Genomic DNA, 144,179 nt, shown 5'->3' with positions numbered 1-144,179 from the left:
TAATATCTGAGGTCCGCTTTTGCACAATGACGACGAGTAATGTAGAACAGCTGGCCGCTGTGACCGAGCGGTTCTAGGCTCTTCAGTACGGAACCGCGCGACTGCTATGGTCGCAGGTTCGAATCTTGCCTCGGGCATGGCTGTGTGTGATGTCCTTAGGTTAGTTAGGTTTACGTAGTTCTAAGTTCTAGGGGACTGATGACCACAGCGGTTCTAGGGGACTGATGACCTCAGATGCTCCCATAGTGCTCAGAGCCATTTGAAACATTTTGAATGGCATGCCTGTTTTTAGAGTAACTGTCACAGTGACAAGAGCAGTTAGTCCATCACTGTGTAATTACAACAATCAATGCATTTACCCTTCTTTGCAGAACCGTATGTAATTCTTATTCGTCCATATGACAGTGAAGATGCTACTGTTGTTTGAAAATTGTTTGTCTCTTAACTTCATGTAGAATGGGGCATAAGTACACATTACCTTTCACAAACCATTGCTGTGAAACTACATTTGACACCTTCTGTGTCTTTAGTGCCTTTCAGGTATCATTGTTTGGTAATGAAGTTAAGTCATTTGTGATACAGAAGTAGTATATAATTCAACTTATCTATGTTTTTGTTCTCCTGACCTACCCTTGATATCCTATATTTTTGTCATGCTGGATCTATGGTCTCGACATGTAGCAGTGTCTTCTGACAATGCACATAACTGTGATGTTCAGGATTTCATGTCTGAAGTCTATTGTAAATTAGGTGGAGAATGGAGGAAAGTATGGTTTTTAAAGGCGTAATACATTTCCTATAATGGCATATGGCAAAATTCGTAACCATAAATCGCTTGTTTCACCAGATCAATCCACATGAGGTACTATACATTCTACCACAAATTACGAAGGCCAGGGCTTATTTTTGTTGTGTTATCCTTCACATAGAAAGAATATAGATCATCTGACGTGCAAAAGTCCTGCCAAACAGTAACTTATGCTGCTCTATATGCATGAGTTGGCCTGACTGCTAGTAATATCTTGCAGTGTGAGTTATTCTTTGTTTACAAAACGCTAACACAACTTCGAGATAATACTGTCTTATACGAGAGCAGTTCAATAAGTAATGCAACACATTTTTTTTCTCGGCCAATTTTGGTTAAAAAACCGGAAATTTCTTGTGGAATATTTTCAAACATTCCCGCTTCGTCTCGTATAGTTTCATTGACTTCCGACAGGTGGCAGTGCTGTACGGAGCTGTTAAAATGGCGTCTGTAACGGATGTGCGTTGCAAACAACGGGCAGTGATCCAGTTTCTTTTGGCGGAAAACCAGGGCATCTCAGATATTCATAGGCGCTTGCAGAATGTCTACGGTGATCTGGCAGTGAACAAAAGCACGGTGAGTCGTTGGGCAAAGCGTGTGTCATCATCGCCGCAAGGTCAAGCAAGACTGTCTGATGTCCCGCGTGCGGGCCGGCTGTGCACAGCTGTGACTCCTGCAATGGCGGAGCGTGTGAACACACTCGTTCGAGATGATCGACGGATCACCATCAAACAACTCAGTGCTCAACTTGACATCTCTGTTGGTAGTGCTGTCACAACAAAGGTTTGTTCCTGCTGGATCCCTCGTTGTCTAACCGAACACCATAAAGAGCAAAGGAGAACCATCTGTGCAGAATTGCTTGCTCGTCATGTGGCTGTGGGTGACAATTTCTTGTCAAAGATTGTTACAGGCGATGAAACATGGGTTCATCACTTCGAACCTGAAACAAAACGGCAATCAATGGAGTGGCGCCACACCCACTCCCCTACCAAGAAAAAGTTTAAAGCCATACCCTCAGCTGGTAAAGTCATGGTTACAGTCTTCTGGGACGCTGAAGGGGTTATTCTGTTCGATGTCCTTCCCCATGGTCAAACGATCAACTCTGAAGTGTATTGTGCTACTCTTCAGAAATTGAAGAAACGACTTCAGCGTGTTCATAGGCACAAAAATCTGAATGAACTTCTCCTTCTTCATGACAACGCAAGACCTCACACAAGTCTTCGCACCCGAGAGGAGCTCACAAAACTTCAGTGGACTGTTCTTCCTCATGCACCCTACAGCCCCGATCTCGCACCGTCGGATTTTCATATGTTTGGCCCAATGAAGGACGCAATCCGTGGGAGGCACTATGCGGATGATGAAGAAGTTATTGATGCAGTACGACGTTGGCTCCGACATCGACCAGTGGAATGGTACCGTGCAGGCATACAGGCCCTCATTTCAAGATGGCGTAAGGCGTAGCATTGAATGGAGATTACGTTGAAAAATAGTGTTGTGTAGCTAAAAGATTGGGGAATAACCTGGTGTATTTCAATGCTGAATAAAACAACCCCTGTTTCAGAAAAAAAATGTGTTGCATTACTTATTGAACTGCCCTCGTACATTATAACTTCCCACTAGTGTATACTTTGAGAGTCTTGAGTAATTTCATAGCTGTGGTTTGCAGATTTTAGGCGAGTGTAAGTACATGATCTCTGTAGGGTACTCATTGCATGCATTAGTCTTTAGTATTAACTCAAAGCACTTGATATAGAGGTCGCCTGGTTGTTGCAGATTTGGTTCTTAACTGTTATATAAATGAATGCACTTATCTCTTGTCTCTTCATGTATTAAATTAAGGAGTTTACTTGCCTATTGTGGACAATATAACTGTGAATTCTAAAGTAAATTTTGATAGTAAAGTGGAAATAGCATGACATCTGATAATAAGTGAAAATTTGTTGTATGTGTTTTTCGTACGAAACTCGGCAAAAGAAAAATATGTATTGTTGTAAAGAAACCATTCGATCAATATCAGCTACTGGAAAGAGACTTCGTTACTTAACGTCTCCAATTATCTATTTCACTTCAATGCGGCTTATGAGTTGGTTAAGTAAAACATCGTTCTACCTCAAAACTGTAATTCTCATCTTATAACAATGTAGTACTGAGTAAACCTCGTTTTGAATAGTGTAAATGCGTTCGTAAAAAGTCCATTTCACATGATGTAAAGTCTCTCGTGCACATAATGTAAAACTAACAGTTATTTCATGTATCACCACAGTATGGTTCTCACATATAGGAAGGTTTACAGCTTTACTGAGTAACATAGTAATCTCCTGATGATGTTGAATTGTAGCCCCTCACATCCTCTTTTACTGGTACTTGATTATTATAAAACAACTGATCTCTCTAAACTCGTGTCCACTGTATAAGCAATTACTTCCGGTCACACTTTAATCATTTACATTATCACTTCTCTCGTTACTTTGCTGTTAATATACAGTAACTTATAATACAGCAAGGCACACTCTTACTTTAGAAAGCAATTTTGGCAGCATCTTGCATTAAAAACTGCAAAAGAAAGATGGCCAACTAGCCTCAACTGGAGACTGGTTCTATAGTCTAGCACAATTCGTTTGCACTAGCCAGTCAAAATGACTGACTGAATGACAGAATTATTACTCAAAACAGCATCAATAAAATGAATTTCTTCCTATAGTGAAATCACTCCTACACAGAATAAAATACCACATAAAACTCGTTCGAACAAACGATACCTCATTACCATGACCTCAAGGCATAAGGGTGCTTATTTCTCAAGGCTTACAGAGGATGAGCTGACAGCAACTTGTCCTTTTTTCGTGCATTTCAGCATGATAGTACCTGTGCCTTGTCATAAATAATTTTGAACTGAAGTAAGTGACAGTGCAGAGGGTGGCAGAGCTTTACCATGGTACAGCTGTAACCAGTCAGAATATACTACCACTGTATGGTCAGAAAATGAATATCTGCATAAACAGAAGTTACTTGTGTGATGGCATAAGGCATTTCGTATTGAGACATGAATTTCTTAGTCTTCCCTTTCTTAATCATGGGGTTACAAATCAAAAGTAGGTCCCCAAGTTTACACTGAGGAAGCACAATCCCTTTGTTACTTCGTTCATCTTGTTTCTGGGTAGCTTATATTTATTTTGCTTTATCTGCCTACAGATAGCTTTTAGGTGACAACTTCTGCCAGATCCACGGCAGATGGGTGTTTATCATCTTCAAATGGGGAGCTCATAGGCCATCCATTTACTTCCTCATAGGATGTATACCTAGTTGATTCATGTATATGACTATTTTATGCAGAAGTTACATAGGCAACCTACCTGTCCCAGTCGTTGAGTGGTTTATGTAGTAAGACAAAATCCGAACTGCTGTTTTATGAACACATTGAAGGTGGCTATTAGCTTTTGGATGATAAGGAGTGTTTCTCTATTTTTGGGTTCATACTAATTTGTACACTTGTAGAAACAGGGTGTACATTAAATTAGTCCTCTGTTCAGTCAAAATATCATCATGGCCTCCGAATGATAAAAATTAAGTATTTACAAAGGCACTCATTACTATTCCTATAGTCATACCTGGAACTTGTACTAGACTTAGATATCTAGATCAGTGGTATATAGGATATACTAATAATTCTGTGTGGTCTGTGGGAACGGTCTGACACTGTCTAAGGCAACATTCTGAAATGGATTTGTAGCGTCTATAAGTGTTTGCAAGGCAATTTAATCCATTGTGGGACTGAACTCTGACCACAAGGCAAGTAGTTTTGTATATACTTATGAACATCAGTCTGTCTACCTTCTCATCAATACTGTGTGTCTATTCTGGCATTCATGGCTTTTTGTCCATTATGACATGCCCGCAAACTGTCATGATACTGAGCTATTATACATGCTTGCAACTCTTTCTGCAATTATGACTTTGTTGCTCAGCGGAATTTATGTGGCATACAATACAATCAACTGTGACAAAATGTTGAAGAGAATTGTACCAGCTACATTGTACATCTCTCAATTCTTCTATTTAAACATTGTCAGTATGAATCATTTTGACCTTATGGCCCAGTGCATCAACATTCAGGTATGAACAGCCTGGTTTGTGGCATGTGTCATAATCCTATTTTGATAGATTTAATGCCCAACGAGTCAAATGACTACTAGGGTCCTTTAAACTGCGCCTCTACAAAAGAGCAGTATAATCAGAGACCACAGCGAATTTTCTTCTGTAGAAATAACATCTGCAATAGTTGACTCCGAATTTAAGTGCTAGCAATTATTCCTGACAAAGAACGGCACTTATAGCATATTCGAGGTGTCTGTTCAAAGGATAAAAAGCTTTTCAGAATCAGTATATTAATAATGTGAACCTGTCAAATCATATTTAAGTTTCCTCATAGTCTATTCATATCCTTCTGTCCGCTCAAGCACTGCACCTTACTTTAACAAAGTAGTTAATCGTTTGGCTGTCATAGCAAAATCCTTTACCAAAGACGATAATAATTAATGGAGGCAAGAAAAGTTGCATTTCCTTATCGTTAGTGGGCGTGGAAGAGCCTCAACGGCTTTGGTTAGCTGTGGATCTGTCTTAACTTCATCTTAACTGATAATATGTCCCAGGTACTTAACCTTTGATTGTGCAGAAAAAAAACTTTTAAATTCAAATGTGTATGCTTTAACCTTGATAAAACGTACCTCAATCTCACCAAATGTTCCTCAGTACTCCTTGAAAATGTCATGTCATCCAAATACACAAAAGATGTTGTAGGCTTCAGTCATCTTATTAACAAGTCATCGAGTCTTTGGAAAGTGACAGGCGCATTTCTAAGGCTGAAAGGCATGTGTAAAAACTCATACAACCCTCAAGGAACCACAAATGCGGTATTTTAGGTATTCTGGTGCAATCAGAATTTGGTGGTAATTAGAATACATGTAAAATGTAGTAAAATACCTACAGTTTCCCAATCTCTCCAATGTTTCGTCGATATGGGGTAGAGGGTAGGTATACTGATAGGTATACTGATATATACTGCTGTTCCTCGAACAACCAAGCATATTCATTTACTACCGAGTACAAAAGATTTCACTTACACTGGCAATTGTGCTAACTTCTCATAGGCCTGATTTTTAAGTAAGGTCGCTACTGTGCAAATTCTCCTTCTATCAGCTGCTTCTTGCTCTTACACTTTAACTTATTTTCACACTGAAATTCTTCAACTTCCTGAGCACTATCAAGTATTGTTCCATGTGTAATCTCTATATCTTCTTACCGAAAATCATCAGTAAATACTGGAGCACAAAACTTCTGTACCAGTGTCTCTATTTTATTTGTACTTCTTCTCACACGAATCAACAACCTGTAGAGAACGTTGTTTAGACCGAGTGTATCAACGAGAAAGTCTAATCTAGGCAACATTTGGATTGTGAAGTCGGTCCTGTGTCACCGCTGATTGTTACCAGTTGTGTAAGTTTCAAATGCCCATGTATGTGATTCTGTTGGAGGTTGTGGAAGAGGCCTCATTCCACAAATTCCTAGTGATTGAGGGTCGCGAATTTCGCCGAAATAGTTGCCTCACTGAATCTAACAATATGCGCCCCATAATCTACCACCACCCAGTACTGATGTAGGATATCCTTCTGTAGAATGACACTGAAATCCCTTCTGCGTCTTCTCCCAACTTACCTATCAAAACCATAATTCTTACCATCCATCTGCAGGTTTAAAAAACATTTTCCTGTGGGCAGTATTACTTCTTCTCTTAATCCACTAATGTTATAGCGAAACGATTTAAGTGCACTCTTATCATTAAGAGAAACAAATAATGCTCTAATTTGAGCCCCTGTATCTACTGACACTTTGGCAACTCTTCCTCTCATATTGTCCGTTAAACATATGTAAGTCACCTAATTTACACTTCTGTCTTGGTCTGGATACATTACCCACGTTACGTTGAGGATGGGTGGTGGGGCCTGATCCCCCTACGTGTATATCAGCGTTTGGAATTCGTGTCGTCTACAAAAACGTGGCGCAGCTTATTGCTTTGTGACAGAGATGAACCTTGCAGCCTTCTTGCAAAAATGTGTCAGTCTTACTGCCTCATGCAGTGAATTATGTGAGGCCACCTTTGCTCCACTACATATCTGCAGATCTATTCCACGTATGAAGACGTCAATTCTTCTGGCTCTAGGTAGCTCAATTAACATGTCATTACATGTGGCATCCCACCCTAACACATATGTACCGCCTGACGCAGCTCGTATTTGATCAACAAAATCTTAATTCAGCTTGTGCCTTAACATTGATAAATGGTCTCTGTAGTAGCTGACTTCTTATTTGTCGGAATAGTGCTCTGCTAAATCGTATGCCAGGGCTTCAGAGAAAAGTAATTAAAAAGATTACCAAGGACTGTCCTCAAAGTTACGTAAGTGGTCCACTGGTTTGGGATCTTAGTATTGACCCTGTTACATCTGGGGCAGATACTATTGAAAGTGTTGTCGCATATGCAGGTGACATCCTAGTAGGTGTGTCTGCAGACTCCAGGGCGGGACTTAAGGCAAAGACGAGCGATGGGCTTGCTCAGTTGCAACGTTGGTGCAAGAGCAACAAACTGACTACATCTGTTCATAAAACCACATACATACTTTTGAAGGGAAGATTTTCTCTTAGTCGGAATCCTTCCCTGAGGCTTGACAGAATACCTGCAAAATGCAGCTCTGCTAGTATATATTTAAGCTTTATTCTAGGCGAGAAAAGAAACTGTCTAGAACACTAAAAATCTGTTACTCAGAAATCGGCCAAAATTATGCATAATATTACCTGTGCTGACTATAAATTACCATTTCATGTGGTGTGGCCATATCACGAAGCTAACTTCGACACCATTATGGACTTCACTGCCAGCATCTTGACACATCATCTTAGACTGGTCAGCAACAAAACAATACTGCGACGAACTCTGTGGAGCATACTTCTGCAGGTCCCTGTGACTTTCGCACTACACCTGTAAAGGGTTAATTGGTGATAGTCGGGCTATGTCTGATGAATGTCGTGGTATGTTAGAGGGCAGGGCTGTTTTGGTCAGGGTGAGAGCCATACGATCATGTGTATGAGATCACAAGAATGCATATTAGGGATAAAATACATTTATGAGCCTGGGAGTGTCACCATTATTAACCAATATGTACGACCTGTTTGGAGTTTCCAGAAAAGGGATCTAAGATTCGTAGTAATAAACTAAATTGAATTGAACTGAACTGCTTGAGATTTTATTGCGTTTTATAATGCATCAACATATTAAACGTACTTACGTCTGTCATCTGGCAACTTTGACCTCACTATGTTTAGTAATATTCCATTCGGCCAAGTCCAAAAATGCCCCAGATCGCGAACATTCTGTAAGAAAGTGGTAACACCTCCATTCGGCTTTCCCAAAAATGTATGTATAAAAGAGACAGCAGAGGAGCTGTTTGGAATGATTGCTACAGATGCTGCAGAACTAGCTGGAGGGGTTCCTGAAAAACTTGCAGCTATCTGACAAGCTTTGTGCTCAGTTTAATCCCTTTGCACCAATTCTTCACACTATCCCTGTAACACTAACTTCTGACAGGTATGTATATTAATTTGTTCAGCTGACGTATCTATCAACTGGACTAACACCATTAGAAGTAATAGGTAAACCCTTTATAGGTGAATCACTTATTAGATTTGTACGTGGTCTGAACAACATACTACTGATGTCCAACTGAATCAAACGACAGTTGCTAAGAACTTAATTAAGAGAGCCCATCAACTAGTAAGCAAACATAACGAGAAGGCTGTTGTTGTGGTCTTCAGTCCTGAGACTGGTTTGATGCAGCTCTCCATGATACTCTATCCCGTGCAAGCTTCTTCATCTCCCAGTACCTACTGCAACCTACATCTTTCTGAATCTGCTTAGCGTATTCATCTCTTGGTCTCCTTCTACGATTTTTACCCTCCACGCTGCCCTCCAATACTAAATTCGTGTGCCCTTGATGGCTCAGAACATGTCCTACCAACCGATCCCTTCTTCTAGTCAAGTTGTGCCACAAACTTCTCTTCTCCCCAATCCTATTCAATACTTCCTCATTAGTTATGTGATCTACCCATCTAATCTTCAGCATTCTTCTGTAGCACCACATTTCAAAAGCTTCTATTCTCTTCTTGTCCAAATTATTTATCGTCCATGTTTCACTTCCATACATGGCTACACTCCATACACTTTCACAAATGACTTCCTGACACTTAAATCTATACTCGATGTTAACAAATTTCTCTTCTTCAGAAACGCTTTCCTTGCCATTTCTAGTCTACATTTTATATCCTCTCTATTTCGACCATCATCAGTTATTTTGCTACCCAAATAACAAAACTCCTTTACTACTTCAAGAGTCTCATTTCCTAATCTAATTCCCTCAGCATCACCCGACTTAATTCGACTACATTCCATTATCCTCGTTTTTCTTTTGTTGATGTTCATCTTGCCTTTCAAGACACTATCCATTCCGTTCAACTGCTCTTCCAAGTCCTTTGCTGTCTCTGACAGAATTACAATGTCATCGGCGAACCTCAAGGTTTTTATTTCTTCTCCATGGATTTTAATACCTACTCCGAATTTTTCTTTTGTTTCCTTTACCGCTTGCTCAATATACAGATTGAATAGCATCGGGAAGAGACTACAACCCTGTCTCACTCCCATCCCAACCACTGCTTCCCTTTCATGTCCCTCAGCTCTTACAACTGCCGTCAGGTTTCTGTACAAATTGTAAATAGCCTTTCGCTCCCTGTATTTTACCCCTGCCACCTTCAGAATTTGAAAGAGAGTATTCCAGTCAACATTGTCAAAAGCTTTCTCTAAGTCTACAAATGCTAGAAACGTAGGTTTGCCTTTTCTTAATCTTTCTTCTAAGATAAGTCGTAAGGTTAGCATTGCCCCACGTGTTCCAACATTTCTACGGAATCCAAACTGATCTTCCCCGAGGTTGGCTTCTACTAGTTTTTCCATTTGTCTGTAAGGAATTCGCGTTAGTATTTTGCAGCTGTGACTTATTAAACTGATAGTTCGGTAATTTTCACATCTGTCAACACCTGCTTTCTTTGGGATTGGAATTATTATATTATTCTTGAAGTCTGAGGGTATTTCGCCTCTTTCATACATCTTGCTCATCAGATGGTAGAGTTTTGTCAGGACTGGCTCTTCCAAGGCCGTTAGTAGTTCTAATGGAATGTTGTCTACTCCAGGGGCCTTGTTTCGACTCAGGTATTTCAGTGCTCTGTCAAACTCTTCATGCAGTATCGTATCTTCCATTTCATCTTCATCTACATCCTCCTCCATTTCCATAATATTGTCCTCAAGTACATCGCCCTTGTATAGACCCTCTATATACTCCTTCCACCTTTCTGCTTTCCCTTCTTTGCTTAGAACTGGGTTTCCATCTGAGCTCTTGATACTCATGCAAGTGGTTCTCTTATCTCCAAAGGTCTCTTTAATTTTCCTGTAGGCAGTATCTATCTTACCCCTAGTGAGATAAGCCTCTACATCCTTACATTTGTCCTCTAGCCATCCCTGCTTAGCCATTTTGCACTTCCTGTCGATCTCATTTTTGAGACGTCTATATTCCTGTTTGCCTGCTTCATTTACTGCATTCTTATATTTTCTCCTTGCATCAATTACATTCAATATTTCTTCTGTTGCCCAAGGATTTCTATTAGCCCTCGTCTTTTTACCTACTTGATCCTCTGCCGCCTTCACTACTTCATCCCTCAAAGCTACCCATTCTTCTTCTATTGTATTTCTTTCCCCCATTCCTGTCAATTGTTCTCTTATGCTCTCCCTGAAACTCTGTACAACCTCTGGTTTAGTCAGTTTATCCAGGTCCCATCTCCTTAAATTCCCATCTTTTTGCAGTTTCTTCAGTTTTAATCTACAGGTCATAACCAATAGATTGTGGTCAGAGTCCACATCTGCCCCTGGAAATGTCTTACAATTTTAAACCTGGTTCCTAAATCTCTGTCTTACCATTATATAATCTATCTGAAACCTTTTAGTATCTCCAGGCTTCTTCCATGTATACAGCCTTCTTTTATGATTCTTGAACTAAGTGTTAGCTATGATTAAGTCGTGCTCTGTGCAAAATTCTTCCAGGCGGCTTCCTCTTTCATTCCTGAGCCCCAATCCATATTCACCTATTACGTTCCCTTCTCTCCCTTTTCCTACTACCGAATTCCATTCACCCATGACTATTAAATTTTCGTCACCCTTCACTATCTGAATAATTTCTTTTATTTCATCATACATTACTTCAATTTCTTCGTCATCTGCGGAGCTAGTTGACATATAAACTTATACTACTGTAGTAGACGTGGGCTTCGTATCTATCTTGGCCACAATAATGCGTTCACTGTGCTGTTTGTAGTAGCTTACCCGCTTTCCTATTTTCCTATTCATTATTAAACCTACTCCTGCATTACCCCTATTTGATTTTGTGTTTATAACCCTGTAGTCATCTGACCAGAAGTATTGTTCCTCCTGCCACCGAACTTCACTAATTCCCATTATATGTAACTTTAACCTATTCATTTCCCTTTTTAAATTTTCTAACCTACCTACCCGATTAAGGGATATGACATTCCATGCTCCGATCCGTAGAACGCCAGTTTTCTTTCTCCTGATAACGACATCCTCTTGAGTAGTCCCCACCCGGAGATCTGAATGAGGGACTATTTTACCTCCGTAATATTTTATCCAAGAGGACACCATCATCATTTAACCATACAGTAAAGCTGTATGTCCTCGGGAAAAATTACGGCTGTAGTTTCCCCTTGCTTCCAGCCATTCGCAGTACCAGCACGGCAAGGCCGTTTTGGTTAGTGTTACAAGGCCATATCAGTCAATCATACAGACTGTTGTCCTTGCAACTACTGAAAAGCCTGCTGCCCCTCTTCAGGAACCACACGTTTGTCTGGCCGCTCAAAAGATACCCCTCCATTGTGGTTTCACCTACGGTACGGCTATCTGTATCGCTGAGGCACGCAAGCCTCCCCACCAATGGCAAGGTCCATGGTTCATGGGGGAAGGAACGAGAATGCTATAGAGCCTCAATATAAGTTAGATGATCTAGTCTTAGTAAAACTACATCTTCAGAGCTCTTCCTTGAATGGAGAAACGCATAAATTTTTTCAAAAGTGTGTGGAGCCTTACCGAGTACAATGGGTAATCCACCCAAAAACCATATTCTTAGTGAATCATACAAGTGGAGAAGAAAAAGGAAAATATAATGTTAAAGATATAAAGTGGTGTATTCCCCAGGAACGTTAACATTCTGTGTTAACGGGGGAGTGACGAGCATCGATTCCTGAGTTGGGTGCAGTGTTACTTTCACAATTAGTTTTCCTACACTGAATTCCCTTCAAATCTTCGAGAATTCTGTAATCTATTTATAACCTCGTAAACTATCCTATCATACTAGTATTTAAGTGACTGATTGTGACTGCACCGTTATGACTACTTTAAGGAGTCACAGTAAACAGTAACATCTAAGCATGAGGTAAAACTAACAGAATAACATTCTAGAAGAAGATATAATATGATGATACTGTATGATACCTAGATGAATAAAGTGAACAGGGTATCTTATGTGTGTATAAGATATAATGTGAAGTGACTAACTGGTAAAATAACTATTTGACTTTAGTGTATAATTTTCTATTTTTATAGAGTATTTTATACCTTTTGGCGAGATAGCATATGAATGGGGAGGGATTGTACCAATTTTGAAAGGGGGTTGTCAGTGTAGGTACACAACGTTAACGCTACACACACACACCACACCTTTCACACAACCCTCGCAGACAAGTGTAACTGATTCTTCACCATTTGCTATTCCATAGGAGTTGCTAAGATCTTTCTTCGGGGACTTCAAAGGTGAAGGTGAGAATGTCCATTCTTTAGGTGACGTTTAACATCATACATTCTCCGGCTCCTCACTTAAGTATCGGTGAAGTGGGGATCCTGGGGAAGGGTGGTGGGAAGGGTTTCCCGTCTTTAGGGCCATCTTCTTTCCCTTCTTCGGTCTTAGCAACTGTTTCCATTTCTCTCTTTCTTACTTATCTTCTGAGTACCGGTCCATCTTTCCCTCTTTCCATATGCATACACTTCTGTTGCTGAAGTCCTTCTTACTTTCTGTGGTTTCCTATATCCTTCAACTTATTTAAAATAAGTAGGCCGAAGAACCAGGCTGCATGAAAACATATCGACATACACACAAAATTAAACTTAGACACAAACATGAAAATTACGAATTAGAAAGCTAAAAGCGATGGCAGACCCACCAAGACATGTAGAGGAATATAGATATATGTCCATCTCAATCGATGCTCATATTACATTGTTGATATGTGATGGTACTGCATCGTTAATTTTGTAGCTCTAACATATATTTACATGTGCCATTGGAGGAAAGTTAGTAAATACACATAGACATAGCATCTACTAGGTGTGTGCATGATCTCTATTTATACAGTAAAAGTGAGAAGTGAAAGAGGACTCTAGGGTGTAAGATGATGCATTAGAAAATGGAATATAGGTGTAAGAGAATATTTAAGAATAGCATACATAAAGATGTATGCTAGGGCAATGAACCAGGAGGCCTAATCAGGAAGGAGAAGGAGGGCGCACCCAGCATTTATTGGATCGTAAGGCGCAGATAGGCAGACCCAAGAGAGGCTGACCTATACTGTGCAGCAGGTGCACCAAGATGGGGATGACCTGTGTACCGCAGATTAGGAATTAAAAAGGGGTGTACCTACCCAAACGGAAGTAGAAAGGGTACTCCTAGGATCAACTCATGTGAAATATCGGTACTGTTCCAAAAGGGAAAAATGGGCAGTATCGTGACAGAAGTCACAAGTGTATAGAGATTATTGTGGTAACTTTGAATTCTCTATTCCACTAGCCTTGTCAGGTTTACAAATATCCAAGAAGGGAACACTTTTATTCTACCCAGAGTTTCTCCAGATTACAATAAGTTATAATTAAGTACATACTTAGAAAAAAGAGTAGTACGGGAAGTAAGAATAAAGCAAAAGAATGTTCATGAATCATGTGCACCTGGAATTTACGATTGGAAGAGGAACAAAAAACAGAGATAACTCCAACCTGGATTGAAAAGTTCACAGTTTGTAATTGTGGTATCATCTTGTGTAATATTTATATATAGAATGCATGTGTGTAAAATGTTGCACGTTCGATCTAAAGGGAGGGATATATAGTGCTTCGAGAATTTCGGGGTAAATTCTAAAAACACTTGGCTGTCCACCATTTCGAACACCCGGTATTTTAACGACGAAGGTGGGAGAGCCTTTTTACTGCGCCACACGTATTTGTGTGCGCAGGTAGGACAGCTGTCACGAGAAGCCTGGAGCGGCGTCAGACGAGCGGCCCTGACAAGTGGGGGCCGCGTACACCTTGGATGCCGTATGTCCGGTCCAAGGAGTAATCAAGGGACATTCTTTGACAGTGAAATAGTAATCCTTTTTGGAACAAATGAAATATATTTTTATCTAGAGACTCTAGATACTCTGTTGTTTGACTTACTAGGAGCAAGAACTGTTTTAAAAGAGGTTATTAAAACCAGAAGAGTCTGTAGTGTTATATATTAAGTAGTAATGTTTTCCAGACAGGGTTAATTTGCGAGAAATGGAAAAGAATGTGAAACTTGTGTATTTGTTATATTGCGAAGAGGAAAATACAGACAAGATAATATGAAAGTATTCTGAGAGTAAGAGATCATTTCCAAAGTAGAGAAGTAGTTCAGTATAATTCCCGCAACCAGTACGAAATCTTCGGAGAAGAAGCATTGTGGAGATCGACGCATCCGTCTGCCTTGAGAAGAAGATCGGCTGCGCACAATACGTAAGTCAACGGCGAGAGACGTGCGAGTCTTGCACACCAGTACCACACAGTCTGCGGTCGTCAGGAAAGCAGTAGAAACTCCGGTGGTAATTCCTTCAAAATGGCTGTGAGCACTATGGGACTCAATTGCTGAGATCATTAGTCCCCTAGAACTTAGAACTAGTTAAACCGAACTAACCTAAGGACATCACAAACATTCATGCCCGAGGCAGGATTCGAACCTGCGACCGTAGCGGTCTTGCGATTCCAGACCGCAGCGCCTTTAACCGCACAGCCACTTTGGCCGGCTAATTCCTTCTGTACTTTAATTAGATCCTTTAAATACTGCTCTGCCGACAGCGAATTTGCACCTAACTGATCCCTTACAGCCTGCTACATAGCTTCCTATAGTTCTCTCACTTTCCCTTGTGCTTCACAAACACTAACATACACCAACTGCAACCACTTTGTCATTACTACTTCCCTGCCTAAGACTTCCACTTCAGTTTGTAGTTCCCTGGTATTCTGATCAAGTGGTTCTTCTGCAACTCGCCGCTTTACTTCTCAGGTGAGTTGTAGTAGTCGTATGTTATTCAATACGTCCATCTCTAAACCTCACCTATCAGCAGGAGTACCTATTACTACCCTCCCCCTTTAATTCTTTGCTGCCCCACAGCTGCTTACACTAAATGTAAACATAACTAAAAAAATATTAATGTCCATTTCCTAGGCATTAATCCATATGGGTTCCTCATTACTGTTTCTTTCACAACTTCTTTTTTCCTCTTCTAATACCTTTCGCCTCACTCTCCCTTTCTGGTTCACATTCCTATCCCTGGAATTACTTCCGTACTCCCTTGAAAAGCTTTCAACCGCCCTACACGCACAATTATCGGTCTCCTCGACAATTTAATCTTGACATTTACTGGTGACGTAGTGTCTACCACTTGGTATGGCCCCTGATACTTCCCAAAAAACTTTTTTATCTTTCCATTAAGCGTACACAAAGTTGGCAGCATCGCCACTGATCAACCTTATACTGTGGCATTCTTACTGTATGGTACACTGCTTCTTCCTGTTTCTCCAGTGCTCGTGTATTTGCATTCTGTACTGTGTTACAAATTTCCCTAATCGCTCTGGCAAATTCCTTATCAGACTCTCTAGTCTTCCCATTCTTCACTTTCAATATGGTCGTAAGACGACATCACCATTTGACATATTGAAAGTGACGAAAGGGAAGACTAGAGAGTCTGATAAGGAATTTGCTATTTCATATAGCCATAATCCTGGATTTGTATGCTGCTTTAAGTCGAAGGTGGAGATGATATAGTTCAAATAGACATTCTGGTTGGTTTGATGTGAGTCATTGCAGTATCCAAGCATGTCCCTGACTGTCCTGTGCGCTCTTTCACTTCTTCCATTGGCTTGTCGATGGAGAGAGTTCATTCTTAACTTCTTCACATTCAGTAACGTACACAAGTTCTTGAATAGATCTGACATGGAATTCGTTCCCTGGTCTATCGTTATTGTTTCAGGCAATAAAAAATCAGTATCCAATTATTCAAAAGAGCTTTTGCCACTGTTTCTGCCTGTTAGTTTGACATTGTGACAATTTCTAAGTATCATGAAAAATGATTTATGATTGTATGTAGTTATTCCCTTCAGGTGTTTTTTTGAATGGACCTAAACATCACTCCCCAGTAAAACCTTATGCTTCAGGTAAACCTGCAATGGTACTCTCATTGGACACAAATCCGCTCTCTGTGTGCACTGTATGCAGTTCCACGCATACTGGTTTACGTCTGTCTGCCTGTTCCTCTATCAATACCTTTTCACTACTCTTCTGTTGGTAGATCTGCAACCTCCATGACCCACTAATATGTGATTTTGAGCTTGTTGTAGCACGCTACTCCTTAGCTTCACCTGTGGCCCCAACTTGGTTTCTTTATATACCAACCCATCCTCCATACAAAACTATGACTGCTTAAAATACTGCTTAATACTTCATTTACTTTTTGTGCAGCTTGCCATGCATATGCTTATTACCCCCAACATGTAATACTGCTACTTTTCTACTTAACCTGCCCATATTTCTGTGATTCTTCCCACATTTATGCATAACTTCAAAATCAATTTCACTTAGTCTTACTGCACAACGTGACAACCTATTGGAAGTATTCTTTAATCCCAACAACCATTTTAATGCTGCATATTATGTTACAACTCTAACCTTTTTACAGTACAGATAACATTTGAAATATGTTGTTCCTTAAATAAATCTTAACATCTCTTTCTACGTTGTGGAATAATTTCTTTCCAGAGAATTTAGTTGCCCTAATACATAGGCTACTAGCTAGTTACAGTATATGATGTAGCTTCATTCAGTAATTCAAAACTACCCTCCAAAGTTGTGCATACAATTAATGACTCAACAATTAGAAATTTCGGGGAAGATCTTCAGCAGTTAGACAGGGATGAGGTGTACAAGGAACCCAATGCTAATTTAAAATATAACTTTCATGATACACGTGTAAGATAATTTGAAAACTGTTTCCCCAAGAAATTAGTTAAATCTAATTATAAGAAACCATGCATAAAACCTTGGCTTACTAAAGGAATTAAAATATCTCGCAACCACAAAAGGGAACTGTATCTAACAACAAGAAAGAGTAATGAAACAGAAACAGCCAAAATTATAAAAACTACTGTGCTACATTAAGAAGGGCTATTACAAAGTCCAGAAGCATGTGCATCATATCTGAGATTAATACCTCTGATAGCAAAATCAAAACAATTTGGAATATTATTGCAAGAGAGACAGGGCAACCAAGAGTACAATATTACGGCATTACCATCAAAGCGAATGGAAACTTGACAAACAACAAACCGGAAGTCGAAAACCTTTTGAATAATCATTTTTTAAATGTTGTAGAGAAAATAGGATCTAAATGTTTATTAGAGGAAGCAAGACAGTTAAAGGAAGAGGCCTTACCCACACAATTTGATACAACTGAAATTCCACCCACCTCTCCTTCTGAAATTAATAAGATAATAAACTCTCTCAAGAATAAGAGCTCACATGGAATTGATGGCATTTCCAGCAGGATAATAAAAGCTTGTTCCCAAGAGATAAGTGGGATTCCTAGCCACATATGTAATAGCCCTCTCAAGCAGTGTATTTTCCCAGATAGGCTGAAGTATGCCATTGTTAAACCACTGCATAAAAAAGGGGATATGTCTGATGTCAACAACTACCGCCCATTCTCCCTTGTGACTGCCTTATCCAAAATTCTTGGAAAAATAATGTATTGTACAGTAGCTTCACACCTTTGTAAAAATAAAGTTTTAACCAAATGTCAGTTTGGTTTTCAGAAAGGTTTTTCGATGGAAAATGCTATATATACTTTCACTAATGAAATATTAAATGCTGAAGTCACCCGTTGGGATTTTTTGTGATATCTCAAAGGCTTTTGATTGTGTATATCATGGAATACTCCTAGATGAGCTCAAGTACTATGGTATGAATGGTACAGCGCTCAAATGGTTTAAATCATACCTAACTGGAAGAGTGCAGAAAGTTGAAATAAGCAGTTCACATAATATGCAAAAAACTGGCGATATCCCAAACTGGGGAACAATCAAGAATGGAGTGGCACAATGTCCGGTCTTGGGTCCTCTGCTGTTCTTAATATATATTAATGACTTGCGATTCTATATTCACGAAGATGCAAAGCTGGTACTTTTTGCTGATGATACAAGTATAGCTATCACCCCCAACAGACAAGAATTAACTGATGAAATTGTAAATGATGATTTTCAGAAAAACATTAAGTGGTTCTCTGCAAATGGGCTCTCATTAAAATTTGACAAAACATGGTATATATAGTTCCACACACTAAATGCAGAGACACCATTAATAAATATAGACTTCGATCAGAAATCGGTAGCTATGGTAGAATATTCAAAATTTCTAGGTGTATGCATTGATGAGCGGTTGAACTGGAAAAAACACACTGAAGATCTGCTGAGACGTTTGAACTCAGCCACTTATGCTATTAGGGTCACTGCAAATTTTGGCAATATGCATCTCAGTAAATTAGCTTACCACGCCTATTTTCGTTCTCTGCTTTCGTATGGCATCATATTCTGGGGTAACTCATCAGTGAGTAAAAGAGTGTTCATTGCACAAAAGCGTGTAATCAGAATAAGTTCTGGAGCTCATCCAAGATCATCCTGCAGACACTTATTTAAAGAGCTAGGGATCTTCACTGTAGCCTCACAATATATACATTACTTACGAAATTTGTTATTAACAATCTGAACGAATTCAAAAGTAATAGCAGTGTACATGGCTACAAAACTAGGAGAAAGGATCATCTTCACTACTTAAGGTTAAATCTAACTTTGGCTCAGAAGGGGGTAAATTATGCTGCCACAAAAGTCTTTGGTCACTTACCTAATAGCATCAAAGTCTGACAGATAGCCATATAGCATTTAAAAGGAAATTAAAAGAATTTCTTAATGGTAACTCCTTCTACTCATTAGATGAATTTTTGGATACACTAAGTCAGTAATTTTCCCACCCCTTACCCAAAAAAAATTAAGTGTCATGTAATATTTTGTGTAATTTAACATCTTGGATAGACACCTTTTATTAGCCTGATACGTTTCACATCATTACGAAGTGTCGTATTCATGATCTATGGAACAAGTACTAATCTAATCAAATGTCTAAACGACTTCTACCTCTTTTGCAATACACAGTTTAGTGTATGGTTTCATACATCACATGATAAAAGAAATTCTCTATTAAAATCCGGAAATACCAATATCGGGCTCGATGTTAAAGCTTCTTTTAACTCATCCAAAGCACGCTGGCACTCTTCTGACCACAAAAATTTAGTACCCGTTTTTAACAACTGAACTGTGTCAATGGTATGATAGTATCCACAAACCCTTTTCTGAACCACCGGTAATAGTATGCTAGTGCCAAGAACGATCACAGCTCCTTTACAGATTTTCGTACAGGAAATTCACATACAGCTCTAATGTTGGGTATGCCATAAAATCGTTTTTACTTATGATGTGACATAAGTATGCTATCTGTTCCATCACAAAGTTGCGCTTTGATGTACTCAGTGTTAAGTATGCTAAATATGCTAAATTTAACCTTAGGAAAACTTCCTTTAATTGATGCATATGCTGTCCCATATGACTCCCATAGACGATTGTGTCATCAAGATACACTAACAACTGCCATGGTTTCAAACCTCTGAGTACTCGGTCCAACAACCTCTGAAATGCTGCAGGTGCATTTTTTAATCCGTATGGTATTCTTCTGAATTGGTACTGTCCACACTATGCTGAATAAGCTCATTTATGTCGATCCAGGCGTGAAGCTTCTATCTGGTGAAAATCGCTCTTCAAATACATTGTTGAAAAAATTTGCATTACGCTAAGTGATCCAAGGTTCTGTAATAATTGGTAACGGGTAGACGTCTATTATAGTTTTCGCATTTAGGTGTCTGTAATCAAAGGAGAACCTGTGTTTCTGCGACCCATTGAATGATTTTTTTGACATGACGACTGTTCCTGACCCCCATGGACTATTACTTTCTTCAATTATTCCATCTTTCAGCTGTTGATGGATAAATTCCTCCAAAACTGGCTGCAAGTACCTCGGTATTCTGAATGATTTGCGCTAGAAAGGTGATTTATTTCCAGTTGGTATGCAGTGGTGTGTAATACGCATAAGTGCTAATGATTCTTTTGGAAAAAATAAATCCTTTAATTCCAAAAGAAATTTTTCCATTTATTCTGCATAGCTGCTCTTTAGGTGCTTCATTATGCAGTTTCAATGACACCCCTCATATCCCATTCTTCTTGCTCCATACTAGCGATTAGCAACCTCTTTGTTAATCCTATGTCCTCTGCGCTAAAATTATCTATAGAAACAGATACTTCTCTTCATGCCTTATTTTTTGAATTTATACAATACCTCTTTTAACTAAGCAGCACACCTGACCTAATACTTCATTTTTCTAAGGGTTCCACCACTCACAAAAGTCCTTCTGGCAAGCTAGATTCAGTAATCACCCAAAGCGGTTTCGCAATACCCTTAGGTAAACAATCGTCTGAATCAAGCTTTAGTTTAGTCGGTTTGTCTTTGATGACAGAATTCCGTCGCGACATCGCTACGCTGACTATGGCTTCTCCTATCTAAAAATGTTTCGATCAAGTTCCACTCTATGTAGCTGGTACAATACTGATTTAAGAAATCAAATGCCAGGATCCTGTCATAGCCCTTACTCAGGTGTAGCACAATCTCTACACATTGTTTAACTGTACTGCATCCAGGCAGAAGTCTGTGTCCACCGATTCTAATACTGTCACTTCTTCTCCCCCCTTTCCACTCAGTCTGTACTGTGTTGCTTACATTTCACCAGATCACTACTGGCGACCAACACATGCGTCCCTGTGTCCATCAATTTCCTGCGACCTGTCATCCAATCTTACTGGGATGGATCGTAGGTGGGCCTGGCGCTATTCCTGCCTGATCCTCTACTTCTAAAACTATTACTTTCTCTTACTTTATTCACATCATCTGGTCATCACTGGTGACACTGCTTCCTTACATGCCCCATTTGCCCACACCTGAAACATTTTATATTAGCTGCCAACACTGTCTGTTTCCTGAACATTCCAATCAACAAGTCGTTCTTTTCACATTCCATAGCTAGCTGAACTGCTGTGTGCAAATCCGTCTGACCCCAGCCCACACATGTCTTGATATTTCTGCATGCGACTTTCTTAAAAAAAGCATTGAGCACTCTGTGCTTAGTTTCTTGGAAAATAATTTCACATTCTATCCCAATTCATAGGTACATCCATGAATTTTCCTTAGCCCATATGCAAATTGTTCCACGGTTTCCATATTCTTCTTAGTTGTCAGCCCTAATAGTTCCCTATAGTATCTGGCACTATTTCGTTCCGTATGTCTCTGAATTGACCTTTCTTTAAATCCTTCGAATGTTGAGGCTCTATTAAGTGCTTCCGTATACCTACATAAGTTTATGCTTCCCCTGTTAGTCTCAGTTTTGCAACACTCAATAATTCCTTATCAGACCAAACTTCCATCTGAGCCAGATTTCGAAAGTCTCCCACAAAGGCCTGCACATCCTTTGTGCCTTGCGGGAAAAAAGCAGCAATTAAACCCTACTTGCAATAATATCTACTTTACAAAATGCATGACCATCAAACTTCTTCTCCATGACCAAAATAAAATAATTTTTTTTGAATCACTGTACCAAAGATTGCAGGTTCATACTCTGATCTGAGAAAGTGACATCAGTGTTTAAAGACCCTTACATTGTCTCCCGTGCAAGTTGAAATGAGACATCAGTACGACAGTAGATTTTTTCAATTAATTTCTTTCTTCTGGCCCTCGGCCGTAGTACATCAGGAACAGCTTGGTAGAGGCCTCCAGTTGCCTCTCGTGTAAAAAATTGACGTCCATTACTTCTGAATACGCAGAGAGCGAGGCCTAGCAGGGCGTCACTCGAATGCTGCTGTCAGTCACATCTCTGGCAGCGACCCGAGCGCCTCCCTTGTGACTCATGGCAGGCTGCCCTGGCTCGTGGTAGAACAGCGGACCCCATACTGCACTCTGGGATGTCTCTATGGGTGTCGCAGGGTCGTGGTTTAAGCTGTGATACTGAGACGAGAATCATTTAGTACGTGAATGGGAATGGCTGAGAAATTCGACGCTTAAGGCACGTGCCCTAGACTCTTCCTTAGTTGCAAGTGAGGAAAGGCTTCTACATCTACATCCATATTTACGTGGATACTCTGCGAATCACATTTAAGTGCCTAGCCGAGGGTTCATCGAACCACCTTCACAATTTTCTATTATTCCAATCTCTTATAGCGCGTGGAAAGAATGAACATCTATTTCTTTCCATACGAGCTCTGGTTTCCCTTATTTTATCTTGGTGATCGTTTCTACCTCTGTAGGTCGGTGTCAAAAAAATATTTTCGCATTCAGAGGAGGAAGTTGGTGATTGGAATTTCGTGAGAAGATTCCGTCGCAACGAAAAACGCCTTTCTTTAATGGTGTCCAGGCCAAATTCTGTATCATTTCAGTGACACTCTCTCCCATATTTCGCGATAACACAAAACGTGCTGCCCTTCTTTGAACTCTTTCGATGTAATCTGTCAGTCCTATCTGGTAAGGATCCCACACAGCGCGGTTATTTTCTAAAAGAGGACGGACAAGCGTAGTGTAAGCAGTCTCCTTAGTAGATCTGTTACATTTTCTAAGTGTCCTACCAATAAAGCGCAGCCTTTGGTTCGCCTTCCCCACAACATTTTCTATGTATTCCTTTAGATTTAACTGATTTATCGTGTAACTGAAGTTTAACGAATTCCTTTTAGCACTAATGTGGATGACTTCACAAGTTCCGTTATTTAGGGCTAACTGCCAATTTTCGCACCATTCAGATATCGTATCTTCCAGAATGCTACTGCATATCGATGTTAATGATATGGGCATGTAATTTAGTGACTTACTCTTACTACATTTCTTAAATATTGCTGTGACCTGTGCAACTTTACAGTCTTTGGGTACGAATCTTCCGTCGAGCAAATGGTTGTATATGACTGTTAAGTATGGAGCTAATGCATCAGAATACTCTGAAAGGAACCTAATTGGTATACAGTCTGGACTTGCTTTTATTAAGTGATTTAAGTTGCTTCACAACTGCGAGGATATTTACTTCTACATTACTCGTTTTAGCAGCTGTTCTTGATTCGAATTCTGTAATATGTACTTCCTCTCCTTATGTGAACGCATTTCGGAAGGCTGTTTTTGCTGCACTGTCTTCGATAGTATCTCCATTGCTATCATGCAGAGAAGGCATTGATTGTTTCTTTCCGCCAACATACTTCACGTACGACCAGAAACTCTTTGGATTTTCTGGCAGGTTTCGAGACAATGTTTCGTTGTGGAAACCGTTATGAATATCTCGCATTGAAGTCCGCGCTAACTTCCGAGCTTCTGTAAAAGATCGCCAATAATGGGGATTTTGTGTCTGTTTAAATTTGGCATGTTTGTTTCGTTGTTTCTGCAATAGTGTTACGACACGATTTGTATACCAAGGAGGATCTGCTCCGTCGTTTGTTAATTCATTTGGTATATATCTCGTAATTGCTGCCCTTGGGGGTAACCATATTCAGTCTTGCTATGACAACCCTGTGTTTGCTGATTCCTGTATCCATTTTTATCCTCGTTATTAACTCAGCATTATTTGTTGCTAAGAGGTCAAGTATATTTTCACAACCGATGGTTGCTATACCGCGCCCAGATGGCTCTGCTTCACAACGCCACTTGGCCGAGTTTTGCTGCGTCTGTCTCTGTTGCATTTCTGACGTTTTTTTTTTTTACCGAATACAGTCGATACGCTACAGGAAGTACATAGTCCACTGTGTGGGAATTATACAGTAACTGAATGTCAAGCTATTAATTAAAAAAAACACCATTAATTTCACACTTGTTCATTTCATAAACACACACACACACACACACACACACACACACACCGTTGTAGTAAAGCCAACGTTTCTGTCATGTAACCAACCTAGAAGTACTAACTAACGAAAATTTTCCAGCAGCTGACGTAACTGTTCCATAAATGAGTTCAGAGCGACTGGCAGTTCTGTCTTAATGGTCCTGTTTAATTTTAAAGCATGAGTCAATACATGGTTAGACCAACATAGTTGCTCACTGGAGTCCAGATTGCAACATAAATGACGAGGATACAGTTTCATGAGGGTAAGTCAAAAATTATTCGGACTTTTAATGAGCCATTCCATTTACTTGAAAAATGGAATTTGATTTACACATTATTTTTCAATATAGTCTTCTTTCTGCAAAATGCGCTTGGTCCAGCCGTCCACAATCTTGTGTATGTCTGCCGAAAAGGTTTGTGATGGTTGAGAAGCCACTGGTTTGCGGTTGGTTGTGAAGCCACTGATGCGACACTTCTGGCACCCGTGTGTCCCAGGAAAATCGGTGACCTCGCAAAGCGTCCATCAGCGGCCCAAACGAATAAAAGTCTGATGGAGAATGATCTTGATTGTTAGGTGGATGTTCCAGCGGCTCGAAACACAGTTTCTGGATTGTGTCAAGGGTGAGGCGAGTCATGTGAGGATGGGCGTTAGGCCTACTAGGTAACGGTAAAACGTACCATGACAAAAGACCTCATCCTTTATTGCAAATTGCTGGATTAAGTTTCTTAGTCAACAATGCACAACAATAGACTATGTTGATGGTTTTCCCCTTCTCCATGTAATATTCCTTTTGCATCGAAAAACACGGTTTGCATAACCTTTCTTGCTGATGTTGCAGACTAGAATTTTTTCTTCACTGGTGATTCTGGGTGCTTCCACTCCACACTCTGGTGTTTTGATTCTGGCTCATACTGATGAGCCCACGTTTCATCAAACATCACTATTATTTCCAAAAATGGCTCGCCTTCTCTGTTGTAATGGTCGAGTACTTATTGGCTGACCTCAAGACGCCTAAGTTTGTGTTCTTCAGTGAGTTGTCACGGCGTCCATGACAAACAAATTTTATAGAAGCCAAGTTCATAACGGATGATGGTATCAGCAGAACCTTGACTGATGTTCAGTGTAGGCGCTATGCCGTCGATAGTAATACGCCTGTTCGTCAAAACTGTCAACTGAGCTTGCTCCATTTTGTCGGCCGCTGTGGACGTTGACAGGCGCCCTGCTTCCTGTTTGTGAGTCAGTTTTGTCCAGCCACATTTGAATTCTCGACCCACTTGAAAGAACTTGACCTTGGCAGTGTAATGTCTCTGTACTGTGCTAATAGTCTACCATGGATTTTAGCCCCTTTCACTCCTTATGACCAATTAACCGTATCACTGGTCCTTGTTCTTCGTTTGCGCATGTTGCTAATGGAGGGGATATTTTTACGCTGCCACTGCCAGCTCACTTCAGTTGCGATAAAGATCAAGTGAATTGCATGCCACCATAGTAATACCAACGGTAAGTATGATTTCACAGACTACCGCGAAAGTGTTATTTTTAGGAAGATTTGGATAATTTTGACTTACCATCGTACATTGAGTCCTTTGCAGAACTGGAGTTTGCTTCGTTTGGAATTACTTGATTGAACTAAGTTTACTGGAAGTTGATACAAGTGCCACTCGAAGATAAATAAACGGTCCCTCATTAAAATGTAAAAGTAGAAAATTAATTTCTGAAGCATGTTACTCATTTACGTTTTGTGTATAACTGTTGTTCCTGTTATTAAAATTCTCCCTTTATTGATGTTAATGAGGTAGTTGTCAATTTAACAAGGTTAAATTAATTATTTCATTAATTAATTGTGTTTCATTTGTAAGGGGTGAGATAATTATGTGCACTACATAGGCTACTTACGTAGGCCACTCATCTATTATTCGTATAAATTTCTGCAAGGTGGAGCAGTAAAGTTGTACATCTGTGTAGTTTTATGTCTTTGGTTACAGTTCATGGCTCATGAGAGAGGTATCTGATGTAGTCATTTCATGTAAAAATATGTGCCTGGGGCACATGAGTATCCCACTGCAGTGGTTCTTGAAGTTAAGCTTCTTTTTGTAGCGTATGATCACCTGATTTTAACATATATTGTTATAGTTCAAATTGTTAAAAATCCATTGTCTTTTTCCGCTACTACCAGTAACCGTTTTCTCTTCAGGCAAAATTAAAGTTTCGTCTAAAATAATAACTTCTGGGGAACAAATATGTATCATTTGTGGAAGAGGCATCAAGGTAGAAGGCTTCCAGCATTGTGATATTAACAATGAAACATTATATCCTTAGGAAAAACTCATCAAACCTCAGTACGAAATCCTGTCACCTGTGTTCGTGGGACTATACGAGTTTCTGCAATGTAAAGCCTGCCATGTGCCTTGAGGGTAGAATAGAACTAATGTTTGTCACGAGGTCCACTGAGACATAATTACAGTCAAAGAATTCTGTGTCAAAGGCAGTTGGGAGTTATCACTACAGTCTGTGATTATAGCACTAACATTGGTTACATTTGGACGCTTCATAAGGTGGAGTTCCCCATCTCAAGAACATCAAGGTTGTGTCTTCTGCTCCGTAACAGAGACAAAACACGAAAGCGACTGTTGCAGATGGCCTAAACCTTGTATGGACAAACCGCAGCTCTCACAATTGATATGATGGTGGCACACCGCTCACTGTTGATTCTAGTAAACTTTATTACCTACCTTTCACTCTTGCCTGGAAAGGAGTGGCTCAGCCCTTGTACAACTTTTGAGTCACACCAATATAGCTGGTACTGCGGCAGAGGAATCCACATTCGATATAATAACTTATTTTACTGAAAATTATTTCTGAAGTGGCACACTTCCACAACAGAGCAGTTCCTGTGACAAGAGCTGCACGTGGGCCTGTGGGGAACAGCATTGTTTAGTTGTCAGTGGGTTGGGTATTCTACAGCACATGCTTTGCGTCAGTGAAATTCTTCACTTTATGTCATTAGCCCAGTAAACATGTATTATAATAACAAAAGCATAAAAAATAATTAAAATGAATCTTTGTGAAACAAATGACATCGACTTTTCTTAACTTGCTGCGATCCTTACATAGTCACAGTGAGGAGTTTGTGGCCTGTGCTACTAGCTAAGCTGAAAACCCTTGGCGTAAGACATCTTCCCTTTAACAGAATCAAATTACAAAAGATGAACTCACAAGTATGTGTAGGAAGGTATGGGAGGCGTTCTCCCTATCCATTCTGTTTAGTTATTGAATAAATACTGACCTATGCTGTAACTTTTCTAGGTGTCAGTGCTGCCCTTGAGCTTTGATACACCCACAACAGAACTCATGTAGCGGCATATTTCCATCGCTACAATAATTGGGCACAGAAGATGAAACTTTATGAGAAACGAAAAGATAAAAATTTACTTTAAGGAATCACTGTTTCGACGACTGACATCTAGAGTTGCTCATCATTCACACTTTCGAAAAGACATATGAGACATAGCTGAAGGGATCCTGTAAGTAACTTCTATTTAAAGTGTAACCGAGTTTGGTCAGACTCAGTTCACTTCACTTTGCAATAACAGAAATATAAAAACGTATGAGCGTTACAAAATGGTTTGCTCGCCTTTACAATATCTGGGTTAGGTGATATGATATTCTAAAGTGAATTCTAAAGTGAGCTGCTGAAAAGGTACAATATCTCAGACACTTGGATGACCATAATGAGGTTCGTAATAGAAAGGCAAATAAAAACACTATGTCAACACCAAAGAATAAGAATATTAAACAGTTTCTATTTTAAGAGTGGCAATTAACATTAATCAAAACTAATTAGGGACCCACGCAACAGACGTAAAAAGCTCAGAATAATTTGCACTGTCCAGAAGGTACAAAAATTGGCCGAATTTTAAGATTTTTTATCCGGTGTTTAGTCAATGATACGTTAACATGAAAGTAGAAAATCTCACTGAGCGTTCACAGAAACTGAGAAACAAGTATATACGAGTATGTCTCACCAAACGTCTTGACCTTAATAGCTGCCACTACATAACCATTATATAATTAGATCCCTGGAAATGAAAAACGAGAATTATTCCAGTCCAGTGGTAGCACAAAGAAAAGTTGTACCTCATTGTGAAAATTTTATCAAACCCTGTTACGGTAAAACCTAATACTCAAATGAAACTAGACCAAGCACAGTTGAACAGAGCATTTAAGTAAAAGGAAAACATCATTATAAATGTAAACAATTATGAAAAACCATCAAACATCTTTATCAAACATCGTAACCATTATATATCACATAGTCACATTTAGGTAGATAAGTAACAAATAATGTAATCCAATAAAGCATACAACAAATAGATGACCACAGTAGTAGTCATAGAATAAACCATTATCATTCGTTTATCATCTATTATAAAAAAAATGAAAAAAGGAAACTAACGTATTACCTTAATTGTATTCAAAGCTCACCTTACAGAATTGCTTAGGCGTTTAATGTTTTGTTTCATATTTACTTATTTCTCAAGATCGGAGGCCTACGGGATATTAATCACAAAATTCTTGGAAATAAAAATGAACTTGAAATCGCAATAACGAAAACAGAAAAAAAATCTGGTTTCCTACAGCACAGAAATAAGTTACTTGAGCGCAAAATTTCAATTACAGGAGAGATTTGTGCCAAACGATGACTAGTAACGTTACAACGATTTGCAGTGGTACGTGACAGAGACGAGGCACATTTTGGCATAATTTATGCGCATAATCAGAGCGAGCAGGAGATTCAAGAAGACTATGGCCACAAGCCTGCACTTTCTATTGTACTTGTAAGCAACACAGGCTGAAACAGGGCAAGCAACTTTAAATTAAAAATGCCTCTTCTCTGTGGGAATATACATAACGGATCTTCGAGTGCAGATTGTAGACACATGGTTGACGACATATGGAGGTTTGGGTTTGGCCGTGACTCGTGCTTGCGTAGCCTAATGGTCAGGCGACTGCTTGCGATAAGCGGGAAATCCTGCTTCGAGCCGAGGTCTGCCACAAATTTTCCCTGTTGTCATTCGGGTATGCAGCTGACGGTTGCCCACATTTGCAACTGTGAATGAATTTCACGTATTTCATAACTGCTTTAGTCGCTGCAGTTCCTGTTCCTGAGGACATGCGTACATGTCTAGTGGATCTCTGTATCGTATTTCTGAACAACATAGGCATTGCAATATCGTACAAACAGTAATACAGAGAATTGAGAGAAAAGGAGAGGTCAAGCAGTACTCATCTGTTTAGACAAAGGCTGTATCCCATAACCTATAAGAAAATGTGTGCTATAAATCATAAATATTTACATCTTACAGCATGAAGGAGAAGCTTTATGAGCTAAAATAATTTTGTGAAATAAAATCTGTCTCTATTTCTCACCTTCTCTTTCCATATATCCCCTCCATGAAACGTGTACAGTTGCAATAAATTTCACTTCATTAGGAACTAAATCTCCTCACTCATCAACCAAAATACCTGAAGAAGTGCACAGATAGGTCCATAGTCTGTTGTAGACGTAACCCAGAACGGACTTAACTACCTCCTGTGTTGGTGATGTATCAGCAGCATCAGCCTGTTGGCATTGAACTATGAAATTTAATATGGTAGCAAATGCTTTACTAAGAGCTGTAATGAATTACACACTTATACTGTTGCACAAGTTACTTAGACCATCATGTGTTGATCACTTATCACCAGAAATTTCACATATTCTTGTTTAAGAGAGATGAAACGCCATTATTATGAATGTAACAAAAAAAATTCCTATATCCTAACACTTAAAAATGCACGCAGTAAAAGATAAATATTCACATCTTACAGCTTAATGGATTAAATTTGTTACCAACACAATTCTATGAAATATAACAAATATCTAGCTCTGTGTTTCTTTTTCTCCTTCAACACCCTCCCCCCTCTGCTCCAAATATCTAAACACACTACAAATGTCATTTCATTAACATCCAAACCTGTTCAAAACTTCTCACTCCACCGATCAACCGAGATAGCTATAGAAGAGCACAATTGTGGCTGTAATCTGTTGCAGGAACCACCCAGCACAGAATAATTTCCTCATAAAATGCACTAATGATGTGTAAGCAACAACAAGTGTCTTGGTTTTGCGCAATGAAATTTAGGTACGGCAGTATACACTTTGTGAAGAGATGTAATGTATTACATATTGTTTTGTTTGCATAAGCCACTTGGAACACCATGTGTTGAACACTAACCACCACAACCTTAACCTCCATTTTCTTATCTGTGAGGTTCATCATAGATTTGCTGTATACTGTGTTGGACATTAGTCAACTACCCGAATTATCACCCCTCCCCCTGTCAAACACATACCTAAAACCACATTTGTTTTAGCAGCTTCTAGATCAAGTTAGTTCTGTATGAGCTTCTCCCATATATTTCTGTCAGAATAGGACTTGGAGTAGAGAGAAAAACAAAGGTACTCCCAACCCCATGACCTAAACATTTTTAATTTAAAACATGGGGCCTCCATTCTCATCGATTATAATGTAATTACAGCGACATTTCCAGTATTTTTTAAGTCCCTCCTCTCTTTAACATTAACACAATCATCAACAATTTTCTTCACAAAATCACTAACAAGCGTATTTTTAGAAAGAAGTACAGGTCATTTAATATTCTATCTCAGCTATCATAAAATTACCTCAAGAAAATATGCATCATTCCATAGTGGAAGGTATGAAGTGCATGTACTCAGAAAAAAACACATACACTCTAGTATGATAAAAGAAAAAAATTAATTAAATGTATCTCAATTGATTCAATTTTAACCTGATAGTTATATATATATTGTGTTTCATACTAGATTGTTGTGCTCCCAGTTTGGCACAGCTTTGTCACGGGAAACACGGATGAGGCCAAAGACGTCCATCTTCTGGTCGGTTCATGATCGTTTTGAGAAGGAGGTTAGTTTTTGATTATGCAAAGGCTTCTATCATTTGGAAAAGAACAACCCTGACTCCTTTACGTAATCAGTATGAATTTTATAATTACCTAAGGGACCTTTAACAAGGAACAATAATAAATTGCATTTGCAGATGAAATCATTAGTAAATGGGCAGCTATGAGTTGTATAGACGACAAGGAGCGGCCTTCTGTCTACGACCAGGATGCCGCAGTATTCGCTGCTGTAGTATAGGCTGTTTTGACATTTATAAAAATAATATGACATAGAGGTAAAAAAATAAAGGAAAAGAACAGAATAAGAAGTCTGGTAAACACTAAATATATTCAAATAATTCTCACAAGCAATTTGGGTTTATTTATACACAATATAATTTACATAAGTAATTTTCTGACTGTATAGTGCGATCAGATTTCAGCCTGTCCTATGCTAGCTTCTTGGTTCACGTTTTTGTCACAAATTACAGTCATTACTTTTCTCCTTCGTTAAAGACAATTCTTGCACTGTTCAACACTTTCATAACAATAACTTGCCGATTTACAGTCTCGAACATAAATTACTTGAATTTTATTAATTTATAACTATTGTCTGCATGCTGGTAAGACCGCTCACTATTGTGGCTTAAAGACGACCTTCTTTACGCTTTCACATTACAAGCAGAAGTACGATAAAATCAGAAGAACTACAAAGGTTTTTTTAAATTTATTTATATCGAAGCAGAACGCTCAGTTCTGCTTCTGTTAAAATATTTCTTTGACTGCGCAATCGATGTATTAGCGGTGAATCTTTACAGTTACGTAAATTATTTAAAACAAATGTCTTTCAAAGGATAGGTTTCACCTCATAAGTTGATCATTTAATACACAGCTAGGTGAATGCCTTTCCAAGGGTACTCACATCTTTCATACGACGGGAAGCCCAATAATATTACAATACCTGTTCACAATTTCATTTTACCAAGTAACTCATAGAAAGACGGCCATTTTAGAAATTTGACTAATAACAATAAAAGCCACGAGAAATAAGCAGTCATGTTTCTCTAAAACCTGTAAAGTTTAAACATTGAATTAGATAATAATTCCTCTGTTGTTGCCACATTTTTCAGCAGCTTTTACACAGGAACTGCTGTGTCTGGCATTCCAAACATGTTCCCTTCTCAAACAGATATCAATTATAAAACAGAGGGGATCACACTCTTCAGTGATCTAAAGCACACAGAAGAGCAAGTATGATAGAACATGCCTTAAAATAGAATAAGCAATTAAAGCCTTTTACACTCTAAAATAAAGAAACTCTTTGAACAAAACCCCCTTGGGAAAAGACGGTGAACCTTTCTCTGTAATATAATTTGAAATACAAGTAACGATGCTAGAATGGGTCTTAAATCAGATAAAAATCTGACCTTTGTCTATGGCTTAATTGAAGAAGATTTTACCAATACCTATACAAAATACTATAGATAAACGAAATAAATAAAACTTTCGCCAAATAAGATTTGAAAAGCACCAAGTTTCAAATGAATCGCAGGCTACCCAAAATCTTTCTCTCTAAAAAGATCCAGTACATTAATCTTAACCAAGAGGAAAATTTTGAACAGAAAATAAAACTTTCATCAGTCTTTTTCGTAGCGATGTCACTCTTCACTTGGTGGTTGGGAGTATTTCTTATGAAATCGGGTGATTTTCACAGTGGAGTTCTTTCATCACCTTTCATTTTCACTGCACTGTAACTGGGGATCACCTTTTCACATTCTGGTGCAAAACACTGGGAATTTCACTATGTGAAGGGGTACGACATATTTCTTGACTCGACGATCCATCGGGTCGTGTCGGGAGTCAGGAAAGTTGATGACTGGTTCAATGAAGAATGTGTCAGTTTGGGGGCTGTCTTAATCTCATTCCAATTCATGTTTCAGCACATGAAAATACAGAGAAAAAAAATCTGTATTAGGTCTTGCTCATTAACTAGTATTTTAATCTAAGGGAATATGGAGTAAGAATTTAAGAGAATAAAAATTACTATACATACTATGCACATATGTATTATATATTATCCATGGCTTATGTCTAGGTTTCATATTCTTTCATTAGCAACCCTGAGCAAAACACATTTCGTCTTGTACAGGTCTTTTTTAAGTAATGTATTTAGCAATATTGCCGTATCAATTTTCATAGTTAGGGAAAAGTCATCATTAGTGTATTTTTCATGTAAATATAGTAAAATCGCGCTAGTTTATTAACCGTTTTATTATTTTTATTTCCATTTTCATCTCAAATCTGGAGCATGCTCGCGCCTGTTATGGAGAAGAGTGCTTATTGTTGAGCGCGGGCCGGCAAGCAGTCATTGAATGTTGCCACAGTGCTTCGCAGTCACGTGGTAACGAACTGGAGGTTTAACAGCGTTGGCAGTCCGCGTCCTGCACGAGGCAGATAGTTCAGTGGCTACCAATCGTTTTATAACTTGTGCACTTAATTGAATCATGAGTACTGGAGCAGCTCATCAAGGCAACATGGTCAACCTGGACGGTAAATTGACTGCACCAGCGACGAAGAACCGTCGTCGATGAAAATGACTACGTTTACCCATTGCAGTGAGTACAATAGCTTGTCTATCCTTTGTCTGATAACCACTGTATCGTCGTTGCAACGTGAGAATACTTATAATGCTACTTCACCCGCAGAATATCCGACGTGTCCATAAGTTTATCTCAGTTTTGATTCATACAAGAGGTAACTAGTTTTTCGTGTCCATACATGTGTCAGATTACGATTTTACACGCACATATTTATATATGTGTCCATCATTTTGTCATTAAGTGAGTCATACGCAGCAGTCCATACGTATCCATATAGGCGTCTTTATACCACAGAGTAGCACAGATAATGTTAAAATTACTTATCATAAAAGGATCATTTACAAAATATACATAGCTTTTTTAACTACTGTCCAAGACCTAACGAAAGTCGTGAATGGTGCTCCTGAAGCACTTTAGATTTTATATGTATTTTAAATCTGATTCTTTTCTTCTTATTGTTCTCTATCAGCCTTTTTTTTTAGTTTCTTTGTTAATCAATAATCAGTAAAATATACCCTCTTTTGTGTGCCGAACTGTTCACGTTCAAAACTTCATCTAATAGAAATCGGGAAAATTATTCATATTTCCTAGGCTGCTTTTGCTCACAGCAAATCAGATTTACATCATATTTCGATAAGTAACTGCAGATACGCATTAACCAATGAACCACGATCGTCAGTACACACAATATACACACGTCAAGTGTTTTGAACCAATTTCCAAATTTCTTCCCCTGCCGGGTAAGGTAGAAAGGTAAGAATGCTAAAGAAGAAAACTACAATAGGATAATGCAAAGAAATAAAAGATACGAAGATACATAATAGGTGAAATAATCACTTTAGCAAATTCATTCTTTGGCTACACCGCTTTTAATGTCATCCACGCCGCATATCTTGACTTCAGTATTAAAATGTCGCACAAATCCACTTCCAAAGCATCGTCAAATGTATCTCAAAATCACGCCATGCTGACATAGCAGTAGAATATTAGCAGATTATCTCGGCCCTCAACTAGGTATCTTAGTATCGAAGGTTTCTATATGATACTCGTGGCATAGGAATAGTCTCTCTAAGTTTCTCCAATACAGGACCTAATTATCATCATAAATGCACATTTCTGGATGTCTCATAGTATTAAATAAAATGAGGAATTTAAAGAAAACCTTTACTACTTGGTAGAAGGGAGATTTGCCATACCTTAAAACTAAAGCAGGAGGTGGCACTTCGGCACATCCCTTACTCAGTTCAAAGACTGCAACCATCTATGGCTTAAGAAAATATTAAGGGAAATCTTATTTTCCAAATACGTACAGTACCTTGTTCAATCACTTCATATCCTTCAAGCTCCATCATTACTTTGCGTCCACCTCACTCAAATGATTACGTCACCTGCAGAATACATGTGCATCCTGTTGACTCACATACTTTCTAAACAGATCACACTCTTGCTTCAAGTTGCTGCTTAACATAACAAATGATTTTTTAAATGTTTTTCATGGTAATTCTTTAGGTCTACATGGTGGTAAAGTCCTTTTACTCGTCCACTAACTGGATCCGCCAACACATAACAACCAATATGTGGCTGCCTGACTATAATAAACGGTCCTTCGTATAGGTGTTGCCAATTACGATTTTTACGTAAGTTGAGAGATGGTTTGAAGTGTGCTTCAGAAGAACACGCTCGTTCAAGCGATACGACAGAACTTTTTTGACATGCTTGTCAAATGTCTTTTTTCTTAAATTAGCATGAGTCGTGATAGAGATCAGGGCTTGTCTTAACTTATTATCTAGATTTACTTCTGGACCTTGTATCTTGTGGATAGGATCAGTCCATTCATTGCTTTCCTTTTGCCTGGAGATTAGTTCTGAAGGTGTCAAAACGGTCGAAGTGTGTGGAAGGTTATTTACACTTTCTTCAAATGGAGTAACGAAATCGACCCACCGTGTTTGCTGATTCGGTACATAGGTGCGAATAAATCTATTATATTCTTGGAAGATTCATTCTGTCAGGTTACTTTGGGATCTAAATCTTGAAATTGAAATACCATTACTGGCAAGAAACAGCCTCCACTTTTTTCCAACGAAGTTTGAAGATTTATCAGACAACATGGTTTCTGGCTTACCAAAACGAGGAAAATAATCCTTTTCCATTCGTTTTATTAAAGATTTTGCACTAGAAGACTTCATCACGTATAAACGCACGCGCTTAGTGAAGAGGTCTAGCAAAACAACAAGATACTTAGCACCTCCTCTTCCTCTCGGAAGTGGATCTGCATAGTCGAGACTGACTATTTGGTTACGACGCTCGGTGTAGATAGGATTCAAAGGTATGGCATTCGAAAGATTGAAGGGCTTTGCCTTCTGACAGGTTAAACAAGTGCTTAGCAGTTCATGAATTCTCTTATGCAGATTGGGAACGTAGCAATAGGCAGAAATCTTTCTTTTACACTTCTCAGGGCCATAATGTCCCCAGGATAGGTGTGTGTACCATATGAGATATTCAACGCAGTCCTCAGGAATACAAACACACCATTGCCCCGTCAACATAGATGTGCGATGAAATAAAACACCACTGTGTGATTTATAAAATTTCGACAAACGATTGTTAGGGTTGTCTTGTAGAAGCTGTTTGACTCTCTTCCATTTTCGGTCGCTTTCTTGCAGAGTACCCATCTGTTGGCAAAGACATAGAAAATAACTACGTTTCAAGGGATCAAGGAGTATCTTGTGATTGGAAACCTGTTCTACAAGTTCTGTAGGCTCCGGCATACCTTCCGGCATGCGTGACAATGCATCTGAAACGATGTTGTTCTTGCTTTCACGTAAACAATTTCGAAATTGTAGCCTTGCAGAAATACGCACCAGCGTGTAAGTCTCGGATGATAGAGCTCACACGAGAGAAGAAAACTAAGAGCTTGATGGTCGTAATATACTTTGATCGGATGACCATAAATGTAATAATTGAAACGGCGTAACGCCCATACAACTGCCAAACCTTCTAACTCCGTAACAGAGTAAGATCTCTCGCACTCCGTCAGCACACGACTGGCGAAACTATCTGTCCTAATCTCTTCTTTATCGCCAGTTTTCTTTAGCTGGAACAAACAAGCGCCCAAGCCTTGAAATGAGGCGTCAGAATTCTGAGTTCGTATCTGGATGAGTGAGGATATTGCTATTCAGAAGAGCTTGTTTGAGTTTTTCAAAGGCTTGTTGACATTCAGAGGTCCATAACCAATGAACGTTTGTCTTTAGTAGATTGTGCAACGCTGGATGGTTCATGGATTTATTTGGTATAAAGCGACGAAAGAAAGACGTTAACCCTAGAAAACCTTTTAATTGTCTTTTGGTAGAGGGCACAGGGAAGTTCCTTATAGCAGGATTGTTAGGATTGGGAGAAATTCCCTCAGAAGAGTTGATATGACCATGGAATTTTACTTCTTTTTTTACAAACTTTGATTTCTGTAAATTGGCAGTAACGCCAAAGTTAGCAAACATCACGAAGATTTTTCAAATCAAGTCAAGATGTTCCTCCCATGAAGTCGAGGGTACGAAGAGATTATCGACATAGACAGTTATTTTTCCAGTAAATCATGACCTAAGACATGGACAAATCCGGAAATAAAGACAGCTGAACTAATATTCAAGCCAAAGGGTACAACACAAAATTGATATGACCGACCCGCAAAGACAAAGGCTGTGTACTTCCTTGATGATGGTGATAACTTCACCTACCAATAGCTACTTCGAAGGTCGATGGAGGTTAGAAATTTGATACTATAAAACCTTTTTAGTTGCTGCTCCAGTGCTTCCGGTCGGGTACACACAGTAACAATAATTTTGATGATGTTCCTAGCGTCTACAACAATCCTAACACTTCCGTCCTGTTTAAATATAGACAATAATGGGCTCGAATATAGAGAGTCAGACGGCTCAACTATTCTCCAGTTTAACATTTTGGGGCTTTCCTGTCGTACTGCTTCCTTGCTGGATTGCGGAACTGCATAGGTGGTTTTACAGGAGGTGCTGTGGGGCTAAACTTTCATGTCGAATACATAGTTGGCTATGATTCCCGGTTTCTTAGAAAATACATTGATAAACTGTGTCAACAGGTCGTATAGTTCCTTTCTTTGTCGGTCACCTAATCCATCAGATTCATTAGCCTTCGTCAGTAATTCTTCATGTGTTGGTAATAAGTCAAAGTCTTCGTCCATGTCTCCTGCCTCGTCTAAATAATTGAAATACTGTTGTCGAGACGTGAGCTTGCGGAGCTTTACTTTATGTTATTGGCTGGACAACTTAACTTTGGTCCTCATAAGTCGAATCACTATACTCTTATCACTGCATCTGAGAGTACATGTACACTAGACAGCAGAAAAAGTGGGTCTCCCCTGAATTCCAACGTGTAGGTTGCACCTGACTGTATGCAACCAACATAGCATATCTGTGTTGCACATCGTCGCAACCCTACACAGTACAGTCATTGTAAGATACACAATGGATACCGCTAGAGACTACTAGAGAACACCGGTCTTTATGACAGCCCATCCAGATGTAAAGCAACACCATGATAGTACAGAAGAGAGCAGACAGTCGTTAACGTTTGTAAACTAAACTTAATTACAATAAGTGACATTTCAAACGTTGTGGGACAACTAATTTTGTCACATAAATCGTTCAGTAATCCTTAGGCACAATTAAATATTTGAGACAGTATATGGATTTATAAAGTTGTATGGCAGTTGGAAACAAATTCTTTGCTGTCCAAAAGGTTTACCCAACACATGCTGAACGTCGTTCAACGTTTAATGGGGAGTGGTTTCGCATCAACTTTACGTAATACTGAGCAGTTAAAAGAAAATGTGATTAACGGCGGCAAGTACTCTACGGAAATCCCAGCATTAACAGCGAAGCACAAGTAATATCATTGTTCACATTACTCGTCAACAGTTACTTGTACACAAAGTTGTACCTTGAATGACATGACCAACGTCTTCGTTCTGGATCCGGAATGCAAACCCAGAACATAAAGCCATTGTTAACCAAGCAAACCTTTGTGCCTTATCGAGACTCGAGCAGTAGGCAGAAAGAGACGTCAAATATTGACGTTTGCACCAGTATCAGTTATCAATTCTCAACTTGAACGTCAATGAGGATAATGTTTGTACGAAACCAGGAACCCTAACATGACAATTACCTTCTTGGTAAATTAACCACGTTGTACACTGTTGCATAGTCAAGGAACAAAGGATGCACATGTTTAAAATTGAAACGACATCATGTAATGCTGGTGACAAGAATGCGAACCCAGCACCTAATCGGATTGTTGAATAAGTACGTAAAATCAGAATGTTGATATCACAGTTTGTCACCAGTAGTGAGGTTGGAACCTTATATGACGACTGAAGTTGTATTACCTGACCGGGATTCGAACCCGGCGCCTACCGCCGTCGTTGTCTAACCAGGAACAGACGAGAAATGTGCACTGTTGGTCCACCATCAGCGAGATGTGCGCGCGTTTAACTAGAAATAAAGCGACGAAAACGTCCATGCTGACTGAGAGTCGAACGCCGCACACATGGTTATGAAGACACGTTAGTAATCAAATTCGTATTCAGTAGTAGCTAGGAGTAGCATGCTTAGTTGCAAACCTTAAGGCCTTTCTCAAAAAAAAAAAAAAAAAAATGGTGCAAATGGCTCTAAGGACTATGGGACTTAACTTCGGAGGTCATCAGTCCCCTAGAACTTAGAACTACTTAAACCTAACTAACCTAAGCACGTAATGTTTCAGAGAAACTGAGTACATGTTACAAGTGCACAAAACGTGTATTATATACTACGTATATATTATCATTTGGAGAAGCTGTTCGCCAAACCTGTTACTTTTACATTCCGCTTAGCTGTCGTGGTTGAATACACGTTTTCTTAAGGCTATATCTAATGCAGAGCGCTTACAAGAAAGAATAGTTTCCTGCATCATGCTACTGCTAGCTAGGTGAAATATTTTGTGGTAGCTATGTTTAAAATAAATGTATTTTTGAACTTATTGTTCGTCAAATATTAGTATGAATCATCAACTGTAGGTGTGCCTGCACATGCTATAGCATAACAGCTGTAGCTGCGTTAGTTTACACTACAGACTTGGGTAGGTTAGGTGTAACTTTTGATCCTTCAAGGGGTGTTCGTGGCCTTGCGGCCCGGGTCTGTACTAGCCGCGGCTCGCGAGCTACGGGCCAGCCAGGCTGGCCGAGGCGAGACGGAAGTGAGCGAGCTGGCGGTGGCGTTGGTGGGCCAACAGCCCGGAACGAGCCAGCACGGCTGCGCCGCATGCCTCTGCCTCTGCCGCTCCGTTTGACGTAAATATGTTTACCTCCTCTCCTGGAATCAGTATGAGAGCGGCAAGCAGAAATACACATCAGGCTGTCTGCCATAATGGCTCACTGGGAGAGGTCTAGTCGAGATGTCGCTCTCACTGAAGAAGGACGATGTTCCATCAGAGAAGCTGGCAGACGGTATGGCGTACCACATACCACTGCAACGAGATGGTGGAGGATCTGCCTTGAAAGAGGCACCAGCAACAGGGCTCCTGGCTCAGGCAGGAAGAGAGTGAGCTCACAGCAGGAAGACAGGGACCTAGTGTCTAGGAGCAGAGAAAATCCCTTCCTGAACGCGAAGCAGTTGCGGCGGGGTACCAAGTTCCCCGGCTCCAGTGAGACGATTCGCCGAAGGCTGAGAGACGCTGGACTGCATTCACGACGATCTGCCGTGAAACAAGAGATCAGTGAAGACAACGTTTTATACCGGCTAGCGTTGGCGGAGCTCCATATGAGGGCGTCGTGGCACAACGTCATTTTCACTGATGAGAAGGTGTTTTCCACCAGTAACGACGGTCCACGAATCGTTTACAGGCCGCAAGGGACTCGCCATCGACGCGAATAAGTAACCACGACGAGAAGACGTGGCCGGCTATCTGTTACCTGCTGGGGTTGGATTTCTGCGAGAGGGGCGGGAATTCTTCACACGACAGAAGGAACTCTGGACAGCGTGCAGTATGTCCACATATTGGAAAATGTGATGATTCCGTCAGTGCGAATGCTGTACGCAGAAGGGGACGTCACATTGCAAGAGGACCATTGTCCCATTCACAAGTCTGCATTTGTTCAGCAGCGGCTCTCCAGGATTGGCGTCAACGTCATGGACTGGCCGCCACGGTCGGCTGATACGAACCCCACGGAAAACATGTGGGCTGAGGCCGCCAGAACATTAACAGAGGACTGGCCACGAAACCAACCAACTACTGCGGACGCTCTTTGAGACTGCGTCCTGGAAGCCTGGGAGAAAGTTGCTTCTTCAGGCTGTTACACCCGACGCCTTATACATTCTGTGCCAAGACGCATGATAGAAGTACAAAATAATGAAGGATTCTGGATAAAATATTAGAGTCCTTAAAATGTTTTGTTATGTCTTCTTTTTCGTAATTTTTCCTCATTGGGAGCTAGTGGAAGATCGCGTGGCAACAGAAAAGATACAATACGGGTTAGTTTTCCTTTGAGCTCCCTTTTTAATTCAAGTGGGTTTCTTTGAATATACAGTTTGTTAAATATTCTATTTTTGATTTCATTTACACCCTGTCTAGATACTTACAAACTAATCAGCGTAGATGGACACTGTCAAAGTAGCTTTTATTATTTCAAATACATCTCTCTCTTCCCTTCCATCCATGAATACACCCTCCATCCTCCACACAATACGCAAACGATTTAATATTATATTTACTCGTTAATATCTCCTCTATTCTCTCTCTCACACTCTCTCTCTCTCTCTCTCTCTCTCTCTCTCTCTCTCTCTCTCTCTCTCTCTCTCTGACACTACCGCCGCAAGTGCCCTTTTATTTCTTTCCCCCATAACTTTATAAACAAATCTAGCGGTTTCCATTGACTCTACATTTTCTCTTTTAATTGCTGCTGTCTTTACTCTCCATCATTCCTCTCAACACCTATGAAACCGTATTCTTTGATCTCTCCTTCCCTATAACACATTCTTCGTTCTGAAAACAGTCCCTCCTTATCTCTCGGTCCTGAGATAAAACGAACTGTGGCGCGCATCTAAGTGAGCAATACTCTGAAAGCTTATATTTTGCACTTCTGCACTTCTATCCATTCCCAGATCCCGCTCTCCTTCCTGTTACCCGTCATTTGACATCTGCATCTACATCTAAATGAATACTGTGCAATTCATAATTATGTGCTTGGCAGGGGGTTCTGTGGCCTGTTGGATCAATCTTCTATTGATGTGTAAAACGTGTAGGTTCACATCTCACGTCAGGCGTAGATTTTTAACACACACAAGTAACTCTCCTTCACCCCTAGTGACGCCAAGTGCAGAACGCCAGTAAGCTCCGTAGTTCAATATCAGCAGTAAAGGTAACATCCCTTCGCTGCCGACTGGGGCAGAGCCGCATTCGTTTGAGCTGTGACAGATGGAGAAACCCCAGAAGGCAGAGACTCTGTCACCCGCAAGCCGTCGTAAACTAGAAAACGTATTTCATTTAATGAACCAATGGTCATGCAAGTTCACAAGGCTCTTACTTTATTTGAAACTGAGACGTTGAAAATTATGGTGCTGGACTGGGATTCGAATTCGATTTCACTATGTTCCCCTAGATTGCAAACTCTTCTAGGCCTCCTCGAAAGGCGCCTGTCTGGTTTCGAATCCTAATCAGCACAAAATATTCATTATTTCATTTCAAGCCCTGGCATGTGCACTCCGAACTACTAGTGAAAAATAGTTGCATTTTCAAAGTCTCTTCGTGCGTTGTCAGCTGTAACGTCTTCGTTTCAACTCACAGCCACATGATGAGCTTTTTATCACAACATAACAAGATCAAACGTTTCCTTACATCTTTTCAAGTTCAAACTTTCCTCTCCATCCTACTGGCGAAAAAGGATTTGGGTTTAACGTTGTCTTCGTTGTGATCACCAACGACGATATGTTGTGGATTCAACTTCTAGCCAGCAGAGTATTTTCCATCACATCATTGAAAGTACGAACATACCACTCCTAGCTATTAGTGGAAAAGAATTTGATAGTTGAAATGCCTTCATGACCACGTGTGCGGGGTTTGAATTCCATTCAGCACAGAACTTTTCGTCGCCTGATGTCTAGCTAAACATGCGCACATCTCGCTACTGGTGAACCAACAGTAGCTATCGTCTGTTCCTGGCTAAAAAAAGACGGCGCTAGATGCTGGGTTCGAATCCCAGTCAGGCAAAAACAATTCTATCGTCATTTAAGGTTCCAACATCTCGGTATTGGTGAAAACATTTGATATTTAACTTCTGACTTTATGTACTTCGTTAACAAACCGATTAGGTGCTGGGCTCACATCCCTGTCACAAGCTTTACGTTATGGCATTTCAATTTCAAACCTGAGCATACCTTGTTCCTTGTGAATGACACCATATGAAACGTCGTCGGGGGTAGTTCCCATGAAGGTAACTGTTATGACAGGATTCGCAGTTCAGTACAAAAATTTTCGTCATTTATTTTCAGGATCTGATTTGATAACTGATACTGGTGCAAACGTCTATACTTCACGTCTCTTTATGCCTAGTGATCGGGTCTCAAAAAGGCCCAAACAAAGCTTAGCTTAGTTAGCAATGGCTATAGGTGATGGGTTTGAATCCAGGTCCAGAACTACGACGTTGGTCATGTCATTTAAAGTTCAAATATGTGTTCACGTAGCTGTTGGAGTGTTACGAGAACAATGATATTACTGGTGATTCGCTGTTAATGTTGAGATTTCCGTAGAGTGCGTGTTGCCTTTAATCGCATTTTTTTACTTGTTCGTCCAATACCCAGTTTCCAGAGCCACTCGCCGTTGAGCAACGTTCGGCACGTGTATGGAAAACCTTTTGGAGAGCGAAAAACTTTTTTCCAATTGCTGTACAGCTTTGTAACTCCATATATTGTCTCAAGTATTTAATTTTGACTAAGGATTTCTGTACGATATGGGTAAAATAATCCGTTTTCTCAGAACTTTTGGAATGTCACTTGTTGTAATTAAGGTTAGTTTATGAGTGTTATGGGGTGTCTCATCGCTAAGAACCTGTTTTGTAATATGTTTTGTATGACGATAGTAGTTGACCCTTAGACTGACTGCCATAAAGACCTTTGTACTTTAGTAGTCTCTTGCGGTACCCATTGTGTGTAGTCAAACAACTGTACCCCACGGGGTTTTGGTGTTTAGAGGACCTGCAACACAGCTGCGTTATGTTGGTTGTATTCGGCAGTGACCCACTTTTTTTGCTGTCAAGTGTACCTGATCTTTGAAACCACATCCAAATTAGGGCAGAGTTGCTAAGCTTAAACTACTATGTACTATTGGCGTCTTTAATTTCTCTTTAATACACTGGCTTTATGTAGTAAATTTTCTCTCGTACACAGAACATTTCTGTGAATGCCGCATACTACTTTTGTTTCGATGCTTCGATGTAAATATCGAAACTTGCAGCTGCTGTTTTGGAGATTATCCACTTACGGTTCTGGATTGAATATTTAGCAGCTTTCAGCTTAGTCAGTATTGGTAACAAATGAAGCTACGTCGTTGTCAGGTTGTAAGGAACCGATAGCACCCATTTGTTCTGACATATTATGCTTAACCGTTCCTCAGCGTACACCATAACGTCACACACGCTCTGTTAGTCTTGTGCCACTGACATATATTGAAACCAGAAAAAAACCGACGAAATCGATATTGTAACTTCGTCTTATTTATTTTTGTGCATGTTATTCAGCTCTCGCTGTGTGCACTGCGTTATTTGGGAAGTAAGGACGCGTCTCTAGTTAGTAACGGTAGCAAACTTTTGCCCACGGCTGAATCTCCGTTTGCAAACCAGACACGCTATCAAATCGGGTCCCCCTATGTAATGAGGCGAAGATGCAATTTGACAAACTCGTTTAGATGTTCTACTTTTTACTTCCATTGGTTAGAGGAATCGACTGAAAGTACATAGTGCTGTCTCCCTTAACTGACAGAAAACACAATAAGAAATGTTACGTGCTTGTGATTAATCTACTGCTAACTAAAGTCCTTCATCTCTCATCGTCGTAATGACATTTCTCTCCGCATCACAGCTCTGTAATTCGTGAGTATGAGATAAACGAACAATTAAAATGATGCGACGTGTATCAGTTTCCGAGCGAACAGCTGGGAACGGAGCCGCTCGCGACGGCATACTTGCGTCAGACGCCGTCCGTATTCTTGGCGAGTTAAACTTGAATAACAATTCTAGATTTCTTTGAAAACGTCCGTCGTCTTTTCTTTTCGGGACCGTATCACTGCCGCCGTGCTGCTAGAGAAGGTGTCGATGTCTGCGACGCTGTTTCCCCACAATGAGACAGTAAATTTGGCCAGTTGCTCTGACGCTAAGACAATAGGTGCTGTCCAGGTTGGAACTACAGTTGCTAAATCTGTTCTCTGAGGCCTCTCTGATGACAGAAAATGCAAAGCCCTTTTATTACGTAAAACAATATCTGCATCCCTCGATATTGCGTTGATAACAGTACTGTAGGTGATTCTGTCTAAAACAGTGGTGTGTACTGTTGTAATTAGTTAAGTCAAGTAGAAAATGACGAAGAATGTTAGAAATATGGCATCCTTACCAGAATTAACTCTTCCCTTCGCTTCAGTTGCGTTACATGTACTCAGGTCTCGGGGGGCGTTTGTTGCTGATACACTGTGGTGACGTCATAACATCGACACTGGCGCGACTCATTCATTACGAACGGTCCTGCACTGCCGCCTATGCTGCCCAAGCAATCGAATGTGTCTGGCATGACATTCTTCTTACTAAAGTAATGCATTGAGTACTTTAAAAGATTTTTCTGAATAAACAATTATTTTCCATTTCAAAGCGCCTCATTTTTGCTCTAGTATACGCCTAATGCACATTGAAAATGCAAACGGTGGACAGCTTTCCGATCGGTTTTAACTCAGCTGGATACAGCTGCCAACTACATAATCATTAATCATTTTACGTTGCGACTCAGCAAAAGCATCACGTAGACGACATATTTACACTTCTGGGACATCTTTGCCAAAATGGTGCTGTGGTCTTTTGCACATTCCGGTCGTATGTAGAAACAGAGTATTCACCATATCGACGATGGAACCCTGCAAACCATTGCGAAATGCATGGCAGGGGGTTCAAGGCACCATGACACCTGTTAGAATTTTTTCCCGTTCCAGTCGCATATGACGGATGTAGGTAGCGACACGTCACAGACGAATAACGTGTCTGTAATCATCATTTGACGGTCGTCTATGAAACGTTGTAAGCGGGCTCTCGTGGGACAGTTTGCGTATGTCTGCAAGTTCGGGTTTCTCGACGTTTCTGACGCGATCTCCCACGAGTGACAGAAACGGTCCTTGCGGCCTTCCAGAGCCCCCTTGCTTGTCCTCTTTGGTGCGGCTCCCACACGCCTGGACCACATTCCAAGACGGGACGCGCGAGCGACTTGAGAGCGGTCGCTCTCCCTGGGCTGACCGCCCCCCCCCCCCCCCCCCCCCCCCAGTGTCCTGACTACGGTCCCAAGTCTGGCTCGTGTCTCGCCTGCTACTGGGCCTCTGTGGTCGTCACATTCCACGTACCTACAAACAGCTACTCCCGACTATTTGCGCTAGTTGGCCCATTCCAGCTGTTGATCATAGACCCGGCATTTATACGATACTTGTCAAGTGCGCAGTTACACATTTCTGTACATTGTAAGTCAAGTGGCAATCTTTGTGCCGCTTCGTAATCTTTTCACGACCTTATTGAGTATTTCTGCAGCTTTGTTTTGCGACACTATATCAGTAGCTACTGATCGCGGAAGTCCTCTCTCTGTGATAGACCTACGGTGACGTCATAATATCGACTACGACGAAGTATTTATCACGAGCAATTCTGCAGTGTGACGTATACTCTAGTGAGCTTGCCTTTCTATTCCTCTCACCAAGGTAACACATTTAGCACTCTGAAAGATTAATGCTTTCATGACGAAACCAAGTTCTCTTTCGACTTGAATGTGTCTACATTCTGTTATAATATAGTTCTGTTACACATTGAAAACAAACGTTGGAAATCTGTCCGGCCATTTCTTACGCACCGGGTCAAAAGCGCCGAATGTATACTTTTTCGCTGCTTTATTCTTGCTTCGACTATCGGACCATGTGACCTGTGCTACATGTCACCATTGCTGTAGCATCTTCCGTCTTGAAATTCTGCTCAAGTCTGCTCCATATTCCGAACGTACATTAAAACAGTTGTGTAGTTTTCTTTACGACTATGTAAAACGAATTCTACTCTCATAAACTGTGCCATCCGTCGTGCTTAAATAGTGGACATCACAAAATTGCTTTACAAATCGGCGCGATTGGTATGTCTACCTCTTCTTTCAAGATCGCTGACCACTATGAGACACAGGCACTTGATTCTCACTCAAAATTGTTCCTTGTCTTGCGAAAGGTTTTCGATACAGTTTTGCACGGCCGCCTAATGAACAAAGTAACGAACGTACGGAATATCAGACCAGCTGTATGACTGGACTGAAGAGTGTCTAGCAAGCGAAACACAACGTGTCATTCTGCAGGGAGAGAAGTCTTCAGACGTACAAGTAACTTCGGGAGTGCCCCACGGCATCGTTATAAGACCGTTATTTTTCCACAATAGACAAGAACCTAACATACGATGTCGGAAGTTGAACGAGGCACTCCGCGGTCGGCAGTGTTGTATGCAGACGAGTCGCGACGGTAGAAAACTGCAGCGAAGCGCAGGAAGGCGTGCGGAGGACCGACGCTTTGTGCAGGGAGTCGCGACGGACCGTCAACACGAGCAAACGCAACGTACTGCCAGTATGTACCCTGGGAGACCCTTTAGTGTGTGATTACTAAATTACAGAACAGTCACTGTAAACGGTTACTCACCTAAAATATCTTGGAGTAGGCGTATAAAGCGAGTTGATGTGGAGCGACCACATGAAATTAACCTGCGTCCACGTCACACTCCTCAAGCGGAGGGCACCTCTCGTACCGCTGACTGACAACGATCTCCCCTTTCCTGTCGCGAACGGCGCTTGGGAAAAATGATTGTCGGCAGTATTACCTCCCACTTTCCGAATTTTCTCGTCGTGGTCATTTCGCGAGACGTATGGCGGAGGAAGTAGCATGTCGTCCGACTCTTCCCGGAAAGCGCCCTCTCGCTATCTCAGTAGCAAACCCCTCCGTGCCGTACAGCGCCTCTCTTGTAGCGCCTGCCTCCGGAGTTTGTTGATCGTCTCTGCAACGCTCTCGTTGGATCTTCTCTGGCTCTTTTATCATTTCTACCTGGTAAGAGTCCCATATTCAGTAACAATACTCAAGAATCCGTCCCACAAGCGCACTGTTAGACACACGGTTCGTTGTTGGGTTACATTCCTTTAAGATTCTTCCTATGAGTCTGAGATCCGCTTCTCCTACTAATTGGGTTATGTGGTCATTCTACACGGGACAGCTCTGGATAGGCAGGCCTAGATGTTTTACGGTAGATAGTTTCCAGCAACTTGTCATCAGTAGTGTAGTTGTACACTAGTGAATTTCCTTTCACATGCAAGCTCAGTATGTTACATTTATCTACATTGAGGCTCAACTGGAAGAGCCTGCAGCGTTCATCAACACTCTGCAGGTGACTGAGCAAATCGATACTGTCTGCTGGCGTCGCTACTTCCCCATAGATAACCGCACCGTCCGCGAACAAGTGTTGAAAACCCTCCAGCTGTAACACTGTCACATGAGGGCTACAAACGCACATGTCCGAAATGTAGTGTGCCACTGCAGTCACATATTCACTCACGCGGATGCAAAGTGTAAGTCTACCACAGCAGATAGGACAATGAATGTCCGAAATACCGTCTGCCACAATACGTGCACTGGTACACACAGCGATGCTACGTGAGGTTTACATATGAAAGACCAGTGCGTCCGCCCCACACTTCTCGTAATTGAATCGTAATCAAGTTGCTTACCTCGCGTCTCGTATACGTTGCCCCAAAAGGTTTCTCCTCCGCCGGTCGCGAGCTCTAACGCTTGAGCCAAACACTGTGTATACGAGTGTAACTAGTCCGTAGATTTAAATGGTAAGCATAATAAAAATCGTAAAATGTTAGGTTGCCAGCTACTTTTGTTTTATTTCACCAACTGCAAAATTAGTAAGTCGATTTCTGGAGCCAGTCTATCGTTAATATTCGTAACGTGATACCCGGTCATTATTTATTAGTTCCCGAGCACTGCTGACGTCTCAAAAATGCTTCACACGACCTTAGAATCAACTTGAGATGCAACAATTACCTCTACCTCTATGTGTAGTTACGCTTCACAGGGCTTCTGGCGTGTTGCCACTGATCGTCGACAAACCGCGATCTAGCTTCACAGTTTGGCACCTACACTTTGGTCCATCCTTCCTATCAATAAGCCTGACAGTTACTAAAAAATCTATTTAGCATTTCCTGAAGAGCTGAGCGGTACTGATGTTATTATTAACTATGTTCGTTCCAAGAAACGTGACCAGCCCGGTTGAAGCTGTGTGCCCCCCCCCCCCTCTCTCTCTCTCTCTCTCTCTCTCTCTCTGCTCCAGCACGACACGGCTCTCGCTCAAGCTGTGCGACCACCTGGCACGCCGTCGGATGAGCCCGCCCTGTGCTCCCACCTGCTCGCCAGCCTCCCGTAGCAAAATCTTCACATACTGTGCACTAAAACATGCCAACGAAGTGTAATACGCTGACGTCGGCAGGGATGTGACGTACACGACACACAAAGCTTTCTGCTACACCACTTACGTACTTCTTCAACAGCAGTGGCCTATGATATGTACTTGGGATACTGCGGCAATTACCTTTGTATCTGTCTATTTTGTTCGGTTAAGAGCGACGTGTTGAGTTCAGTCTGTAAGGAAGTTTTGTATCCTGCTGCAGACCTAGTGCGATACTCGCTAAGCTCGGATCTCTTCACTACACGGCAGAGCGGGACGCTGCCAGATGCCTTCCTGCAGTCAACCAACACGGCGCGAAGCTGAGAGCCGGTGTCTCATACAGGAACAGAGCGGGCTGAGTCTCGGAGGTCCCTGTCTGCGGAATCCACGTTCATTTTTGTAGACGCGATTATCGTTACCCAATAATGTCATAATTCCTGAGCAAAACTGTTTCCCATAATTCTACAACAGACTGACATCAAGAATAGAAGTCTATAATTAAGTGCGTGTGTCCTACGACCCTTCTCGAGGAACGGGAATGGCTTGCGCTTTTCTCCAGTCACTACAAACCCTTCATTGCTCCAGCGATCTACGATAACCTGCTGGTAGAAAAGGGGCAAGGCAGATGCCAGACAGGTTCATTGGACGTCCTCAGGAAATGGAGTCCATCAACACAGGTAGTAGCTTAACGAAACACTCGTTCGACCAACAATTAAAAACTGCTCGTCAGTACGAGATCAGTACCAGACAGAGCTGATGGAGGAAACGGAGAAGATCCAGAGAGGAGCAGCGCGTTTCGTCACAGGTTCGTTTAGTGAGCGCGAAAGCGTCTCGGAGGTGCTCTGCCAACTCGTGTGGCAGACGCTGCAAGAGAGGCGCTCTGCGTCACGCCGTGGTCTGCTGCTAAAAGTTCCGACAGCGTACACCGCTAGAAAGAGTCGACCAGTACATCGCGGCCTCCTAGGTGAGTATCGCGGAGGGTCCGCGAAGATAAAACTATAGAGGCTTCCTAGCAATCGCTCTTCCCCCGAACACGGCGGGGTCAGAGATTTTCTCTGCCTCGTGATGGCTGGGTGCTGTGTGATGTCCTTAGGTTAGTTGGGTTTAAGTAGTTCCAAGTTCTAGGGGACTGATGACCATAGATGTTAGGTCCCATAGTGCTCAGAGCCTTCCCGCGAACAACACGCGACTGGAACAGGAAAACGGGGAAGTGGCACCGTTTTACAAACCTTCCTCCACCACACACCGGTACGTGGCTTGCGGAATGCACTTGAGATGAAATGCAGACGCAGACCAACTCTCCTCACCTGTTATTTAACAGGAAGAACTAAAATTAATTGAAAGTGCCACAGTTTTATTTTTAATCGTTTGCTGCGTGGAGTTTTCATCAGCATCTGTTGTGGCAATGGACGGCACCTCAGCAGTTAGTGTTCCCTCTATCCTCGGACGCCAGTCAGAACTCCTGTTTTTGAACTGTGACTGATTGTTGATAACAAACTTCAGAAGGAAGTGGTCGTAACGCATGGCTCTTGCCGCTCAGCCCAACTGTTCAGCAAGTTGTCTGTGTATGCAGAATCTTGCAGGTAAGTGCGATAAATATCCGTCCGAACAGTGTGCTCTATCGGATCCTTTCGAATACACTAACTACTCTCCTCATAAACAGCCATAAACGTAGGTGTTTTCAGTTCCACAAATGAACAAAATTTGAACTTCACCTGGGTCACATTATACGACATCAGTACCGCTCCAGAATCTGACGGTACGTGACGAGACTCCAGTCTGACGCCCCCCCCCCTCCCCCCCCTCCCCCCCCCCCCCCCCCCCCCCGGCGACAGCCACTGTCTGCAGTTCCTGTCGACACTGGCCCTCTTTTAAGCAGAACATTTTTCACAAACTACAGGACATATTCCTGACTTAAATGTCGCTTACACTGGCGAAACCACGAGAAACTAATTTTAACGATGAAACAATTGGCTCGTCAGACAAACTTTACTTTTTCTCTCCAAGTTAACTGCAAGTCGACTTACAGCACTTTGATTCTGTACCGTACCTTTTGGGACACCCTGCACAACATAATACCAGAGTGTATTAGGAATGGGCGCGGATCGTAAACATATTTAATCTTACAAAAACATGTCCAACCTAGCGCAAACACATTTGCTACGGCGGAATTACTGTGTGCTTTCTCATTAATACACTAAATTTTTATGAGGAATCGCATCTGTCACTACGACCATTTCTATGAGTGACGCATACTAAGGAACGACTGCCGGCCGAAGTGGCCGTGCGGTTAAAGGCGCTGCAGTCTGGAACCGCAAGACCGCTACGGTCGCAGGTTCGAATCCTGCCTCGGGCATGGATGTTTGTGATGTCCTTAGGTTAGTTAGGTTTAACTAGTTCTAAGTTCTAGGGGACTAATGACCTCAGCAGTTGAGTCCCATAGTGCTCAGAGCCATTTGAACCATTTTTAAGGAACGACTTTTTGTTTTGCCCACACCGGTGCTTCGACATAAACATCTAAACGTCCAGCCAAGATTAAAGTTTTGGACCTTATCCTTGTACGGTTCTGGAGACCATATTTAGCGTCTTCGCGCTTAGGCGATACTGGTAACACATGAAAATAAGTTACGTTCTAGTGAGAAGAAACTGATACCACCCGTTTGTTCCGACAGACTGTGTTCAGCACCCGGCCGTTGTGGCCGAGCGGTTCTAGGCGCTTCAGTCTGGAAACGCGCGAACGCTACGGTCGCAGGTTCGAATCCTGCCTTGGGCATGGATGTGTGTGATGTCCTTAGGTTAGTTAGGTTTAAGTAGTTCTTAGTTCAAGGGGACTGACGACCTCAGAAGTTAAGTCCCATAGTGCTCAGAGCCATTTGAACCATTCTGTATTCACGCTCCACATCCAGCCCCGCGCCACGCACATAGCGTTGCCTTATGGCGTAGGTGTATACAGAAACCGTACAGAAAAGGTTGCTTCACATCACTAAATGACGCCTGATTCGTATTCGTGAAAGTTTAGTATCCTGGCAAACGTTAGCCAGTAAGTTTTTATTTATGATACACGAGTAGCCTCTTTACAGCCGGGTTGACCGCCTTGTCCATTTGAGTGGGCACGTTTGTAATCTGGTCCACATACCAGGCCTTGACAGCAGGAAGATGTTGAATGGCTCAGCTTTCTGATGCTCTTCAGGATACGTTTAGCGTGTCTGGTCTTTAGAGTCGTGACAGTAATCAGTATCTTAGGCCAGTTTAATGTTATCATATTTTTGGGGCTAGATATTATCTGCACAACGACCACTTTGAATGTCCTGGCGGCGCAGTTGCAGGATAACTGGCGGTGTGGAGTACAGGACCCAGTGGGCAGTAGAAACTTTCTGCTCCAGTTTAACGTTGTGCCTGTTACCCTATGCAAAAGACACAGTAAGGGCCACACTAGATGAAAGTCAGATTCATCTTTCAGAAAAAGACCCACATCATCAGCATAGTCCGTGCACGTTACTTTCGTTGTTTCTATTGAAATGCCATTTTTTGATTTCTGGGCCGCTCAATGACTACATGTTTCCTTTCGTAGGAGTATAATTATCCCCTCACAGAAATTCTGCATTTGGATACGAGCAATAACATCATTCACATACTTTGTAAATGTGGTTCCAGTAACGCGAAAGCACGTCTGATAAAATTCGATGGGGAACCCATCGATACCTGTTGGTTTGTTATTTGCGTAATGTTTGAGAATCTGTCTAATGTCATGACTGTCAAGTGGGTATTGTGGTCGTTCGTTTTGTTTGGAGGTGAGTAAGGTCTGAACCTGCAATAATGGGGAAGACATTGCAGAAGCGTGAGTCGGGCTATGGGCGAAAAGAAATACGGAACTTGGGTGGATATGTTTAGTTACAGCGGTTATCATTGTTAAACGATCGCCATTCTCATGCTGAATACATGGAAGGAAGCTCTTACACATGCTGTGTTTTACGTTTTGAAAGTAGTTTCATCTGAGATATGTTTTAAGCTGAAAGTGTGGGTTCCCGTCACAACTAGCAATAGGGCCGAGTGCACCTTTCAAATGCGGACTGTGAAGTTGGATTGAAGTTTTTCTTGAAGAAGCTGCCTGAGCTCAGTAGCGCATAAGGTGCTTTCGTGTAGCAGGCTTGGCATAACTCTCCCACCAAACAATGGCTGGGTGTGACTTTGGCTGTTTGCGTTGACACGCTGCCCAGTTATGAATGACTTCAGAACGAAGGTCATGAGGAAGAAGATACCTGGTATTGAATTTCTAAAGAGAAGTACGGTTATTTGTAAAGGCATCCCGTAATTTTAGACTGCGTTCGAAGCCACGGTGATCTGTGAAGTAAGCAGGCAAAACTTCAGTTTGAATTAGATGATCGGTTAGGCTTCGTGAAACGTACATTCGTTCTTATCTGCTGGACAGCTTGGGATAAAAATGTGCAAAATGTGTTGTGTAATGTCCTTAGGTTAGTTAGGTTTAAGTAGTTCTAAGACCTAGGGGACTGATGACCATAGATGTTAAGTCCCATAGTGCTCAGAGCCATTTGAACCATTATTTTGTAAAATGTGTTTGATCTTGATGAACAATACGCCATCTATCAGTTGTGCAAAAACAGCTGATTAGTTGTTGTAAATCTACACATTTCATTATTTGTTGTAATTTCTTATGCCGCAGCCAGCACACAATTAAAATCCTTACCTCATATTCTGCTACAATCTGTATTTGCCAAAAGACTTACGACGTCGTGATTAAAAAATATTCTTATCGTGCACGTGTAACGTGAGTGCCTGATGAAGCGTACGTACTTAAGCGGAATGTCTCATCCACAGAACATGCAATTGCACGTCCGCTGGGATAAAGCCGGACATTTTCGGCTGTAAACCTATCCCTTAAGAGAATTGTAGTTCCGGAATTGATTTCTGTATCGGTAGTAATGACAGCTTGAAAGTCAGGCAATGTCGCTACTGTTGTCGTTGAGACATGTTCTATTAAATCGTCAAGTGCACTAATCGTAACAGAGGTGTTATCGAAATGATGTTTAGTGTTAGTAGATCGTGGACTGCCATTAGACAGATGTGATGTGCCGTGATACAAGTGCGAAATAACTGGTAGAGCAGGAGAAAAATCTTTGTAATATTGTGACATTAACTGGCAGCTGGACGCTAGAGTCTGCGATTAAGGCTGGATTTTAAATTGTTGAGAAGAACTGGAGCTCGAATCGCTAAACAGTGTTGCAAGTTTTATGTGAGAAGGGATCCTCCTGACTTAAGTTTCGGCCTCCCTGTCACGTCGCCAGTCTTTTCCCTCTCTCGCTCTCGGCGGGTGCGTGAATAAAAGTGCTGTAAACGTTTTTACATAAAACACAAGACCGAATGTTTACACAGCCTTTCGTTAAGAAGACAGTAACATAACATATTTCGCAGGTATGCTGCTCTTCCCAGACAGAACTGGTTTCTTTTTTTTTGCTTCAGTTTTATCGATAGCATTCGGATCTGGGGACTTCCTTTACTGTGTTCTCATGTTCTCCCCGCGCCAGCGCACTGTTTTATGAAAATCACTGCCGTAAATTCCAGTGTGTGAAACGAAGTCTCAAACGCATTTACCGAGCGAGGTGGCGCAGTGGTTAGCACAATGGACTCGCATTCGGGAGGACGACGGTTCAATCCCGCGTCCGGCCATCCTGATTTAGGTTTTCCGTGATTTCCCTAGATCACTCCAGGCAAATGCCGGGATGGTTCCTTTCAAAGGGCACGGCCGACTTCCTTCCCTATCCTTCCCTAATCCGAGCTTGTGCTCCGTCTCTAATGACCTCGTTGTCGACGGGACGTTAAACACCAATATCCTCCTCCTCCTCCTCAAACGCATTTGCAGAGGGAAAAAAGAACTGTATTTTTAAAAATTACTATATGTATATAATACTAATCTGTGCAGGCTTAACACGGTAACACACTACCGTGACATCACAACACTGGCACTCGCGACGCATTTATGACGACCGACACCGTACCGTCACTTATGCTACTTCAATAGCAGAGCCGCATCAGCCGTGCATCGCTCTACTCTAACAATAAATTTCGTGGAACCGGTATTAAGATATATGTGCAGACGCTGATTCGTGTGTAAGTAATGATAATTTAGCTAAGAGAACAGCACGGAACACGTAAGAGAAGGCTACATAAAACAGGGCTACAGCTGTCCAAAAATTCCTCAGCTTTGGTCATCGGACAGGAATCGGTGTATTTTACAGGCAAGTGTAACGAAATGGCGGCCCAAAGTCGCCATTCGGCCGCTGTTCACACAAGCAGAAATGTAATCACGTATGCACCCCCACTTGCATTGTCCAGTATGGCGCGAACGTAAAGAGTTACGGTGCTCCACCGGTCAGTTTGTTATGACAACCTTTATCTGACATTCACTCCTGTTGGATTCGCCAACACACAGAAAAATTAACTTCTTTCAACCTAACCTAGACCTCGGGGTGTGCTACAGATCTGCCTGTCACCACAAGGAAGATTATGGGGGGCGGGGGATCGAATTCACGCACTTTGACCATTTCACAAGCCACCACATCAGATGTTATTGTGGATGTCTGCAGTGGAAAGATGCGATCAAATCAAATTTGTGCATTGGCGTACCGAGGTGCTATGGGCGTACGAATGTAAAACGTGTGTAAAGATTTACACGTATTTACTGTGAAATAATCAGTTGGCTGGTGACCATGAGGCAATCAGCAGAACGGATACTGGACTACCCCTTCTCCACATGCGCGGATTGGCGCTTGTACTGAATGCGTCTGCTAGTTGTGTGAGACTCAGGCCCTTCCTGTCTCAGGACAGCTGTCACAGTTACTCGTCTGGAGCCTCACATCAGGCATCAACACCTGTGGTGCAGTGACGCAATGACCACTTCCCACAGAGGTGACCCGAGTTCGATTCGAGGCTGATGAAATATTCTTTGCCCCGGAGGTAGCTGCGACCTTTACACTTTACAGACAAACACGCACACACACACACAAACACACACACACACACACAAAACCTCTCCCTCCTACCCTGCATACCACCCACCCTAATGCCTAAATACCTTAACATTTCGTTAAAAGAACCCGAAAGCTAAGATCTAATCTTTAATCTGTAAGCATTGTTTATTAACCAAAAGTAACATAAAAAAAGCACTCCGTCTTCAGGCCACGAGTGGCCTACCGGGACCATCCTACTGCTGTGTCATCCTCACCGATATCCAGGTCGTTATGATGGTATTCTTGACCGACCCCGCTACTATTCGGTCGCGCAGCTCCTCAATTGGCATCACCAGGCTGAGTGCATCCCGAAAAATGGCAACAACGCATGGCGGCCCGGATGGTCACCCATCCAAGTGCCGGCCACGCCCGACAGCGCTTAACTTCGGTGATCTCACGTGAATCAGTGTATCCACTGCGGCAAGGCCGTTGCCTAACCAAAAAGTAACATATCGAACGTAATCGTAATACTAAAACTATTCATGAAATATCATCCTAAACTTTTTGCTTTGGGACTTTGTAAATAGCACATATCTATTTTACAATGATAATACATGTTACTTCTGTTATACTGCATGTAATATCAATAGGTGTATACTTAGTGTCACCAATGTGGATTGCGACAACTGAGTAAAGAACGTAACTTTAATCACTCTCGCCGGCCAGTGTGACCGTGCGCTTCTAGGCGCTACAGTCTGGTACCGTGAGACTGCTACGGTCGCAGGTCCGACTCCTGCCTCGGGCATGGATGTGTGTGATGTCCTTAGATTAGTTAGGTTTAAGTAGTTCTAAGTTCTAGGGGACTGATGACCTCAGTAGTTAAGTCCAATAGTGCTCAGAGCCATTTGAACTATTTAATCACTCCCTTTGGTTTATTAACATTCTGTGAAGTACATGCATGTTGCTACCTGTAACAAAGGTTGTGAAGAGCGGTAGAATTAACGTTACTGGAAAAATTACATCGCATTTTCCAGTATATTACGGAAAGCAGGAATAAGCCACCGCTTACTGATAAGTGTAAGTAATGACATTAAGTCTATCTCATGTCGGAAATAATTCACGCCAATCTCAGCGTCTACAGGTTTCATTTTTATGTCTTGCGACAGTTACACCATCCGTGCTAGGCAACAGGTGTCTACGATCATCTGATGATGAATCGCTAGGCGAATCGAAATCGATCACGATAAAAAAAACTGAAGATTCTTAAAAGGTGACTGGTTGCAATACCGAAAGACTTTCTGAGCCACGGTGAGTTTAGTAACGTTTCGTTCTGCACAGCTAATTTTGTATTGAGATCAAGGTAAAATTTTTCTGCGCAGGTCAGTTGTTAAGTCATTCCTCAAGACATTCAAGACGCATCTTCAAAGTATTTCGTACATTAAAATAGTCTCAAGTATCCTCTTACTTAACTAAGTGGTAAAACCAATCGACCACCACTCACTCTAGGATCAGGCCGTACCGAAATGAAACTAAGGCGCGGTTCACAGCAGCGGGTAGTAATGGGCTGCTCTACTTACGGGAAGCTGAAATTTGGCACCGGTTTATAGAGACAGATCTTCTGAATTTTATTCCCGTGCCTGTGCAGCTGGAAGCTACACAGAAAGCTGTGGAAGTTGTCCAGAAGAAGGAAGTAGGCCACTTGAATGCAGCCGAAAGCTTCAGTTAACCTCCGTCAACTTTAGAACACTGCATCAGGTATTCACAACAAACAAGAAATGAATCTAGTACTTGGAGCATTGGCAGAAAACCCGTACTGTCAGTACGAACAGAATATGATGTTACAGCGGCATTGCAGCAATATGGACCACAGGTAGCATGGACTTGGAGCTAGAGATTTCAGATCTCCAGCATTCCGACTTGGAGAGCACAAAAGAATTACCAAATATTTTCGGCAAGTGATGTTTTCTGTGGGTAAAAACGACTGAGAGGGTTTCCGAAACGAGAACTTGAACTGAGATTTGAGACACGTGAAAAGCTTTCTGTAGCCAGAACGAAGAGCTTCGCTTGTTAGGAATAAAACTCGGTTTATAATTAAGTACATGCACTTAAGATACAGACTACTTTCGATGTATTCTGGTTCTAGTATTTAGTTCTGTTTCATTTTGCTGTAAAAGTCTTTAGGAAGTTGCCTGTTCAAAAACAAGGAATGTGGTGTAGCCAGAAATTGAAAATGAAGTAAAAACAGTGTCTCAGTCGCTTGTTTTCAATAAATTATCGGTGGGAATTTGAAGTCAATGCAAGAAATGTTACTATTAGGGAATATAGTAGGCTTTCGACTTTACAGTGAACCATAGACAGGAAAAATGAATGAGTACATGAATGGATTAACAGGCCATCACAAAATGCAAAGGGAGAAACTGTGAAAACATGTAAAAAATAAAAAAATACTTGTGGATTTTACAAATTCTTATTTCAGATACATGCCAGTGGCCTACACAGCTGTCTTATAGATACACAGCTAAAGTGCTTGAAAGCAATTGTGTGCTCATGTTTAGCCTAATAGGTAGCACATAAGTGGCAATGTACTAGTTCATCATATTGTCAGTTTTTATGTAAGTTATGAATTGATATATTGATTAGGAAATAGCAGCTGAAATACAAAAGCAAAACAGTGTCTATCCTATAAAAAGCACTACCTTTAAGTATTTCATACTTCTAAAGGTTACACGGGGGGGGGGGGGGGGGGGGGGAGGGGAATAGAGCAAGACATTAAGCAAAAATCCCACCCCTCTAGTGAATATATGAGCTTCAAGGCTAAATTATAAAAAAAATTATCACTGTTATTGAATTATGCTACAAACATTAGTCAATGTTTGTAATTATTGATGGGGCAAGTACCTTCTTCATTTCACCATCTCTTTAAGAGTTTGTTGCCATGACATGTAACTGCATGTGTTACTGTTTTATAGAGTTACTGTGCCATGGCCATATTTATCACTTGAGTATTCTTCTGCATTTTAGTTGGGAGTCTATTTGTATTTTAGAACTAGAAACTAACTTTATATTCATAAATGGTTTTCACACTATTAATATCGCCATAACATTCAATTGTAAGCACCTTTATCATTTTTTATTCATTTTTAATTACAGGTATGTCAGATTCACTTCTACAAGGATGATGTTATTTGGGAAACACAAATTGTGGATGAAAGGACTGGTCAGTTATTAAGAGCCCCTCTTCTCAAACCACGTTTGAGACCAGATGCAGTTCCATCACTACTCATAAACTGTCCTTCCTACCTTTCAAAGGAAGAAAGTAGACACGAAGGGCCAGAGGAGAAAAAGCAAAGGCTTGAAAATGAGCAGTTAGCTGCAGCGTTACAATATAGTTTAGCGTCACAGAAGGACTATGAAAACACTTTCAGCTTCAGTTCTTTAGAAGAGTTGATGTTGCATACGAAGGAAGTGGAATTGCCCAATGAGTGGAGTGTGATCGAAAAACACAGTGATTTTGTGTGTTTTTAAAGATAATAAGATAACCAGCACCATTAATCACACATTCTGTCGTTATAGGTAGTACTTTATATGTTTCATTGTTTAAGAAAGATGTACAAATTAAGACATTAGGAAAAAGATCTTTTCCTGTAATTGTAACCAATATCCATGGAATTGTCAGTGTACTGCAGGAGTCTTCAGTGACAGATTGTGGGCACTCAGAAACTTCTACAGATAGTATTGTAGAGATAGTGAAATACAGTCTAGGAGTGCTGAAAGGCAGTTTACAGGAGAGTGAAAAGGAGATGGTAGGCATGTGAACATGTTAGTCTCATAAATGTCAAGAAATTTAATCATAGGTTTAGTTATACATTTATGATACTATGTTGTTTGCTATTTCCAATTTCATATCATGCTTACAATTTTTTACATAGCAGCTCATTAATGAAAATGCCACATCCAAGCACTCTGCGTAGGATCTACAGCAAATTTTATGTGAATCCATCTCACGAAAGGCTTGGGGGAAGTAATTTCCTGTCCTATGCAAGACAGAAATTTCAGTTCTTGAACAGCGATGATGTCAATGTTGTTTTGAGTGTAGATGAAATTCATCTAAATTCTTATTTTGAATATAAAGGAGGTAGTGTTTTGGGCATGTCATATAACTCGGAACGTGCTGCAAATTCAGAGTTTGTATTTATGTTGCAGAGTGTCAAGTCTTTGTACAGCGATGTTGTTCACATTTTACCGGTGAAAACCATTTCATCTAATGCATTATACGATGTGCTACTGCCCATAATAAATGGTCTTGAACTAATAGGCTATAGGTTTTTTTTGTGGTAACTGACAACAACAAATTCAATAGCAAAACCATGTCCATGTTTTCTCTGGATAAAGCTGTTAATATAGTTTTTAAACATCCATCTGATCCTAATCGCCCACTTTTCTTTTTAATTGATGCCATACACATTGTTAAATGCATAAGAAATGTGTGGCTGAACCAAAAAAATGATGGTAAAGGTATGTTTTATCCTCAGTTTCCAGTTAGAAAAGAAGTGGAAGAAAATAAGTTTTGTGTAACTTCTTTTAAAACACTGAAACAGATTTATGACATAGATTCCAGTTCTTTAGTAAAATATTGTCACACATTGTCTCTCAAATCACTTTGCCCTACATCGTTACAAAAACAGAGCATGAAACTAGTGCTGCAGATATTCAATTGACATGTGTCAGAGGGCCTTGAGGTAGCTAGTGATAAATTTGATTTGAGACATGCACCATCAATAGCAGAATACATTCAAATAATAACAAAATGGTTTGATGTCATGAATGTGAAATCAGTGTTTAAAGGGAAACACAAACAGAATCCTTATATGGATCCGTTGACAACTGATAGCGTTTCTATGCAATTTTTGCTAGATTTTCTAGACTGGCTTGACATGTGGAAAGCAAAGGGTCTGTCAAGTGGGTTTCTCACAAAAGAAACATTTTTTGCTATTCAGCATACAACATATGCCGTTGTAGAGATTGGTCGATACTGTACTGAAGAGCTAGGTATGAGCTATTTACTGACAGCCAACCTTCAAACAGATGTGCTTGAGCGGCGTTTTGGAAAGTATAGACACCTTGCAGGTTCCCAATACAATGTTTCAGTGACACAAGTCTATGAAGCAGAAAAGAAGCTTCGAATTCAAAGTGTAATACCTTTAGTCTTATGTTCTCCTTCCTATGGCAATATCACAGTAGGGGCAATAAAAATTTTTGTGTTTTCTGAAGTTGAAAAAACAGACACATTAGACATAGAAGTCAGTGTAACTGTAGACGATGTTCTTTCAGTGAAAGATATTGCAACGTCTTTAACTTTCATTGCAGGGTATTGTGCTCATGCAGTGATTAAGAAGCTGAAATGTGAGAGTTGCCTTAATGAAATTCTGATTGAAAAGGAGTTGCCAATAAACGAACATTTTAGTATGATACAGAGACTTGATCATGGAGGACTAAAATACCCATCAGACACTATTTTAAATATGATTGTCTACACTTATATTGTTGTCAGCAAATGTCTCAAAGAACATGAAAGAGATTTTCTTGCCTGTACAAATCAACGTGCTATTGCCTGTGCAGTAGCACTTGCTACTCTTCAAGAAAATGACTTTTTATTATTTGATGGGCTATGCTGCAATGGACATTCATCCCAGGCAATAATGAAAAGTGTTGTTTGGGTTGATGTCAATATATTTTTAAACAACTGCTGTAAAAAGGTTAATGGAAAAAAATTTCAAAAACCACTCAGCGGAAACTGCAAACTCTTTCAACATTCTTTTTAAATCATTAATACAAAACCTGTCATCAGTAATATTGCCACATCAACAAATGCCTCTTAAGCTGAACTAATTAGGTTAATCTGAAACTAGTCAAACTTACCAAATTGCAACTTATGGCGGAGAGTTTATATAAATATTTTAATATATATCTGCTAACAGCTATCAACACTAATAGCCTAACTTGGAATTTTTTATCAAAGAAATTAATCTTTAATATAAAGAATCTTACACTAATTCTTTCTCAGTTGAAGTTTGGATGGTGAATGATATATACAAGGGGGAGGGGAGGGGGTGTGGCAGGCAGAGAGGACCAGTAGTAATCTTTTTATAGTATGTGCAACCTAAAAATCAATTCACTTGGTTTTCCGAGTATGACTTAAACCACTTCTTTGCTGCACACCTTATTCACAGTATTTCTAATTTGTATAATAAAGTTATGTGGCCCAACATGGCACATGCCTTTGACAAAGACAAGACAATGCCATTTTGATCAACTTACTTTATTATTTTGAGAAAAACTTACACAAACTGTGCTATAGCAGACTCCACTTTTCTTGCAAACAAGGTTAGTTTGTTTTGGTGATAAATGGAAGACAAGAGCAAAACTGCTCTATATTTCTATGCATTCTCCAACACTTTTCTTTGTATACTGAAGTTATTACTTTAGCTTGTGATACATGTGAGAAATCTGCCATTTTGTAATGATTCATTAATTGTTACATTGAAAAAGCTACTATAGTATTTATGCATTCTTTAGGTAGACAAACTTCGATTTCATGTAGTGTTTGTGGTGTTCCTCTGTCTTCTACTAATGTCATTGTTATGAGTGCAGATGTGCATGGTGTGACAATTGCCTCTCTTTTTCTGAGTTTACTACTTTCTCTGCAGCTGTTATAACTGTTGTTCTCTCAACATTTTCTTATGTAGATCATTTTTGTATGTATTTTACTACCATTACAAATGGAAAAGCTGGTAGGGGAGGGCTTTGCAGTACTTTCATGGCCTTCTTTGCGTATAGTGATTGGCAGGTCTCCTCATCTAATAGTAATGTAATTGTGGAACAGCTCTCACTTCTGTTACAAGGACTATTGAGTGCCACTAATCCTCAGGTTGACTAATTACTGAGCTCTTTAAATAGATACTTGCTCTGTGCTGTAAAGTGCCTTCTTGTTAGCTCATCTTTGCTGAGCCTGTCACAATTGCTTTTCACTCATCTAATCTAATTAATGTAACCAGATCATATTCCAACACCACTTGACACATTTTTGCCACATAACATACACTTACAGATGGTAATTACTTGCAATTTACAGGGTGACCTAATATAATGTCTATATGCATCGCCATTTTTCTACTAGTGCTTTCATATGCATTCTTCCTACACATTCTTTTAGTGTCCCAATTACTTAAAGACCTTCCATAACTACCCTGGAGATTATAAAATAGCAATTTAATAATTAATGTTGTTCAAAATGTATCATTATTATTCCTAAAAATATGAAACTTAAGTCTCAAGAATGTGCTTATTGTTAATGTTTGGACTTTGTGTCCATAAGTCTTAATTATTTTGTAGCTACATAGTATTCATGCTGTACATCTATAATTTTCTATTGTGAACCACTATAATCTAAAATATTTCTCATCCCATGTATTAGTGATTATTGACAAGAGTGTATGGAAGATGAATAAAAGAAATAAAAGAAATATATAAATTCATTCATACACAGATTTTTTTTACTTCATTTGCAATCTTTCACATCAGCATGGTCAGTAGATGAGACTTGTGTTCCACTTCTAAACAATTAAACTGTTTCTAATAGTTTACCAGTATATATATTTTGGAATGATGATCTATTTAAGTATTGCAAGTAAATAGAGCTGAACCACCACCCCCACCCCTTTCCCCCAACTTATGGAAGGATGAAGTATCTAAGTGACTGGTGAGCGCAGCCCAAATGTGATGCCAAATGAAGGTAAGTGTTCATTTTTCACAATTATTTCATCATAGGTCACATCACTTCATAAAACTTCTCAACAGATGAAATGAAAGTTTACTTCGTAGTTGAAATTTTTTTATGTGCAATTCATGCACACAGTTTGTTTCAAAGTATATATTTCTTAGTACAGAAACATTCTTTCTTCAAAGGTATTCAGTTTAGAGCAGCGGAATTCTAATCTGGTAATCTGTATTTTGAGACCTCATGTAATTTCAATACATAATGGAAATTTAGTTAACTTACTGAGAAAAGAGAATTCATTGAAATTTGTATTGGCATACCAAAACTTTATGGCAATACCATTACATACTCATCTTAGGTCAGTGAGATTTTGTTAATGGAAAGAAAGTTTCTTAGGGAAAGGTGCACAAACTGAGAAGAGATATCATTCATTAGAACTGCATTTCACTTAAAAACTATTAACAGGAGAAATTTCTTTAAGGGGCTCCGGAAAGGCTCAAAATCATGAAAAGTTAAATTTTTACTTTTCTGCGTTTTCTGAATCTGCAGACTATTACCTTTTAATAGATATATAATTTATTCAATTCCAAAGACTACAATTATTTTTAATTTTTTTTTTGTAATGTGCTCTACATGGGCGTGACCCACTGTGGCGCTGTTAAACTGCTGTCAAATGGTGTTATTATTAATATCCGTGTTCATCAGGTACATTTTAGTGATGTGAGATAAAGTATGTGTTGTGGCTAACCTGTGATGGTTCAATATATATCGCTGGTGTGATTGACGATTGTTTCATGTTTATTTACTCTGTCGTTATCTCGAAAATATTCGTAATTAATTCTGTTTCTTGAGTCTCTGTTTTGTTGAAGTATAATAATGAGTAAAAGTAAAGTTATTAGAAATCCTCTGAAGGCTTTTAAGAAAAGGAGAAATGTTGGAAAGCCAAAGGTATGTGTTATTACTGTAAACAATAAAGACAATAACCAAGTGAGTGAACCTAACCTCTCAAGTACACCTGCCCATAGCAGTCAAAGTGGGAAAGAAAATACTTCACAGAAGAAGCTTGGTTCAATGAGTGAAAACTATGAATGTTTTATGGGCGAATCGGATGTGAATGAAATATTTGATATGTCGGTTCTCAAAGGAATTTTTTCAAACTGTGTAAGATGTATTCATTGTAGTGAAGTTGGTCTGAAACTCTCCATAATAAAGCATGTAGGACTTGCTAGTGAAATACAACTGAAATTTGATAAGTGTTCATACATGACCACCTTTTGGAACAGTGTTGCAGTAACTGCAACTGAAGAAAATGGTAGCAAAATCTACGAACACAACATTAGATTTGTTTATTCCTTGCGTTCAGTTGGTAAGGGTGCTACTGCAGGTGCAATTTTCTGTGGCATCATGAATCTTCCAAATCCCCCAACCAAGTTTACGACCTATAATAAATTAATAGGGTCTAAAGTAGAAGATGTCTGTATAGAATCTATGAAGAACGCTGTGGAAGAGGCAGTAATGGAAAATAATGGTAACAGAGATTTGACTGCAGCGTTCGATGGTACCTGGCATAAACGGGGACACACATCACTTCATGGTGTAGTATCTGAAACCAGTATGTATACAGGGAAAGTTTTAGATGTAGCAGTAATATCAAAGTATTGTAGATGTCCACAAAAATATAAAGGTACACATGAAAATAATTGCAAAGCTAACTATAGTGGCAGTAGTGGAGGAATGGAAGTGGCTGGTGTTGCCAGTATATTCCAGCGTTCTGAGGCATGTGATAAAGTGCGATATGTTAATTACCTTGGTGACGGTGATTCTGAAAGTTTCAAACATGTTCAAGGACTGAAGCCCTATGGTGATGATGTTGTAGTGCAGAAATTTGAGTGTACTGGACACGTACAGAAGCGAATGGGAACAAGACTTCGGCGACTGAAAGCTTCGTACAAAAAACAAAAACTCAGTGATGGTAAAGGGTTGGATGGGAAGGGAAGGTTAACTGACAGTGTAATTGACAAAATGAAAAACTATTATGGAATGGCTATTAGGCAAAATACACAAAGTGTCGACGAAATGAAGAAGGCTATTTGGGCTCTTTTTTTTTTTTCATACTTCTTCAACCGATGAAAATCCCCAACATAGCTTGTGTCCCAAAGAATAAGACAGTTGGTGTAAATATAACAAAGGATTGCTGACTGGTGAAGTGTACACTCATAAGCATAGTCTGCCTCATGGAATAATGGAGGTGATAAAACCTATTTTTAGAGACTTAGCAGCACCTGAACTGCTGAAAAACTGTATTCACGGAAAAACTCAAAACCCCAATGAAAGTGTAAATAGTGTTATATGGTCGAGAATCCCCAAGACTGTATTTGTTGGAATAGAAACACTTCACTTTGGTGTGTATGATGCTGTTGCGACTTTCAATGATGGTAACATTGTAAGGTGCAAGGTATTTAGAAATATGGGAATGAAGATAGGTTCTAACATGGTACGAGCGATGCTTGCTTTAGACAAGGAACGCCTTCGGGCTGCAGACAGGGCTGTAAAGAGTCTAGAAATACAAGCAAGAGTAAACAGGAGGAGGAACAAGAGGAAGCTGGAGGAGGAGTTTGCAGAGGATGAAGATAATCCATCCTATGGACCTGGAATGCACTAAAAAGTTAATCCAATCTTTGTCGCTCGATTCCCAAAACTTTTATTTTCTCATACAAATTACATGTTTTCTAAGGATCTTCCAAACTTTCAGTAAATGTTACACAGTACCTTCTGCATAATTTAACACAGCCTTTTTCCAAAAAACTGTATATTTTTGAATATATAAATAAAAAATTGCAAAAAAATGTTGTGAATTTTCATTACAATTGAAAAAAAATCATCTTTAATAACTGAACTAAAATTTTGTAAAATCCCTGTGTTAAGTTGTAGCCCATATTCCAATAAATAATCTGTAAAAAGTTCAACTTCCTACCTCAAATACTTTGTGAGGAAAGATGTAATTTATAAGCGTTATTTTAACATTGCAAGTATAGGGGGTTCCGGAGCCCCTTAAATTTAAAAAAAAGCATGAATACAAGATTGCTGAAACGGTGGACTAAAACATATGTAGAACATGTCTTTCATGGCAGTGTTAGTTTTTGAAACGACTCATACAACTGCTTATTACCAGTGCCTCTCTATAGGGGGTGCTGTTATAATTCGAACACTATTTGTCCAATTTTCGTGTTTCTTATTTTAATTCACAGGTATATCATCCAATCAGGTTTTTAAAATGAATTTTGCTACATACGGAATAAACAGCGGCAATAACAGTGTCCGTAAAATGTTAGCTGCCAGTGTGCTACTTTGCAAAGTGCCGTCCACATTATTAGACCTGCGTCAAAGTGATGCAATATTTAACTTAAAAAACAAAAACCCTAATAGAAAGCCCGCGAGAGTATACGAGAATCTTTCGCGGGTGGCTTTCAATCAAAATTTTTGTCATTAAAAATCGCCTTACACAGGAACTACAAAACGGAAGAATGGTGAATGGTGGTCAGCCATAAAAGATAAATATATATCGTTGCAGACGTTTAGAATGGTCTTTTCGAGATTTACAGTTTATACTACAGCACTTACAGTTTAGGAATGATATTGGAAAAGAGCACACTGGCGGCAAACACTTGCACTTTGTGTAGCTGACGATCTTTGAACGGCTAACCAGACTGTCATCAAACAAGTCGTGACAATCCTCATTAAAGCAACTTCAAAATAAACTACAATGAAATGGGTCCAGTCATTTGGGAGTTTTGATGCCTCAGATATTGAAAGTTATTACAGCCACTTTTTACGTCGGGGCTAAAAGGTATGCAGAAATAAGTTACAGACAAAAGAACTCTGTCATTTACGAAAGGAAATCTTGTAATTCATGAGAGAGATATGTCAGATTTCTTCATGAATTTTCCTCGTGCAGTTCCCTTAACAGTCTATTGCTGTGGCCAAACGGACTGCGAGCACCGGCACCAGACTATGTGCGTGACGTCACTGAGCGGGCGCGCAGGCTTTCCTCTATAGGGGGTGCTGCGTTTGATGACAGGTAATGTGAAGCGTGAACGTCATCCGCTGTTGCTGTCCATACGTGAGCAAACGTGCTGAATACGTTTTTGCCTAAAACACAAGACCGAATGTTTACACAGGATTTCGTTGCTGAGAGTAAGGTAACATGCTACAGGTGTACTGCTCTTTCCAGGAAGAACTCTTTCTCTGGCTTCAATTTCATTCATTGACGACATTCGGATCTCGGGAATTTTTTTATTGTTTTCTCGTGTTCTGGCGTGCGCCGACGAGCTGTTATATGAAAATCAGTCCCGCAAAGTCAACGCTGTATAAACAGGCCTCAAACGCATTTGCCCGGGACACACCTGTCTAAAGTGTAGTGTACAGTGCTCTTGAACTTCTTCCACTGACAACTACATTGTTAGTGCTGCAGAGGTTATATTTTTGTGCTGACCGCTCAGGTAGTCTGAGCTCTTGCTAAGCAGAACAATATTCCTAACTTTCTTTGTATTCATGCTTGCGACCTTATTCAGTGAGACTGTAACTATCTTGTGATCGCTAATTCCCTGTTCTGGCCTAACAGATTCCGTAAGTTCGGGTCTGTTTGTTACCGGCAGGCCTAATATGTTATCTTCACGAGTAGGTTCTCAGATTAATGGCTCGGGGTAGTTTTTGGGTGAAGCTCTTGGACCAGTTTCTCATGATTCTTTGGCCCTAACACCAGTCTTATCTCCCGCTGTATAGACGGCAGGTTAAAGTTTCCACCTAAAACTATAATGTGGCCAGGAAGTCACGAGAAACATTATCCAGGTTTCCCCCAAGACTGTTCCACCACTGTTGCTGCTGAAGCGAGGGTCTGTAGAAGCATCCCATTACCGTGTTTGATTCACCTTTAACGCTTGTCTTGACAAATTATTTTACATTGGGGATGTGCACTAATCTCACTAATGTGATCGTATTTTTTACTGCTTTAAATACCAGCGTTCAACCTCTCTTTATAACATACATTCTGACTGGAATTTAGAATCTCATTGCCACTGTTTTCGGGTTTCGCTCAGCTTTCTGTCCCAAGTGCTATGTGGGAATTGTTTATAACTGAGATTAGCTCTGCGACCTTTCCGTAGACGCTCCTGCAGTTATCTAATACCATGTGGGCTTAGAGAGAACAGTTTAAGGCCAAGTTCTCTGGATTATAGCGTGCTGCGTGTGTGACGGCGTTGGATCGGTGGTAATAAACGCGTCACGAGTTGCGCGGATTCTGGGAGCAATGGCTGCCCAAAGTCAGTCTGTAGCCAAAGGATGGAAAACCAAACAGAGGTCTTAATCGGCGAGTAGTCCAAAGATATTTCGCGCATCATCAGTGAGGCCTAACCTGAGACAGCCTTTTAATTACAAGATTTTCTCAAGTCCTCCGTTCCGAAATCATTGATATCTGGGAAGCATGTCAATACACAAGGCAAAATATCAGCTCAGTTCTTAATTGGTGGCTCAGTTACAGTAAGTCCAGTGTGCGAAAGGATCTTGTCCGCTACAGTCGTGAGGCAGATTTTTGGAAAAGGAGAGTGCAATCAGTGTTTAAAAGACGCTCTCGGCACTTCTCCTAGCCGTAATGTGAACCCATACTTTGAGCTAAAACATATTAAAGCTCTCTATTGCCATTTATTGATTTGTGGATCACTCTATAGGAAACGACACAAGCCTGAGACATATAGAAGCACTGAAAGCGGACAGCCTTGCCTGACAGACCGACAAATTGCCACGGCACCTGTTTCTCGACCATTGATGTATATTGTGGAGTTTGCATTGCTCAGTAGATTTTGCAGTAAGTTTGTGAAGCGAATGCCAATTCCCCGTTTGTGCAGCAGTTACCGTAGCTATTTGTGTCTGGGAACCGAAAAACATGTGGGATTGTGATCTTGCTCTGTGTGGTATCACGCGTCTGAGCGGACAAATTGCTTCTAAAATGTTCTTGCGTGCGGATTTGCATTGAATGGTTTTGTCTTATAACTAAAACAAGTGTTAAGGGAAGTGACTGTGCATAGGAAATTCATTAAGAATTATTTTCCCAACCTGCCTAGTTGTGAGAACTTTATGAAAGGGTGTTTTATTCTTAATGATTAGTGAAGGATAGTTATACTTGGAATATTTATTCTCATTTATCAGTCGTTAACTTTATTTCCTTATTTTTCATTCTTTACCTTTATGAATGCGTTTGCATATTCGAACTGCACATCGCGATTTGTGTACTGCAGAAACATTTTTATGGATACCGCTTGCATTGCATATCGCTCGCAAGTACGGTAAATGAAATTTGGTTTCTGACACTTTTTTCATTATCTTAATAGTAACACGTTGCAGAACAAATGAGACTTCCGTTCACACAGGTAGGCCAACAAATGTAATTGCCAGCAAAGTTCATGTCCACTGTAAGGTACAGTGACTGTCAGAATGTATCTGCGAAAAATACCATATCATTTTACAGGTTTCAAATAGATAAATGAATTCAGAAAGATGTTATCTTGTGAATTTTCATGCACTTTCAGCACAAGGTCAAATGTGTAAAAATTTATCCCGCTCAAAATTCAATTTTAACACAGTACTGCTGCCGTGCACTGAGATTTACGTGTTTATACACCAAAATACATTTTACCAGTTTCTCAGATACCAACCAGACATTTACAAACACGAGTTTAAATAAACAAGAACACGTTTCCCTTACTGAGCAGATACCAGCGCTGTACCGTTCCAGTGTGCAGTAATAGCAGACAACACCAGAAGAAGGGCGTCAGGCGCATTCCGAATTTTCGGCGAGGGGCATAACATTGCACTGTGTTAGCTACACAAAGAGTGTTTAATATCACGGCGGAGTTGTGTAAGATTGTGTGTGACACGGAAGTTATAGATGACCACAGAGCAATGAAACCTCAGTTTATATCTGCCACCTCTGGGGAAGATCTGGAAGAAAGAAGCACTCATGTTAACTACGATATTTCCTGATGACGTTTATCCTCTGTTTTCAGGACAGCTGATGTTTTTAAGAAATTCATCTAAAATGAATGTGACACCAATGGAAAGTTAAAAAAAATGTCGGCAACGAGATGGTCTGTGCGGGTAGGTCCCATGCCTCCATTTGCAGAGGATTTGCCAGAATTACAAAGGGTGGTTGAACTTGCAAATAATTTGGACTGCGGAGCCACACACTGAACTGAAGAGCTTTCAGAAGTATTTGAAATTATTCCAGTATGTCTTACAAATGTTTTAAAAATTATTACCTGCAATAAACATACGTAAAGTTATACTTCCAACCACAGAAACAATGACATGTTTTAAGTAGTACTATTAAGAGTGTCGCGAAAGAATTAAATCAACTGACAAATGTTGCGATACTATTTACGCAGGAATTTGGGAAGTAGCAGAAAGTATTGGATTATCACCTGAACTGAATGTAAAGATTCATGACAGAGAGAAACAGAAAGACAGAAGAAATCGCTTTGTTGGTGAAGCATCAGAAGACGATTTACAACAGAGCATGAAGGACAGTTTTTAACTAAATGTTTACCACGTTATTACACAGTTGTGGGATACTTAAGTGTAAAGTGTGCTGCCACAGACAACACAGACACATTCCGTTTCTTGTGGAACTATAGAACTGAACAAGATTCTCCAGTAGCAGACCATGTGGAAAACTTCGAATCTTTCACCAGTGTAGATGTTAATAAACACGGGCTTGGACTGACAAGGCAGCCAGTCCACAGTGACGGGGTAGCCGAAAGAAAGGCACGCGTACACACACGCCGACTGGCGCGAAGTCTGGAACAGGATTCTTATGAATGCGATAAAGAAAAGAACGTAGCTACTAGAACACTTATCTTTTACTGCTTCCTTTGGTATACAGCATTCTTGATGATACAAGTGAGACTCATTAAGATTCATGCAATGGTACAAATGGCGCCTTGCTAGGTCGTAGCCATTAACTTAGCTGAAGGCTATTCTAACTGTCTCTCGGCAAATGAGAGAAAGGCTTCGTCAGTGTAGTCGCTAGCAACGTCGTCGTACAACTGGGTCGAGTGCTAGTCAGTCTCTCTAGACCTGCCATGTGGTGGCGCTCGATCTGATCACTGACAGTGGCGACACGCGGGTCCGACATGTACTAATGGACCGCGGCCGATTTAAGCTACCACCTAGCAAGTGTGGTGTCTGGCGGTTACACCACAGGGCTGAAAGAAGAAATTTTGCTCTTAAAAAGATCCATGAAGCCACTTCTTCTTCGCCTTCTCAAAGCTCTTCGTACATCCAATTTTAATGACGTACTGCAGAATACAATGATGGCCTTTCGGATTGTTCTGCACTTTACTTTGCCTGTTAGCATTGCGCAAGCAGAGTGGCCACTGAGTGTTCTTGCAAGAGTTACGAACTGTTACAGAACAGCAATGGGGCAGGAGCGGCATGTTGGATCAGCTGGATAGCAGTTTATCCAGTCGTTACACTATATTGGGATTATAGAAGATTAAGCTTTCAAACGTGTGGTTCCTGAAGAGGGGCAGCAGCCTTTTCAGTAGCTGCAGGGGCAACAGTCTGGATGATTGACTGACCTGTCCTTGTAACACTAACCAAAACGGCGTTGCTGTGCTGGTATTGCGAATGGATGAAAGCCAGGGGAAACTACAACCAAACTTTTCTTGAGGGCATGCTGCTTTACTGTATGGTTAAATGATGATGGCGTCCTCTTGGGTAAAATATTCCGGAGGTAAAATAGTCCCCCATTCGGATCTCCGGGCGAAGACTACTCAAGAGGACGTCATTATACGGAGAAAGAAAACTGGCGTTCTATGGATCGGAGCGTGGAATGTCAGATCCCTTAATCAGCCAGGTAGGTTAGCAAATTTAAAGAGGGAAATGGACAGGTTAAAGTTAGATATAATGGGAATTAGCGAAGTTCGTTGGCAGGAGGAACAAGACTTTTGGTCAGGTGAATACAGGATTATAAATACAAAATCAAATATGGATAATGCAGGAGTAGGTTTAATAATGAATAAAAAAAATAAGAGTGCCGGTAAGCTACTACAAACAGCATAGTGAATGCATTATTGTGGCCAATATAGACATGAAGCCCACACCTACTACAGTAGTACAAGTTTAAATGCCAACTAGCTCTGCAGATGACGAAGAAATTGAAGAAATGTATGATGAGATAAAAGAAATTATTCAGATAGTGAAGGGAGATGAAAATTTAATAGTCATGGGTGACTGGAATTCGATGGTAGGAGAAGGAAGAGAAGGAAGAGAAGGAAACGTAGTAGGTGAATATGCATTGGGGGTTAGAAATGAAAGAGGAAGCCGCCGGGTAGAATTTTGCTCAGAGCACAACTTAATCATAGCTAACACTTGGTTCAAGAATCATAAAAGAAGGCTGTATACATGTAAGAAGCCTGGAGATACTGACAGGTTTCAGATAGATTAAATAATGGTAAGACAGAGATTTAGGAACCAGGTTTTACATTGTAAGACATTTCCAGGGGCAGATGTGGACTCTGACCACGATGTATTGGTTATGAACTGTAGATTAAAACTGAAGAAACTGCAAAAAGGTGGGAATTTAAGGAGATGGGACCTGGATAAATTGGAAGAACCAAAGGTTGAACAGAGCTTCAGGAAGAGTATAAGGGAACAATTGACAAGACTGGGGGAAAGAAATACAGTAGAAGAAGAAGAATGGGTAGCTTTGAAGGATGAAATAGTGAAGGAAGCAGAGGATCAAGTAGGTAAAAAGACGAGGGCTAGTAGAAATCCTTGGGTGACAGAAAAAATATTGAATTTAATTGATGAAAGGTGAAAACATAAAAATGCAATAAATGAAGCAGGCAGAAAGGAATACAAATGTCTCAAAAATGAAATGGACAGGAAGTGCAAAATGGCTAAGCAGGGATGGCTAGAGGACAAATGTAAGGATGTAGAGGATTATCTCACTAGGGGTAAGATAGATACTGCCTACAGGAACTGATAGAAGCGGAAGATCAGTTTCGATTCCGTAGAAATATTGGAACACGTGAGGAAATACTGACTCTACAACTTATCTTAGAGTACCACTAGTATGAATATCAAGAGCTCAGATGGAAACCCAGTTCTAAACAAAGAAGAGAAAGCAGAAAGGTGGAAGGAGTATATAGAGGGTCTAAACACGGGTGAGGTACTAGACGGCAATATTATGGAAATGGAAGAGGATGTAGATGAAGATGAAATGGGGTATATGATACTGCGTGAAGAGTTTGACAGAGCACTGAAAGACCTAAGTCGAAACAAAGCCCCGGCAGTAGACAACATTCCATTAGAACTACTGACAGCCTTGCGAGAGGCAGTCCTGACAAAACTCTACCATCTGGTGAGCAAAATTTATGAGAGAAGCGAAATACCCTCAGACTTCAAGAAGAATATAATAATTCCAACCATAAAGAAAGCAGGTGTTGACAGGTGTAAAAGTTACCGAACTATCAGTTTAATAAGTCACGGCTGCAAAACACTAACGCGAATTCCTTACAGACAAGTGGAAAAACTGGTAGAAGCAGAGATCAGTTTGTATTCCATAGAAATATTGGAACACGTGAGGCAATACTGGCCCTACAACTTATCTTAGAAGCTAGATTAAGAAAAGGCAAACCTATGTTTCTAGCATTTGTAGACTTAGAGAAAGCTTTTGACAATGTTGACTGGAATACTCTCTCTCAAATTCTGAAGGTGGCAGGGGTAAAACACAGGGAGCGAAAGGTCATTTACAATTAGTACAGAAACCATATGGCAATTATAAGGGTCGAGGGACATGAAAGGGAAGCAGTGGTTGGGGAGTGGGACATGGTTGTAGCCTCTGCCCAATGCTATTCAGTCTGTATATTAAGCAAGCAATAAAGGAAACAAAAGAAAAACTCTGAGTAGGCATTAGAATCCATGGAGAAGAAATAAAAACTTTAAGGTTCACCGATGACATTTTAATTCTGTCAGACAGAAAAGGACCTGGAAGAGCAATTGAATGGAATGGACAGTGTCCTCAAAGGATGATATAAGATGACATCAACAAAAGCAAAACGAGGATAATGGAATGTAGTCAACTCGGGTGATGCTGAGGGAATTAGATTAGGGAATGACACACTAAAAGTAGTAAAGGAGTTTTGCTATTTGGGGTGCAAAATAACTGATGATTGTCGAAGTAGAGAGGATATAAAACGTTGACTGGCAATGGCAAGGAAAGCGTTTCTGAAGAAGAGAAACAGAGTATAGATTTAAGTGTCAGGAAGTCGTTTCTGAGAGTATTTGTATGGTGTATAGGCATGTATGGAAGTGAAACATGGACGATAAATAGTTCGGACAAGAAGAGAATAGCAGCTTTCGATATGTGGTGCTACAGAAGAATGCTGAAGATTAGATGGGTAGATCACATAACGAATGAGGAGGTATTGAATAGAATTGGGGAAAAGAGGAGTTTGTGGCACAAGTTGACTAGAATAAGGGATCGGTTGTCAGGACATGTTCTGAGGCATCAAGGGATCACCAAGTTAGTATTGGAGGGCAGGGTGGAGGGTAAAAATCGTAGAGGGAGACCAAGAGATGAATACACTAAACAGATTCAGAAGGATGTAGCTGCAGTATGCACTGGAAGATGAAGAAGCTTGCACGTGATAGAGTAGCATGGAGAGCTGCATCAAACCAGTCTCAGGACTGAAGACCACAACAACAACAAGCTTCCAAAAACAAAAAAGCTGAAGTACAGTTTAGTAAAGTGTTGAATTTATGCAAACTGCGAGAATCAAAGTTTATTTAAAAAAGCCATTGATTGATTATTTTTATTACCTTTATCTTGCGTTATCCGAATTAACATTGTTTAAAATAGGAAAATTTGGAGGATGCCCAAAAACATTTAGCGGGTGCACGGAGAGTCTAGTACCAGACCTGCCTGTTGATACCTGTATCGATATGGAATAGCTGCTGTTTCATAACAATACAAACGAATTACTCTGACTTCAATTCTATTTAAAGTCAGAGAAACTGTGCAATCAGAAATAAGGGAATTAAGTAACATAATAGTAATTGACATTCATTACACTTATATACGTGGTGTATGAGTCAAAGTAAATATAATTTTATTACCTGTAGTTCCACGAGTTGTGTTACCGTCTCAACTGTGCCATTATGACTGATGAGTGTCGAGATTCGTGTGTATCGTTGTGAAATTTGTTTTGCTTGCATGTGCTGAAATTTGAGCATCAGCGTTCTGTATCAAATAGTAATTACTTTGGTTGTTGCAATCCTTTACATCAATTACAGACAACAATACTAGAAGGACAGGATTTCCTCTACATTTTGAATGTGGTATCGTTACTTTACAACTATTTTACTGCGACTGGTGACTGCTTTTCATTAGAATCAAAACGGATATTTTGTGTCTTGATAAACCAAGTGGTCTACGATGAAACGTCCATAAATTTTACAGCTAAGTTCCCCAAGTTTATAGCAGCTTTATATTAAATTGCTGCTATATGAGAGAGTGAGGTACAGTGTAGGTGCTGTGTGGTTTTGAGCTGTAATTCAATGTTGAACTATTGGCACTGCTGATGATGCTGTTTTCTAATTTATTTTCGAAAACTGCAAAGTTTTCTCTGTGTGCATAGTTGTTTCACAGAATATTAGTAGCATCATTGGTTTTGGTGCTTTGGTAGTGGAACAGGTGTGACATTCCTGTGCCAGTTGCAGAGCCGGTGAGAGCTGTAATTCCGCAGACCGCCACCTGGGGGCAGTGAGGTAGCTGCCGGCAGCGGCGTCTGGCTGAGGGAAGTGTAGTGTAGACTGATGGGAGGGGAATGTGAAAGAGAGAGCGGGGAAGTTTATTGTGTTATCCTGTAATGTGGGAATAAAGGTGCACGTCGTCTGGTAGGTTGTGGCACGGTTTGCAAGAGCAGCGCAACAGCTGTCTGGGAACTGTGAGGTGGGAGGTTGTACTCCGATCGTGTTTAGTTAAATGTGGACTGACCATATAGTTCCAGATGATAGGAGCATAATATAGTGTGAATATTACTACTAATATCTCATTGTAATTAGACATGGGGAGTACAGTACTTTACAATGTTTGTTGAATATGCAGGAGTAAATTGAGTGTGATATCAGAAGTGAAAATTCTGGTGATAGAACTCATGTAGCAGTGATTTCGATATGTTGCAAATTGCGATAGTCTGATATAGCACCTTGTTGACCGCTGTGAAATAGTTTTCAGCGATCAGATATTATAGAGTAACAGTGTTTATTCACATTGAACTGTTGACTTTTGCAAAGTTTAGTGTAGATATGCACTCGAGGCATTTTCCTTGAGGGAAAGTTTGCCTGTTGTTACCTGAATTTCTTTACTGTTACCTAGTGCTGTGTCAGTTTTGCCACAGCGTTGCTTAGACTATTTGTGTGCAGTATGCTACTCGAGGAGGAGTAAAATTAGTGAGTGACAGTAGGATTGAATTTTTGAATTGTTTATTGAAGAAGAATGCTAATTATTACTGGAGAAGTTGTTTCAGTTCTGTTTTTTACAGAGAGTCCGTTGGAGTGGCTGCCTCATGACAGCAACTCCATCAGCCTCCTCTCGTTTTCATCACTGGCGAGGTCCAGTGCTGTCCGACCATCACCAGCTGTGGCCCCCCTGTCAGCCCCCGCCTCGAGTAGTACAGCCGCAACTTCTGCGTGGCCATTGGCTGCCGCCCAGTGTAGTGGCGTCCACCCTCTGCCATCCCTGGCGTTGGGATCAGCAGTCGCCCTCAGAAGCAGCCTCGCCACAGCAGTGCCGCCCCACATTGCAGCCACGTGCAGAGGCGTCCTCTGCCACCAGCTGTCTCTGGCGTCCACCGCCGCCCCCGCCTCCACCAGCAGCCACGCCACCTCGACGTCTCCCCTGTGTGCTGCACAGTGCAGGGCAGTCCACCCCCACACCCCGCCCCTCGCCTCCACGTCGGCCCCATCGGCGAGCAGCGCCCTCAGCTCCCCCACTGCCCCCTGCTCGGCCACCTGGATCAGCCTGCTGCATCTCTCCTTTGCAGAGAGCCTCCTGCACAGAACACAGAAACTGCCACACTTTGCTACAAACACACACACACACACACACACACACACACACACACACACACACACACACACACACACACACACACACAACACAACGAAGAAAAGTGCAAAAAAAAAGGTTCAAAATGGTTCAAATGGCTCAGAGCACTATGGGACTTAACATCTGTGGACATCAGTCCCCTAGAACTTAGAACTACTTCAACCTAACTAGCCTAATGACACCACACACATTTATGCCTGAGACAGGATTCGAACCTGCGACCATAGCGGTCACGCGGTTCCAGACTGAAGCGCCTAGAACCGCACAGCCACACTGGCCGGCGAGGAAAACTGTCACACGAGGAAACAACTGTTGTGAATGCAAGTCTGTCCTGAAACAAACCTACCGATCCCCCCTACCGATTCCCCCTCCCACAATACAGAACAGTGTTCAACTCTGCATATATTAAGCTACAGCAGATTTGTTCAATCCCCCTTATAAAAAATCTTCATTCATTGTCCATTAAAAGTTGAATTATACAACCTATGAATGAATTAAGTAGTCACGTTTTGTCTCACTCATTCCTGAAGTCAGCTCCTTTGATCTCACTACGCTGTAGCTAATGAGTGACTCACCTCAACTGCAGAACAGGTTTGTTACAGGTAATACTACAACTCTGTCTGCAGCTTAACTACCACATATCACACTCCATTTCAAGATTTTCAAAGAGGCACTTCCCCCATACAAAGCCAAAAAAATTCAATCCAATTATCGGTCCATTTCTTGACACAGGCTCAGAGATACTGAACGTTTCTGACACACAGACACACCGAATTGTTTAATACATCTCAGACATAAATAGCACCAACTACCTGAATGATCAGAATTTTGTTTTACCTGATTTGTATGCAATCCACATAACACATGTCCTCTGCTCTCTTTTCAGTAAAGTCGTTTCACTATACAAAATGGTTACGCCAAGAGACCACAAGAGACAACTGCTCTGTGTGACCACCAGTTTAGATGCAAATTAGTACTACGATAATGCAAATATCAGAAAACATGGTATTAGAGATTACACAGCCATTACGGTTATACACACGAATTCATTACATAGCCAACGTTTCAAAAAGCAACTTTCACCTTAAAATTGTACAACAAAAATTTTGTTTCAGCATTACACTCTCTGAATACAATCCAGCAGCTATTACTCCTGTTAACAGTAACATGAAATATGATAAATATGGCTTCAGTCACAAGTGAGGAAGAGTGCCCATGTGTAAACTTGAAATGACATGACAAAGTTTTCTGTTGACCGGAGATTCCAACCCTGGACTTAATCTGACACTTTTAACCAGTAGCGCGATGATAAATTGAAATGACGAGATGAAAATGTTTTACCTTACCAGGGTTCGAACCCTGCACCCCACAACGTTCACTTCTAGTCAAGTGTAGACGTCACATATCGGTTTACTTAAACAGCAGCGAAATGTGCATATGACGAAACTATCTGTACTGACTATGAATCCAGCCCGCATCTCGTGGTCGTGCGGTAGCGTTCTCGCTTCCCACGCCCGGGTTCCCGGGTTCGATTCCCGGCGGGGTCAGGGATTTTCTCTGCCTCGTGATGGCTGGGTGTTGTGTGCTGTCCTTAGGTTAGTTAGGTTTAAGTAGTTCTAAGTTCTAGGGGACTGATGACCTAAGATGTTAAGTCCCATAGTGCTCAGAGCCATTTTTTGACTATGAATCTAACATTACACACATCGTTGTTGGCTACATACAAAGAGACGTTGATTATTGAATTCCTTTTAACCGGGAGCTGCTAGCTGAAACACATGATATGACGAAAAGTTCCATGTTTGACTTGCGAGTCGAAACCAGTACCCATAATTATTGTTGACAAAGTCCGGAGAATTGTTAAAAACCATAGTAATTTGTCATATGTTATTTTGTGTGTGCGTATGAACTTGAAATGACAGGCCAGGATTCGAACCCAGACGCATGTCTTTTGTGAAGGTCTTGAGGACTTTGCAGTCATGCAGAAACAATGAAAGGGTGGAAATGTATCATCTCAAAGGGATCAAACTTGCCGAAAAGGGAGATTTGAGTGCAGCACCAACATTTTCCACATCTCAAGCTCAAATGCAATAAGAGTCAAGTACCCTGTGACCTTGCACGTCGATTGGCTCATTGATTAAAGAAAAGAAAATATCGTTTAAGAAACGCAATTGGTGACAGAGTTTCGACCTGGCATGACTTTCGCCTCTGTACTGACTCCCCTCCAGGTTACCAGAGGTGGGAGACATGCTGCTTCTGCTTGTTAAAAATGATTGCCTGGTGTCAGAAACGAACCCAGATGTTGAGCCTAGGTAGCTCGAATCATTTCAGCTTCTTTAACTGATACCCTCACGGAAGTGATGGGATTCAAAGCCACTACGTGCATACTAGAAACTGGCCGCCTTAACAACTTTTTTCAATTTTATTTTTTAACCACTACAGCATCCTTTTCTCTACACGGTATCTTCCATTACAAAGCTTTACTTTTTTATTTTTTTAGGGTGTCAGTGCCAGGAAGGTGGCGACAAAGAGGGCAGGGGCCAAGAATCCACAGACGTGTCTGCCGTGCCGCCCTTATACCTGTCTCAGCTGTCCGCTCTCTCTGTGATGTACCGACATTCTTTTTCCGGGAGTCACTGGTCAGCACCAGGCAGGCGGGGCCAAGGAGGCCAGCAGTTGAGGACTCCGAGGCCTGCCCACGATGCATCCCCCATCCCTGTCACCGAGGCCATCCAATATTTTCGTGGATGATTTTTTATTTTTTATTTTATTTTTAATACTTCATCCAGAAGACCATGTCTGCAAAGAAACTATCTCAGCTGTGAGCGACGACTTGGAAGTTACGTGTTCACGGTTGTTTGTTTTCGATGTATTTCGCAGTATCTTGTAAGTCGCCCAGTGCGTCATTTCCTGAGGTATGTTTGCCAAGTTGGTCTTCTGTTATCTTCCACCCGCTGGAAGCTCCATGCTGCGATTTCTGAATGTAATGCATAATAGTAGAAATCAGGACAGTCCCTTCTGGTTAAAACAAGTTTTGGCGTACAGAATTAGGTAAATAACATTTATTGAAATGTACGAAATCTTCTGTCTTGAGGACAAAATTGTCCTATGAGATTCCTTCAACATAAAATAAGGTACTCCTGAGCTACGTATTTTAGAGTAGATTTCTGTTCCCATAAAAATAAATAAAAAAAATACCGTTTAAGAAAAAAGAGCTTTAGGACGATTCGTTATGTTGTTCTTGTATTTACGTCTTTTCCTATTCACTTTGCAGACTGTTTCACGTAACTAACTAAAAAGAATTGCGAAGTTTCTCTTGTAGTTTTTCGCCTCAGCGAAGCACACGCGGGGGAGACGCGCCACCCCGTGGTCGGCGCCACGTCCGCTTGCGCCCGGCGTGCGTGCGGCGCCTCACCCAACGTCTGCTCGATTTGTTTCCCCCTGTTACCAGGTAACACGTTGTTTGTCCTTGTGGCCAGTTTACACCATTTCTTCATTGTAAATGGACATGGCACGTCTATATGACTCAAAAAATTGTTGGTAGGTGAGGAGTGCTGCTGTTTATCCAAATGATCCAGCTGTAGTGCGACTACTTTTTGTGCAGTCACATTTCTGCTTTCGTTTTCCGTTAATTCCACGTATATGTTCCTAACTTTTACCATATTTGACGGGCGAACTCTGGTTTGGGTATAACTGAGTTCGAATTAAAGTTGTTCAAAATTATAAAAACGATTGGGGACGTGCCCTACTTCTATCGGTGGGCGCAAGACAGTGGAAGTAATTTCGTCTGGTAAGTGGGACGTGAGGTTCATGGGTGTCTTCTTCCATAGCTCATATGTTGAACGCATGAAGAGAGTTTGTGACTTTCTCCATACGTATGTGAGATTTAGTCCCCCCCTCCACATTTTCAGCTGTGGAGTTAACGTGTCAAACTTTACCTTCAAAATGTTACCACGAGTTAAAAAATGACTCGAAGCTGAGAGAAATCTTGCTGCTGTTTCACGTGGAATGGGTACAACCTATGCCACGCAGTTGACTTTAGAAACCACATACATACTTGCAAAGCTGGCCTTTTGGATATCGTCAAGTCTTCTCGCGCTATGTTCTCTGACGCTAGCTGGCACGCTGGCAAGGATTTTCCTAGTTCTAAGATGTAGTACGATTTATGTTATACCTGTAGCCGATACCCAAGATTTGCATTTGGATGACCACACTGAGGTCTCCCGTGTTTTTCAAAGATATTCCACGAGTGATTTAGTGTTGCTCAGCTTCGCACTCATGCAAGTTCGTGTTTGCTGGTTACCTGCAATGCCTTCTCCCAGTCACTTTCGCCGGTGATCACGAGACCCACAAACGATACTCTGGCGCCGGCCGCGGTGACCGTGCGGTTCTAGGCGCTAAAGTCGGGAACCGCGTGACTGCTACGGTCGCAGGTTCGAATCCTGCCTCGGGCATGGATGTGTGTGGTGTCCTTAGGTTAGTTAGGTTTAAGTAGTTCTAGGGGACTGATGACCTCAGATGTTGAGTCCCATAGTGCTCAGAGCCATTTGAACCATTTTTTTGATACTCTGGCCATGTATGTGCAGCCCTCGTAGCTCTTTCTGCAGAGTGGCTAGCAGGGGTCCAGTGGCAATGGCAAACAAGGCCGTCGACATAGGACAACCTTGTCGCACCCAACTTGTGAACCCAAGTTGTCTGGTTAGCTGACAATTAATCGTGATTTTTGAAAGGCTGTTTTTCGAGGTGCTGTTCTTCAAAATTCTACCAGCGATGTCGGCAAAACACTTGGGAAAATCCAGTACGGTCATTGTTTCAAGAAGGCACTGATGGCTCACCTATCGAAAGCATTCTCAAAGTCGAGCGATATACAGCGCACTGAAAAAATGGCTCTGAGCACTATGGGACTTAACTTCTGAGATCATCAGTGCCCTAGTACTTAGAACTACTTAAACCTAACGAACCAAAGGATATCACACACATCCATGTCCGCGGCAGGGTCGAACCTGCGACTGGTCACGCGGTTCCTCCAGAGTGTAGCGCCTAGAACCGCTCGGCCACTCCGGCCGGGTACAGCGCACTGATGCCTGGGAACATGTGTCGTAGCTAGAACGTGTCTATATTCACAGACAGTTTGAATAACTGATCTGTGTCTACCTGCACTAGATTCATATGGGCCAGTTACCTCATGCATTGACATTTTTACTCTGCAGTCAAGAACGTGCACCACAATTTTGTAATCACTATTCAGGAGGGTAACTGGTCTTAAGTTTTTTACTGTGCACTGTGTGGGTGTTTCGGAACTAGCACCACGATTCCTTCAAAAAAATCCTTAGAAATTTTTCCGTCAGAATTCATTATTTCATTACACACTACAAGCAGTTTTTGGCCTCCACAACCTGCTATAAGTCTGCCGGGAGGCCCTCGGGCCCCGGCAGTTTCCTTTTGGGACTCTGCACAACTGTGGTTCAATAGAAGTCTTGTGAGGATGGACATGGTCTGTTTCGAGAATCTGCTGTCTACAACAGAAGATGGAACTAGCAAGTGCAATACAGTCATGAGGGAGCCTATCTCACCTTCTCGAAAGTAGGAATTAAATCATATATTTGTATGTTTTGTGATCATACCAACCTAGATCACTTATAAAATAGCAGTACATGCCCTGTTATGTTCCAGCCTGGTTGTAACATTACGTTTCCTGGCGACTGGGGAATGATTTAAGTGTCTGGCTTTTAGTCACAGAATAGCACAGACCACCATTTTATACGTTGTTGTGGGTGTATGCATTGAAGTTTGCAACACTTTGAAGGATTAACTATTTCTCGCATAATTTCTAGTTCAGATACTAGCATATCTTGCTAGTGGTGAAATAAACCGACATTGTGCTTCTATATGTGGCTAGAAAACAGCGTGATATGTGCTGAGTTCGGAACGCAGCAGGTGAATACTTTGTTGTAAAATCATTTAAGTTTCATCATCCCTCTAGTAGTGAAAAATTTCGATACATTAAATTTTGTTTCATTCACAACCTCTGCCCAAAACAAAACTTTATGCCCCATCATATCAAGTTTTAATGCTGTTACATGTGGTTAAAATGATAGTTAAGATCTCTCGTGCTTTGTTAGCCGAGACAGTAGTGAGTGGGTTGGAGTCCTGGGTCCCAGTCCAATACAAAACCATGTAGTCTGAAGTTGAATTTTGACTTTGGAAATGTCATTTATTTTAATGAACTTGAGCTTACAAGCACTGACGACTGTCACCTCTGGTAACAGATTTTCTGATATTTACGTTATTGTGGAATTGGTTTTCATATGGACTATAACCGTAAAGGGCAGTTTTCTCTAGTGGTCTGTTGTAGTAATAATATTGTGTAGTGAAACGACTGTATCAGAAAGAGAGTAGACAAACTGGAAGACCGTTAGGTTATGTGGCTGCATACAAACCAGGTGGAACACAGTTCAGGTCATTTGGCTTCTTCTGAGCATGATAACACATGCATATAAATTGGAAAGGCACGACACTCATCTGGTTGTGAAAAAAATTTTAATCTTATTAATGTGATACTTCGATCATCAGACAGCATTCACAGCGTGTTTTAAAACCTGGCCTTTGAAAGGTACAGATAACGAAATGGTTGACAGTGTGTTTCAAAGGAGGAGAAATTCAGTACAGCAGGCAGTGCAGCAAGGTGGAACTAGTGACTTGACAACAGAAAGAGGCTGTGGCAGTGCAACAGTTACCCGTCATAAAAGTATTACAACATAAATCTAAATAATACGGCTGACAGAAATTTAAGTATTTTTCGAACGAGGGTCCTCCCTTTGTAGGCACACATGAAACCATGAGGCAGTTAACGTATGCTGTGTCATAGCTCAGTCACGGAAAAACAAACACTGATGTACTGATGTGTGTGTGTGTAGAGGGGAGGGCTTATGAGCAATGTTTGTGACTGATGATGGATTAAGTTGTGCTGTGGACTTGCTACTGAAATAAAATTAAGTTTGTCCTCCATATACAGTAGATGTGAATGGTAAATTCCATGAGAACTGATGTCTAGAAGGCCTGGCATGGATACAAGGGGAGGAGGATGAACATGGGATCATGAGACATCCTCCCTGAAAAATAGGAAAGCACTGTATCACTTCACTGTATGAAGTAAAAAATAATTCTGCTTGCATGCCGTTGTATCCATCTTATTTTAATTATTATTAAAATTCTAAGAATTTTAGTGTGAAACTAAGTATAAGTTTTGAGGGGGAGGGGGAGTGAAATCAGTGAAAGACCGCGGCAGCTCCAGAGCCAAACATTGTATATGTGTCTGCAACTGACACCCATTAGTGTGAGAAGTATGCGGCAGTGGATTGGGTTAAGATCACTAATTACAGCATGGATCTAATACACATCAACAAGAGAACCTGTAAAATATACACAAATAGTTCTACGGGTGTAACTGAACTTTGGTAATGTAGACGTATAGTTTTTTCAGTAACTGTAAAATTTTACCATGAGTGAAAGGTCTGTCGTAGGTTTGTGAGTAGTGGATTACGGTGTGGGATTTGTTCAAAGTATTTTCATTGGGGGGGAATGCAGTGGGGAAGCCAGTGGTCATTTTAGGGTGATTTTCTCCTGGGAATGTAGAATCTGTAGTAGAAACAAGTTAATAGAGGAGCAGGACCATAAGATCTGTGCCCTTCAGGTCCAGTTACAATGCGCAAAGGAGGAACTAGATAGGTTGAGGAGGGTGAAGGGGGGTGGGGAATGGGAACTGGCAGTTGGCAAGAAGGTAGCTAGGAAGAGGAGGTATTCAGACAGTTTCACTTTGCATACATGCAATAGATACAACCAACTGTCAGAGTTGAGTGGAGAGGAGAGGAGCCTCGTGTAGCCGTAAATGTAGGTAACTTGCAGCAGTCCTCAGCAATTAGGAGGCCTAGGTTAGTTGCAAAGTCTAGCAGAAAGAAGGTTCTGCTGCTAGGTAGTTCCCACGGTAAAGGTGTGGGCCAGCAGTTGCAGGAAGTGTTGGGGAGTGAGTACCAGGTCACCAGCATTGTGAAGCCTAGTGCAGTAGTGCAGGGTTGGCTCAGGTGACAAAGCATAGGGGAGTTATGTAAGAATTTTACGAAAGAGGATCAGGTAGTGATAGTGGGTGGAGCAGGGAACAGTCTCGATAGGGACGGGGAATATGATGTCAGTGGTGACTTGGTTAAGACAGCTACTCACTCAATCTGGTGGCACTAATGTGCATTTCGTGCAACTGTTTCAGCGTCATGCTCGGCCTCACCTTAATGCAGCTGTTAGGTGCGTTAATGTGGGGCTGGGGAGGGCACTGATGGTGGAGGGCATGGATCACATCTCAGTGGTGCCAGTTGGGTCTATCAGTAGATGGGGTTTCACTAGGCATGGCCTGCACCTCAACAGGTATGGGAAGGGGAGGCTGGCTAAGCTTATAGGTGACAGTGTAGTGGGTGGTGGTGGTGGTTGTGGTATCACTCATGGAAAAATTCCTGTAGTAGTTGGTGTTAGAGCTGCACCTTTTTTAGACTGAAGTCAGCTGATAGGTATACCTGCTTAAAGGAAGTGCCTGTAACTAAGGGCTCACCTCCAGAGGATGTAATGTTTCCAAGTAGAGAAGGAATTAGCATATTTCATCAAAATATAAGAGGTATTAGAGATAAAGTTTGTGAACTGCTAATAGATGTTAACTCTGTAATTATTGGTATATCAGAGCACCACTTAAATAATTTGATAATTCAAAGGCTTCCTTTACCAGGCTACAGATTAGCTGGCTGTTTCTCAAGGAGTTCCTTGCGGGGTGGAGGAGTGGCTCTGTACGTAAAAAACAGTATTTCATTTGAGTCCATAGACTTATCACGAGACTGCACTGAACAGATATTTGAAAGTTGTGCAGCATTAGTTGAATTTAGTGAAACTAAACGTCTAATTGCTGTTGTTTATAGGTCCCCTAACTCCAACTTCAAAGCATTTTTGCTTAAGCTAGAGAGGGTTTTTGATTCACTTTGTCGGAAGTACCAGAAAGTAGTTAAATGTGGTGACTTCAGTATTAATTTTGTACATGATTGTGCAAGAAAAAGGATGTTGGTAGATCTCCTAAATTCATATGATCTGATGCAGACTGTGTTTTTTCCAACTAGGGTGCAGGGGAACAGTAGCACAGTCATAGACAATATTTTTATTCATTCTTCATTACTAGGCGAGCATTCTTTTAGTAAAAGGGTGAATGGCCTTTCAGACTGTGGTGTCACCGCCACACTTGCTAGGTGGTAGCCTTTAAATCGGCCGCGGTCCGTTAGTATACGTCGGACACGCGTGTCGCCACTATCAGTGATTGCAGACAGAGCGCCGCCACACGGCAGGTCTAGATAAACTTCCTAGCACTCGCCCCAGTTGTACAACCGACTTTGCTAGCGATGGTTCACTGACAAAATACGCTCTCATTTGCCGAGGCGATAGTTTAGCACAGCCTTCAGCTACGTCATTTGCTACGACCTAGCAAGGCGCCATTATCAGTTACTATTGATATTGAATCATGTACTGTCAAGACCGACGTTCACCATTAACGGATTAAAGTTAAGTATTCCACCAGCTACATCCTTTTTTCTAAATTCTAATTTCCTTGTCCTGTTCCAGACCTCACGCCAGCCTGCGTGAGCTAAAACGCGTGCCTTTCAGCCTCCTTCTAGTAACACAGTGTTGGCTCTCCTGCCAACCGAAAAACAGACCATGATGCACAAATTTAACACTAAAAGGTTTTTGTACTCAAACCAATGTCGTATTTAATTACAAACTACGTAGGTAAGTTAATCCAACAGCAGTAGAGAGTTTTGCAAAACTTGTCAAGGAACAAGAGTGGTAAGATGTTTATAGTGCTGATAATATAGATGATAAACAGAATGCTTTCCATAACACATTTCTCATGCTCTTTGAGAGTTGCTTTCCATTACAACATTCTAAACGGGGTACTACCAGTAATGGACAGTCTGGTTGGCTGACTAGTGGGATAAGGATATCATGTAGAACAAAGCGGGAATTATATCAAAATGTTAGAAGTAGTCACAATCAAGCTACAGTAGCCCACTTCAAACAGTATTGTAAGGTGCTTAAAAATGTTATTAGCAAGGCAAAAAGTATGTGGTATGCAAATAGAATATCTAATTCACAGGATAAAATTAAAGCCATATGGTCAGTTGTGAAGGAAGTGTCTGGTCAGCAGCACAAGGTTGATGATATAAAGTCAGTTCGCAGTAATAATATTTCTGTTACTGGTAAATCAGATATATGTACAGTATTTAACAATCATTTTCGGAGCATTGGTGGTGAATTAAATAAAAATTTAGTTTGTACAGGAAATCATATAAATTTCTTAGCAAATGCCTTTCCGAGATTGACGTCTGAAATACTCCTCTGTGATACAGACAAGAGGCAGATTGAGTCAATAATTAAATCACTGAAGACTAAGGACTCTCATGGTTATGATGGAGTGTCTAGCAGACTATTAAAGTACTGTGCTGCACATGTTAGCCCTGCATTTAGCCATATTTGTAAGTTTTCCTTTAGGAATGGTTAGTTTCCTGAGTGATTAAAGTACTAATAAAGCCGCTTTATAAAATGGGAGAAAGGGATAATGTAGATAATTTTAGACCTATTTCTATGCCATCAGTGTTTGCAAAAGTTATTGAAAAGGTTGTGTATGTAAGGTTAATTGATCATTTTATATCACACGATTTGCTATTAAATGTACAGTTCGGCTTTAGAAGTCGTTTGACAACTGAAAATGCTATATTCTCTTTTCTCTGAGGGGTGCTGCATGGGCTAAACAAAAAGTTTCGAACACTTGGCGTATTTTTTGATTTAACAAAGGCATTTGACTGCGTTGATCTCACAATATTGCTCCAGAAGTTGGACCATTACGGAATAAGGGGAGTAGCTCACAATTGGTTCACCTCTTACTCTAGCAACAGGCAGCAAAAGGTCATTTTTCACGATGTTTATAATCGCCGTGATGTGGGATCTGAGTGGGGTACTGTCAAGTGGGGGGTGCCACAGGGATCAGTGTTGGGGCTGCTCCGGTTCCTTATTTATATAAATGATATGCCCTCTACTATTATGGGTAACTCTAAAATATTTCTGTTTGCTGATGACACTAGCTTGGTAGTAAAGGATGTTGTGTGCAACATTGACTCAGTTTCAAGTAGTGCAGTACATGACCTCAGTTCATGGCTTGTAGAAAATAAACTAACGTTGAATCACAGTAAGTCTCAGTTTTCACAGTTTCTAACACACAATTCAACAAAACCTGACGTTTTAATCTCACAGAACAGGCATATGATTAGTGAAACTGAACAGTTCAAATCCCTAGGTGTTCAGATAGATAGTAAGCTGTCGTGGAAAGCCCACGTTCAGGATCTCGTTCAAAGACTTAATACTGCTATTTTCACTATTCGAACGGTATCGAAAGTGAGTGATACTTCGACACGTAAATTAGTCTACTTTGATTATTTTCATTCACTTATGTTGTATGGTATTATGTTTTGGGGTAACTCTTCCCATTCTAGAAGGATATTTTTGGCTCAGTTCACGAGTCTGGGTATTTTGACACTGGCCTCTCAATATGTATATTTCTTATTGTCGTTTCTTGTTACCAATATTAGTTTATTTCCAACAATAAGCAGCTTCCACTCGGTTGATACTCGGCAGAAATCAAACCTCCATTTGGATCGGACTTCCTTAACTCTTGTGCAAAAAGGTGTGCAGTATACTGCTGCATCCATTTTCAATAAGCTGCCACTCGAATTAAAAAATCTTAGCAGTAATCCACGGGTTTTCAAATATAAACTGAAGAGTTTCCTCATGGGTCACTCCTATTCTGTCGCGGAGTTCCTTGAAAAATTATGATTCTCATTGTATTGCTGATAGCGTTTGCTTAAACTTATGGACTGATTTTCTTTCAGGTTCATGAACATTTATTTTTATCCATTATTACTTTTATGTTGTATGTTCATGTACTGACACGTTCCATGACCTTGGAGATTTGCTCCTCAATTTGGTCCTACGGAACTTGAGATGTAAATAAATAAATAAAAATTACTGTTAGTAAAAATATTACCCTTAATAAAAACTTTTTCAAACTTAAGAGCCTGTGTCATTTCCCACAGGGTGCAGAACGAGTTTGGAGTGATGTTTTAAGTTTTTTCAAGAACATAAATAACAATTGTAATATGTTCATTGTTTCAAACATGAATTTTCATGTTAGTCTTTATTGAATAAAAGAAACACACTGAATGATTTACAATACTGGCTACAAGTTCATTAAAACTGGTTCACGGAATGCACGTAGTGTCATGTCAAACACAAGATTTCCAATATGCAAATTGCACATAAAATACTACATAAGTATTAAAATCTAGCTGAAAAATAAATGATAATTTATCAGTGTTAATAGCTATTAGACTTGTATGGACATATGTTATTGTAAGATAGTGCAAAAAGAAAGGAAACTCTGGTTGCAGAGCCTCATTAATGCTCACCAACTATCAGAGGTGGAAAGCAACAACAATAGATGAGATATATATATATATATATATATGTCATAGTGAGTGTCACAGTAGAATGAAAGTCTGTAGTGTTCACTGGGTGGCTATAGTAAAGCCATAGAGCAATCGACAGGCAGACAGGGGAGGGATACTTGTTCATGGAAGACACAGTAAAACATGGTATTCTGTGTGCCACAGAAGGGAATGTATCCTAGTACCGCGTGAACTTTATGTAAGGGCTGAGTAGAGAGGAGAACAAAATGAGATGGGAAGACTCAATTTTATGAGACCAGCCAGAACCGCCATGAGGATTGGCTCTAGTCTCATGAGGTGGCCTCACGCTGCAAGAGGTGTGAGCAGCCAAACACTGGAGCACCGATGCTTACTTCACCTGGTCTTCTGAACATCTTCCATACAAGCTCTGACAGCAGACCATTATTATTTTTATGTAACGTGCCTTTAGATCAATTAGAATCTTCCATGCAGAGTTTGGATTAGGAGAGAACGAAGAATTATGTTGGGTTGGTTACTGATATATGGCTTGAACGTAGAAAAAAGTGACAGACAATTATGCAACAGACAAAGCTGTAGTAGTGAGGTGTGAACAGTGATTACTCTGATAGTCTGCTTTACTACATGAAGAAAATTCCAAAGGTCAACACCAGCAATCTAAAATTATAAATATGTTGCCGCCCTCCTATAATCATTCTGCAGTACACTACCTTGCTCTAGGTGTTGGTTGTAAGTGACTTACTCGGTCTCATCTTTATGCAGCGTGGCACTATTCAAATGTGTCTCATTGTCATCTGCCACAGAGGCACTGAAGATGTTTAAACGCTACTTTATGTGAACAGGCTTACAGCAACCTGTACAGGCTGCCGGCTGCAAACTACACACATCACAGTGTCTGAGCCCTTGCTGGGCAATACAGCTTTGTGCCCACAGCAGAATGGGCCATGCTCTATTCGCACAGTGAGTGTACCATTTCTAGTGACAGTTGATGCCAAAACCTAAACAAGCCCTTTTTGTATACATGTAGTTTAACAGAATAAAATCTACAAACTGGCTCTTTGAAGATTTTTGATCGCTAACATTCCTGGTAATGAACTGGGTTCAGTTTAGGGATTCACTGACTCTGATACAGAAGGGCAATGATAGCATTGTGAGCTATCATGAAACGACTGTCTACGATGGTGTATTTTATGGCATAGACACATCTAAAGAAACTCAGTGGCAAAAATAGAGTCGGAAATACGCACACACACATCCAGAACTGAGAGACACAAGTGAGTGGGCTGTCTCACACTAACCTGATTTTTGGTGGTGGATCGTACAGCAGCGGGCTCACTTCGATCAAGTCTTGCGGCTGCTTCCACATGGCATCCGCCCACCCCTGAGTGGCCATCACCTCACGGGTTCGTGTCTTCATAAATTCGACGGCGGCCCGCCTGAGGTCGCTGCAGGAGTGGCGGACTGCGAGGGCGGCTGCAGCCGCCGCGGTCTCCACGGTCAGTTGAGCGGCCACCTGCCGCTCACACTCCGCCTTCAGCCCCGACACGCCGTACTTGTCCGCTGCGGCCAGCAGCTGGGCGGCCATCGCGGGCAGCTGGGGGGCCCGCAGGGTGTACAGGTAGGAGACCAGCTGCCTCAGCACGGGGCCCCCCACGTCGGCGATGCTCACCACGCCAGTGCTCGCCTCGAGGGTGTCGTGGGCGAACATGGCGGCGAACACGGGGCTCCTGTCCACCAGGACGGCCCTGTGCGCCACCAGCCGCGTCTCGCCTGCCACGAGCGTCACCATGGCGTCGTCCCCGGCGTCCAGGAGGGCACCCAGGTCCACGGCCACCGTCTCCGTGACGTCCTTATCTGCTTCCATTGCTGACGATTCTGAAACACGACATCATCGAGCAGCCCTTTCAGCTTACAGGTGACTGTCGATACTTCTACCGGAAACAGACACACCTGTCTCCAGCGACACTTTCTCTCAGACTGATGCCATTGGTGAATAACTGCAATTCTTTAATAATACCGTTTTCAAGAGTTTTTTTCAGCTCATTTTATTAGGAGAACAAGCTCCGTAAGCGGCAGGGGAGCGCCACTCGCGGGCGCGGACCGAGAAGGGAACACCAGGAGGCCACCACCGCAGTTGGAGGCGGCCGGAGTGGGCGCGGACGGAATAGGGAACACCTAGAGCGGCAAGATAGCGCGACTCGCGGGCGCGGACCGACTAGGGAACGGCAAACAGAATACCAGGCACCGGGCAGACATAAATGTGCGACCCGGTCCAGCAAGCAGCCAGTCTCAGGGAACACCTGATGAAGACGTCAAGTGATGACGTCCAAATATCGCGTTTGCAAGACGCTGATATCCGGCAGAAAACCCGATTTCCACGAGATCTCATATAGATCATTGTCATACTGACAAACGCCATACTAACTAGCGTGACAAATTTTTAAGACACTGTGAATGCAGACGACGGAAAATTTTCTACTGTAACACCCCACCCGTTGCTGGCAGGATTTTGCATGTGTGTTCGACCCTGACAAAACTTACAGAGAAATTGGGCGTGGAACTGTACGCAAAAATGGATAAAGCTAGATTGAAATGTGGCCCTGTCACCCCTAATTAATCTGCGGTGGTAGTATTGGCGACAAATCACACCTATTTTTACTTCCAAATATGAATGATCACGGACACTTAGGGTGTTCAATGACACCAGACACATACACAAAAATAAAATAAAGCGAAAGAGTGAATTCAGCATCAACTACTGAAAGTAAAGGCTCTACTGAATCACAATAATTTTATTCTAACCTTCAGATCAATGCTGAATAAAACACAAAGAACAGTTTACAAATTACCCTCCTAACTAGCATTGGCAGTGAACTGTGTTTATCGGTCCAAATGCGATCTCTCATAACTTGGCTCACCGACTGACATCGACACAAAACGCAAAATACGAAGAACCTCTACACCCCAAAGTATCGTGAAGCCTCTGTGGAAACAGCAATTGCACGTGATCCAACTATTTAACGTTACTCCTAACACAGGCCGAAGCGGGAGCGATCTCACTGTAATATTCCTGTTGCAGCGGCGGTCTCCGACGCCGACGGCGCGGCCGTCCGATCGGCGTGTGGCGTCTCGGAAAGTACACTCCTACAATACTCGGACAACAGACCGCTGTCCGTAAACTTCTCTAATTACGACAGTCTTCCCCGCACCAAAGCGCTGGCGCGGCTAACGTCGTCTCAGAACGAGAGACCAAGACGGGTGACGACTTGGCTAACGCCCTCTCAGTACGAAAGCCCGGAACGGAAGACCTCGACAGAGAGTCGAGGAAGATCGCTCTTCACCTCTGTTGTCCCACCTCAACTTTTACCGAGCCAAACACACCGCGAGACAGGCTCAAAATACCCATTTTGCATGTGCCACCCAATGTATGGCCTGGGAATCTAAAGTTTTTTCCAAAGCTAGAGCCACACGTACAGGCAAATATAGTTTTACTGGAATTTTTCTCCTAAGAAACCACTCGAGATTTTCCCGGCAAAATTCCCCGTCGTAGCGAACGCAGACTCCTGTATTGAAAGTTGTTATTCGGAACTCCTGGCCTGCACCATTTGAGTTACTCGGAGGCGTAAAATTAGTGGGACATAGGCGAGGGCACGCGCAGAAAAGCCTGTCCAGCTACCCGCTGCTCTGTTTTGGTAAACAGCTGAGCATCTGCAGCCTCAGAGGCTGGCGGCAGCTGTGGCCTCTCTAAACTGATTACAGAACTTCCCCAGTTGACCATTTCTGCCGTCAGGCTGCGGCCTTCTGCGGCTAGGCGGGGAGGTAGCCGAGCTCTGTCTCGCACACTGCATTTCTGCAAAGTTTTACGATTAGAAAAACGCGTAATTCTCACTGTATTACCTAGCCTGCGTGCCGATGTGTTTCCACATACATTTCCTACACCGTATTTTAGATTATTTACCAACTACTCATCTCCAAAGCGACAGCGCCGCCGCTCTCAGTCGTTTTTATTGACGTCAAGTGTTCGCAAAGTGATTATAGTCACGTTAAATGGACTCCTGTAAGGTGCAGGACCGATGCCACCTTACAGTATCAAATAATGTTAAGTAAGTTTATGCTAAAAGGGAAGTTAATTCGAGTGCAAATCAAAACAGTTAATCACGTAAAGTATAAATAAAATATCATAAAGTTAAATATTTATTTCCGAAAAAAGTACAATTCAAAAGTGTGTAATTTGGTGATTGGTCAGTCATGAAAAGCCCGAGCTAACGCGGGAGGATAATGTATTTCTATTGGCCTTAAAGAAAACTGATCAATCAGAAAGGAGTATTCTTCGTGCGTCTTTTGTCTTGGATACAGAATGCTTACGCCAGTCTAGTGGAGTCGGAGTCCAGCCTTTCAATGGTACGGTTGTGTGTAGTATGAGCTCCAAAGGAAGTTATAATTTGCCAGTTTTAGCTGTGGTACACGACTCAAAAGTGCTTTACAGTGATGGCAAATTTATTCTGTTCTCTTTTTTTTTAGAAAGTACGGATTTTGTAAGTAACTTTGTGCATGAGAAAAGACAAATTCCGCTTGGCATATTGAGCAGATCGGTGACCGAAACCTTGATTGTATTAGATACCGATGAACTTAATAGTGTGGCGAGCATTATCGTATAAGAGCAATTCTTACTTAATAGCTGTTCAGATTTCGGGACATACGTTGCCATAGACTTGCTAACGTGAATGAAAGGGTTAGTGCATGGCTGTGTTAGGATTAGCACGGGCTTCGCAGCGAACTTGTAATTCTAACTTCAGATTATACCGAAGTTTTATGAGTACTTCTACCTTTCACTCAAAATTAAAACCTTTTCCGAATTCTTAGAATAGTTACGTTGTGTGCAGCAGCCTAGGGCGGGTCGCAGTACGGTAGGTTTCTGCTCGGCTTTCCTACCGGCGATCTGCTGCAACGAGTTCACAGGCAGGTGCAGGACAGAAGGAACAGTGCTGCCGCACCTGGTGCATAGGCCGGGAAAACAGTTAAAAAGCCGTAGTACATTGAACCCGTGGTTGAGAGAAACTTTGTGAGAGACCTGATAGTGAGTGACAATGAAAAATTTAGTAAATTGGTACATGCAGAAGTTTGAATGGAAACCGTTTCAAGTTGCCAGACATACTTAGCAGAAAGATGTTGAACAGTCACAATAACAACGAGGGCACATCGAAGCAGCAGACGGCGTCACAGCGGTATCAACGACCAGCGGTACGGCAGGGCCGCGATGCCAACTTACACGACGAGCGGGGACCCTGAAACTGGTACGGCAGACGGAGGAGGTCGGACTCTCAGTTTTAGCACGCCGAGGCTGCATCATTCAACGAAAGGTAAGTTTGTTACATTTGTTGTGTGTGTGTGTGTGTGTGTGTGTGTGTGTGTGTGTGTGTGTGTGTGTGTGTGCGCGCGCGCGCGGCGCGCGCGCGTATTGAGAGACTGAATAACATGGAAAGTGAAAGGTTTTGTAAATACGAAAAAAGAGGAAGGACTTTCATTCAGTGTAAGTGCTTCGCAGACTAGCAAGCTTCAACAGACAATAGCGACCGATAAGCTACACACATATTATATGAAACACTAATAATCCTTCTAAAATCAACTGAAATCTACCCAGAGTTAATTTGCTAAGGTTATGACACGATTCATACGACATTGCTGCCATTTCGCACTACTAGCAGTTATAATGATAACTAAAGTACAAGAGAAGGTTTTTGACGATGTTTGTTATTTACGGACAGTGGAGTAGAATCTACTTTAACTATATCAGTTAATGTAACTAGTGGAGGTAATGTAGATCCTGAAAGTGACATTAAGTATGAATTCGGTAATGTCTCCTACATCCGACATCATTCTCACTGCAAAGACCGACTTCTTTGGGCGCTTCATCAATTCTGTGGTATGCCCTTCCTAAACGAAATCGAGCAGTTTTCCAAATCTCACATTAACATTGGATTAGCGTACTCACACTTTCCCCAATACACCTATCTTGTACAAGACAGGAGTAAACGAATCTGTCACATTACGTATATGTTTTTTTCTATTAAGTGAGCAGCACAAGAAATTAAGCTTCGAATTTAACCTACAGTATTCAGTTTACATGTTACTTCGTACTTAAAAACGCACGTTGTTAACATTTTACTTCAACAGTGCAGGCCGGCCGTTGTGGCCGAGCGGTTCTAGGCTCTTCAGTCTGGAACCGCACGCCCGCTGCGGTCGCGGGTTCGAATCCTGCCTCGGGCGCAGATGTGTGTGATGTCCTTAGGTTGGTTAGGTCTAAGTATTTCTAAGTTCTAGGGGACTGATGACCTCAGATGTTAAGTCCCATAGTGGTCAGAGCCATTTGAACCATTTTTAAACAGAGCTGTGGCGAAGTTCCACCTACTTTCTGTTGCAGCTGCGAGGATAATATTTCCAATAGCGACCGATAAGCTACACACATATTATATGAAACACTAATAATCCTTCTAAAATCAACTGAAATCTACCCAGAGTTAATTTGCTAAGGTTATGACACGATTCATACGACATTGCTGCCATTTCGCACTACTAGCAGTTATAGTCACAACTAAAATGATGGATTCCAACCATGTCGTTATTTAACTTAACCCCGTCGCAGTATTTGGTAGTGAAAAATAACTTGACAGTTATTGACAACCGCTAAAAATAATGGTTATCAAAGAATAACTGGAACCGTGATAACGGTTACTCCAGAATAACCGTTTGGCCCACCACTAGTAAGAAGTGTTGTCGGTGGGCGCGTAGGAGGGGGCAGAAGTAGGGGGAGGGGAGGGGAGAGCTGCCGGCGGCCGACAGGTGATGGGGGGAGGCGCGGTGCGCGGCGAGGTCTGCGGAACACGGCCAGGGCAGTACTGTGTGGTCGTGAGTGGCGACAGTGCGGTGACATCTGGCGGACACGGATATCCCACGACAGTCCTGTGGGCCCAAACTTGTTATGTGGATCGACTTTAGGAACAGCCAGCTGCCACAGGCTGCCGACGAGCAATGCCTCTAAGCCGTCGGCACAGGGACCGTGCATTCGAACGTTGAGCGTACACAGTTTCTGACGTCATAGCGTGGAATAGCACGTTCGGGAGTCTTTCCGAACGTGCAGAGCAATATCTGGCATGTCAGATATTCTGAGCGTGCGTCTGAGCGTTGACCAATGAGATGACACAACGCTACTTACGTCACACGCACGTCGTCTCCCTTCAGTACAGAGATGTGAGGCGCCATATTAGCATTCATTTCAAGCCTATATGTATAAATGCGGTTTCTGAGCACCATCAAATTGAGAATCACTGGAAAACCCGTTGTTAGTTGTGTGATTCGTTCCAATAAAATAATGACAAACATCGTATTCATGGCAACAGAATTATTGTAACGAGCGTCTTATGAGAGTAGGCTATTTGAAGGCAGCGACACACTGAAGATCCACCCAAAACGCATTGTTCTTTGTACAATTTGTTATAATTAAATTTCAATTAATAACAATTATATACGATTAACGTTTTTAGCAAGGTGTAACATAATATTTTTTGAGAAGAGGAAGCGGTTTTTGGTTTTGCGTAATGAGTAGCGTCACTGCCCAGTAATGGGGCTTTGTTTGGGGCGATGGTTCGCGTCTTAACGCTCCCAAAAAGAATTTTTCCTAACATTCGCGTTTTTATTTAGTTCTGATACTTTATTATTAGTGTAATATAAGTATATGCTATAATATTTGATGTTAGGTAAATATAAGTTCACCTTTTTTTGAGGGGCAACTTTGTTCGATTGGCTTAATTACAGGACAGCTTGCGCTACTTGTATGAAGATATTTTGTTCCTTTTTCTTTTACGCTTCGTAATTCACATGTTGCAAAGATTCTGCTACTGGGTAAGAACAGTGATCAAGTAAGACTGGCTTTGGGGTTTTACTAAAATGAGGGAATGATGAAATAATGTTTATCTTATGCGGAGAAGTATTCCAAATTTGTACCGCACTGTTTGTAATGAAACTTTCATAAGCCTGTGTCCTTATTGGTTGGACATGGTACTTTCCTTTTCGTGGACGATGGAGGAAATGTGCGTTTTAATAGAGCTAACGTGGGAATTTTACGCGCGCCCGTTAAGTAAACAGTGTGATTTACGAAGTAGAAACATCCCTGAAACTGCCGCTGGAGTGCGTTGCTATCGCGTTTACCACGTTGGGGCCCACGTACCGTGTGCACAAGTCGCGTCCTTCCTGAGCGTTCAGCAGCACGTTGAACTTGGCACGCTCAACGTTGACGTTCGACAGCACGGTCCGTGTGGCGACGGGTTTACGTCCCACCAGCAGCAACTCACAGAAGTAAGATCCGACCAGTTTCATCTTTAGGCTGTACGAGGGTGGCCAGCGTAGGAGTTTTTCTTAACTGAATGAAGAGGGTTCAGTGCAGCAACTGTTATAGACTAATTAACTTTACCTCAATCATTTACCTAACAGTCCTATCCATTCACCATTACTGACCCCGAGAACAACACCAGTGAAACTATACTAAAATACTGAAAGTGATTCCTTATTTAATTTCGGTAACCAAGATAAACACGTGCAATTTACAAAACAGACTGCTATTCAAAACCGCCATTTAACTACAGTGAACGTTGTTGCTTTTCAAAGCAACTAGTTAAAGAGTAATGACAAAGTTTAAAAGTATAAATTAAATGCCTCTTCACAAAATATTACCACAGAATGATATGTTTTTGTGTGCGGTGCAAACTCTACTCACATTTCCAAATTACGTCAACAGAGTGTTTACACGTCTAGTTCTGCAGGACCAAACTGAGAAGGTAATCTCCAACGTCATGCAAGGTGTCTGTACATAAAAGTACAACACAGAAGTAATAAGAGTGAAATAAAATGTTTATGAACGCAAAAAAGACAAGCCATAAATTTATGTAAACACAGTCAATAACACAACAGAGGAACCAGTTTAATATTTCAAGGAACTCCTCGACAGAGCAGGAAGACTGAGCCATGAGGAATCTCATCAATTTCGATTTAAAAGCGCGTGCATTACTGCTAAGATTTTTTAATTCTTGTGCTAGCTTACTGAAAACAGGCGTACCATATACTGCACACCTTATTGCACAAGAGTGAAGGAAGTCCGATCCGGTAAAATTACTGATTCTTCGCTGCATTAAACATTACGAGCTTCCCACGAATAAAATAATGGCCCTGAGCACTATAGGACATAACTTCTGAGGTCATCAGTCCCCTAGAACTTGTAAGAGATGTATTACTCATGCGCTGCCTGCGATATGCAAGGTATAAGAAAATCTCTGACCAGAGAGCAGTGTTGACTGCAGTAGGAACTGTTTAGCTGTAGCAGTAAGTTGTTGCTAGTCTGGAGTAGAGATGGGCGAACTGAAACACGTAACTGTTTCGAAACAAATGAAACAGTACAATGTCATGTTTCGATACGCTGTTTCGAAACAGTGAAACAGTTTGTGTTTTGTAATCTAATAAACCTACACATTTTATCATCTTGAATGTCTACTGTACAGGTATGTCCATATAAACACAAATGAGGTGCGAGAGCGCTAATCATATCGCAGAAAGTATGAAACTATCACTTAGGCGTCTTGGCAGTTTCGTATTTCATGCAGCAAATGCGCTGCTTTCGTGTCGTGTGACTTTCATTCTTTTCAATTGGCTGAGGACAGCCATAGCTGAAGACAAAAGAACCACCACGAACGGAACTGGAGGTGGGAGCAAATTGCAGAAACAACGGGTATGCTACTGGGATACCCACATTCCGTTAGTATGGGTAATATACCCATTCTGCTAATTCCCATGCACACAAAGGGAATCATTGTGGATAATAGGCACAGTTACTATAGACTCACAAATAATGCCAAATAATTCGAATAAATAACAAAATATAACAGAAAAAATTTTGTCTTTCAAGGTGTTTCGAACCGTTACTATAAATTCACCATGCTTCCCAGCCCTTCCCGTTCACCATTACACTATCAGTGATATGTCAAACAGATTGCTTGCAATTATACCTACATTAAATTTATGTATATGTATAATAACTGTCACTCTACGCCTTTTTTTATTCAAAATGTTCTAGGCTTACTTGCGTTTCTTAACATGATTACTGTACTTTAACAGAGAAACGTATGTTATAAAAAAAGTGTAATTTAACTGAATGATTTTCACATATTTATTATTTTGAATGTGAATAGTATGCGTTGTTTTATTGTTTGGTTAATGTTTATAAAGCAAATGTTACGCCATTTCGGAATAGGACAGTCATCTAGAAAGGGAGCTTTATTTTCGGATATCTTAAGCTTCATGCTATTGCTTGTCAAAACGATTTCGACACTCTTGAAAGTGTTTCACGAAGTGATATGTTGTGTTTCAGTACCTGTGCCGAGCCCGAATCTCGTCCGACACAGAGCTGAATGAAACATCACTGTTTCGATACAATCAGTCCGTTCCAAGCACATGTGGACTGAAACAGCCTTATTTTGAAACAACGATACAGTTTCTGTGTCTGGCTCGAGATCGAATCTGGTCCGGATATCCGAGACAGGGGCGGAATGGAACACGACTGTTTCGAAACAGTGAACCACAGCCGTTCCGAAACACTGAAACAGTTCCACGTATCGATACACTGTATCGAAACATAGAAACAGTGGCCAAGTCTAGTCTGGAGTCTGCTCTGGTCTGGTATGGTGTATCGTGTTGGCTGGCCTGGTCGCGGTGCAGCGATGTCGCAGCCTGAGTATTATTGTGTAAGGTAAAAAGCAGCCTCGCCCATATGTAGTAATGTTATCTCAAGTCGCATGTAAATGTTTTTAAAACTCTCGTAATAATAATCTTCCTCAGAAAAAGTAACTTTTAACAACCATTCATTTCAATTTAAAGAATTTACTAATTCCTCCGATCCATGATTATCCCGATAATTGCAATATAAAAATCAGTTGCTTCCTTTCATAAATGACAGGTAGGTCGGCCAGCATTGCACAGAGCTGTGCCGGAAAAATTTATTGTAAGAGCAGATATATCCGGCGACTTCATTGAGGTAAGAATTTTTCCTTTTTTATTCAGAATGATCTTTCAGGGCCATGACGCAGCACTGCTGTCGTCCAAAATTTACAATGTTAAATTCACAGTGAATTATTGAAAAGTCTTAAGTGAGCGACAATTTACTTGAGAGGTTAGTTACATTGTTTTATTACCAGGTTACTGAAATTTTTTTTTTTTTTGGGACGTTACACTGAATGTGAACGACATAATTATAATTTTTACTGTTGTGAGGTTTAGGATTTTTTCTGTTTTCAGCTTACACTAAACGTGAATAATATTTATGTTAATATTTTCTGTTTTGAGGTTACGCTACATGTGAATGAATTTTGAGCTTAGATTAAATCAGAAAGAACTTTGGGCGCAGGATACCAGGTGCGATGAAACCCAGGCCCATAATAATTAAATTTGTGTCATACCGGAAAAGAGCTGAAGTGTTTGCTCAGAAAAGAAAACTCGCCAAGAGTGGGGTTACCCTGAGGGAAGATCTGACGTGCGAAAGACTAAAAGTTTTGAACACTGCGATCACACAGTTCGGCCTTCAAAATGTATGGACCCAGGATGGCAGGATCGTAGTCAAGACGGAAGGAGGGAGGAAAACGGTGACGAACATGTCCGAACTGAAAGACTGAGCGAAATCTCGCGAGACACAGTCTCATATTTTACTCTGTCTAATATAAGTCAATTTTTATTCTTTCTTTTCATTTTTTTTTACGTAAATATTGCTTTGTTATTTCTATATGCACCATAAGTACTCTATTTAAAATCAGTCAATTGTTTCACATAAATATTGCTTCTTTAGTTGCCTATCATAAGTGCTCATTTATATTCATATTGTCAGTCAAACGGGAATTAACATTCTCCATTAACAGGAATCTCCTTAAAACCGCCTTTCTATATCTGTTATTTTCATCCTCGTCACTACCACTACTACTACCATTATCTTTATCGTAACCACTACTGCCACTTTCCATCTTTCTTTTCGCTCCCTTCTCCGATACCACCAGCCTGTCTTTCACCTTTAGCCCACAGACGCTTGAGTCAGTCACGACCTTGGACACACCTGTAAATATGTCTTCCCCCGCGAAATCCAGCTTTTGTCCCTCTTCCGGCCAGCAGGTAGACGGAGCGCGCTCGGTCCTACAGGCGGCCACAATGGGACGGACCGGTTCCGGCGGCGGGCTCTTTGTGGCCCACGCGAACGCTCAGTCGCTAACGGCTCACTTCGACGAGTTCTGTGACCTGTTCTGCCAATCGCTGTTCCATATTATCCTCGTCTCTGAAACTTGGTTGAAACCAAACATTTCTTCCGACGCTATCCGAATCACTGGTTACTCTCTCCTAAGGGCAGATCGTGAAACACGACGCGGGGGTGGTGTGGGTGCCTATATTCGCTCTGATCTGAGACCTACTATACTATGCACATCGGATGCAAAGGGCGAAGGAGAAGCAGAGTTCTTGTTTTTCGAAATAAATACATCAAATCAGAAACTGCTAATTGGAGTAATCTATAAACCTCCAAACGTCGGTGCTATGTCCTCCTTTCAGTCTGCCCTGTCCTCGCTCGTGACACTGTATGGGCGACACAAACATCGACTTACAGTTAAAATCTCCCTCTGCAGAAAAACTGAGGAGACTGTTCCACTCCAATGATATGAGTTTAGCACCGCTGGACCCAACTCATCACACACCACACAGCCATACACTCATAGATATAATAGCAACAAAGCGACCAGATAAAATAATTCGCGCCAATCAGACATCCGCTCCAGGACTCTCTGCTCATGACGTGATTTTCTTAAATTACTCAGTACATACTACCAAAGAAAAATCTCACCTGGTAACCTACAGAAACCTAAAAAATGTTAACCATGACGCTCTTCAAAAGGATTGCTCAGACATCCCTTGGCATGATATAAGCAATGAACCGACTTTAGACGGAAAAATTCGGGAATTATGTCGCAAAATTATTGCACTGTATGATAAACATGCTCCTCAACGCACTGTCAAGGTAAAGAGACCTCCCGCTCCGTGGCTCACCACTGCATTACGCCAGTTAATGAATGAACGTGATGCTGCACATAGGGCCTTCAAGCGTAACCCAACTCCCCAGGCGTACGAAGCTTATAGGAAACTCCGAAATAGAACGAAGCAAAGCGTGAGGAATGCCAAAATCAGACATGCCCGCTCTGTCGTATGCGGCATATCAAAACCTGCTGCACTGTGGAAAAAGCTGCGCAGTTTCGGTATAGGGAAGCGAAGATCTGACGCTGTTTATCAAGCGTCTGCAGAAGAATTAAACGATTTCTTCTCAACAGCCGTAAACTGCCACGCAGCGACAAATTACCAGCCCCAAGATATCAATCTCTCGAGAGACAAGTTTTTCCTAAAACATGTCACTACCGGCACAGTACACAAGGCAATTATGAGAATCTCTTCCGAGGCAGTAGGAAATGATGGAGTGAGCATTGGCATGATTAAGAACGTCGTAAACACTATTACTCCAGTTATCACAGACATCTTCAACCTGTCTCTTGTCAGTAGTACATATCCTACTGAGTGGAAGCAAAGCTTAATTCAACCTATACCCAAGACTGACAACCCTAAGTCGCCAGGTGACTACAGGCCGATCAGCATACTTCCTGCAATATCTAAAGCCCTAGAACACATCGTCCATGAACAGCTGACGGATTACCTCAAAACTCATAACATGCACGACAAATATCAGTCAGGCTTTCGAAAGCACCATAGTACAGCAACTGCATTAATCAAAGTAACTGATGACATTAAACATGCTATGGACAGAGTGAAGCTACCATCCTAACACTGCTTGACTTTAGCAAGGCTTTTGATACAGTTGACTTTGATATATTACTAATTAAAATGAAGCAGCTGAATTTCTCAAACAGCGCAATACACTGGTTCGACAGCTACCTCAAAAACAGAAGTCAAGTCATTTGTGGGTCGGAAAAGTCATCATGGAAAAACGTGCGCTCTGGAGTTCCCCAAGGCTCCGTCCTTGGTCCATTACTCTTCTCACTGTACATTAATGATATTTCTTCAGTGATTCACTCCTGCAACTACCATCTATATGCCGACGACATCCAACTGTACATAAGTGCAAGCCCCAAGAACATTGCTGACGCAGTAGCGAGTATGAACGCAGATCTTTGCTCTGTTTCTCGATGGGCACAGAACCTAGGTCTGAAACTAAACCCCAAGAAATCCCAGGTCATACTTATATCTCATCCAAAGTTAATCAGTCGGTACTTTCGCGAAACAGTCCCTCAAATACTCCTCAATGGTACCCAACTACCATACCAAAAAACAGTAAAAGACCTTGGAATAATGTTGGATGAACACCTAAACTGGGAAGAACAAACAGTCACAGCTTGCCGGAAATCGCTCTCCTCCCTACATGCAATTCAAAAATTTAGAAAAATATTTCCAACCCATGTTAAACAAAAATTAGTCCAAACACTAGTCTTGCCTAATCTTTACTACTGTGATGTAGTTCAACATGGCACAAATAATGAAAATTCGAGATGCCTCGAGCTAGTGATGAATGCTTGTGTTAGATACGTATGCAACATACGGTTGTATGATCATATCAGTCCTTCATACTCCCAGCTAGGTTGGATACGCCCACATAAGGCACGCGATCTCCACACGATGTGCTTACTTCATCGATTTCTTAGCCACTGGTGCCCCCAATACTTATCTTCTCACATTAAACACCTATCATCATTCCACAACCGCAATACCAGATCGGATACGTCTAGCATCTTGGCTGTACCTTTACATAACACAAAATCTTTCTCCGTGTCATTCTCCACCTCAGCCATACGACTATGGAACGCGCTCCCCTGTGATCTGCGTCTTATCCAAAACCACTCAACATTCAAGAGGGAACTTAAGACTTACATATTAGGGACGGTATAGCCACCATTGTTGTGCCCCCCCCCCCTCATCTTTTTCTTTCTCCTCTCCATCATAGCTTCGAATTTTACCATTCTATTTCTCTTCCTCTAACCTATCTACCTCTTCTATATCTCTTTCACCCCATTCCATCGTCTTATGTCTCTGCTTGATGAGAATAACTCACAAGCTGCAAGAATATAACGAGAAAATTCCCAACTAGCAATAGGACTGACACTCATATAAGAAAATTATGTTTACTTTCATATACATAGTCATTATTATTATTATTATTATTATTATTATTATTCTTGATTGTTATAATTATTTTTTGATTGTTATAATTATCATTGTACTACTTTTATAATCTCTATTTTTTTTCTTTAACATTAATACTGTATAACATGTTATATGTCCTAATTTTCTGTAGACACTGAAATTTGTTGAATCTGAGTATGCCTGGTTAGGTGTAAGAGAGGGCCTGAAGGCCCTAATCTTGCCAGGTAAAATAAATGCATAAGTAAAAAAATAAATAAATAAATATTATTCATACTATTTATTAAATTTTCTGTTGGGAGGTTACAAACTACTTAAACCTAACTAACCTGAGGACATCACACACATCCATGCCCGAGGCAGGATTCGAACCTGCGACCGTAGCGGTCGCGCGGCTCCAGACTGTAGCGCCTAGAACCGCTTGGCCACCCCGGCCGGTCCTACGAATAACTTACTATAATAGAGAACTATTATTTCTGAACATTTGCATTTCTAAAGTCGGTACCACTTATTACAGTGAGTAACGCAAAGTTGTCATTGCGCGAACTGTTTTGCAAACTGCCGGCTTTTACGTGCCATATGTTCAGTACAAAGTGTTCTCCTGGTTTTCTGGCCGACTTCGTGTCTCACGGCATTAGCCGTGTTTCGACGTCTGAGCTAGAATAATTGCTTCTGGTTCCGTTCTCTGCTGACTGCAGTCCGATGACTGTTACTGCAGTCCAGAAACAACTGGCCGAGCGATCGCCGCTTCGATCGCGCCTACTGTATGGCCTGCGCAGACTTTTTTCTGTTGTTATTTAATCGAAGTCTTATGTTGTTCACACACTGGAACACCATCTACGCTTTTCACTCTAGTTAAGGCCGTGTAAGCGTGGACTTTTCCGAATGTAAATCTGACCAAACAGCGATCCTGATACCTGAAGTCCGGAGTTTTTCTTAATCACGCCTTTTGCGTTCTTATGCAGATATTTACACAGCAGTTTTCATCCCACAACAAATATTTGTTTATATCTAACCGAGAAGTGAAATACAAATTTTCATAAATTTAGCTTTAAAACTTTAATGCAACAAAATATTTTCTTAATAATTTTCATCCTGTAATGGACACCTTTAGGGACTGAATTTCCAGAAACACTTAAACATGTATTTTCTTATTGTCTGACAGAAGCCAAATTACAGTTTTCGCAGTTCTAGCTTCAAAACTGCCTTAATAGTGACTTTTTAAAGAATCCGTCATCCCCGTTTCACCCTCTTCATATTCCGGACAATCCCTTCTTAAACGACTGCTACAGTATAAGATCCAATCCACACCTTTTCCAAATTTCAATTTTGGATCCTTGTATCCTTCGCAGTTTGGGCTGGGTGATGAGCCGTCGGCCGTTCTTAAGTAATTTGCAATCGAAAATATCACCTTCATTTATTCCAAATTTCACTAACTGTTTTTTAATGTTACCTTTCGTTCGATCGTTACCGTGCAAACGTTGTCGCGCAATAGCAACTGTCTCTGTACATACCCGGATTTTCATTCTTCATCGGAACAGACGCATTTCCCAAAGAAGGAACATTAGGCGTACATGACATTTAAAAAATCCTATGTAACGTGAAGAGTAGGTCCGTTATAACTTGCACAGTCGGGAAATATGTTGAACTGTTCGCTAAATTTTAGCAAAAGCTGCACCACAATATATATTTAGTCGTTCTGCGTATATTTTTGGTGACATGCGACAGTTCTACGACCAGTTAAAGAACCGTCCACGAAACATGTATGACATCTGGCGCAGATAAGATATCTTTCAAGCATTTTTGCCAAGAACACTCAGGAAGTGACAGATTAATGACCTCGAAAACGTCGCTGCAGTGCTGTGTTGTGGTGTTCCAGTAGTCTCTGACGGCGTGAGTCGCGTCAGCCCAGAAGGAGCGGCAGGGCAGCCGGCTGTGCCGCAGCGCCGGTCAGCTGGGCCGTCGTGGGGGGCAGAGCGTGCGCTGCGCCCTCCCCCCTTACGGACTGCATTTATTTCAGTCAGAGACGACATGAACAGAATTTTTTATGGACATGGAAGCACTTTTAGCAACCTTCAATTTGCGAAGAAAATTCGACGTTGGCTACATAGCTTTTATTTATTATTTCATTATTAGTTACTATGCAGGAAAGGTTCCAGACCAGAAACGCATGTCGAGTGGGACGCTGCACCGGTAATAGCAGCAGAATAATGCGTTTTGTTGTTACGTATTTACGTCAGTTGATGCACTGTTTTCTGCGTGCAACACTGTTAAAGCGGTAATGGACGGAAGAGTTTCGAAAGCATGACTACGTCTAGCAGAGAAGAGGCGAGGTGAACCACGCATCACGCGACAGGTCGTCTCCTACAGCGACTCGCATTCACGGTCTGTGCAGCACTGTCTGCAGTCTGTGGTTAGCGTCCCAGGTTCGATTCCCGGCCGAATAGGTAGTTTCCTTCTCTCGGCTTCAGGCTGTTTGTGTCGCCCCCATCACTTCAGCTTGTCTTCAGCGCCCACGTTGCGTGAAACAGGACGGCTTTCTCCTACGGGCCGAGGGACGCCTAACGCTATATCCTGGCCAATAATGCCACGCCATCACTTCAGTTCATTTTTAGGATTCCGCAGCTCTGTCTGTGAAAACAGGCCTTGTAGGGCCACTCCGTCTGGAGTGTGTGTGTGTGTGTGTGTGTGTGTGTGTGTGTGTGTGTGTGTGTGTGTGTGTGTGCCCGACTGTTAAGGCTAGGCGCAAATTGAGACGCGTACACCGTACTTCGCACGCGCCGACTGGCGACGCTCTGCGCTGACAGTACTGAAGCACGCACTCTCTGAATCCTTCTCACTCGATTTTACCGAAACTATTCCATAAAAATATTTGATTTTCGCCCTACATGTAGCGTTACATGTCAGCTTCGTGGCGAGGTGCTCATAATCCTGCTAATGGTCGTAGTTATTGTGATACACATTTTATTAAGACACTACAGAAAATTCGAAAAGTTGCAATGAAAAATTGAGGTCACTATGATTTTGCGTTTTGTGCATATTACACCATATGTTGCTGCGTATGAAATTTAGGTAACATATTGAATTTTTCTTTAGACTTGGGAGGAGTTCTCTATCTGACTTCAATCTCGAGAAAATGGATTCTATGTAGCGGGTTTACTCATGACCTCACGCCCACGAGAATGAAATATTCACAACATCCCTCACATCTGAAACTGCACGAGACATCGAAACGAGATTCTGGCGAATGATGGCACACGAGGAGGCGGGTACTTTGCCAGTTCGTAAACACACTCAACTGTCTTTTCTACGGCGATATATCAGAAGATTTACTTTCTATTTTATTTTTTTCGCTCCAGTGACCAATTTTTTATGAGTTATCGAGAGCTAGTGAAACAATACTTTCCAATTACGAAAATAAATATGAAATTTCTTCTCTTATGTCACCACAAACCGAACAATGAGATTTTTCGTAAACTATTGAGATCTCTGGTCGCCAATTACCTGTTTAATCAGCCACTCCGTTTCAGAATTCTGTCACAATAGCTGCTGCAAAAATGAGTTTGTGCAAATTATATTGTGTTATGCCAAAAGAAGTACAGTTGAACCTGTCAACAAGAGAAATGTGGCCGTTGCTCACAAATGGTGATGCTTCTTTGAATGAGAAAAGGTTAGCAATTCACACAAAAACAAATCACCAATTTTGTTGGAATTTTGGTTGAATCTCATAAGCCATCGTATTTTTAACACTAAACGACTGGAATGAAGACTTACCAAAGTGTTTAATTCCTTTTCTTCCTCTGAGCAGTATTGATGTACTGACTAGCGTTCCGTTCAGGCGGAATGACACGCAAATGCCAGATGCTGGTTACTCATCTACAGCTTGCCAAACTGGCAATGTGTAATCGGCGAATAAGATAGTTGTCATAGTATGAAATATACTAAAAATAGTATAAAAAATAGGATAAAATTAATACTTAGCACAACGTAATGGTCAGTGTATTGTCAGCAGCTCAGAATAATGTGCGCGACAGGAATGGGGAAGTTAGCCAAGTGTGGTTTGTGAAAGGAAGGGTTCACGTCGTTCGAAGAACAGTGTAATGAAAGAAGATCTGCCTTTGTCAGCAATACATTTCAACACATTAAATACATAAAATCACCATACTGTTTTGAGATACTCATACATTCGGAATAACACCGACCAGTACTTCATTTGTGCAGTCTGCTGGATAATGCTGATGGTGTGTCTGCAACCACTGAAATACTTTTTCTCGTCACGACGAGACGATTAAAACATCGTTATTCGTGAAAGCTTCTAGACTGCTTCTAGCTTGCGTTGGAAATGTGACGACCACATGTATGTAGTATAATGTGTCTTATGCTCCATATCCAAGTAACGAAAGTGAAACTGTACTTCGTATTTTGGACGCTTTTTGCCAGGAACAGAAAGGAGTCATACCTGTGGAAATTAAGCCCTTTCGACTTTTTGTAACAGATCGTAGGGACACAGTCATAAAAGGCAGCAAGTAGATAACATTATTTTAGTTTCACGCCTTGCTTCTAGATCAGTATTCCTCACTTCCTTATTCAGTACCCTGACGACGAATCATCTGTCCCTTCTCACGTCCTCAAAACATTGTGGAGGCAGAAGATATAGTCCCAGTGGCGAATGGCTCATCAGTTACTGAAATGTTTATTGTTCTTGAAAAAAGGATAAAGAAAACAAAAGAACTGCCCAGATATATGTAACTGGAAACTATTATGTACTAACGAAAAGAGATGGAGCGCTTAGATGGCAAAAAACGAAACCCTAGTCACTGACAAATTTCCGTATACAGTAGGGCCGTATTTTTCGTATGGGCAATACTTCCGCTGCCCATATGCGCCATGCCGGAGTGCGCGTACGGCAGGACCGCCTCACCCCTCCCTCAGTGCTCACGTGACGCGCGGCGCGAGAAACTGTGCCGCAACCACAACGCCGCGCGACCTGGCGCAGGCGCGCGTCGCGTCCCAGTCGCGTCGCGTCGCAATTTGCGCGGTGGTCCCATTTGAACCCGTGACGTTACAAGAAAGTGCGCTGCATGGCGCCGCACGCGCTAAACGCGTCTCAATTTGCGCCTAGCGTTCAGACGGCCTTTCCTCAGGAATGGGAAGGCAGCAGAGACTTATGGGAGTGCCGTGAACTCAGTTTCTCTCAAACGCACTTACAGAAGCGTGGAACAGGAAAGTGGAGGCTACACGCCAATCGACAAACCACTTTTACTTTATCTATACCGCAACGAAAAATCGTACAATTTGTGTTTTCAAACTATACCAACATATAAACAATTATATCATTTACAAAAGCTGAAGGTAACGTTCGTCCAGTCGAAACATTTTGTAGTCCCAGTGTTTTCCATCAGTCTGAAGCCACGTTTTCAAACGATATGATGTATACGAAATGCCGCGTTATGAATGTAACTGTATGCTCTTATCTCCGTAATTGCAGTTCGTTATATTGCTCTTTTCCAATACATGTCTCATGTAACAATCGAATCTAAAGATGAACTACTACAAAATTAATATTTTGATGGAGCACGTAGGAAAAATGACGTACCACCAACATCTTCACACCTCACACCACTTCACGGTATGTGGAAGAGGATACTTTGTGCACTGAGGCCATTCTACGCTGCGCCGTCACCTCAGCGTCGCTGCTGCCAACTTACTTACTTCCCTCCCTCCCAATACCGCTACGAACAGTCGGCTCCGACCAGCGTGGCCGCGTGACGCCACCAGCTGACCCTGAGCTGGCGACACGCAGTTGCCCGCACTGCGCGGACGCCCGCTTCCCGCCCACAAACCACTCTCTCGCAATGACAACGCGTCTCCTCGCAGCTTTAAGGCTTGCAGCGAGATGACCACCGACGGCAAAAAATCGAGAAATTGCAGCCAATAAAGAGGCCTTACCGACGACCTGTCTACCCACGCGCCATTCCCGAGCGCAACAGGAGTAAACGGATAATATGAAGAGAAATCTGGTCGATAACAGTATTAGTTGCTACTAATGCCCTCTGCGGTACTATCTGAAACGGACAGATCCCAACTCCGTCGGTAATTATGGTACCACAGACTCACGTTTATCCGAAATCCGCTTTATCCGAACAATTTTTTTCCGAGTTTCGCAGCTCTCATTGGCGCTGTCTGACGCATCGCGCAGCTACGCTTTTGGCTACCTAGACTCACACTTGACAGGTTTCAACTTGAAACTTCCTGGCAGATTAAAACTGTGTGCCGGACCGAGACTCAAACTCGAGACCTTTGCCTTTCGCGGGCAATTGCTCTACCAACTGAGCTACCCAAGCACGACTCACGCCCCGTCCTCACAGCTTTACTTCTGCCAGTATCTCGTCTCCTACCTTCCAAAGCTGTGAGGACGGGGCGTGACTCGTGCTTGGGTAGCTCAGTTGGTAGAGCACTTACCCGCGAAAGGCAAAGGTCACGAGTTCGAGTCTCGGTCCGGCACACAGTTTTAATATGCCAGGAAGTTTCGTATCTGCGCACACTCCGCTGCAGAGTGAAAATCTCATTCCAGGTTTCAACTTGTCTGCGCCTGGAGCCACGCATTCGCTGGTGTTTTTTTCGGCAGTCTACTGGTAGTCAGTGCACTGGCGCGCGTCAAAATCCCGAGTGTCGCCAATCCGTGTGTGTGTGCTGGTTCAAGTTTTAGCGTGTTTCTTGTTCGTATTGCGTGGCTTCGTGCCACTGCCATCTATTGGAACTCCTTGGAAGTGCTGTACGCACAGTACTGCTCTGCTAGGCGCGGAGTAGCCCTGTCGAAACCGACAGTGAGCGTGCGGCGCCAAACACTTTGCGCCTGTTGGTAGGTACATCAGACTAAGCCGAGAGTTTAACAGTTTAACGGTGAACTTACAACGCACTGATGTGTTGCCGCGTGGGCCTAGGTAAGAGACGGGATAGGTGTATCGAACGTTTTCATGCGATGGCTGCCACAGCAAGGTTTTAAAAGTCAAAAGCTTCGTCTAGTGGGTCTCCAGTGTCAAGCCGTGAGTCGGTTGCTTGAGTTTCAACGTTTCGTACTCGCACTGCATGGTTTAAAATGTCCGGAGATCAAAGGGGCCAAAAAACAAAGCCATCAGTCGAGTGTAGGTAAAAAAAAGGAAAGAAAAAGAGAAAAAAACCGCTGTGCGTGAGTACGGTCGCGAGACGAGAACAGAATGTGATCTCATTGGAACAAAAGCTTCGCGCTTTGCAGAGAACTGATGCTGGTGAGCCACCCGCGAAAGTTGCTGCGGATCTGAACGTCGGTTACTGATTGGAAGACAAATCGACCTGGAAATGAATTTTTTTTTTTACATCCAAGCGTCAGGCAGCGCAGTGAAATCCCGAGAAACAATGAGAAAAGGTGCACATCCTCAGGAGAGGCCTTATGTGGCACGAGCAGATAAGAGCCGAAGGTGTGATCGTGTTTCAGGTCCTCTACTTCGCCAAGAAGCGATGACATTTTAGGAGCTGATTGAAGGAAAGGAACAAGAATTCCTCGGAAGTGATGGCTGGCTGGATCGGTTCGAGAAGCGGCATGCTATTCGTGAAATTGCCATCCGGGGATAAAGCAGCTATTGCTGATTTTAAGAAGAAATTGCACACAATCATCGACAAAGGAGGTTATAGTAGCGATCAACTTTACAACTGTGATGAAACTCGCTTAATTACAAAATGCTGCCAACAAAAACCCTTGCCACTAAACATGGAAAAACGGAATCCGGATATAAAAAAGCAAAGAAAGAGTTACTGCCCTTGCCTGCAGTAATGCCATTGGCAACCATAAATTGAGCCTTATATTAATGGGCAAATTCAAAAAACCAAGAGCATTTAGACGGAAACCAGCTGATAAGCTTTAGCCGTTGTGGTACACGAATCAATCTAAGGCATGGATGAACGGTGCCACCTTCAAAGAGTCGTTCCACGCAGGGTTTGTTCGACTTGAAGAAAAATAAATGGAGGAAAATGGACTTCCTCGAAAAGCGCTACTTCTTGTGGACCACGCTCCTTCTCACCCTGATGGTCTACCAGGTGGGTATATCAGAGTTGTGTTTCTCCCATCAAACGTCACGTCTCTATGTCAACCGATGGACCAAGGTGTTTATGAGGCGATGAAACAACATTACAGACGCAAGCTGCTGGAATACTTAATCGGTGCGATTGATGTTGAAGAATATTTTGTGGAAGCTCGATAAAAAATCGATGTTTAATTCGTCGGATTGCTGAAGTTTGGATCTAATTCTCCAATTTCTCTCGTTAGGTTTTGGAAAACACTCTTAGATCATAAGGCTACTCATCAGTGGTGGGAAGCAGGAGGCAACATCAAAACGCAAGCTGACGTGCCAGAAACAGATGAAAATGACATAATTTTTATGAATTTACTGGAGAAGCTACAGGGTTGTGAAGATGCGAACTTCGAAGACGTTGAAGAGTGGATGGAAAACTACTTTTTTAATTTGACTGAGGAAGAAATCGCCCAAATTGCGACCAATCCGAAAGCGTCAGAAGAATATGTATCTGATGACTAAGCAGAGATAAAGATTTCTCACACAGTCGCTTTCGAAGTGATCCAAACCGCCCTGGAGTACGTCAGCCAACAACAGGAGGCGACTTATCCCGAAATCGTCTGTTTCCAACGTTGGAGATATATTCCTGCAACAAAAGTTTCTCAAAGCAAAAAACAAAAAACCATTAGACTTTTTACCAAAAAAATAAATTCTAATTGAGCATCGTAGAGCTTTGAAACGTCCCCTTGGAAAAATTATAAATGACTGTGCTTAAACTGACACACAATATTTTTAGTGCAACGCAATGTGACATTGAAAAGTCCCAACAAAAGAATGGCCCTGACTAACAATAACCTATACCTTTCATGAATCATTTACCTCACAAAAATCTTAGTTACTCAAACTACTGCAATACAGCGTGCGCCAATACTGCCAGCTAAATAAAAGATTCTAACTACTGAAGGCACTAACTACTGACAGGCATAGTTAGCAAATGAAAGATTTTGACAGAGAACAAAATGTATTTACGTTAATAGTGTTCAGAAGTCATCCGTTCATGACATCCAGTCTTACAAATTTACTCTCTCTCTCTCTCTCTCTCTCTCTCTCTCTCTAATGGACACACGTCCAGATAATCCGCTCTCAAACCTCCATCTCACTCCCCATATCCACCACTGCTGGCGGCACACCAACTGCTCAAGGCTACGCGCTGTTCACATACAACTGCCCAACACTACAATAGCGAATATTACAACAATGCCAACCAGCCACAGACTGCACACAGCACAGCCAGTGATTTTCATACAGAGCGCCACGTGGCGTTACCGACATAAAAACCACAACAGCCTACTTACAACTTCAACGCCCATAATATCCTCTAGACTCATTTTTCGTTTCTCTGAGTAATCTCTAGACTTTTTCATAATTTTGTAAAGTAGATTATTTTTTAATCAAAACGGTAGGTAATAAAATTAAAACTCCTGTTTTTTCCTGCTGCCAAACAAGGCGGGTTTTTCCTGTAAGAACGCAAAATAAACGAGCTTCGTTATTGAGCATTAAAAAACTGAGTTTTTAATCATACTTTGGCGGCTTTTTACTACGCCAACACAATTTCTTCAGTCAAAAATGCAGGCTTATTCACAAACGTATCAATAACATTCTACGTTTCCTACATAGTTTTAGGATCATATTTCTCGGTACTGACGCAGTTCGGGGTGTTTCACGCGTGAAAACAGTGGAACTTCGGTTTTTATGAAATTTTCGTTATCCGAACAGGTCGCCGTCCGGATCATTTGGGATAAACGGGAGTTTACTGTATTACATCGCTTGCATTCCAGGACACGGATGCACCAGAAATACGAGGGAATTTTATTCAGCCAAGACGTATTTCGAAGTATACTACCTAATTCTTTGGGAACACTTTCTGTCATAGTTTCACTTCTTACCATAAAATAACATCCGCTTCGTAAAAAAGCATTTCTGAGGGAACCCGTAATTTCCATTCATATATTCTGCTACTTAATAGCAATCTGAATCAATTCTACCTACACGACCTGAAGAAAAGCGTAAGATGCATGTTGCTGCCTTTTGAGATAACTAGAACAATGAGAAAACTCGTTTGTTTCGAGATTAAACTGACCACATACTAACAGTTGAGTAGTCGCCCAGAACAAGCTTGTAACGCTCATTTTTAGAAAAGCTGGCTTTTACACAGAGAAAGGTTAGCAGTACTTGGCACAAGGTAGCGATGCTGGAACTGCTGTACACAATCTGTTGTAGGCGACAGACTGACAGGTTTGCGTTGCGCAGAGCAAGGTTGTATCTGTAAGAAAGATGGCGGTCACATCATGTACACCTCTTACAGTCAGTGCTCAAAAACCAGAGATCACTGTCAGAAACACACGAGCAGAGCCGAAAAGCGTAAACAACCTGTGAGTGACCGGCGTGATGTGAAACGGAAGGCACTCAGGGATGCTGGGAAACTATACATATATCAAAGAGGGGGAAGGTAATAGTGGCAAAATCTCCACCAGATAAGGTACGTGCTACGAAGTTGCAACTCATTTTTTCATTGTAATATTATGATACCATAACCTAAAATAACTAGCCTAGTTTGTGACTAGCGAAGCTAATTTTTCTCTAGCCTTTATTGTGAATTATGACCAAGTAGTGCAAACCATATTGCAATGAAAAAGTTATGTAACGATGCGTAATACAGTAACATAACAGAGCACGTGACTTACACCTTTAGGCATTATTCTTTAATCGTTGTCTTCGACTGGATAAATAAGGTGTTAGCCTGAGTTTATGTAAGTACAGTAGGTATTTATTCAAACACTGTTTCAAAACGTGATTATCGTTTTTTTGCGCACCTAGCAATGTAAACAAATTACATTGGATACAAAACACACACTGGTTAAAGACTTCTGTACTTCCAATTACAATCAACAGTCGCCATTGTTAGGGCGAAACTGTATTAAACTTGAGGACATTAAAAGAAGAGAGGTTGAACATCTTTGTCGTAGACACTGCAGTTTTCTTTATTTGTTAAGACTACCGTCAGGTGCCACCGGGTTTGTCAAAAGACGCTGTTTCATGCTTGTAACACAACTCCTCGTAGAATACAGAAATTGCAAGAGAAAATAAAAACTTGGGAGTCGTTCTGTGTCAAGAGGGGTAAACATAAAAATCGACATTACACTATACCTGATCATGGGAAGATATGCAAAATCATATACGATCAGTCAAAACAGGAAAGTCATAGTCGCCACAAATCCGGAAAGAGTTGCTAGTCCGCTGGTGTAAATTTAAAAAAGACATTGATATGTTTAGAAAACATCATCCTGAATATAAGTGCAATGAATGCACAAATAGAGCCATTTTGCACTCGTGTTGCAATCTGCGATTTCGTCTGCGTAGAGCAGATTCTTTCTCATATTATGACAGGTTTTATTTGGTTATTATGTCAGCAGAGACAGATGAAAGACAAGCTATTGAAATTCAAGGAAGATTACATCATTCCAACGCTGAAGGGTCTTATAAAGCAATGAAGGAAGACGAAAACAATCACATCTACATTGAACTTTCCGTTGATGTACAGAAAGTATTTTTCTGTCCTGTATTGTCGCACTCCTCCGAATTCTATCAACGGCAGTATTCCTATTGCAATGAAGCCACACACAATGCTGGAACAAGTGACGGAACAATGTGCTTTTGGCGTGAAAGTGTGGCCAGGCGCGGATCAGCCGAAATTTCTTCGTGAATATTGAAGAACATCGCCTCAAACTATCAACCCCTTGCCCGGGGTGCGAAACAATCATTGGCATATGTTGGGGGTAGTAGTAGAGGTGTTTGTGGGCGCACGACAGCAAGGTCTTCAGCGCCCGTGCAGCATCATAGTGAGACGGGTGTCAAGAAAAAAGAAAACCTCAGAACAGGGACATAAAACGGAACAGAGAACACGGGGAACAATCATCAAAAAAATGGGCTCACCCACACTGAAGCGTGGGATGATGCAGGGCGTCAGCAGTAAAACGTGGACAATACAGGAAGAAAATGGTAGAGGGAGCTAAAACATTGGAGCAGATGGAAGTGGCTGGCTGACCACAAGGAAAAAAGGGAGGAGTCAGCCACTCTGCAACACACTAAAACCTCCAGCCTAAAAGTTTAGGCCAGAGTCCAGACACATCACAAAACTTAAAAACCCTTGCCACACACGTCTCATCGTCAGCTAAAATACAAGGGAGATCCCCAACAACCTGTGCTTCTGCCCTTGCATCACGGTATAAAATACAGTCGATTAAAATGTGCCGGACAGAGATGTGCACACCACAAGTGGCACAAAACGGAGGATCCTCCCGCCGTAATAAATAGCTATGCGTCACAGGACAGTGCCCAATCCGCAGACGTGTGAGGGCCACCTCTTCCCGCCTGAGCAACCGACAGGAGGAACGCCACGGCCGAGTGGTTGACTTTACCGACCGCAGTTTATTGGCCGACACCGCCAGCCATTCGGCCTCCCACAACTCCATGCACTTCCTATGGAGTGCAGCGATGACTGACTGCAAGGGGATAGGACACTGGACCACATCCTGCTCTCTGCAGGCCTCCTTGGCAGCCCGATCAGCCTGTTCATTGCCCCATATGCCGACATGACCAGGCACCCAGCAGAAGGATACCTCTTTACCCCGCTGTTGGAGCAAGTACAGTTGGTCATGTATCAACTGGACCATCTCCTCAGTCGGGTATAGGCTCTGCAGCGATTGTAAGGCACTAAGAGAATCGGAGCAGAATGTCACTTTGGTAATACGTAATAGCTCTGGGATATTTTACGACAGTCAATCACAAGTTCTTGGTATTAGGTGAGACTTTTCTACATTCCCTGATAGAGCGTCAAAAGACACATACTGTGCATGTTCCTGAACACTGGGTAGAGGTTATCACTTCAGCAAGGCGATGAAACCTTTCCTCGTATGTGATATGCAGCCTGAGCGCTTTTAAGATTTGAGTGATCTGGAACATTCGCTGAGATGGTATTCGAACTTAAAATAACTTCATCACATTGTATGCTGATATCTGCAGATGATCCTGGAGGAGTTCGCAGGAGAATCAGCCACAATGTACTACAACCGTTGCATGGCTATTCCACCTTAAAGAAATCACGAGGCGTTCGCAATACATACTGTGTAAGCCCTATAGTGTGCCACTAGCTGAAATTCCTTTTCTCTAGTCTCAGCGGTTGCCAATATAAGCAGGAAAGTTGAATGACGCAATGGATATGTATAACTATATTCCAGTCGAACTGAAACAATGTTACGAAGAAGTGAAGGTTGAGTAACATTTTAGTATACAGATTTCTTTGTAAATGAACTAAGGATTATGCATACTAGAAGAAATAACTTTCATGACAATTTGCTCTGCGCTGCACATAAAATATTGCCTGATCTATAGTAATTCAGTATTCACAATATTTCATATGAAGATTTTGTTGAATACTGTGGTTAAATACAATCCTTTATATATAGTTGTTTACAACCTTGTCCTTATGCGTAAGGTTAAAAACTTGTTCTTTGTGAAGATGTTATTTTTTCCGTTATTTCTATTTTAATTTACATGTGGCCTTAACAAGTGCTTGTCAGTCAAATGACGAAGTCAGTACAACTGTTTCATTACAATTTTGGCTTTATAAATATAAACATTTATGCAATATAATGTTTTCCTTTTTCTTGGAAAAAAATTACTTTCGTCTGTTACAACCTTGTTTTGCGAGGCTATTCAGCTACAATAGCAGTCTGTATTCTGCCGCTCATTACACTGAATTCAAGATAGTACTACCGGCAATAGTTGCAACATTTTTTGGATGCAAAGGTTCCACACTTGAGAGAGCAGGACGTGATACGTGTCATACACGTAAGTAAGTACGTCACTGGATGTGCGATGTTCCGTGTCTGCAGCCACGTGCGCGTTCAGACGAGACTGGAAGTACAACACGACGCTGTCTTCAGCTTTAGAAAGGATTTAGACAGCTCAGCCACACATTACACAGCATTTTATGGCCTCGAGTCGCAAACCAGACAGTCTACATCCTTCGACCCAAATGCTACGAATTAGATTGCATGTATTACGTAAATTCCAAGCATAACAACTAAGAAAAATAAGTGGAAGATAACTCATTGTCAAATAGCAAAGCGGGACTGTGACACACTGCATAACATTTTTTATCACTTAAGAGATTGTGCCTCTGCACACACACACACACACACACACACACACACACACACACACACACACACATACAGGAGTGGCGGGGCAGCGGTTCTGACCTCATGTGATCGCTGATGCCCCCCCCCCCCTGCCCCCTACCCCATTCCAAGCCGCCAGCAACGAACGCTGCAAGCCGTGAGCTTCGCGCTTCGGCCTGCTTTTTTCTCTCTCTCTCTCTCTCTCTCTCTCTCTCTCTCTCTCTCTCTCCTCCAAGAAGCGAGCACACTAGCACAGTCAACGCCTCCTTTGACATCCCGAATAAGCCCTTCCGTCCTCCACTTGCCTCTAACTAGTAAGTCCGCTCAGTCTCTCACCAGCGACAGGGGAGACCCTAGGCCAACGTTTTGACACGAAGCCCTGCTTTGCAGTGCAACGCTAACGATGCTTGGCACAGCAGACCTCCACTTTTGACGAATACGGAAATTACCTACACAATGCCGTATGTGCAAATCGGATACGATCGTCCAGTCTCAAGTATTGTCCCGTTTTTAGAGGCTCAAAAATTTGTCCCGACTTTTTTTTTCAAACAAGCAATTTGTCCCGATTTTCAAGGATTATTTGCAGACATTTACAAAGTGATTAAAATATTTTCTGAGTGTCGATTTTATAAACTATCAATTGAAACTGACATTCCGTACGTTGGTACCCCTGATAATGTACAGCTTAAGCACTATAGTTGTTGCGTACTCTTGTTTTCTTTGCTTTTACTTGCCATTGTTGTCAGCACTCAGTATCAGTTTCGTGAAGTGCTAGCACATCGTGGCGATGCAGAAGCGAAAATCAAAGTTTTCGGAAGAGCTTCAGAGGAAATTTCCTTGCTTCACTGCTACAGACAATGACTGTTCAGCAAAATGTAACGTATGTAACTGTGCTGTTATCCGTGTCTCATGGTGGTGCTGCAGATCTCAAGCATCATATGGAATCAGAGAAACACAGGAAGAATCTTCGGCCTGTCGGAGTCGCCGAGCGGTTCTAGGCGCTACAGTCTGGAACCGCGCGACCGCTGCGGTCGCAGGTTCGAATCCTGCCTCGGGCATGGATGTGTGTGAAGTCCTTAGGTTAGTTAGGCTTAAGTAGTTCTAAGTTCTAGGGAACTGATGACCTCAGAAGTTAAGTCCCACAGTGCTCAGAGCCCTTTGAACCATATTTGAAGAATCTTCGATCGGCAGGTTCCTCGCAAAAAATGACGAGATATTTTGTAACTTCAAATACACAGGAACAGAAAAACGTAGCTGCAGCAGAAGGAACCCTGTCATTCCATGTTGTTAAACACCGCCAAAGCTATCGTTCTAATGACTGCAGTGTTCAACTAAACAAGAAAAATTTTCCTGATTCTAAGATTGCAGAAAATGTTTCGTGTGGAAGAACAAAGTGTGAGGCAATTAACAATGTTATAGCTCCGCATTCCCAGAAACAGGTAATAGCTGCCGTAAACAGCGCAAAATACTTTTCAATATCTACTGATGCTAGCAACCATGGGCATCAGAAAATTTTCCCTGTGATAGTTCAGTATTTTTCTGTAAGTGAGGGTTGACTGCAGACGAAATTGCTTGACCTTGAAGTGCAGAACGAAAAGTCCGAAACAATTTCCAATTATCTTTCTCATGTTATACAGTCATTCAGTATCATATCAAAGTGTTTGCATTTGGTGCAGACAATACTAACTGTAATTTTGGGGGGTTAATGACGAAAGTGGGTAATAATGTTTTCACACATCTCAAAGAAAAATTAAAAAACTAACATTGTTGGCATAGGTTGTCCAGCACATGTTGTTCATAATACACTTCAAAGTGCTTGTGATGTTTTACCTGTTGACATTGACTGCATTGTCATGACGTTGTACAACTATTTTCATATTTTTTCTATTCATGTTGCAGAACTCACTGAATTCTGTGAGTTTGTTAGTGTCACTTGCAAAAATTTACTTTCCTTTTCCAAAAGGAGGTGGCTTTCATTGTTGCCAGCCATAGAAAGGATCTTGAGAATGTATGAACCTTTGAAATCTTACTTTTTGTCACAGTCTAACTCAAAGTACCCTATAAATCCTATAAATGAATTATTTACTTTTTGTGCATTCACAAATGAGTGTTTTTCAACAATCCATTCTGAGCATTGAGAAACAGAATAATTCCATATGCGACGTATTAGCAGTCTTAAATAAAGCTTTGACAAGTCTAAATTCAAGGAAACATGAACATTTTGTACCACTAAGTGTAAAAAAACTGCTGAATGATTGTGATGACCAGTCTGTTAAGAAATTTGACATAGCAGTATCAACGTTTTATGATGCTTCAGCAGACTATTTATCCTCATGGTTACAGGGAATAGTATTCTCATGGATGATGCTCACAGAACCACCAGAATGGTCAGTAGTTGAAAATACTTTAATGTGGCTAAACGAAAAGGGCATTCTAGTAAATGACAGCCTCTTATTTGATGGAATAGTTCATATACGGTCATTTGTAAAACAACAATTGGAAACTGACAGTGAACAATGGAATCAGTTGATGGCACATGAAAAATGGTGTAGGTTTTTCAGATCTTGCCAGTGTAATGAACAGTTCAGAGAATCGCATAATATAGTGCAGTACTTCTTTTCACTCCCTGCCCACAATGCAAATGTTGGAAGAGTTTTCAGCTTACTATCATCACAGTGGACAGATGAGAGGAATAGATTTACGGTGAGGAGCGTTAAGTGTATTTTACTGACCTGTTTAAACTTCAGTAAATACAGTTGCACTGACTTCTATTCATACCTATTAGGCAAACCTGAGTTGCTGAATGAAATTTCATCTTCGAAGAAATATGATTGCAGTGTGGAATCCACAAAACCATAAATTCCTTGTGTTCACTAAGAACCTTTTGTAGCGATTGTTACTGTATGTCTTTCTACACTCTGTGTTATAAATGTTACATTTCTTAGTAAGTAAATTTCTGAAAACTACACACACACACACACACACACACACACACACACACACAAATATCAGTGAAGGCTATATTTGCAGAGGAAGAAGAAATGGTAGCATTAAAAGTGGTATTTAACGAGAAATAAAAATTGTCCCTCTTTTTGGCCAAGAAAATGTATGAAAGTCCCACTGTTGCCCGAAGAAAAATGGTCACCCTAGTCTCAAGCAAATCTTACGCTCAGAACGTATCCCTAAAGACTATTTTCGCTTAGAGCACTACAAGTACCTTTAACTCGAAATGGTCGCCGCTTGAAGTTTCCATAGTTTTATTTTGATTTCAGTACTACAGAGAAGCTGATAGGTTGTAAGTATACAACATAATTAATTCGTATCAGCTGGCCATTCAGAACATTTTACCGATTCAGTTTCTGTTGGCTGAATTGTATCCATCCAGGAACTTACATTTTACCGTCTATTCCCTTGTGTTGCGCCGAGTACAACGGCCGGAATTGTTATTTTGTGGCAGCAGTTATCTGCAGTAAACGTCGTTTCTGCGCCAGTCATTTTTAACAGTTCCTAGTAAGCGGCTGTTATCTGTGCTGTGATCCGTTGACGCAGAAGAAGCTGACCAGTCCCCGTATTCAGTTTTATACTACCAGAGCACTGGTGCCACATTTAGTGGCTTTGTACTGAACATAAGTGCAAGGGAAAAAAATCCCTCGAAAACTCTTAGTTATAGGTACGAAATCTTACAATATAACAGCGCAAAATATCGCTATATGACAACGTCATGCCCGCAAACTGCACTTACTTAAAGGTCAAATACTTAGTTTAATTTCTGCTGCTTCAAACCAACTACAGTAAAAAGCCAACCGAACTACAGCAAGAAGCAAGCCGAACTACGGTAAAAAACTAACTACAGTAAGAAACTAACTACAGCAAGGTCAGCACTGTGGATCACCACACAAAACTGTCAAGAGTTGACGCCCTAGTAGTTTTCTTCAGTCCTGTCGAAAATATTTCGTTGGAGAAAAGCCACGTTAGTAAAGTTTCGCATGGACGCAGTAAAACTGCGCCATTCATCATGTGAAGGCTGGGTATTACATTTCGTACTGTGAGCATGGATACTGCTACACCTGTTATTACACTTTTTTCCAAGACCTCCTGGGTGGTGTCTGCACATGTTGGGACAGTATTTGACCGCCGTGTCGGCTCCTCTATCCTGACTGTAATGGACCGACGTAAGGGGTCGTGGGTTCTCTCCCAGCAGTTCCTCTCCTGTTCAGAAATCCGCGCCTCGCCGCGGTGTGTGAGAACGTGGAGATGTATCTGTCACAGCCACGGCCACACAGAACGCGCCTGGATTTCTCTTCGCGTTTTTAATTATTATTCACTATCATTGTTTTAGCTTTGCCGCCACTCGTTCACAGCAGACGATAAACTGCTGAAAAGATAATAAACACAAAGACTTCATCAAAAAAAAAAAAAAAAGACGAAAAGCGGCTCCCTCATTATCGTTTCAAATAAGAATTTCTCCTAATTAATTTTGGGTCTCAAAGAAAAATATTTCGAATGATCCGTACACGAAAGAGATTACAAAGATTAAAGTAATTCTCTTGCAGCAGCATTAAAGAGTAACCGACCACAGATACAATTTGCATGTTTTACGTCTATCTACGTGCTAATGATCATCTGCAGATTTTTTTATGTGAACAAGTAAAAACAGGAAATAATTTGTACAGGCGATAGGTATAAAGAAATATTCAATACTAATTTACATACTAGGAAAAGATACAGAAATAGCTGTTTGAAACTGATAAATTAGGAGACTAAAAGTATAACTGACTTGGTAGTTAACTTTAATGCTAGGAGTTGGAAAAATTTACTCGACTAAAGAAAATGGTTCAAATGGCTATAAGCACTATGGGGCTTAACATTTGAGGCAATGAGTCCCCTAGACTTTAGAGCTACCTAAATCTAACTAACCTAGGGACATCACACACGTCCTTGCCCGAGGCAGCCGCGTGGTTCCCAACTGAAGCGCCTAGAACCGCTCGGCCACAGCTGCTGAGGGCGTGAAGGTCGAGGGCGTATTCTGATTAAAGTGTAAGTAGTGCAGTATTTGCTATCACTAGATTTGCTAAAGTATTCTGCTTGCCGATTTTAAGTAAGGTCAAAAGTTCTTTTAATTACTAGCCAGACAGGTTGACAGTACTGTATTTAGAAATTCTTCAAATTATATAGATAATATCTACACACACAACATGCCTCCAAGGATACTCCTGACAATGTTAACAATCAAAGTACTCCTGTGCTTCTCCAGTTAATCACTGGAGCGCTTAATATTTCATTCACAGAATGTACTAGCACTTCTGCACTAACTGATCACACAGTGCCGAAACTATGTCTTAACTTCAGTGCTAGTACCTACATTGCCTACATTACCATCTACAATCTTGCTGAAAGCAATCAACGATTACGTACGTAAATGGTGAGTATCGGACCTATGTTACTCCTTTCCAGTACACTATTCATTAAGTACGTACGTGCAACCCAACGCAATTTCGCACCTGGCTGACGTTCTCAACGACAAAGACCCACGTATCGTTAACAGGTAGCGTGTGTTCGAATTCTACAATTAAATCTACAACTTCATTTTGTGCAGAATCAAGTACGAAAAATAAATACACCAATGGCTTTATTCTTCCTGCAAAATAATGCTGAGTAGTTTATATATCATAGTGTTTTGTAACACGTATGGTGTTGCCATTCACTAACTTGTTCTCAGTGTTGCCATTCACTAACTTGTAATTCACGTCTTACACACAGTTTACTTATAGTATCCCTTATCTGCAATTCCGATTACAACATACGAAGTGCCACAGTAACTGATATACACTTCTTTAAAGGGCAAATAGACCTCGACCATATCGCAGATTGTACACATAATGTACATAATTTTCGTTACCGTTCACGAATGATTCTGCTTCTCGTTTATTTTTCATTGAAGGCTTACTGAATCTCTAGTTGCTTTCACTGTTGCCTTTCATTTAGTAGTGTGGTGTCCGAACACAAAGCTCCGATGTAGTAATTTGCATCGGAAAATTTACTCGATAATTTCACATGTCCAGAGAAAAACCGATCGTGAAGATTTGATATTTTGTACAGAAACGAATATTCTTTTACATGGCGGTTAACGCAAGTACTGATGAGCTTTTGAAAGCCATCTGACAACGGATTTTTGAAAATCTGAAACCGGTAATGGTTTTGTGTAAATAAACTCTGCATATCATTCTCGTGGATGACTGCTGTACTGTTTAATGTTTATAATGTTTATAATTCTACTACAGCCTAGTTTCTCATGATGTTTGTTTTCTAGAATGTAGCAAGAGATAGCGGGCTTCAGTGCACTATTATTTCCACTATAGTGTGCGTCGAATCAACATCAATATTATTCAGATAGCCATTAGTAATCGATGTGTGTTGCCACTACATTGAAAAGCACGTTTCGTTGTAACATTAGCAGTAAAAAGTTCAACTCGATTATTCATGATATTCAGAAGCCATACTGGATGTTACCAATAGCTACTAGCGTCGTAAGTATGCACGACAATATTCTTCAGATCTATTTGTTACTTTTTAGCCCACACGGGCAATGGGTTAACGAAAATTTGAAAGCACACGAAAAACGGGAACTTAATAGTAAGACGCAGTAAAACAGCAAACTAAATAAAACCGTGGACGGAGCAGCCCGGCCTGTATTTGTGTGGGACGTGTGGAGACTCCCGCGGTGGCCCGTGCCCACGTGTCAGAGGCGTGCGAGGCTGGCTGCACCGATGCCTCTCCGTGCAGAGGCTGCGTGCGTCTCGCGCACGCGGGAAGTTACACAGGTGTAAACGTACCTCTGCACTAGGGACGAACGGTGCCCAATACTGAACATGCCGATTGCTACTATATTTCAATCCATGACATCAAAACGGACATAAAACACTCTTCGAAATCCAACATGCGTAAAATATGTTCCACAGCAAGGATTACTGTTACTATAACATTCCATTTCTTTGGCTCCGCTAACTGAAAACCTTACTGTAACCTGTCAACCTAGCCTAGACCTCGGAATATGCAACAGATCACTTTTCCACTACAACCTACATCACAAAAAAATAATGTAGCAGCCATGTAAACGTCATTGTCTTCTCCTGTATCCGTGTGTGAATGGATGGTGTTTTGAAGGGAGGATATAAGATGAACATCAACAAAAGCAAAACGAGGGTAATGGAATGTAGTCGAATTAAGTCGGGTGATGCTGAGGGAATTAGATTAGGAAATGAGACAAATTAGTAAAGGAGTTTTGCTATTCGGGGAGCAAAGTAACTGATGATGGTCGAAGTAGAGAGGATGTCAAATGTAGACTGGCAATGGCAAGGAAAGCGTTTCTGAACAAGAGAAATTTGTTAACATCGAGTATAGATTTAAGTGTCAGGAAGTCGTTTCTGAAAGTATTTGTATGGAGTGTAGTCATGTATGGAAGTGAAACATGACGATAAATAGTTTGGACAAGAAGAGAATAGAAGCTTTCGAAATGTGGTACTACAGAAGAATGCTGAAGATTAGATAGATAGATCACATAACTAATGAGGAGGTATTGAATAGAATTGGGGAGAAGAGGAGTTTGTGGCACAACTTGACAAGAAGAAGGGACCAGTTGGTAGGGCATGTTCTGAGGAATCAGGGGATCACAAATTTAGCATTGGAGGGCAGCGTGGAGGGTAAAAATCGTAGAGGGAGACCAAGAGATGAATACACTAAGCAGATTTAGATGGATGTAGGTTGCAGTAGGTACTGGGAGATGAAGAAGCTTGCACAGGATAGAGTAGCATGGAGAGCTGCATCAAACCAGTCTCAGGACTGAAGACAACAACAACAACAACAACAACAACAACAACAACAACAACAACAACAACAACTACTACTACTACTACTACTACTAAATGGTTTGTGACAAAATGAACCACAAAGGTGACAGTGAAATTTTCACGAATCGCTTTTTTCTTCAACGGAGACATGGCAGTATCGTGTGGTCGTAAGTAAAATGCAGCCACTCACCGAGGTCCAGTGTGGTCTGTAGTTTTCGCATGGCAACGAAACTTGGCAGATACGCTAATGCGGTAATGTGAAACTAGTTTGCACCGAAAAAAAAATTAGTTCCAATTTTGGCTACCAGGTGCGAATCTGTCGTTGTGCAACATCTCGCCGAAGTCTCTGGTTCTCAAACTGTACAAATTGAGCAAGTGGCGGTTAATAACAAGCTCAACATTCTGCTTCTCACTTATTTGACCCTTCCTGCCCACGTTTCGTTCCCAATCCATTACATATGGAAAAGTTTCTGTACGTCTCTTCCATTCATAGCACTATTTGGTCGCAACACTGGAAACAATTTCTTTCCAGTGTAAATCGGTTTTCGCATAGGCGCACTAGTACACCGTGTTTCGCTGCCATACGTAAGGTGCAGCCCACACTGGACCTCTGCGAGTATCTGAACCTCACACTGATCACCCCGTGGCACAGTAGCGTTACTTTCCACACGGGGTGGCGTCAGCCACGCGTCATGGCGATACCCCGCCACCGCCTCCACGTGAGTCACGTTTACTGCCAGCCCAAGTACCATGTGAGCCACCACACTATAAAATATTTTGCTGATGCACAAAACACCGCAAGAATGAAAAGCACCCAGAAACAATGTACACATTTCTAAGCCACACTAGTGATCTTACTCCATTATTATGGGCATTCGATGTGTGTCTCAAGGCGCGGATTCCACACACTCGCGATTAAATATCTTTATGAAACTTTTGACTGCAGCTACTGTTCATCCAACAATTCTGCACAACTAATCTGGCCACACACGAGACGTTTTGGACAGGGTTTTAATACGGTACATCAATTGCATTGCATATGTCGCGACAGGCGAGTATGAATACTGAAACCAACGCACACAGTTCAATGCCACAGAAGTGGAAAACATTTAGAGCACCGATTTCGGGTTGTTTATTATTAGTAAAATTCGTGCAACTTATCAAATCATCCTGTCCCTCACGTGTGAGGACAGTCAGTTTTCCGTGACGTCGAGCGTCCTTTGTTGCGACTGGATGAGGGGATCGAAATGGGCAGTAGCTGTGTTGATGTACCCATGTGCGAAGTTGAAATTGAAAATTTTATAGTTTTGAACTCAAGTTTGCGTTTTATGATGGGCAATGTAACTGATACACATTTTCAGTACTTTCTACTACTAAAGTGTCGGTAAATGTGACGTCAGTGACTTACCATAAATTACGGGTAAGGCTTCTGTAACAGTACGTGGCTAAACGAAGTTTCAGTTAAATATAATTTGCAAATCCCTCCACAAATATAATTCTAGCGTGATTCAGTCCTCTGTCGGGAACCAATAACAAATCTACCTCGATTCTCCCAATTATTGACGTCAAATAAAGAAGTTGGTAAATGACGGTGTCCAACATAAGATACGACTACTGTGCAAGCACAATTCCGACAACTTTTCTGCACAACAAGCCGCACAGAACACGACGCGTCTCAAAGATCTCTGATGCGTTGCTTTGTCCACACACCAGGCTCTCTTATCAGACGAATATTAACACGAGAACAGCCAAACAAAGCGCTGAAGTGTTGTATAGTGCAAAAAAAAGTGTTGTGTGTGCTCGCTTCCCTTTCACCAGCAAATCTCAAAAGACGGGACGTGACGTCACAGAACATGAAATAAAACCTTTCGTATTCGCTTTATTAACGAAGGGCAATCATTACGATAACTTCTCAAGAATTCGCCACCTACTAACCAAATCTTCGCCTCGGTCTAACCAGGATATTGGGGAAAGCGCCCGTGCATCACAATGGTAATTCCATAAAATTGTAAAATACTGAAATGAACGCGAGAGCTGCGTTTCATCCCCAGAAGCATGTCGGCATGGCGCCAGAGTTCTGATTCGCGAGTGGACTACTGGATTCGGAACGCCCACGCACAAAACAGCTTCCGACGACTGGTTACTTCGCAGATGAGTTAACGTGTGTAATATCCGACGTTGAGCATGTAAGCGATAAGTTAGGGAGGGGCTTGGAATTATTCTTAACGTGTGTTCTAAGTCGCCAAGTGCTCTCATTCTGAAACACGGGTTTCAATAGTCTGACCAGTTTGCACTCATTTTTAAACAAAAGAAAGTTTTTCTCGCGGCTAAATGTTGGAGACGTAATATCTCCTGGCGTGTGTGTGTCGTACGATCATATAATTTTGCAAATACTTTCTATGGGGTGTGGGGATACCGTCTGAAAACTGTGTTGCGAATACAGTTTGTATTAATACATTATAACGTTATGTCTGATGCCTAAGCTGACTGCATGAAAATGTGCTAGTTCACGTGTGTGTGTGTGTGTGTGTGTGTGTGTGTGTGTGTGGCGCGGGGGGAGATTAGCGAAAATTTTCTCAAGTATTTGAAATGTCGTCTGGAGATTGTTGCGAGCCGCTGACTGCCCTTGTTGTGAAATACTGGCTGAATGACGTCAGCGTATTTCAGCGCCGTGCGTTACGTTACCTCGCGACAAGCCGAGTTTCCAACTGTGATACTTTTCTTAGTGTGTGAAGCCCTTCAAGTCAGATTACACCCCTGAATGAGTACATTACGACAGCATTGTAGAAGTTTAAAGTCGGCGAAAATAGGCGAAATATTGAAAAGTAAATGTCTGTCAGCTAGATGGGCAAACTGCAATCGCCCTCGGCTTGCGGGCTGGCGGTCCAGCACTACAGACAACCACGGCTGCTGGAATCAGTGGCGGAAGACGCCGTGTCGCACTAAAACTCACTCAGTCCCAAGTGCTGACTCTGATGGTTTTCACATACTTGCATGATACGAACATTGGTTATTTCGTTGCAGTTACGTGATCAGAAACGCGTGGCTTTCGCTTTGAGCAACTGTGCTACGAGAATTCTGTTGGAATCGATACCGGTACATCGAAACACTGCCCGACTGAACGTGGCGCTATCTTCCGTTCGTTCCACGTTTATCTCGCTCAAGTTATCAGTGGTTAAACGACTGTAACAAGGCGATAAGTAACGATCAATAAATTATTAAAAAGTCGACACGCTGATTTATCACACTATTCGCCATCCCTTTGTTCGAACTGATCCTAATTTTTTGAAGTAAGACAATGTATTAGACAAGACTAATTCGTTGACGTTGCTATGTCGCGAGTTACGCGGCAAACCATAGTAAAGCGTGCAGAACAGGATCCGCAGCTTACAAGTAATCCAGCAGAGGCCAGCTGCCCGCCTTACCTCTCTCTGGTATCCCCGCCGAGGTGCGGGGGCGCACACTGTTACCCGACTGGCTGCTCCGTCAGAACTGCGTCGGTGCCCTGCTACGGGGGAAGTAAATGAGCGCCGCCTCGCCAGCCACTGTGGTGGGGCAGCGGCTCTGACATCACGTGACCCCTCCCCACCCCCCGGCTCTGACGTCATGCGACCCCTCCCCTCCCCCCTGTCCTTCCACAAGCAACGAACGCTGCAAGCTCTGACCTCGCTTCGTGTAGTTATTTACAAGAAGCAACACACGCAACGCTTCCTGGGACAGAACGCTGTATCCGAATACATAATTCCGTCCTCCTCTTGCCTCTACGTCCGCTCAGCATTCTTCAGTAACAACACGACGGATCGTAAGCGCCTGAGGCCCTGCTTTGCACTTTAACGCAAACGATGCTTTGCACAGTCCACCTCTCTTTTCGGTCAATACAGAAATTATCTACACAGAGCCACGTGTGCAAACCGCATACGATCGCAAGCCTCCAACGAATCATAGGTTGAGAACGTATTCTTAAACACTTTAGCTGCACTTCCAGCATTACAAGTCCTTTTAACTCGAAATGGTCGCCGCTTCTATTTTGCATAGTTGTTTTGATTTCAGTCTTACAGAGAATCTGATAGGTCACAAGTACATAAAGTAATTAATTAGTAGAGGTTAAATTTTTCTGTCTGCTCCCTTGTGCTGCGCCAAGAAAGATGGCCAGAACGGTTATTTTGTGGCAGCAGTATCTGCAGTAAGCGTCATTTTGGCACTGGTTACTTATAAAACTTTGTAATAAGAGGGCGTTAACTGTGCTGTGATTGGCTGAGGCAGAATACACCGGGCAGTCGCCGTATTCGGTTTTATATTACCGGCGCTTTCATGCCACATTTGCTGACTTTGTATTGAAACTTAGGTCCAAGGAAAAAATCCACACTCAAGTTACCTGCGCGATTACTTACAACGCAACAATATCGGTATACCATAACGTCATCCCTGCAAGCTGCAGTTACTTTAGGGTCGAATATCAAGTTTAACGAGCGATGTGGTGCAGTGGCTAGCACACTGGACTCGCATTCGGGAGGACGACAGTTCAATCCCGCGTCTGGCCATCCAGATTTAGGTTTCCCGTGATTTCCCTAAATCGCTCCAGGCAAATGCTGGGATGGTTCCTTTGAAAGGGCACGGCCGGCTTCCTTCCCTAATCCGATGAGACCGATGACCTCGCTGTTTGGTCTCTTCTCCCAAAACAATCCAATACAAAATCAAGTTTAATTTCTGCCGCGACAAACTAATTACAGTAAGATTAACGCTGTTGATCACCACACGAAACTGTTGACGTCGAATCCTTTTGTTCAGTCCTGTCTGAAAAGTTTAGTTCGAAAAAACTTTGTTGATAAAGTTTGGCATCAACTTATGAAAACTGCGCCATTCGTCATGTAAAGACTGGCTATTGCATCTCGTACTGTGGGAACAGACACTGCCACACCTGTTTCAAGACCTCCTGGGCGGTGTCTGCACATGTTGGGGCAGTGTTTGACCGACGAGTCGGCTGCCGAGTCCTGACTACTGGACCCACGGAAGGGGTCGTGGGTTCTCTCCCAGCAGTTCCTCTTCTACTCAGAAATCCGGACCTTGCCGTGGTGTGTGAGGATGTGGCGGTATCTGTTAGGCCGTGGCCAAACAGGAGGCGCCTAGGATGTTTCTTTGCATTTTTCATTATTATTCACTATCGTTGTTGGTTTGAGTATTTATCTTTGTTGGTACTCAGCCGACGATAAACTGCTATAAAGATAATAAACCTCAAATGAAGATTTGATCAATAAAAAATTAAAAATCACCTCTCTCATTCTCATTTCAAGTAAACAGACTTTTCATAATTAATCTCGAGTCCCATAGAAAAAAATTTTAATTTTTTTTAAAGACACCTACGAAAATAGAGATTACAAAGATGATACTGATTCTCTTTTAGCCGCATTAGAGATTAACCGTCCACGGATACAATTGGCATGTTTTACGTTTATCTAGTCGGTAATGATCATTTGCATAATTGAATGATGTAAGAAAGTAAAAAGAGGAAATAATTAATTGGCGCAGGCGATATGTATAAAAATATTTAGTACTAATTTTCATAATAGGAAAAGACAAAGAAAAACTGCCATTTGAAACTGATAAATAAGGGGACTAAAATTACGTCTATGACTTGGCAGTTTACTTGTTTGCTTGGAGTTAGAAAAGTTTACACGACAAAAGAAAGAAGGCACGAAGGACGAGGGCATATTTTGAAAAATGTAAGTAGAACAGTACTTGCTGTAACTAGATTTGCCTAAGTATTCAGCATTTTAACCGAAAATAAACGAGAGACGGATTCATTCGTGAGTGGTAACGAAAATTAATTATGTTATCTCTGCAAGTCAGAGATAAGTAGAGGGCCAACTGCGCTTTAAAGAACATTAGATCGCTTACTGTGGCATTTCGAAGTTGTAATAGGAATTTTACATAAGGAAATGAACCACGCTTCATTGATACTATAAGTGAACTAAGGGTCGATTAGACATGAATCTCAAGTTAATTAATAACAACACTGATAGCTCACCATACGCTGGGTATTGACGTGTTACAGAACACTGATATATAAATTTCTCAGCATTATTTTGCAAGAAGAATGAAGCATTGGTGCAGTGGTTTTTCGTACTTGAGTCTGCACAGAATGTACTTCGAGATCTAATTTTAGAATTCGAACACTTACACGCAGCCTGTTAACGTTACCTGGGTCTTTGTCAATGTATACATCAGTCACACGCGAAATTGCGTTGGTAGCATGTAAATGCATAATTAAATTGTGTACCACGAAGGAGTAATACGGGTCCTATAAATGCGAGCATATACTTACTCTGTACGTACGTATTTGTTGATTACATTCAGTACATTAAGTGTAAGCACAGTGTGATCAGAAAGTAGCAAAGTGCTAGTACATTCTGTGAATAAAATATCAGGCGCTGCAGTGATTAATTGTAAGGGCGCAGAAGTACCTGGATGGCAAACAATGTCAGGGGGTATTCTTGGAGCAAGATTACGTGTACAAATTTGATCGATCCGTAAATAGAACTGTAAAAATATTATGTGCGTTATTCAAGAATTCATAAATACAATATTGCAAATTGATCTTACTAAGAATTTAAAGATATTTTTTGCCTTGTATAAAATCAGCAAGCGGATCGGGATCACGAGTTGAGTCGCTGAGTGACCACATTGCCACAGAAACGGAAGACGACAGACAGGAGGCGAAATACAGGGCTACCATAAGTGATTCACTCGCTTTCTGAATTATAAATTGTCCTAAATATGGCATGCACAGTATCACAGGAGCATGAATATAACCGCAAACTCAGCGAGTTTAAGCTGTGCCGACCACCTGACATTACGAATTCCAACTCGTTGCCAAATTGCCGGCAAAGCAAGAACAGTCTTTTCGTGTGTTGGAATATGCCAGACATTTCACCAATCGTGGCAGTTCAGCCGTGGTGGGAAGGGGCGTGGGGGGGGGGGGGGGGGGGGCGAAATTTTTGTACGCAGTACAACAAAGTCAACAGCATGCACAAGCTGTGAACTGTCAACACCGCAAGTCAAGTGTGTGGAAGACCATGCGCGGGCATTCACTCTTCAAAGCACACCGTATGCGGGCCGTACAACAATTAAAAGCGGAAAGTTAGTGACGGCGCCTTCCGCTTTACGCCACAACTCAGGGACCAGTGTAGGATGGACATTTCGCCTCCATGCTGATATGCAGCGACGAAGCCACCAACACTTATCTGAAAAAGTTTATCTCCACAATGTGAGTGTGGCGAACTGAAAATCCTCATGAAATAGCCTCTCATGAACGACATCCGCGGAGTGTTAATGTTTTCTGTGCAGTGTCACAGACGAAGTTGAATGGGCCGTTTTTATTCTGTGAAGGAACTATGGCGGGTACCTCTTACCTCGATGTGTTCCAGTTGTGTTTGTGTCCACAACTGATTCCCGATTCCTCGAATTTCATGTTCCAACAAGACACCCCCCCCCCCCCCCCCCCCCGCCCCCGCCCACTCCTTTTCTGGGAGCATCAATGTTTGTCGGTACCTAAATGACGAACTTTCGCATCGCTTGATTGGCTGTAGGTCTGAAAGATAATGTATTTCTGTTCCTTTAGACCTCCAGGTCTCCTGATGTAACGCGTTGTGACCTTCCCTTTAGGGGGGTCATTAGGCGCCGTATTTACGTGTCCCCACTGCCAGGAACACAGGAACAGCTCAAAGAAGGAGCCAATGTTTCTGTGCTGACCACTGACGGGATGTTGCTACATAAGGTACGGAACGATCTTGACTACCGCTTGGCTGTGTTTCACGTCGCCAGAGAGACACTGATAAAACATTTGTGGAGTGCAAAATGTAAACTGGGTGAGTTTACAGTTCTATTTACGGATCGATCAAATTTGTACACGGAATTCTTCGCAAAACGTGGCTCTCTAAAAACGAATTACTCGTTAACAGTAGCCCTGCAATTTCTTCCATCTTCCGAAATTATTTCGCAGGGGGAGATAGTAATGCGGTTCGTCCATTCAGTCAGCAATTCATGTTCGAATAGAGTATATGTTCCAAACTTCTACCGCAAATAGACTCCAGTGATATGGAGCTGTAATTCATCACATTATTCCTATTTCCTTCCCTGAGTGTTGTGTGGCATAGACTTTATGAACTTTTCACCTAAAACCTTAGCTGCATATTACACAATGGAATGAATGTTTTTGATGCAAAATACCCGTATTTATGCCGCAGCATACTGTGGGGTCCAAGGCGCCTTCCTTGATACTACACTCTGAATGGCCAAAAGACGAGAAGCGTATGTATATGTTAGGTGTGTCTTTGATATTTATCGTCTTTGGAACTACTCGATAAGCTTACACATGAAATTTCATACACGTTTCGTTCACGGCAGAAACGTCACCAGAAAGACGTGCACAACGACTAAAAACAATCGAGCAGCGGTTTTCTTTAAAGTGCAGTGGACGATGTGTCATACGATCTACTTGCATGATGAAATTTGTTTAATAGTTACAGCTGCCGAAGTGTGACACAGACTAATTTCTCACTGGAACTTCATAGCTTTCCTGTACCACTGTAAAGAGCTTTCCTCCAGAGGACTAACGACATACGGCCACCAAACAGTGACAGGGTAACCGCTCCGCAGACCTCTTTCCCTCAGTCAGCAGAGCAACGCCCACACACGCCTGCCCTGCTGCACTCTGTGTGTCGGCAGGCACGAGACGCGGGTGCGGCCCGTGTGTTTGCCCCTTCGGCTGTCACGTAGTGTTCAGAATGTCGACACGGAGCGCCGATAAAGGGCATAAAGCGGCTGCGGACAGACGCCAGTGAACGTTGAATTTCGTCTCGACTTCAGCACTGAGGGCCGTGTCATGTCACGTCGGCGGCGGTGTTTCCTCTCAGGCTTGTCGTTTTAATCTGTCCGTTGACCCCTCTTGAAAACGCCAGTGATCAGAATTTTTCAGTCGCTTGGTACCACTCGTTGTTCCAGCGGCCTGCGGTGAAATGCTTCTGGGGACAATCCCTGTAGAACATTGCAGGTACATCATCCGGTCCCGACGCCATCTAACCGTTGTGGATTTTTAGATGAACCTATATTCCGCAACCACTTTACATCTGCCATTTCGGCGTTAGTGCGAAGACTGAAACGAGGAGCCGTATTACGATCTTCCACTGTAAGATAACTTCTGAAAATACTGTAAAATATTAATTTGTTTTCAGATAGCCACATTTTGCGAAGTATCGCGTTTACACAGTGGTGAACTCACCAAGATGGCATTTTTCACTCCACGAACGTTCTATGAGTGGCCCTCTGGTGACACGAAACACGCCCAAGCGGTGGTCAAGATCGTTCCGTAACTGATGCAGCGACATCCTCCCAGTGGTCAGCACAGAAACATTGACGGGTTCTCTGAGCTGTTCCAGTGTCCTCGGCAGTGGGGACACGTTAACACGGTCCACTAATGAACCCTCTAAGGACAAAAGTCACAAGGCGACCTGGAGGTCCAAAGGAACAGAGCGACATCATCTTCCACCTCTAAAGCTAATCCAGCGATGCAAACGTTCGTCATTTGGGTAGCGACAGACATCGATGATCCCATAAGGGACGGTTGTCTTGTTGGGAGATGAAATTCCTGGAATCCGGAATCAGTTGCGCAAACAACCGCAACTGCTATATATCGACGTAAGACGTACCCGCCATAGTTCCCTCACAGAGCGCGACTTATTCGACGACGTAAGTTACGTCACAAATCACGTGGACCACGGTGTTCTGGAGAGGGAGGCCGAGACGTAGGCGACCACAGAGCACCAGGGGTCAGAGGCGTTCCGAAAACTTGACGCGCGGCAGGCACCGGAGACAGAGAGGCAGCCGGCCCGGCAACACGTCCAGCGCCCTCCCTGTCTGCCAGCGACGGACGCGACTCGTGGCGAGTGTTTCCGTCGATTAGTGAATGAGCAACTTGAAGCCGAAACGCAATGCCTAATGGAAAATAGAATGTGGGGAGCTGTGAGAAATGCAATGAAACTCTAAACCAAAACCCAGAGTTAATAAAATGTCACTCATGTCGGAAATGTGTATTTAAAACAAATTACTACCTTCGAACGTACATTCCCTGCGTACTTTCAGGGCATCCGACACCTTCAATCGCTTATCCTCAATCTCCAAAGACATCCACAAGATTGTCCCGCATTTACGTTCCATAAAGTTTGCTGTCCTAGCAGAAGAGAAGTTGCGGCAGAGAAGACGGGCAGAGCTGAAGTGTATTCCGTCCAAGGAAAGGTGAGTAACGAACTGGTACCGGACGCACCAATAGTTTCATCAATAACAACACTGAGGTGTGAGGAACCAGAAGTTGTGCGACTACGAAGCAGACCGAGGAGAGCCAGTTCCGGAAGTAATCCACTGCAGGTTAGCAAATGGAACCCGTAAGAAAGCCCCATCACATCTCAGTGAATACTGTGGAAGCGGTAAGAAACGAAAATTTTGGTAGACAGTGAAATACAGAGATGCGCTTCAATAACTAATTTCTCCTGGACGGCGTACGTTTATCAAAGTAACTAGCCCAAAAGGATGTGGACTTCGAAGCACGAATTCTAGCCACGGCATTTTGACAACACACCTTCGAAATTTAGTAAAAAACGCCAATACAAGTTAGTATACATGCCGTGGAAGCTATCAGTAACAATTTTTAGGTACCAGATAAAAAAACGAATGGGTGTTCACAATTTCGTGTGACTGAAGAAAAATTACAGTGCAGCAACACTTGTCTGAGGATCAATGGTTTCGTTGATTTATAAAAATATATTCGAGATTACTAAGAATAAAGCTAAAAGTCTTTTTCTACTATTCACATTTGTTCCTCTGCTGCATTAAAAACGACTCATAACGTATGCGAGTGGCACAGATTGTCGACTGACCAGCCTATCCAGTTAGAGGGAGCCGCAACAAGAATTACTGCAGTCATTCCAGACGGCAGTCAGGCGCATGAAATAATTTGCAAGAAATGGTAGCAGTTGCAAGATGTGTAGGGACGGACTAACACAAAGGTGCGAATTTTACTGTAGCACACAGGTTCGAGAAAGGTGACTCGTTCAGAGATATGAGAGTGCGAGAAATGTGAATGACTAGTGGTTGTAATCATTAAACAGCTTATCAATAGGATCGAACTCAGATATTGAACGGAGGGACTTGATTCCAAATCATAGACATCCTCTCTAGCGCATAGCGTTGCGTTAGATATCTGAAAAGCTAGTATACATTTCTTACGACCTCAATCTGCATACCATCTACTACTTCTCAATCAGTCACAGCCTATAACTCAGTGGATATATTGTAGAACATCTGAAATGGTATCGAGATAGAATACGTTACATATGGTCGAGAAATATCTAGCTGGTGTGGCGTGAGGGAGTCACAAATACCTGCGTCATACCACATTCCTTAGCTGAATCACTTTCAAAATTCAGCCATTTATTACAAGGTAGCATCGTGGGCAACGTTTAAATGCACTGCTGGTCTGATAATATACATTCGAGCGATCGCCGTCTCGGTATTTGTATGGACAAAAAACCACGTGATTCAGAGGTAATGTTGTACCTCGATTTATAAAGCAAGTATATAACTTTTAACATGGATAATTGCGTGCACCTGTAGAACCAAGACCGCTTGTGACAGTAACATACCTGTAGAGTAGTTGTAGCGATCTGTCTTTTTTTTTTAATTTTATGAGACGATTGCGAGTATCTTTCTAGGACACAGTGGTATCACTCACAAGAAAATCTTATGACACGTATCCACCCATCGTTAAATTTGTCTCAGTATTATTTCGTATCGTAGGCAATCATTTATTGGTGAAGTATTATACTTAGTAGTAGTAGAAGATGCATGATAGGTTCGCATTGAGCACCAGGGTCGTAAAGTATGTGTTTGTGGTCAGACATGTGGAAAGGAAATGATTATTTCCAGTCATAGGAGAGTATGGATTTGATTTGGAGTGCTGTGATAGCAAAGGAAGAGTATGTCACCTTATAAGAATGGTAGTGATATTTCTATTTCCAGAACAACACCTGTCGGCAGAGTGTATTTCCGATACATAGCTCATTGTCGAATGTCGTTCAACTGAGATCTCAGTCATAACATTTAGTTGTAAGTATAGCGATCAAATATATATGAGGCCGATTTCGTAGTATGATTCTGTCTATGTGAGCTTGGCCTTCAATGCCAGTGACGTGTGCAGGAATGATTCACATTTCCAGTTAACGACAGGAGCTGTCTGAATGCAAAGGCCTGTTGGAATGCAGGAATGTAGCTGAGTTAAGTTTCTCGTCCTCTAGGCGGTTGAATAGCGAACTAGTATGCGTTGGGCATCTTTCGTGATCGTGTGGAAATTGGAGGAGATTGAATAGGGACGTGTAATTGCGCTGGTCCGTTATTCCCTCCCATGTAAATTGTCTGGTTGACTGCTTCTTCACATCTCACATCTTTATTTAGTTGAGAGAGAACACTGATTGTCATGTGTGCATCTAGCAGATGGAGGATATGTTTGCTGGTTCTCTAGACATGAGAAACACCTTAGTTGACTTTGTAAATTGTAGGGATGATTTAGAATCACATCACTGACATCAGTATTCGTGAGTGGAAATATCATTTTCGTCTATTTGTTTCGAGTTCTCATATAAAGGTCTTCGCAGGCGGAATCAGTGCTAAAGTTTTGGGACTGTAGAGAAATAATTTCCAGTTTATATCTTCGGAATTATGTTGCACGAGCGATACTGCTATGCAAGCTACACTGATATGTGCTTGATATCGAGAAGTACAATGAAAGTTGTGTAATATTACGGCAAACTATGCGAAAATACATGTGTTCTTGTAATCCCAGAGTCTGGAGATGGGTGTAGAAACGCAAGCAAGCAGGCAGGTCCAAGCCAGAAACAGTAACGCATTTGTGCTGTGGGGGGCGGGGGAGGGGGGGGGGACAAGTCAGTCTTTGCACAACAGTTCTGAGAGTGAATTAGGTCCACTGAGGACTTTCTGATGTAAAAGGGATGATTTTGTATGCCAGAGGATACAGATTCCATGTTTAATACATCGACATGGTACACGGTGATATATTGCTGGGTTGGAGGTCGGTTTCATGCTCTAATATTCGAGCTCCTATCTTCAATGGGAGAGCAGTGCAATTGAATAAGAGTCTTTCCGTATTTGACGATATGTATGAGGGTAATCCCAAAAGTAATGTATCCTATTTTTTTACAAGTACATAGACCTGTTTATTTCTACATTGGTTTACATCAGTTTACAGCTTGAACATTCAGCTATTTTTCGACATAATCACCATTCTCGTCGATGCATTCTTGTGGACGCTGTGGCAGTTTTTGTATGCCCATGTCATATCACTTCCCTGCCATGCTGTTAAGAAAATTATGAACTGGCGTGATTGTTGCTTGGTCTGAGGTGTAAAGTGGTATGCCCAGCTTTCGTCACCCATCACAATTGATTGGAGGATGTTGTCCTGTTCGGCTGCAAGGCGGTGAAGAAACACGCGGAAAGCATTGACATGTTGCTGCATGTGGTCCTCAGTCAGCATGTGTGGCAACCATCTTGCGCACACCTCAGAAATTGATGGTCTCTCGCTCCTTTGTTCGTCGTGAATTTCGGTCCGACCACCTGCAAATTCTCTACACCACTTACGAACGTTTTTGACATCCACTCACGACTCGCCATACACTTCCGTCAGTTGGCGATGGATTTCAATCGGCACAGTGCTCTTTGCTTTCAACATCCAACGGGAGCTCCATTCTCAACGGCTGCCAAGACTAGAGTGAGCGCCGCAGCGTGGCGTGCGCCTGATTACACACAGCGTGTGAAGCACTCTTCATAACAGTGTGACAAACTGCCACACAAACAGAGTTCTGTACTTATAAAAAAATAGCAGACCTTACTTTTGGAATTACCTTCGTATGGCACTTTGCGAGGTTTAGTTGTCGGTGCAATATGGCAATAAGTGTAAAATATTTGTTTGCCGTTGAAAGTCACGTCTGCAGAAAGAAAGAAATGGTGGACGGTGCTTCCACACCAGCTGCTTCAGTAATTCAGAGGGAAAATTTGATAAGGGTCAATCATAATGCTCGATTCATGCTTTGTGCTGGGATATAGGAGTCTCTAGACGGTTGCGAGGACGTTTGCATATCTTGAAAGCATGAAGGGCAATGCAAGATGGACTGACTGCCAAGTTCGAACCTCGAGGAAGAACGAATTTGCATTTTCCTTGTTGTTCTATCGATAGTGATGATGATTACAGTACAGCAACCCACGTCGGTGGTGTCTTTCCAAGCACTGAGTCGGCGGATGCGGTATTCATTACCACACATAGTGCCTGACGCCTGTCCTTCATACCACTTGTTAGAGAGAATCTTGGCACGATGTAGCATCTTCCAGAAGCGCTGATTGTAAGACTTTGTCAGAGAATTTCCTGGGATTGAGGAGAATTGAGACATATAGCTGGGGTAAGTGTAGGCATACCATAATTTTTCGGCTGCTGTACAGATACAAAATGTGACTCCACTGTCTGTGTATAATATTTATATGTTGCATTGTAAAGTTACTGTGGCTTATGCTGTGGCATGACTAGAGAAGATGAGTGTGTGTCCGATCATGCGAGATGTATAGATTCAGCACATTGATAACAGTGAGGGTATGAGAGAGACTTTTTACATGGAAAATTATGTGCACTATAGATACTGATATTCGTTCCCTAACCACAACCGTTGAAAGGAGACATTACCTGTACATCGATTGGTGTCAGACTGTAGTCTCAATCTCATAATAGTTAAATGTAGTTACACTTGTAAATAAATACCTGGCTTCCAATGTTCTTGTGAGTCTCGTATGTATTTAATGATCTGTAGACAACTTTTGCAGGTTTAACTGTCAGTGCAATTTAGCGACCTGTGCAAAATACTTTTACCACTGAAAGTATCGTCTGCGTGAAGCAGTGGCGGACGGTGCTCCCACTGGCCCCCTACCGCAGCTATTCGCCATTGCGCCAGCAACGTTAGACCGAGCGAGGTGGCGCAGTGGTTAGACACTGGACTCGCATTCGGGAGGACGACGGTTCAATCCCGCGTCCGGCCATCCTGATTTAGGTTTTCCGTGATTTCCCTAAATCGCTCCAGGCAAGTGCCGGGATGGTTCCTTTCAAAGGGCACGGCCGACTTCCTTCCCCATCCTTCCCTAATCTGATGAGACCGATGACCTCGCTGTCTGGTCTCCTTCCCCCAACAAACCAACCAGCCAGCAACGTTAAACACACGTGCGCGTGGTCCGGAGGCGTCTCACATATGGGGCCAGTGCGAGCGCGCTCTGAAAATAGGTCTTCACTCTCGTCCGGTCGCGTCAGCAATGGTGTCCAGATAAACACGTATTTTGGGAGGGATTTCTCAGGGACCAATTATGAACGGGACGTCGCTGCCGCATGCTTGAGTGCAGCTGTGCATGACTTGGCAGCTGAAAGCCACGTCACATCGAGGAGGGGGGGAGGGGGGGGGGGGTTGCAGGCGGTCTCCTGCCTGCAGGACATGGGGGTGACGGTCGGTGCTTGTGCTCGTTGTTTGAGTGTGTTTTGCATTATTTTCGGAGCGCAAGTCTGTAGTCTGTGCT

The 144,179-nt window shown here is 41.8% G+C and overlaps 1 protein-coding gene across 2 annotated transcripts; it reads right to left on the bottom strand.

The window, feature by feature from the left end:
- Positions 1-77,901: 77,901 nt before the first annotated feature.
- Positions 77,902-132,017, bottom strand: LOC124553863 (ankyrin repeat domain-containing protein 65-like). Of its 2 annotated transcripts, none has more exons than XM_047127855.1 (3): positions 131,936-132,017; positions 92,399-92,975; positions 77,902-78,486 (listed from the first exon to the last, which is right to left on the bottom strand). In XM_047127855.1, the coding sequence occupies exons 2-3, from the start codon at positions 92,962-92,964 to the stop codon at positions 78,000-78,002; spliced, it is 1,053 nt and encodes a 350-aa protein (XP_046983811.1). In that variant the 5' UTR covers positions 92,965-92,975; positions 131,936-132,017; the 3' UTR covers positions 77,902-77,999. The 2 variants fall into 2 exon arrangements, with proteins under 2 accessions (XP_046983811.1, XP_046983812.1); XM_047127856.1 differs by lacking the exon at positions 131,936-132,017 and adding an exon at positions 109,878-110,048.
- Between the last annotated feature and the right edge of the window lie 12,162 nt (positions 132,018-144,179).

Source organism: Schistocerca americana, chromosome 11 (assembly GCF_021461395.2).
Source record: "Schistocerca americana isolate TAMUIC-IGC-003095 chromosome 11, iqSchAmer2.1, whole genome shotgun sequence".
NCBI classification, from domain to species: domain Eukaryota; kingdom Metazoa; phylum Arthropoda; class Insecta; order Orthoptera; family Acrididae; genus Schistocerca; species Schistocerca americana.
This window is presented reverse-complemented; position numbering and strand designations above follow the sequence as displayed.

Excerpts from the sequence above, each read along its gene's own strand:
- LOC124553863 (XM_047127855.1), bottom strand. The coding sequence starts at position 92,964 with ATGGAAGCAGATAAGGACGTCACGGAGACGGTGGCCGTGGACCTGGGT. Across the intron at positions 78,487-92,398 it reads GATCCACCACCAAAAATCAG|GAGGCTCTCTGCAAAGGAGA; the intron begins GTTAGTGTGAGA and ends TGTTCTGTGCAG.